General features: G+C 37.4%; 2 protein-coding genes across 7 annotated transcripts; both read right to left on the bottom strand.

Annotated features, from left to right (window-relative positions):
- Positions 1-5,026: 5,026 nt before the first annotated feature.
- Positions 5,027-37,618, bottom strand: LOC129470464 (myosin-8). Of its 4 annotated transcripts, XM_055258319.2 has the most exons (40): positions 37,598-37,618; positions 37,330-37,373; positions 35,657-35,896; positions 34,524-34,667; positions 34,282-34,438; positions 31,318-31,345; positions 31,110-31,218; positions 30,930-31,022; positions 30,744-30,807; positions 30,018-30,116; positions 29,832-29,935; positions 29,542-29,680; positions 28,250-28,368; positions 28,010-28,159; positions 26,409-26,579; positions 24,899-25,208; positions 24,717-24,784; positions 22,518-22,605; positions 22,316-22,433; positions 21,900-22,023; positions 21,667-21,803; positions 19,969-20,224; positions 16,238-16,480; positions 15,970-16,146; positions 15,741-15,886; positions 15,564-15,654; positions 15,090-15,479; positions 14,247-14,373; positions 13,460-13,578; positions 13,136-13,332; positions 11,500-11,683; positions 11,250-11,415; positions 11,027-11,151; positions 9,827-10,135; positions 8,940-9,143; positions 7,799-7,924; positions 7,543-7,713; positions 7,253-7,357; positions 6,596-6,691; positions 5,027-5,308 (listed from the first exon to the last, which is right to left on the bottom strand). In XM_055258319.2, exons 3-40 carry the CDS (start codon positions 35,864-35,866, stop codon positions 5,159-5,161), a joined length of 5,814 nt encoding a protein of 1,937 aa, XP_055114294.2. In that variant the 5' UTR covers positions 35,867-35,896; positions 37,330-37,373; positions 37,598-37,618; the 3' UTR covers positions 5,027-5,158. The 4 variants fall into 4 exon arrangements, with proteins under 4 accessions (XP_055114294.2, XP_063485508.1, XP_055114295.2 ...); XM_063629438.1 differs by lacking the exons at positions 37,330-37,373; positions 37,598-37,618 and having other exon boundaries at positions 5,159-5,308; positions 24,717-24,770; positions 24,888-25,208; positions 35,657-35,866; XM_055258320.2 differs by lacking the exons at positions 37,330-37,373; positions 37,598-37,618 and having other exon boundaries at positions 5,159-5,308; positions 24,890-25,208; positions 35,657-35,866.
- A 21,372-nt stretch (positions 37,619-58,990) lies between these two features.
- Positions 58,991-85,284, bottom strand: LOC129470463 (myosin-4). Of its 3 annotated transcripts, XM_055258316.2 has the most exons (40): positions 85,263-85,284; positions 85,010-85,058; positions 82,266-82,508; positions 81,993-82,136; positions 81,475-81,631; positions 80,721-80,748; positions 80,516-80,630; positions 79,595-79,687; positions 79,382-79,445; positions 79,133-79,231; positions 78,905-79,008; positions 76,897-77,035; positions 76,187-76,305; positions 75,936-76,085; positions 75,218-75,388; positions 73,402-73,711; positions 72,467-72,537; positions 71,796-71,883; positions 71,598-71,715; positions 71,154-71,277; positions 70,923-71,059; positions 70,537-70,792; positions 69,625-69,867; positions 69,134-69,310; positions 68,769-68,914; positions 68,400-68,490; positions 67,925-68,314; positions 67,018-67,144; positions 66,473-66,591; positions 66,149-66,345; positions 64,566-64,749; positions 64,322-64,487; positions 64,100-64,224; positions 63,522-63,830; positions 62,717-62,920; positions 60,942-61,067; positions 60,681-60,851; positions 60,489-60,593; positions 60,298-60,393; positions 58,991-59,228 (listed from the first exon to the last, which is right to left on the bottom strand). In XM_055258316.2, the coding sequence occupies exons 3-40, from the start codon at positions 82,467-82,469 to the stop codon at positions 59,076-59,078; spliced, it is 5,820 nt and encodes a 1,939-aa protein (XP_055114291.2). In that variant the 5' UTR covers positions 82,470-82,508; positions 85,010-85,058; positions 85,263-85,284; the 3' UTR covers positions 58,991-59,075. The 3 variants fall into 3 exon arrangements, with proteins under 3 accessions (XP_055114291.2, XP_055114292.2, XP_055114293.2); XM_055258317.2 differs by lacking the exons at positions 85,010-85,058; positions 85,263-85,284 and having other exon boundaries at positions 59,076-59,228; positions 72,467-72,535; positions 73,397-73,711; positions 82,266-82,469; XM_055258318.2 differs by lacking the exons at positions 85,010-85,058; positions 85,263-85,284 and having other exon boundaries at positions 59,076-59,228; positions 79,595-79,691; positions 80,523-80,630; positions 82,266-82,469.
- Positions 85,285-108,061: the final 22,777 nt, after the last annotated feature.

Below are 108,061 nucleotides of genomic sequence, written 5' to 3'. Positions count from 1 at the left end.
TTATGTATTCTTAAACACATACACAATTGAGATATCAGTCTGCAAGCACTGTTTTGTGTTCTGCTTTTAGAACACATTTTAAAATTTTCTCATGATATTAACTATTCTTTTAGATTATGATTTTTAATAGTTACATAGTGTACCATGCTTTGAAGATGACATAATTTATATAACAAATTTTCTATTATTGGCATTCAGGGTGCTCTAAGTTTCTGTTCTTTAAAATATTCTGCTAAATATATATGTGTACATAAATGCTTATGCATATCTTTAATTGTTAAATCTATAGAACAGACTTTCTGGGCAAAGGCTAAAGATAGTGTTCAGTTTGCAACAGTGGAGTCCCTGTTATTGGAGCCTTCACAATAATGATATTGCATAGGAAAACAAAAAGTATTCACTAATGATCTTGTTGATCATTACATATTGTAAATATGCAATTATCAATTTAAGTTGAATGCAAAGTAAAATGGGAAATCTTGGAACAGTTGCAGAATTTAGTGAAGTCAGTGAAAGTAGTAAAAAAAATTGGCTTGAATTTTGCAAAGCTATTGACCAGCGTGCATTCAGCAGTGTTGAACTAGTTAACAATTGAAGAATTGAAAATGGACAAAAATGATGACCCAATAGATGTTTCCCGAGAATGAATTCAGGATCAAAGGATTAGGAAGGCTCTTAAAAATATTGATGAAGTCATGTATTTTTGTGAAAAAGGATGTATTTTATTATTGCATTGCAAAACTTAAAGGATGTCATATTATGTTATCACATACGACTGTGAGAAATCTGTCCCTCTTGTCCCAACTGCAACATTTACTCATTCTTTGTTCTAAGAACAGCAGAGTTGCAATTATGATCTAAATCTTAAGAAATACAACAGAAGGCTGGGCACCGTGGCTCACGCCCGTAATCTCAACACTTTGGGAGGCCAAGGCAGACAGATCACGAAGTCAAGAGATTGAGACCATCCTGGCCAATATGGTAAAACCTTGTCTCTACTAAAAATACAAAAATTAGCTGGGCATGGTGGCACGCGCCTATAATCCCAGCTACTCAGGAGGCTGAGGCAGGAGAATCACTTGAACCTGGGAGGTGGAGTTTGCAGTGAGCCACTGCTCTCCAGCCTGGCAACACAGTAAGACTCCGTCTCAAACAACAACAAAAACAAAAAAAAAAAAAGGAGAAAAAATCAATTGTTTTTCTGTATGTTAGCAGTGAACATGTAGACAGCAAAATTAGAAATATAATGCCATTTACAGTCACTTAAAAAAAAATGATAGACAGGCCGGGAATTGTGGCTCACGCCTGTAATCCCAGCACTTTGGGAGGCCAAGGTGAGCGGATCATGAGGTCAGGAGTTTGAGACCAGCCTGACCAACATGGTGAAACCCTGTCTCTACTAAAAATACAAAAATTAGCCAGACATGGTGGTGCATGCCTGTAATCCCAGCTACTCAGGAGGCTGAGGCAGGAGAATGCCTTGAACCGGGGAGGTGGAGGTTGCAGTGAGCCGAGATCACACCACTGCGCTCCAGTCTGGGCAACAGAGTGAGACTCCATCTCAAAAAAAAAAAAAAGTTTGACATATATCTAACAAAACTTGTATATGGCTTGTATGCTGAAAACTACCAAACACTGATGAAAGAAATAAAAGAAGATCTAATTAAATGAAACAGACTGTAGTTAAGAATTGGAAGACTCAACATAGTAAATATGTCAACAAACTGATAAACAGGCTTCATGCAATTTCTGTGAAAAAGTATAACTCTGGTTTTAAAGTTTGTCATATAGTATTCTAATTATTAATTATTTTCCCAGAGTACTATAATTGTGGTATTTCCCCTAATGCAGAATTTTAGATTTAGGGAGGTGTAATTGACATTTAAAACTGCACATATTAAAAGTGCACAATTTGATAGGTTTTTACATACATAGATGCCTGTGAAACCATCATCTCAATCAAGATAATGAACATGTTCATCGACCCCCCCCAGATTTCCTCCTGCTCCCTTGTAATCCCCTCCACCCTTTCTTTGTGCCCCCCACAAACCCTCCCTCTGCATCACTAGCCAACTACTGGTCCACTTTCTATCACTGTAGTTTTCATTTTCTAGAATTTTATATAAATAGAATCATATAGTATGTACTTTTTGGAGAGGCTGCTGCTTTCAGTCAACATAATTATCTTGAGATTCATCCTTTTTTGTGTTAATAGTTTCTTTTGATTGCTGAGTAGTATTTCATTGTATGGATATACCATAATTTGTTATCCATTCATTTGTTGATGGATATTTTGGTTCTTCTTTTTGGTTTTTGCCCCTATTACAAATAAATGTGCCATAAACATTTGTGTACAAGTCTTCATGTGGACATATGCTTTCATTTCTCTTTGGTAAATACCTAGGAATAGAATGGCTAGATCATATAGATAATTTGTTAACTTCTAAAGAAGTTGCCAAACTGTTTTCCTAAGTCATTGTAACATTTTACATTATGACTCTTGGCCAACACTTTGGTCTTTTAGTCATTGTAGTAAGTGTGTTGTGGTATCTTACTGTGTTTTAATTGATATTTTTCTCATGATTCATGATGTTGAATGTTTTTTCAGATGCCTTTTTATCATCTGTATGTTTAGTGAAATGTTTGTCTAAACCTTTTGCCTTTTAAAGTATTAGGTTGTTTCCTTTTCCCTGGATTTTTAGATTTGTTTATATATTCTGAATATTAATCTTTCATCAGGGATATAAGTTGTAAATACGTTCAGTCTGTGGCTTGTCTTTTCATTCTCTTTATAACAGTGTTTTTCAAAGAGCAGAAGCTTTACATTTTGATGATGTACAATTGATCAGTTTTTTCTCTTGTGGCCTGTGTCTTTGGTGTCATATCTAAGACATCTTTGCCTAAGCTAAGGTCACAAAGATTTTTTCTTTTGTTTCTTTCTAGATGTTCTTATGATTATAGTTTTGATTTCCTCTTGTTTTTTGGAGATTATTTAATATATTTTTTTCTCTTTTTTGTTTTAAACTTTTGTTATTAACTTAGACACATTTGAGATTGTGGTCTATACAATTTATAATGAAAAGATTGAGGCTGATAGGGGTTTAGAGGTTGGGGGAGAGTAAATGTTAGAAGGTAGAAGGAGTGCATAAAGTACAGTCTTTGTCTAGATTTAATTTTTGTTCTGCTGCTTCCTCTCTTTCTGGAGGTTCTACTCCATCAAGCCTTTTTTTTTTTTGTCTTATTTTCTGTCCCTCTTTTATAAGTTCATTCTTTCTGTCTGTCTCTCATCCAGTCTATCTGACAATCCCATGTATGCTAGCTACCTTCAGTAAATCTGGAATCCACCTACTTCTCTTTGTCTCCTGATGTTATTTTTCTGCCCTAAGCCACTGTCATGGTTTTTGTTGTTGTTGTTACTGTTTGCTGGTTTTTTTTTTTTTTTTTTTTTTTTGAGACAGGGTCTCACTCTGTCTCTCAGGCTGGAGTGCAGTGGTGTGATCTTGGTTTATTGCAGCCTTGACTTCCCGGGCTCAGGTGATTCTCCCACCTTAGCCTCCCCCGTAGCTGGGACTACAGGCAAGTGCCACTATGCCCTGCTAATTTTTTTCTTTTTTTTCTATTTTTAGTAGAGATGGGGTTTTGCTGTGTTGCCTAGGTTGGTCTCAAACTCTTGGGCTCAAGTGATCTGCCCACCTCGACCTCCCAAAGTGTTGGGATTCCAGGCGTGAGCCACTGTGCCCAACTGCCACTGTCATCTTTTAACCTTTATTTTTCAGTAAGCTCCTAACTAGTTTCCCAGTGTCCATCTTTGCTCCGTTAGTTTATTCTCAACACGGCAGCCAGAGTGATTCTTTTAAAATGTATGTTAATATCACCCTGATCAAAACCCTCCAAAGCTTTCCCACTTTACTCTGAATAAAGGCAAAAGTCCTTGAAGTGGCCAAGGGGCCCTACATGATCTGGCCTCTCCGTTCCTCTCTTATGCCTTAACTGTCTCATCTTGCTCATTCTCTTCCTGCCCTGCTTGGCCTCCTCCCTGCTCCTCTAACATTCCCTACCTGCCCTTTCCTTAGGGCCTTTGTGTTTTCTGTTGTTCTCTGCCTGGACGTGCTGTGTGCCCATATACTCACTTGGTTTACTCTCTTGCCTCCTTCAGGTCACTGCTCAAATGTCTTCTTACCAGAGATGCCTTCCTTGACTACTCTCTATAAAATAGTAAATGCGGCCGGGCACAGTGGCTCATGCCTGTAATCCCAGCACTTTGGGAGGCCGAGGCGGGTGGATCACGAGGTCAGGAGATCAAGACCATCCTGGCTGAGACGGTGAAACCCCGTCTCTACTAAAAATACAAAAAATTAGCCGGGTGCGGTGGCGGGCACCTGTAGTCCCAGCTACTCGGGAGGCTGAGGCAGGAGAATGGCGTGAACCCGGGAGGCGGAGCTTGCAGTGGGTGGAGATCGCGCCACTGCACTCCAGCCTGGGCGACAGAGCGAGACTCCGTCTCAGTAAAAAAAAAAAAAAATAGTAAATGCTTCCCTCCTACTTTTTAATTTCCCATTAGTACTTATAGTCTGGCTCATTACATAGTTATGAATTTATTTATTGCTTTTCTTTCCTTGTGGAATATAAGCTCCTGGAGAGCAGAAACTATATTTTGTTCACTACCGTACCCACAGAACTTAAATAGTGGCTGGCACTATTTATTGATTTATTGTATTGATGCACATAGCAGATGCTCAATATCTGTTTGTGGAATAAATGAATGGGCCCATACGGAGGGCAGCCTCAGGGAGTGTTTTTCTTAGTAATTTGTAACAATCTAGAGAGATATAATAAAAACAAGCTCAGCAAAAGATATTTGTGTGTGTGTTGGGGGGCATGAAGAGGTGGAAAAGGGACTGTTGGGTGGTGCTGAAGGTATAAAATATTGAATGCTCTGCAAAGCCGTATATAATATTAAGATATTAACAGCTAGGTGAGAACTGTGAGCATAATTAGCTTTGCAAGTGAAAAAATGAAAGTCCGGTTTAATGTATACATTTATTGTAGTTTTTATTTATTCAGCTTTAAGAGGAAAATAAACATCATAAAGCAAGTGACCAAAAATAGCACATTTTGTGCCTTTCTTCAGCCACTTGATGGCATCAGGCAGGTATGTTTACTCTGCACTGATTTTTGTGTGAACCTCTCGGCTCTTCACTCGCAATTTGTTGACCTGGGACTCAGCAATGTCAGCCCGTTCCTCGGCCTCCTCCAGCTCGTGCTGGAGTTTGCGGAATTTAGATAGATGAGCATTGGATTGTTCCTCCTAAGAATAGAGATAAAATTATGAGAATTAGACTGTGTGGTTCTCATTGAACTTATCACCAGACAGGATTAGTTCCTCAAATCAGGTATTTCCTTCTTATGGTCTATTTAGCATATCAGACTTCAAACCTAGACAGAGTTTATAACTTCAATTACAATTTTTACTTTAAAGAATGAAAGGACAGTTTTGAAGTGGAGGAGACAGCTTCATATAAAGCCCATACATCCTTTTATGATGTGTGTTCTGTGTGGAAAGGAGGAAGAGACCTATGTACCCTTACAGACATCAGTAAGTAAATGTAAGGCCAAATTATAATTGGGGAAATATCACTTAATATATATTTTGATTCTAATATATAAAGAAAGGGAAAAGACGGGACTAGGCAGAAAGTCTCCTCTGTTATTTGACTCATTGCCATTTATGCCTCTCCCTTTTTTCTTTCCTTTTCTTCCTTCCTGTTTACTTCCTACCTTCCCACATGTGTCTGGAAGAGTGGAGGGATAACCAGGAAGAGTATAGGTACAGAATCTTCTAACATGTTCTTATAGTAGCTACAGCAAATGTGGGGACAAGAACCCCCACTGATGACACTAGTAGTGAGTGAAGAAGTCAGGTGGGGTAAAAGATTGATGTTTGGCTTTTGAGAACTTGATTTTTTCTATGTCTAGAGGGAGGGGAATATTTATGATGGTATTAATTAGAATTTCCACTGTATATCATTTGCAGCTATCAAGTAAGTGAGCTGTTTAGAACTTGTCCCCGTCAGCCCTTACAAATTGCTTAATAATAAAAATATCTTGGCTGGGTGTGGTGGCTCATGCCTGTAATCCCAGCACTTTGGGAGGCTGAGGTGGGCGGATCACTTGAGGCCAGGGGTTCGAGACCAGCCTGGCCAACACGGTGAAGCCCTGCCTCTACTGAAAATACAAAAACCAGCCAGGTGTGGTGGCGCACGCCTGTTATCCCAGCTACTGGAGAGACTGAGGCATAAGCATCGCTTGAGCTTGGGAGGCATAGGTTGCAGTGAGCCAAGATCACGCCACTGCACTCCAACCTGGCTGACACAGCGAGGCTCTGTCTCAAAAAAAAAAAAAAAAAAATCTCCTTTTGAAGTCTTATTCTGTAATTTGGATTTGGCAGGACAAATTCATATTTATAAAATCATCCCTCTTAAAATATGAGTGGTAGATTTTCACTTTGTCTTCTTCCTTATTGACACATTCTTTTAAACTACCTTCTACTGCAGAAGAAATTTCCTTCTTTCCTCAAGGGCTTAAAGATACTTACGGCCTCCTCAGCTTGTCTCTTGTACGATTTCACCTTCGCCTGTAATTTATCTACCAAGTCCTGCAGCCTGAGAACATTCTTGCGATCTTCTTCAGTCTGAAAGTTTGAAAAAAATAATCTGCATTCATTCCAAAGAGATAAGGCTACTCTGGGTACTAAAATAAAACCATTTGGCATGATGGCAGGTGGGCCTGGGGTAAACTTGATCAACTCTGAGATTTTCTTCATAGAATTAACAGCACTCTTGTTAAATGTTTCCAGTGTGCAGGCACTGTATTAGAGAACTGCACACATCTTCTCTAGTCCTTACCTCCCTATCCTGGAAAATAGATGCTGTTATCCCTATTTTACAGGTGAAGAAACTGAGGTTTAGAGTGTTAAGTTCAAGAAGCAAGAGAGGCCAAACTAGGACTAATACCCAGTTTATCTGCCTTTAAAATCTGTGTTCTTTACTCTCATGCTATTTTCTAAACTTTAGAAATCTGAAGGCCTCTCTAAGTTTTAGTATAGGTCTGTGATAAGCAACTGTCTTTACTCCTTATACGTACCCAGTTAATGCGTATTTGTTTGTGAGTGGTATATAAATAAATAGTCATAAGGTTTTCAGTTTCCTTCTGGGCAGGAAGACTGGATATTCTGGAAGGCTATTCCCTTTACCTGGTAGGTGAGTTCTTTTACTCGTCGCTCATGTTTCCGTAAACCTTTAACAGCCTCTGCATTACGTTTCTGTTCATTTTCAACCTCTCCTTCAAGCTCACGTACCTGCAGCCAAGAAAAATACTTAACGCAGTCGGTCTTGGGGGATATTAATTAGCCCAAGACCTACTGAAGGCATGGGGTGAGTGTTCCCAGCCCCAGGACAGGATGGGAGTCTTGTGTAGGAAGAGAGAAGGGTAGACAGAGTGCCCTTTTTCCCTTCCCAGATTTAGAGAGATTGAGACACCCACCCTGGCTTCCAGTTTCTGGATCTGCTTCTTCCCACCCTTCAGCGCCAGCTGCTCGGCCTCATCTAGACGATGCTGCAGGTCCTTCACTGTCTGCTCCAGGTTCTTCTTCATCCGCTCCAGGTGGGCGCTGGTGTCCTGTTCCTTCTTCAGCTCCTCAGCCATCATGGCAGCCTATTTAGGAAATAAATTAAGAAAGTAATGAAACTTGATGGTAGCAGGTGCATACGTGTGTCAGTAGGCCAAATGTTCATCTTACATCAGTGATGGCCTTCTTGGCTTTCTCTTCTGTATTGCGTGATTCTTGGATTACTTCTTCCACTTCACTTTGGAGTTGGGAAACGTCATTTTCTAATTTCTTCTTGGTGTTGATGAGGCTGGTATTCTGTTAAAAGTAGTCAGTGGAAATTTACAAAATTTTCAGTTTGCCTTCTTGAGATTTTACAAGTGTCTTACTTGTTGGTTCTTGCAGGGGATCTGCTGGCAACATTTCACTAAACTTTAATTATTTGTTCCGTGGAAAATGTTAATTATTTGCAAAGTAGGAACTCCTTTCCCCCAGCTTCCCCAGTGTCCACCTGATTTATGCATAAGGACTTCTGAGGTTTGAGAATGCCTTTATTGGCGTCCATTAGTTAGTTGTTCTTTTAATTATATTTCAGTCAGACATCACTAGTTATTCTCTCTCTGGAAGGTTGGAAATAGAAAAGAATAGATTCATTCTGTGAGTGGCAGGCACTGAGAGTTTCTTGCTTAGAAGGAATCTATTCTTTCTGAATTTTCATGATTTGTTCCCTTGGAGAGCACTGAATTTGTCTTATGAAAACATAATCTTAAGATTTCAACTCAGTGTTTCTCAGAGAGAAGCAATATTGTCTCAATGGGTATTTGAAAATGTTTAGGGGCAGATATTTTTGGTTGTCAAAATGACTAGAGGGTGCTACTGCATTTAATGCCTGGGCAAGTCAGGAATGCTAAATGTGCTGTAAGGCATGGGGACAGTGAACACAGCAGTGCTAAATGCTTAAGTGCTACCGATGAGAAACACTGCATGGAACATTTTCAGATTTTGGAGGCAACAGGTATCTTTACTCAATATTATTCTACCTCATGGTTTCCAAAATAATCTAAATAGCCAAACCTTATTTTTAAATAAAAAAAATAATAGCTTTTTTTGGTGGGGGGGTAGAAACCCCAAGAAAGAAACAGGAACACACACCAAAAAACAAAAAAGCACCCATAATCTAATTACTCTAAGATAATGGCAATGAGTATTTTTGAGCATATCCCCCATCCTTGTTTACATACACATATCTCTACAAATTGAATACTTTCATGTTATAATTCTAATGCATCACCCTACCAGTACACCAGCAATTTGCTTGATGTGAGGGTCTCACCTGGGTGTGGAGGAGCTGGACACGCTCACTGGCATCCAGGAGCTCCTGTTCTGCGACTTTCCTGCTCCTCTCTGTCTGTTCCAGAGTGGCCCGCAGCTCCTCTATCTCGGCCTGCAGCAGGTTGGCTCTGCGCTCCACGATCGCCAGCTGTTCCTTCAGGTCCTCCTGGCCCTGGAGAGCATCATCCAGGTGGAGCTGGGTTTCCTGATAAGTGAAAAACAGAGAAAGGGCTTAAGGGTTCTGAAGAGGATTTGAAGATCCCAGGAGATGAACTGGGAGATTTACTGGTGCCAGGAACAGAAGATGACCTATGCCTGTCGTTTGAATGCATCTGAGTATGGTTAGGTCATTTGCTTAGGGTGAGAGAGAATTATCAGGAGACATAGATTCTTGTTCTGTTTCTGCCATTAACTGGTTATTGTGTCATGTGTGAGTCACTAAATGTCTGTCATTTGTGGAGCAGTTTCCATATGCTCTATCCAGGACTTGACATCTGTTATTTCATTTGATCTTCACAGTAACTCGGTGAGGTGGATAGTTTCATTCTTATTTTGAAGAAAGAACAGAGGTTCTGAGAGGTTAAATAACTTGCTTAAAATTAGGCAGCTAGTAAATGACAAAACTAAGACTCAACCTCAGGCCTGTCTGGTGCCCAAGTCTGTTCACTTTCTTTCATATCATACTGTAATGCCTAGGCGTCTGTTTGTTCTCCTACATAACATTTTCTTAAAAATAGTATGTTCTATGTGTGTTTAATTCAGTTACCTTTGTGTGGCCAGCTGTATAATTTGTTAAGAGAAAAAAAGGATGGTTTAAAAAGGTGTTTGGGAAATGGATGACAGGTACTTTCCCTGCTTCATCTGGGAGGTGAATGTGGACCCATTTACCTTCAGGATTCCTTGGGTGTTCCTGTAGTTCCTTAAACTCTCTGCAGCTAAGCGATTGGCATGGTTCAGCTGGATTTCCATTTCATTCAGATCTCCTTCCATTTTCTTCTTGACTCTCAGAGCATCATTTCTGCTTCTAATCTCCGCATCCAGCGTGCTCTGCATTGTCTCCACGACTCTAGTGTGGTTTCTCTTCAGCTGGTCAATTTCCTCATCTTTTTCTGCAATTTTTCTGTCAACTTCAGACTTGACTTGGTTGAACTCAAGCTGGATACGCAGAATCTTTCCTTCTTCATGTTCGAGAGATGCCTTAACAAAACAGTGATCAATTAATAACGGAGAAGAGCCTGAGTATTTGGAGTATATTCCCTCGTGAGCCAAACTCTTGTCAATATCAATTTGTCTAATTTTACAAAGTATAATACAGTAGTTCTGGGAATCTTCTAGGTAAATCATTATTTTGTTTATTTAGTGACAGATTATATAGGGCAGCTCTGCAATAAAGGTGCTTTGTGCTATACAAATATTGTTCATATTAGTACTAATAAAATTATATAATTAAATTCATGTATAGTAAATATAAACTCTCAATCTGTTTTAGAAATTAAAATGTTCTTGTGTGATATACTAGCCCCTGACCTAGAAACTATCAGTTTTAAAATATGTTGATTTTTTTCCGATTACATAATATATGTGCATTGTATAATGTGGAGGCAATGCATAAAAACAAAGGAAAACCTAGCTGTTGTTCCCCCAGTAAAGAGATAAACATTTTAATGTGGTGTATTTTTTCTAGTCTTTTTTCCTACTTCTATATATTTTTACATAATGAAAATTACATTGCTTATGCAAATTTGTGTCTTTAAAATTACTGTCTACCATAAAATATTTTTCCAAAATAATCATATTTCATGGCTATATAAAATTTCATCATATGACTGTTCTGTAATTTGCTTACTTTTGTTCTTAGATTGGACATCTTTGTCTTAAAGCTTTATTCCATTTGACATTTTTTGGGTGATAAAATCTTAGAAATAGAATTGATAGGTCAGAGTATTTACATTTTTAAGGATTTTGATAACTATTGCCAACTTGTCATTCGTAAAGATCCTGTAAGTTTAAATTATCACTAGCCCCACTTTTTTTTTTAACTGATGTTTGTCTTTGTTTTTCCATAACATAATACAAGGTAATATGTACCTCTGCTTCCTCTAAAGCAGCCTGAATTTCACATTTCTCTTGTTCTACTTGCTTCTTTATTTTCTCCAATTCATGAATTTGCTTTCCTCCCTCTGCAATCTGCTCAGTGAGGTCAGAAATCTCTTCTGCGGTTGAACAGACAGGAGAGAAATGGTCAGAAAGATGGCAACATGGAAAGGTCCTCCCAGGGATATATGGAGTAGGGAGGACTGTGAGGACTCACGTTGCAAGTTCTTATTTTCTCTTCTTAGCGTTTCTAGTTGATCCAGGGATTCCTCGTAGGCATTCTTCACCTTGAACAGCTCAGTGCTAAGAGAACGGGACTCCTTCTGGGAGGCCTCAAGTTCAGCCTGAGTTTCCTCATACTTCTGCTTCCATTCTGATAGGACCTGAAAAGCAATAAATCATGAGTTGATCCAAGGAGAAGGGAAGACCAAGTAAAACACTCTTAAAGTGTAAGCAGTCTGGGCCACCTTGTCAAAGTTCCTTTGCTTCTTATCAAGAGCTGCACAGGCTGCATTAGACCTTTCCACATCAAGCATGAGGTCTTCAACTTCATTCTGGAGCCGCTGCTTTGTCTTCTCAAGGGAAGCACATTTGGCGTTCACAGCTTCTACATGTTCCTCAGCTTCTTGCAGGCGCTGGGCCAACTTCTTCCTGAAAAGTTAGCCAGGCATTCAGGAGAATGGCCAAGACCAGAAGCAAAGTGATAACCTCCTTGGTCCCTTTTCACAGTCCTGTTTCTTTTCTTTTGTTTCTGTTTTGAGAGATGGAGTCTCCCTCTGTCGCCCAGGCTGGAGTGCAGTGGCGCGATCTTGGCTCACTGCAACCTCCCGGGTTCAAGCGATTCTCCTGCCTCAGCTTCCCAAGTAGCTGGGATTACAGGCGTGCACCACCACGCCCAGCTAATTTTTGTATATATATATATATTTTTTAAATAGAGACAGGGTTTCACTATATGTTGGCCAAGCTGGTCTTGAACTCCTGATCTCAGGTGATCCGCCTGCCTTGGCCTCCCAAAGTGCTGGGATTACAGGTGTGAGCCACTGTGCCTGGTCACAGTCCTGTTTCTATACTGGCAAATAGCATATGATTTTCAAAACGGTGGCAGCCAGAACTGCTTTCTAGATTGGTAAACTGTATGGAAAGATCCAAAGTGGTGAAGAGTTGGAAACAAGTCCTTGGAACATAGAATTCTTAGAGGCTGCTGTTGGTGCTGCCATTGTATGTGCTTTACTACCTAAGTAACTCAGGATTTTCAAGACTTCTGATTGAGTATGACTGTGGAAAATTATTAGCCAGGACAATCTTGTTGTTTGACTTATATATCCATTCTCACTCTAATATGGATTTGAGGTTAACTAGATATTTTACTGGCTAGAAATATACTGAGCATATTCATTTGCTTTCTCAGACTTTCCATTCCATTTTATGTATTTTTTTCTCTAAAGAATAGCCAGTTTCTTCTAATCATTATATTCGGACAATCTCTCCAGGGAAAGAAATTGATAGGTAAATCAGGACAATTCACGCAGTTTAAACAAAGGCAGGTTTTTTTTGCCTCCTGAATTCTCTACATTCTCAGTTCATTTTCAGTTGTGTGCCAAGTACACATCCTTATGGTAGAGAAAAACCTTTGGCTTGTTGCCCAAGGAGATCTACTTGAAGTTCTCCGTTTGTCTATATGCAGACTAAGGCTTCACTTTATTTAGGCCAACCCTAAACATTATGTATGGTTTGGTGGCCTCCAACGTGAGTTTTAAGAGGTATGTCTTCTACTCAATGCTTAAGAAGGTGGGCTGTAGAATCAGAATGATAGGCTTCAAACCCAGCTGTATCATTTATTAAGCAGATACCTTTGGGTTAGTTGGTTAACAACTTATAGCCTCAACTTCCTCATCTGTAAAATGGGGATTAGAATAATGATAGCAATATAATATTGTTATGAAGGTAAATAAGCTGATATACATACATACATATATATATGTAAAATGCTTGACACAGTATGCACTCAATAAATCTTAGCTTTTGCTATTGTTATGTTATCATCATCATAAATATCACAGCTGCTTCTGGGAGTTCCTCTTCTAGAGTTCACACAGCACATACTTGGCCTCCTCCAGCTCCTCTGTGCGCTGGATGGCGTCCGTCTCATATTTGGTTCTCCACTGGGCAACCTCACTGTTGGCCTTGGACAGTGCCCTCTGCAGCTCAGCTTTGCCTTCCTGCTCTTCCTCATACTGTTCCCGCAGCAGGTCACAGTCATGGCGGGAGGACTGCAGGGTGTGTGCCAGGGCATTCTTGGCCTGCAGAAGTAGCAGTTCAGTGACATAAATTCATGTATTCAGTGATATTTAACTTACACATCCCAAGTAGAGCCTAATTGGGCAGGTTTAGATTTGGTTAGTCAAAAAAATCTTTGGCAAAACTCACTTTAGTTTCTTCCTCTAGTTGATGTTTCAGCTCTTCAATCTGCTGAATAGATGCTTGCTTGCTCCTTGAAAGCTGAGAGACTAAAGCATCTTTCTCATCTAATTGTCGGGAATATTCACCTAGGAATAATAGACATAAGGGAATTTTTTACTGGCATAAAAATAAGCCTAAACCTTTTATATTTATATATATATGTGTGTGTATATATATGTGTATATGTGTGTGTGTGTATATATATATATATATATATATATACAAGTTGTATATACCTTACCTGAAATGCCTGGGACCAGAAGTGTTTCAGATTTCAGATTTTTGTTTGATTTTAGAATATTTGCATTACACTTACCAGTTCGGCATCCCTAATCTGAAAATGTAAAATCTGAAATGCTGCAGTGAGCATTTACTTTGGACATCACGTCAGCCCTCAGTTTTGAATTTTGGAGCATTTCAGAGTTTTGATTTTCAGATTAGGGATACTCAACCTGTGTGTGTGTGTGTGTGTGTGTGTGTCTGTTTGTGTGTGATGTGTTTAATCTACACTTCATCTGCTTCCAAGTATTTTTTTAGCACTGGTTAGAACTGGAGATTTAAAAGCAGCATTGCCATAGAAGTGTTGTAAATAAACTTGTCTGCTCAGTTTTGCTTTCTTTCCTTTTTGACCTTCTCAGCAAACTCTAATCATTTGTTTATCTTTCTCTAAAGTGAGAATATTGCTATTTATTAGAATCCGTAGAATCCTTTTTATGTAGTCCATGGTGCTGGGACCCAGAGAAGATGTCTTTACCCGCTTCTGTCTGCAGGCGCGCTCTCTGTGCTGTGAGGTCATTGATCAGCCGCTGCTGCTCCTCTTCCTTGGTCTTAAGCTCACTCACTTGATCTTCTAGAGAGCGGCACATCTTTTCAAGGTTTCCCTACAGGATATGTAGCAATGAAAGATGAGACATTGAATGCAATAAAAAGGTTAAAACTTGATTCTTAAAATATTTGTAGAGTAAATAAATTCATGTCAAGTGTGAGTAGAAAGTTAGGACATCAACTCTGTGGAACATGCAAGAATTTAGGCACGGTGAGTGCATAGTGTGCCTAAACTGGTCATTGTTGGAGACCATTTATTCCAATGATATTGACACTTGCTTAAAGTGGATTTTGAAGTCATCTTAATAAGTGGGGCGTGGTGGCTTATGCCTGTAATCTCAGCACTTTGGGAGGCCGAGGTGGGCGGATCACAAGGTTAGGAGATCGAGACCATCCAGGCTAACACGGTGAAACTCCGTCTCTACTAAAAATACAAAAAATTAGCCAGGCGTGGTGGTGGGCGCCTGTAGTCCCAGCTACTCGGGAGGCTGAGGCAGGAGAATGGCGTGAACCCGGGAGGAGGAGGTTGCAGTGAGCCGAGATTGCACCACTGCACTCCAGCCTGGGCGACAGCGAGACACCGTCCCAAAAAAAAAAAAAAATCATCTTAATAGATCATAACCAGCATTTTAAAAAATACCATAGAGTGGGATATATTAGGTTAGAAAATATTTGAGTAGTGCTGTTAAATGCCTGCAAACAATGTTTAGTGATAGAGAACAATGGGTGTTCTTACAGATGATTACCTTCATTTAGAGACAGTATTGGGTACCTTGGCTTTGGAAATGGCCTCTGCGTTACTGCTGAGGTCATCAATCTCCATCTTCAGCTCACTCTTCTCCTTCTCCAGCTTCTGCTTGACCCGCTGCAGGTTGTCAATCTGCTCCCCAAGCTCAGCCATACTGTCTGCGTGCTTCTTCCGAAGAGCAGCCGCCATAGCTTCATGCTGCAGGGTGGCCTCCTCCAGGTCCCTGCGCAGTTTCTGAAATTCAGCCTCCCGCTTCTTGTTCAATTCCACCTGAGCAGAAGTTGCCCCACCGGCTTCTTCCAGCCTCTCGCTGATCTCCTCCAGTTCCCGGGAGAGGTCAGAGCGCTGCTTCTCTGCTTTGGCCCGGGAGGCCCGCTCTGCCTCGATTTCCTCCTCCAGCTCCTCAATGCGGGCCTGGGAACGAAAGAAGCACATAAACATAAACTCAACTTCAGTGTTTTTTTGGTGTGCAGAAAAAATAGAGGTGAGATGACTCACCTGCAACTCTTTGATCTTCTTCTGTAGTTGAATTTCTACAGCTTGCTCATCTTCAATTTTGCTTATCAAATTGCTAATTTCAAATTCTTTCCTTTAGACAGAAGAGCAAGACGTATTAATACTCATATGAATTGAAAGATGATATCACATAGAAGTTTTTTTCTAAAAGGCTCCTACTTTTTAAGCTTTTCATCAAGTTGCTGTTTGTCATTTTCTATATCCATTGTGGATTCTTGGGCCAATTTGAGGTCACCCTCCAGTTTCCGCTTTGCTCTTTCTAGATCCATTCGAAGCTTCTTTTCTTGTTCCAGAGACCCTTCAAGCTAATAAAAAAGTAAATATGGTAAAAATTGAAAGTATATATTTTTTAAAAAATCTTTCACAGGGATATTTAAAATGTGCTTACATCATCCACTTGCTGTTCTAGCTTGGTTTTAGCTTTGGTCAGTATGTTTACTTTGTCCTCCTCTGCCTGCAGGTCATCCAGGGTCTGCTGGTGGGTCTCTTGGAGAGCCTTCTTCTCCTTGGACAGTTTTGCAATGGTTTCATCCAGGCCTGCCATCTCTTCTGTAAGATTTTTCACCTACAAAGGTTAAGAAAGAGATTATTTCTCCTGTAAAGCAATTTAGTTGGTGGCAGAACCTCTATACAGTATTGTAGAATATGACTGATACCTTGTTCTCTGTGGCATGTTTCTCCTTCTCAACCTTAGCAAGTGTCAGCTCAAGGTCATCAATGTCTTTCTTGAGCTCTGAACATTCATCCTCCAGTTTCCTCTTCTTGGCTGTCAGCTCAGCATTGATCTCTTCCTCCTCCTCAGCTCTTTCAGTCACCTCTTTGATTTTGGCCTCAAGTTGGATTTTGTTTTTAATCAGTTGCTCACACCTTTCCTCTGCATCAGCCAAGCTATCTGCTTCCTATGGAGAGATTCATTCAGATACTTAGAGTCTGTTAGTTATTTTGAAACTTTTTTTTTTTTGCACAAAAATAATAATGTTTTATTGAATTCTGTTTAATTTTTCAGTATGAATATAAATTTAATTTAATCGAACGTTATTACATGGTCTGGAGAAATGCAGCTTATTGGAAGTGGGACTATAGCTTTAGAAGCAAACTGGTTTGCAAAGTTATTAGATTGGACCTATTGACTATTTAAAAAATAATTTGTAGCAGAGTGGAAAGACCTCTAAATAGGGCAAAAGGAAGCCTGGGTTCTTGTCCCAATATTGCTTGCATATGTATGACTTTGGGCAAATTGCTTTATTCCTTTTATTCTCAACTGTATATATATATATATATAAAATAAAATATATATAATATAAAATATATATTATACTTTATATATAATATACACTATATATTATGTTATATATAATATATACTACATATAATACTATATCATATACTATATATAATATATACTATATACACCATATATCATATACTATATATAATGTATACTATATACTATATATCATATACTATATATAATATATACTATATATACTATATATCATATACTATATATAATATATACTATATATACTATATAAACTTTATATCTTATATAATATATACTATATATTATGTATAGTATATACTATATATAATATATAATATATTAATATATACATGTATGTATTATATATAATATATAGTACATATATAATACATATATACATATAATATAAATATATATAATTATACATATATAATATATAATATATTATATTATATAATATATTAAATATTATAATACATGATATATAATATATGATATATATTATATAATTGATATATATATTCATATAATATATAATATATTTATATAATATATTATATATTATATATATTATATAGAAAAATATAATATATTATATATAATATAATATATATTAAATATATATTAAATATAATATTATATATTATATATAATATTATATATTAGTTATATAATATATAATATATAATATTATAATATATATTATATTGTATATAATATCTAATTATATAATATATAATATATTATAATATATAATATTGTATATAATATCTGTAATTATATAATATAATATATAATATGTATAATATATGATATATAATATAATATATATTAGATATATATTTTATATATATCTAATGTATATATTTTATATATATAATATATATATTATATATATTATATATATATTTTATATATATATTTTATATATAATATATATATATAATATATATATATATATAAAGGGGGTTGGAATAAATGATTGCCAAGAGCTTTTCAGCTGTAATATTTAAAGAGTTTGATTTAGCTAAATTGGTTAGTTTTGGTTTTGATCATTCCCCATCCCCCTCAAACCACTAATTGCTAGGCTGTATTGAAAAAAGAAAAAGAAGAAAAATAACTTAAATACCTTTCCATGTCATATTTTTTAATACACTAAAACCTTCCTGATAGTTCATACAGTGCTATAATTGTTCAAAATTTACATCTCTATTTAAAGAATTACCCATTAGTCTTAAGATGAATTTTATTTTTTGGAACTTTTACCCCAACTTTTATTTTGAAAACTGTTAAACTTACCAAATGGCTGTATGAATAATACAATAAATTGCCATATGCCATTTACCTAAATCCTCGTATTTTTAACATTTTACTGTTTTTTTCTCTCTCTAAACACACACAGACACATATATATGCACATGTGCGCGCGCACACACACACACACACACTCTCCTAAATCATTTGAAAGTAAATGGCAGCTATCACATTTTAGCATTTCTCTCCTAAGAACATGAACATTCTCCTATATAACTACAATACTGTTATTACAAATGGAAATATTATCATGATACAATAATATTATCTAATATACAGTCTGTATTCAGATTTCCCCAGTGTAACAAAAATGTTCTTTAAGTTTTGTGGTTTCATTGTTTTATTTTTATACACAACATGGGCAGTAGGCCTAAACTGCAACATAATTTTCAGAGAGTTGTACCATTGACTAGGCTAGAGGTTCTTCTGCCCAGGACAGTTCTAGTTAAGGAAAGATCGATGAACTGTTCTTAGTCCTTTCTGCTTTTGCGCTTTTGTTTGCTTTTGTTTTCCTATTCCCTTTTAAATCTGGTTAATGTGGAAAGTCTATTTTGAGCCCCTGAAATTTTGAAAATGTTCAAACCCGTATGTCAAGTTAGGAAAAAAAAATAGAATGAACAGTGATATGTTATGAACCTAGATTCACCAGTTGCTAAGTTATGCCACATTTGCTTTGTCCATTCCATTTGTGGCCCTCTCCCCTCCCCCCATAATTATCAAAATGAATTTTAGAATATATGAGAAAATGTAATTCTCAGAAACTGTATAGCTCAATAAAGTTTTTATAAGTGACTAATGAAAGGATTCAAATAAAAATCAATCCAGTCTAATTTATTAGGTTACCTTGGCCTGGGGAATATTTTTTAACTTCCCAGTGTTTGTTTTGTTCTTGAGTTTAAGAAACATTTAAATGGAATATAATGGGAACTTATTGGAGGATTCTTTTCTTTTTTCTTTTTTTGAGCTTTACTGCTTAATGTATTTATTTTTAATAGTGATACACTCAATACATATTTACTCACTGACTAATGATAACTGTGAAAAGATGGTAAGATAGGGAGGCTACGGTCCTGTGCTTTTGGAAAAATGTAACCTTCATATAAATGAAGGTATTAGAAGGAAAAATTGAAAGTTGCTAAAAAAGGTAGGAAAACTATCCTTTTCACAGGTTAGTTTATGATACTGTTAGGTTTGTTGAACCAAGGAAATGGGAGGTTACCTTTGACAAAGTGCTCATGCCAAACCTACTCCCCACCCCACTGCCCCTCCTTCATGCACCAATAAACAGATGCTAGGAACTAGAGATTTGTATCAGAGGAAGAATCAGGAGGACACATTGCTCTGCCTGACATGCTAGTAGTTCAGTTCCATTAAATACAGATAGATTTATTGAGCTAAATCTTGGGGCTTGGGAAAGGAGATACAGAAAGAAATAAGTTTGAATTTAAATACAATCTCATAGACTTGCATTTAGGAAATAGGGCTATACTTTCAATGCTGGGCTAAAGTGCCCAGGCAAAGGGGTAAAATATTTGACTGAGACTTGGGGGATTGGCTTTAAGCTACTTCCTTCATGGCTGTTAAATTTTGTGATATTATTTAAACAAATTCTTCAATCTTTCCTTTTCCCATTGTAACTTGGAAATAATTGTGCCTTTTCTTCCCCATAGAATATTAAAAGATAAATGAGGTATTAAAAACAGCAACTTGAGATTTTTTTTCAAGTAGAGATCATTTGTAAATCCAAAGTATATGTGTGTTTCAAAAAAGCTTCCGTAACATGGTGCATTCAGAATATGGAGTACTCACAGATTGAACCTGGAGTTGCAGGTCATTTTTCTCTTTTAAGAGAGTGACCATTTTTTCCTCTAGCTCCTTCCTTTTTGCCTCTGACTTGGCGAGTTCATCTTTGGTTTTCTGGAATTCTTCCTTCATGGTGGCCATCTCTTTCTCAGTCTCTGCACTCTTGAGGAGGGGCTTAATCTTGAAAAAGAGTTTCATCCAGGGCCAGTGCTTGACGTTCATGAAGGCACGGACATTATACTGGATGCAGAAAAGTGCTTCTCTGCGATGACGTGAAAATATCAGTGTAGACTGATCCGTTAGAGCCAATGTTATTGTTACTTATCACACACAAATTTCCCTTTTAATGAATGCCCCTCACAAATAAATATGTCACATTCTCTATATATTATGTTCAGGCTTTACACACACACACGTGAACACACATTCTCGCGCTCACACTCATGGTCAGTAGCCCTCAGTATAACCACTTTGCTAATATGAGTACTGTTCATATTGAACAGATCTTCTGTGTTCTCAATCCCTATCAAACTAGCAAAGAGAGTGACTTTAGGGGTGAATATTTCGAATGTATGATCAGCACATACCATTTGACATATGACAGTATTAGTGATTTGAGAGTGGGCATGGCGATTGCATGTTGATTGTGCTGCCTGTCTGTGGGCATATGGATGAGAACTGAAATGACATAGGTTGCCTTCTGAATGGCCCACCTAAACTGAGCGAATGATTTGTCATCTCTTCCTTGAAGTTGCTCCTCTTATTTTGAACAACACTGAATTATCCACTCTATAAACTTTTTTTGCTAGCTTCTTCAGATAATACACTGGCTTATCTCAAATTCTTTCAAGTGCCTCAGTCTTAACTGATTAATTGGATTGTTAATATTTGCAAGGCATTCAGCATCTGTTGAGCTCTAAAATTTATTTTATTGAAATAAAGTGAAAAATAGTAATAAAAGGTACCCCTACTGCAAACTATAGCCATAGACTGGCTAGGTTTGACTACCTTGTAGCAATGTGTATGTTTCTTCAAGCTTGTTAAAATGGAAATTCTCTCTCTATAGGTCCAGTTTTTAAGACTTATAACTGTGTGAAAGCAGATACCTTGACACAAACCATAACGTTCACACATGGGAAAGACTCAGGAACACTTCCAGTGCAGGCCTAAATGATTACAGATGAGGAAAATGAATGCACAGTGTGTGTGTAAGTAGAGGGAATGCAGTAGTGTTGGGTAGATAAACTGGGTGAGATTAGTTACAGAAAGGGGAAATTAAAGTTTTAAATTGGTAAATAGATAAATTAGGATGAGGGGAGAGATGAGATAAGAAGATAAGCAAATGAGAGAATAGTAGATAAGCAAATTGTTTAGCCTGGCTGGAAAAGGCTGTGTGGTTGGAAATGATAGATGAGGTGGGGAATAGAGAGGGCTTTGACAGGCAAGCAAGAAACTGGCTTGATGAAAATACTGCTTACTGCAAACTATTCCTGTGGCTGTATGTGAGATGACTGGAGGTAGGAGAGAAGTTTTGAAGGGAATCCAAGTGTGAGAGCTGAAGCAAAGGTGGCTGTGTTGTAGGAGTGAGTTCTGAATTGGGTGAGAGGAACTATTAGCCACCAAATGAAAGAATTAATGAATGAAGAAGACTGATTGATAGTCCTTAAGGGACCTTATAATTCTGATATTCTGAATGATTGTTACCTCCTTTGCAACATCTTCTGATATTCTACCCTCATTAGGAATCCCCTACAGACAGCTTGTGTTCTTGTTATAATTTGGGCTAATTTTTCATCTCTCATTTCTTCCAGAAGACCCAGAAGTCCAGCTTTGAAGAAAACCTGGAGAAAGAGAGAGTCACAAATCATCTCCATACTGCAGGAGATGCAGAAATGGCAGAAGGTACTTGGATCAGGTGTAAATAAATAATGATATACCTTGGTATGTCCAAATTTATATTGAGTATGATCAATATCAATAGATGCAAGAAGTTTCTCAGAAGCCTTCTTGCTGTCAATGAACTGTCCCTCTGGAATAGCACTTGCATTTAAAACCTTGTATCTGCTCAGTTAAAGAAAGAAAGAATGGTTAGGAAAATGTGACCACATGCCAACAAAATGACACCAAAAAGAAATATCAACAAACATCTGAGAGTAGAAATAAAAGTAGAAAATCCAACTGCCATTTAAGGACAGATGGTAAAACAATATGATTTTCTGTTGCATGCCTGCTTCCTGTTATCCTTCTAAACTGTTGTATTATCCTACTACCACAAGGCTATATTATTCGACTTCTTAATTTTTTAATATATACTAATTCACAGTGTTAATGAAATACAACAAAGAAGACTGACCTTTGTTTGAAATCACCATATAAGATTCTGCTTGGGAATCCTTTCCTACAGATGCGGATGCCTTCCAGCACACCATTACACCTCAGCTGGTGCAACACAAGTTCATGTTCCATTGCCCCTAAAAATATAGAGCAGTACTTATTACTGGGCATTTAATTTTCAAACCTGTGCCTGTTTGATTATCTCACTCTCTGTGTCTTACCAGGAGTTTTGGTTTCATTGGGAATGATACACCGTACGAAGTGAGGGTGTGTGCTCCTCAGATTTGTCATCAATTTATTTAAATTTTCCTAGAAAACCAGACAGAAAGGACTTGATGAAAAAGTTCTATTTCAGGTTGTTTTTTGTAATTATGTGGAATGAACCTAGACAATCCTTTAACTACTAGGCATGCATCTATGAGGCTTCAATTGCTCTGTATTTTGAGGGTCTCAAGAGTTCTAGCCTGCCAAATAACAAAAAGGCCAAAGTGCTTGGAAGGAATGCACATCTCCAGGGTACTCCTTTGTAACACGAGGGATCTGTCTTATAAACAAATTGCAATTCAGTAACCTTGTGATGTACTAGGAAGGGTTCTCAACCGAGAATCACAAGACAAAACATGATGGCTTTGCTATGCCACTAATGAACTGCCTGACTGTATAAAATCCCTTTTGTTTCTCTGGGCATTATCTGAGAATAGTTGAGATTGTTTGTGAGGTCTCTTTCATCTCTCTCAGTGCTAATAATTTTCACAGTAGCAGTTTACAGTGGTAACCTAAGTTAGCAATTGTCCTAACTTTTGCCTTTCCTTCCTTGAGTGTAATATTCCCTGGGACCTCTTAACCTCTTGTTTTGTTTTGGTTTTTGAAGAATCTAAAATTGTGAAACTGGCCAGGCATGGTGGCTCACACCTGTAATCCCAGCACCTTCGGAGGCCAAAGCGGGCAGATCACGAGGTCAGGAGTTCGAGACCAGCCTGGGCAACATAGTGAAACCCCATCTCCACTAAAAATACAAAAATTAGCCAGGTGTGGTGACAGGTGCCTGTAATACCAGCTACTCGGGAGGCTGAGGCAGGAGAATTACTTGAACTCGGGAGGCGGAGTTTGCAGTGAGCTGAGATCGTGTCACTGCACTACGGCCTGGGTGACAGAGCAAGACCCTGTCTCGAAAAAAAAATTAAAAAAAAATAAAAATAAAATAAAATTATGAAACTATATAACCTTGGGTTGGTGGGTGTTGGGTACCCGAGACTAGATATACTCTTAAGAAGGCAGATTTTTTTTTTTTTTTTTGACAGAATCTTGCTCTGTTGCCCAGGCTGGAGTACAGTGGTGCAATCTCGGTCCACTGCAACCTCTGCCTCCTGGGTACAAGTGATTCTTCTGCCTCAGCCTCCCGAGTAGCTGGGACTACAGGTGCGCACTGCTACGCCCAGCTAATTTTTGTATTTTTAGTAAAGATGGGGTTTCACCGTATTGGCCAGGCTGGTGTTGAATTCCTGACCTTGTGATCTGCCCGCCTCGGCCTCCCAAAGTGCTGGGATTACAGGCGTGAGCCACCGCGCCCGGCCAAGAAGGCAGATTTTTTTCTCCACATCTCAGTTAACCATTAGGAAATGAAGAAAATAAGTAATATGAGTTCCTAATTTTGAAAACAAGTTGACAAAACAAAAGTCTGTTTGGTAAGATAATGCAAATTGGTTGTGAGAAAGAAAAAGAACAAGAGTAGTTTTCTTGTTTAGATCATAGGTTGTATGTCATGTCTGTATTTTAGTTTTATGAGGAATGAGACTTAGCCATACACATTTCGATTAAAAAGTCATTATTAGTCCATATATAAGAACCAGTTTCTAAGTGACATAGGAAAATCACATTACTTTGTAGTGAAATTATTATTCTTTAATCTCAAGAGATATTTTGTATCTTAATGATCCATTTAAATCACTGGGCTTGGCTTTAGATGATTTTCAGCTGTAATGAAAAATTAAATTCACCTCAGAGGACAAAGATATGTTTTGGTAAAAGATGTCATAAAGAGTGTATCTGAGGCTCATTCTCAAAGAGGAACTCAGGAACATTTTCAAAGGGCAACATTCAAAGTGGAATAAGAATATGGCCTTCCACAGGGACAGCTTTGAAGTTTAGCTATACTTCTTTAGAAATCAGCCTCATTATATAATGAGAAAGTTTCTAAGGACATTTTGGCAATCCTGAATACATTAGATAATCATAATAAGGAATAATGGGTAAAGCATCCGTTCCTACAGGAGTAGTATTTCTTTGGCTATACTCTGACGAGAGCTGATATTTGAAGTGATTCCTATTAACATTTTATTGACTCATAATTTTTTCTAAATCCTTAATTATGATAATTCATAGAAACTGAGTAGATATTTCAAATTAAATTTGTACTTTACCCTGAAAAGGGCAGACACAGTCTGGAAAGAAGAGCCCTTTTTCTTAGCAACTTTCTTCGCGCTGCTGTCTGAAGTAAAAAGAAAACCCATCAATAAGAATAGAATACCAGAGGCTTATATGAACATGTATTATAATATTATGTGAAAATGGATTTAATTTAGATTAAGGACACAGAAAGTACCTGCTTCAGCACTAGCATATGTGGAAAAGAGACTGGCTAGAGTCTTCATTGCAGACTTCTGGTACAGCCCAACCACAGTGTCATTCAGGGGGTCCTTATTTTTGTCCAGCCAGCCAGTAATGTTGTAGTCCACAGTGCCAGCATAGTGAATCAGAGAGAAGTGGGCTTCAGCCTTGCCTTTGACCACCTTGGGCTTCTGGAAGTTGGCAGACTTGCCCAGGTGCTGGTCATACAGCTTGTTCTTGAAGGAGGTGTCCGTTGCCTTAGGGAACATGCACTCCTCTTCCAGGATGGAGAAGATGCCCAGTGGCTGAATTCAGAAAAGTAACATTGGTGTCAACCTAACTTCTCTCAAAAGATAGAGACACGATGGCTGTCATTTGATTGAATTATGAGCACCCCAATTAAATATATGTATGAAATAAACCAGGGTCACAGCTCGAAGAAGTCCCTTGTTATCACTAGAATGACTTTTCCACTGTTCTTCTCACATTCAATCTGTAGCATTACTTTCAATTAAAAGAATAGCTGGATACAAACTTCCTCAACACCGCATGTTAAAATGTTATGTATTATCACACTTTTTCCCTATTCAGTGAATAAATCTATTGTCAGAGTTTTTCTTCGCTATGAAAAGAGCTTACTGGCTTATGATGTTGACTCTATGCAGTAATTAACCAGTATAAACAACCAAATTTTATTTAAGATATTTTGGGTATTTAATTTCTTTAAAATAGATTATAGGCCGAGCACAGTGGCTCACGCCTGTAATCCCAACACTTTGGGAGGCCAAGACAGGAGGATCACTTGAACTCAGGAGTTCAAGACCAGCTTGGGCAACATGGCAAAACACCATCTCTACAAAGAATACAAAAATTAGCCAAGCATAGTGGCACATGCCTTTGGTCCCAGCTACTCGGGAGGCTGAGGTGAGAGGATCGCTTGAGCCTCGAGGTTGAGGCTTCAGTGAGCTGTGATTGTACCATTGCACTTCAGCCGGGGCTACAGAGTGAGGCCCTGTCTCAATAAATAAATAAATAAATAAATAAATAAATAAATAAATAAAATAGATTATGAAGTAGCATATGCAGTTTGACTTCTTGAATTTGAACAGATTAGCTTTTATGAAAGCACTGTGTGATGTGTGCATTAATTTTTATATAGAAAAATATTTTTATTGTGGACATCATGGATCATAATGGAAATAGATCAAGAACTAATGAGGATAGTAGTTGTAGTAAAGCAGAACATCTCACATAGAGTTTTCAGTGCTGTGTTAAAGTTGGATTTGATCCAGTATCAGAATAAGAATGGTTAGAATAGAGTAAAAGTAAACACTGTCAGATCTTTCTTATGTAAAAGTTAAAAAGAGGAAGTAATTTCTAAATAGTAATTTTCCAATTTGTTCAGATCACAAACCATGTGAGATTACGGCAATACTTTCTAGAATTGCTTAAGATTTCTGGAAAGTGATCCTCACAGTCTGCCCTTCTTTGGAAACCAAACCGACCTTCTCAATGAGCTCGATGCAGGCAGCCAGGTCCATCCCAAAGTCAATGAACGTCCACTCGATGCCTTCCTTCTTGTACTCCTCCTGCTCCAGGACGAACATGTGGTGGTTGAAAAACTGTTGCAGTTTCTCGTTGGTGAAGTTGATGCACAGCTGCTCCAGGCTGTTAAACTACACAAAATAATAGAGATTTCCAACATCAAATGAGTTTTTATAGTAGTAAAATTCATTACTGAAAAAATTCTTTTATTGAAAAAATGTGGAATGTAGTAATGAGATACAATTAAAACTAACTGTTGTCCCTTCAAAAAATGATCATTGGCCGGGCGCAGTGGCTCACACCTGTAATCCCAGCACTTTGGGAGGCCGGGGTGGGTGGATCACGAGGTCAAGAGATTGAGACCATCCTGGCCAACATGGTGAAACCCTGTCTCTACTGAAAATACAAAAAATTAGCTGGGTGTGGTGGCATGCATCTATGGTCCCAGCTACTCGGGAGGCTGAGGCAGGAAAATTGCTTGAACCCTGGAGGTGGAGGTTGCAGTGAGCCGAGATCGCACCACTGCACTCCAGCCTGGGCAGCTGGGCGAGACCCTGTCTCAAAAAAAAAAAAAAAAAAAAAAAACATTATTCACACGAGCCTTTCTCACGAATTCCAGGCATTGTTGAGGGTCCCAGATATCAATGTTAGAACAAGAGTTCTGGTAGAATTTACCTTTTCTCCTCTAAGATTGCATGGGCAAGAATATACTTTAAAAGTTCAACCATGGTCCTGTGTTATGGTTTCGATTCAAAGGTAAAAGGGAAAGGAGTTGATTGGAAAGCCTCAGTTCTTTCACCACTCCCACTCTCCAGTTCAAAATAAAGTTCACATTTTCACCTTTGGCTGTTATATTATTAAGGAAAGCTGATCTTAAGACCTTTAATATAAAGGTCTTGATGTATAAAGTGAAATCATTAGGGTAATTTCTCCTCTCTTTATATCAGACATTTAGCAAATCCCCCTTGTCAGGTATGTGAAAGCAGGGACCTGATATAGTATTGCAGTTGAAGATCCAAAAGAGTCTTTGTAATAATTTGCTCTTTTATTTTATAGATGATGAACTGATGCCCTGGAGGTAAAATAGTTTATGTAAGATGAATCTGGAAGAGGAGAGACAGACTATCATCTGTCTCTAGGCTTCTACCTTTGGGCCTTTTCTTCTCTATGAAGAAGCCTTGTGTATGGATCAAATGCTGTAGATCTGGGTTGCCGTCCTGGATTTGTCTTACGCACCTGTGGGATCTTTAGCTAGTGTTTTGATTTCCCTGCATCTCAGTTTCTTCTATATAAGTTGAGGGAATATTAGCTACTCCTTGGGTTGTTTTGAAGATTAAATTAGGTAACATTTTGAAGTCCCTAGTGTACACTGCTGGCCCAGTGAGTGTTAGCTATTATTAGTAGTACATTATGTTACCTCCTATTTTGGAGATAACCTTTGTTCTAGGTGCAGTGTTGGAGCAAGTAATATGGACACTATAAATGTGGATGAATAATGATAATACCTAATATATCAAAGCCCACAATTGCCTCCTTCTTAATTCTTGTTAAGATAACTCACATCAAATATTTCAAAGCCAGCAATGTCCAAGACCCCGATGAAGTACTGCCTGGGCTGCTTGGTGTCCAGCTGCTGGTTGATGCGGGTGACCATCCACAGGAACATCTTCTCGTAGACAGCTTTGGCCAGAGCACCCACTGCATTGTACACCTTCACAGATAGAGTAATGTTTGTTGGTGTTGTTAAAGACATGCCATGAAGGCCTGAGATGTGTGTGATTCATTGAGGTCATGCACTTACCTGCTGCACTGTCTGGCCTTTGGTGACATACTCATTGCCAACCTTGACCCTAGGGTAGCAGAGGGCTTTGAGTAGGTCTGCAGAGTTCAGACTCTGGAGATAGGCCGCCTTGTCAGCGACTGCAGAGACACAGTTCAGGACATGTTATTTCATGAAGGATATCTTCTTTTACCTAATCTTTCCATTTTTCTCCAATTCAATTTATTATTTAAATAAAAAGCTTAAATAATTCTATAAAAGGCCAAATGAGGTTCTCTAACCTTAGACCATGTGGTTGCCAGTAAATAGTTGGTTATACTGACCTTTAGTGATTTATTACAAGTAGTTTTTAAGAAATTTTTCATCAGCCGTAAACATATGTAGTATTTATTGCTGTCTTGCAGTTTTTTATGAGTAAAAGCCATAGTCCTTGTTTTTAAGACACATTAGGTGTCGTTGGAAGGATAAGATAAATATTCACTGTTAGAGAGGGTAAAAGTCAGAATATTTTGATTCTTATCTTAGTTTTTCACCTCCCTATTAAACCTTGCTGGATTAATTTCTTTATCTAAAAATGTGGAGATTAAATTTTACTGGGTGATTCCTACAGAGTCCCTTTCTAAAATTCTGTGGTGACTATAATGTAAATAAATGCCACATGTCAGGTACACCAGTAACTGATGAAATGTTTAGAGGAAGAAGAAAAAATGTCAATTCGAGGTGGTCAGGAAAGGCTTTAAGGAGGAATAACTATCTTTCTGTGGTAGATTCTGTATATTGCGTGTTCTTTTCGTACGTAGAATATATGATCTTTTTTCTCAATTCCTTTTTTTAAATCTTACTTGCTGCCTATATTGTCTATAGATTTATATACAGACAATACACACATGCTTGCAGATGACTCTAGGGGTATCTTTCTCCCCATCCCTGTATTTGGGCAGATTCTCTGCTGTCAGTTCCTAGGGTCTTCCTATCTAGTGCTGAAATAGAGCAGTCTACAGTTATCTCATATACCCACCTTCATTGCCAAGGCCAACCAAGAGCACTATTATACCTCATTCTATCTCATAGTTTGTGCTTATAAGTGGCTACTGGGGTTTGTTTGTGACTTATTTGGGCTGGATGGAAATGATGGAGACATGGAGATGTAAGGAAGGGAGGGGGTGAGGAAAGCATGCAGTGTGTGTAAAAGTGTATATGCCCTTCACAAGTCACAAGCCCAGCCACAAAGGAGATGTGAGTGTAAAATAGGATTTTTTTTTTTTTTTTTGCTACATTCTCTCATTAAACCCAGATAAAGTTTCATTTGGTACCTTCTGTGCCATCTGGCTCAGCTTGCTCCTCACGCTGCTTTTGCTTGAATTTCATGTTCCCATAATGCATCACAGCCCCTGTGAGTTTATAGATGGACACTTTCTCTTCAGGAGTGAAGCCCAGGATGTCAATGGCACTCTACCAGGAGAAATGAGAGGACAAAGGTTAGGGCTGAAGAGACTAACTTATAAGAGAATTTATACACATCCTAAGGTAACCACACCTACAGTAGGTTGCTGTTGTCATTTCCATACGTAATGGATTTTTTGAATTTGTGTGTTTGACTTACATCAGTGGCCATCAACTCTTCTTGGTCATCAATACTGGGAACTGTGATCTCCCCCTGACTGATGAAGGCATAGTCGTATGGGTTGGTGGTGATCAGGAGCATTTCTGGGTCACAGAATTCAGGGCATACATTTTACATTAGACATTGTTAATAAAAAAACTTCCATGTATGACTTTAAGTTCTTACCAATTAGATCTGGCTTCTTATTGGAAGTGATCTGATAAAAAATATGATAGCTTCTTTCTGCCTTTAGCTGGAAAGTAACTCTGGACTTTTCTAAAAGATCTGGAGAGGGAAATAGATACTGAGTTAGAAAAAAGTATCAATGCTTCTGAGATAGTAAATGAACCTCACGTCTTTGGTCAAATTTGGGGCATTACATTTGGCTCCAATGAGATTTCAACTTGATGACCAATTGCAGATGGACAGTGATTCTCACTGTCTAAGAGCAGCAACTGAAGCATACCTGCTCTAGGACAAATATATTTTTCACATGAAGGATCCATGACCTCTGTATTTTAGTTGATCCCTAGTATCCCCTCCTTTTTTGGATCACCTAGGATTCACTCTGTGGTGACGGGCTACCTTGGAAACATCTACCAAAACTCAGATCAGGAGCAAACCACAGAGATGTATTGGAAACCCATAGGTAGCCCAGTTTTTGTCCTGGAAAAAAACCATAGTTGCTTCTGAGGCAGGAATTTCTCTAGGATGTGTTACAGAACCATCAAGTCTGAGATTGAGATAAAGGGAGCACTCAGTGGATTATGGGTAAGCCTAGCATTAGCTTACAGGCAGTACTGGCAGCAGACTACCCTTTTAACAGGCTTCATGCACAGCAAGGGTGGCAAAATATCCCTGCAAATGAAATCACTTGTCTCTGTTTTGATTTTCAATGGTCCTGTTACTCACATGTTTCTATATCAGCAGATGCCAGCTTCCCCGTAGTACCAAAGTGGATTCTAATGAATTTACCCTTGAAAAGAATATTTAGTATTAGAAAACTGAAACACAGAGATGCAACTGAAATAATAATTCAGACATGGCTACTCTGGAAGTTAGGGGTTGAGTAGACCCCTTTGTGACCAAGAGACTCACAAAGCGAGAGGAGTTGTCATTCCTCACGGTTTTGGCATTGCCAAAGGCCTCCAGTAGGGGATTGGCGCTGATGATTTGATCTTCCAGAGTCCCCTGCAAAGGAAGGAGCAGTTCTCACATCTGGGACTCCAGATGTCTGAGAGCCTTGACAGAGGCTTTGACTCTGGCTACCAGACCTACCTGCATTTTGCCAGATTCATCCTTCTTCTTCTCTCCAGTAACTGCAATTGTTGCAAAGTATTGGATGACACGCTTGGTGTTCACAGTCTTTCCGGCACCAGATTCTCCACTGTCAAACAGAAATCAGAGAAGAGATCAGAGAACTATGGCCTGCATTGTCAACATCTAAGACAATCCTTGCAAATCAGAGAAAAAAAATATCACATACGTGATCAGGATGGACTGGTTCTCTCGATCTGTGAAAGAATTCAAAATCATCAGTTAAAAAAATGCATATTCAATATGAAGAGTATTGAATCAGTTCAGATCAAACACAGCTTGTTCTTTTTAACTTTTTGAAGATGTCACCTTTGGTTTTGGTTTTGTGTTTATCCTCCAGAATAGCCAATTGCTTCTCACTGTAAAATTTGTGAAAATGAGAGCAAAGAATCATCTATTCCTTTTTGTATTTATTAATTCTTAATTTTGGTAAGATACACATAACATAAAATTTACCGTCTTAACCATTTTTAAGTGTAGAGATCACTGGCCATAAGTACATTCATAAAGTTGTAAAATCATCACCACCCTTCATCTCCGTAACTCTTTTCATCTTGTCAAACTGAAACTCTGTGTCCCTTAAACTCTTAACTCCCCATCTCCTACTCCTCCCATTCCCTGGCACCCACCATTCTACTTTCTGCCTCTGTGAATTTGACTACTCTAGGTACCTCATGTAAGAGGAATCACAGAGTATTTGTCTTTTTTGTGACAGGCTTATTTCACTCAGCATGATGTCCTCAAGGTTCATTGATATTTTAGCATATGTCAGAATTTCCTTCCTTTTAAAAGCAGGATATCTTGTTGCATGTATATATCACATTTTGCTTATCCATTCAGCTGTTGATGGACACTTGGGTTGCTTCCATGTTTTTGCTATTGTAAATAATGCTGCTATTAACATAGTTGTACAAACGTCTCTTCCAGACCCTGCTTCCAGTTCTTTTGGATATATACTCAGAAGTGGAATTGCTGGATCATACTGTAATTCTATTTCTAATTTGTTGAGGAACTACTGTACTGTTTCCACAGTGGCTGAATCATTTTACATGATCACAACAGTGCACAAGAGTTCTAATTTCCGCAGTTCTTGTCAAAATTTGTTATTTTCTGATTATTTGATAGTAAACATCCTAATAAATGTAAGGTACATATTTGATTAATTTTTAAAACATTTATTATGGAAAATTCAAACATATACAAAAGTAGAGACAATAATATAATGAGTCTCCATATGCCCATCATACAGATGCAATGGCTATTAACATTTGGCCAATTTTATATCATCTATACCCCATCCCAAGCTCACTGAATTATTTTAAAGAAAATCCCAGACATCTTATAATTTTATTTATAAATACTTCAATTAGAATTACAGAATTTTCAAGTCATAAAAGATCTTAGAAATTGCTTAGGCCAACTCTTACATTTAAGGCATAAAGAAACCGAGACCTGTAAAGGAGGAAGTGACTTTTCTAATATTAAGTATATAGCTAGTTAAGGTCAAATGTATCCTCCTGGCCTCTTCCCAGCTTTTGATGTCATTAATTTGACTTCTGGCAATACTAAATAAGGAAGGGGTCTGGAATTGTGAATATTTGTGTTCATCTGCTTTTATTTTCCTTTTAATCTTATGTGCATTTCTAAATAATAACAAATGTCACTAATTATGTGACTGATATGTTGTATTTATATCAGTTTGCTGATTTGTTAAATCTCTAATTCTATAGTGTTAGATTATAGATTTTAGAGAATTCTAAAACCTAAAAATCTATTGAGGGAAAATAGATACAAATCTGGATGTTATTTAGATGTAGATATAGACGTAGACTTTAGAAAACTTTAGCCTTCTCTTCAGGGAAGTCGATGCAGATTTTGCATCCTATTCAGATAGATTTGTTTTCTAGTATAAGCAAAACCGTGGAAGATTATATCACATCTAGTGGGAGCACAGATAAGAAAACAGTGTTCTGGTCTCTTGGCAATGCTAAAATAACATTCACCAGCTCAAAGGCTAGAGCTCTGCACCATTTTGTACAAAAATCATGTTTGGGAGCCATAAGTAACCTTGAATTTGGAGCAGCCCCAAACCCTGGGGAGCGGGGAGCTTGCTGAGTGGGAGGACAGGGGTGGTGTACATAGCTGTGTAAATGCAGCTGTTGAGTATTAAAACCTCTGAAATGAGCCAGCGTTTGGATAATTTCTGGGAGGTAGTTAGCTTCTGTTGACAATCAAAGAACAGTTTACTGGCATAGAATCCTTGTAGAATTGATGGCCAATTTGTAATGGGAGATGCCTATTTTATCCCTTCCTCTTTATTCTGCCCCTTGAAAAGCCAATTTAAAAACAAGTGCAAAAAACAAACCAAAAAGAAAGAAAAAACACCTTAGTTTCCAAAATTCCATGGAACAGCAGGAAACTCAGGAATAGAAAGTATTTCCAAAGGCAGTGCATTTGGTGTGTGACGATAAAAGGTTTTAATGCTGTATTTGGGCCTATAATGCGTTTCAAAGCTGGTTGTTTATGTCTTGGTAAGGCAGGAGTAACAGATTTTGATACAATTTAAACATTTTTCTCAGAAAAGATTTTTTCCTTTCATTGAAATAGGAAAGTGCTTCAAATCTTTGGGGGGAAAATCTTAGCTTTCTTTACTCATGTTTTACCCTTAAAGGCTGGCAATATTAGCTGTGTCATTCAAAAATAAACATAAGAATTCACAAAGTTTTCCAGCTGTGGCTGATAACTCTTTTTGTTAATTGCTGTGAGCCTGGGTATTTTTAAAAAGTCTATTTGAACATTTTTTTCTATCCAAATTGGAAAGTAAAAAAATATGGAAAACAATAAATATGTTTACAGTGGTCTAGTAATTGTTTCAGCTAGGCTCCCACTTAACTGTCTGTGTTAGCTTGGGAAGGACAGTGAATTCAGTGAGCTTCACTTTACTCATCTGTAAAATGGAGGTAGCTGCTGGGAAGAGCATAAGATGTCACAGCTGTGAAAGTTTTTTTGAAAACGGTAAAGCCCCATGTGGCTAGAATGTATTATTATAATAAAATGAGGCTTGGAATAGGTCTGTCTGTTCCGCAAAGATTCTATTTACACATTTCTGTAAATAGATGCCTCACTCACTCACCAGTCAACATGAACTGATAGGCATTGTCAGAGATGGAGAAGATGTGGGGCGGGGCCTCCTGGCGCTTTTTGCCTCTGTAGGCAGCCACTACCTCGGGCTTGTACACTGGCAGCCACTTGTAGGGGTTGACGGTGACACAGAAGAGGCCTGAGTAGGTCTGGGAAGATCAGAACATTTATCATTTGGATCTCGTTTTTACTCAGAGAGAGACATGAAATAAAAAGGTGTTTACAGACACTCACATAGATCATCCAGGCTGCATAGCGCTCTTTGAGGTTGTACAGCACTCCAGGCTCGTGTAGATGAGTCATCATGGCCATGTCCTCAATTTTGTCAAATTTTGGAGGGTTCATAGGGAAGACTTGGTCTTCCCTGACAGTTAGAGTCTGGTGAGTAAGCAAGAAACCAGTTCGTTTTTGTTTGTTTGTTTGAGATAGAGTTTTGCTTTTGTTGCCCAGGCTGGGGTGCAGTGACGCGATCTCAGCTCACTGCAACCTCTGCCTTCCTGCTTCAAGCGATTCTCCTGCTTCAGCCTCCCGAGTAGCTGGGATTGCAAGTGCCCATCACCATGCCCAGCTAATTTTTGTATTTTTAGTAGGAACGGGGTTTTGCCATGTTGGCCAGGCTGGTCTCGAACTCCTGATCTCAGGTGATCCACCTGCCTCAGCCTCCCAAAGTGCTGGGATTACAGGTGTGAGCCACTGCACCTGGCCGAGACCAAATTTGTTTTAATGGTTGGAGGTAGGGTTTATGTTTGCCTGTATATTTTGGTACAAAACTATAATCACACATACTTCTTATTATATTATTTAATGTCCTCTTAAAAAAGGCATGAAATATATTCATTTCAGAGTTTAATGTTAAGAAAACCTGTTTCCTATGATGAGCTGGGACACTATCTTTTTAAAAGATTTTTTTCCTCCCACATTCTCTTATCCCAGATTTATCAGTTTATATCCTTTTATTCTTATTTTAATATGCTAAATTTTTATTTTTTTCTTTCATTCATTAAGAAACTTCGTTTTTTTGGAAGTAATGGGGATATTAATACATTATTTAACTAAGTAAATATTTAACTTCTGATAGGAGGAGCTTGTTTTCATTTCTCTCAAGTTTGGAGATTCAGACTAGGAAGTGGGGAATTGAAGGGAAATGGTGAAGGCCATACATAGTGGGGTGAGGTCCTGTGCGAAGTTGGGAAGGGAAGACATGAAGTTACTGCTGTGAATTCCTTTTGCCTTCCACATCTGATGTCTCTACACTGACTAGAAGGGTGTTTGCATTGGCAACAGGCTTGGAGATTCCCAGTAAGTTAGGCTTCAACTTTTGAACCCAGAAATAAAATGGGGAGTATTTTCTCCCTGTTTTCACTTACTGCTCCACCTTCAGTCTTTACAGTTATTTTCCCTCCTTCTTTGCTCTGTATAGTGCTCTTCACATAGGATTCCTTGGGCTCCGCCACAAAGACAGATGTTTTAGCATCAAACGGCTTGTTTTGGGCCTCAATCCGCTCCTTTTCCGATTTTCGAAGATAGGGAGCAGCTTCGCCAAAAACAGCCATCTCAGCGTCCGAGCTTGCACTCATGGCTGCGATTTATTTAGCAAAGGATTCTGCCTAGGGAGGAAAGAAACGGGAGAGAGAGAAATAAAAAGCAGAAGTCACAAATGTGAGTTAGGATTTGAAATGAAAGAAATGTTGAACATAGCCTGTGCTGTAACTATTCCTCCAAACTGGCACTCCCCAGTGTTCTGACATAGTCTAAAGGACAGGTTTGGAGTGAGACTGTAATTTGAGATTTCATTTTTAGGACTGTGAATTTCCTTTCCAGGTCACATATCTTGATCCTCAGGGATAGGGTACCTACAATTGAATTAGAATGAAACCTCTACAGCTAAAACTATTGACGGATTGTTTTATAGCAACTGTCATTATTTAATTCCCTCTCCTCTTTCTGCATAATGTTTGTCTATGCCATATGCCAGGACAATCATATAGTGAGAAAGGAAAGTTCGTCTTGTTCAAATGAAGGTTCATATTTTCAAAGCTATCAAAAAACCTTTGCCTTTTAAGATGACCATTTTCTCTCATAAAGCAAATAATTATTTTTAACATCTTTATGTTGATATTTGTTGTTATATCTCTCAGTGGATTGTTAGAAGAATATAATACATTCTAATACTCTGGATTTTTTGTCATTTGGCTTGTTCCCAACAGACTTAGCATTGCCTTGATTCCAAAATCTTTTTTGACATGAGAGATTTCAGCTGTCAGTTAACAGATCTAACCACAGAGGAATGAGAGCTTCAGCACAAAGGCCCTTCTTCCCACATAAATTCCATGGGGTTCTTTTCTTTCCACCCAGAAAACAGAGAAAAAAGTTTAAGAGTACATCACATGCATGCAAGCCCTTGTTTTCTGATTAATAGATAGGCCTCTGCAATGTGGACATGTTAGATTGGTTGAGTTTTTCGTTTCTTTTCAATTAGTAAGTTACTTAGGGAAGGGCAGGATCTCTTAAATTAGTCATGGTAATTAGTCATGGTATTACACCCCGTGGATGTAACACTTGAGACCTTTTAAGTAAATAATAATAAGTCTTTCTAACAACAAATAATGAATCATCAAAGGCAGCTAAAATATAATGGTTTTAATAATGGTGTTTGTGTTTATATTTTTAGGTAAGACTCTTTCTGGGGTCTTTAAAAGTGTCTATAAAACGTCTTAAGTGTTCAATGCTTTGCCATAGAAGAAGACTGGCATGGACTAGTCTGTTGCCGCTGGACAGTTCTGAGCACAGCTGAGAACTCACTGTCAAAGCTAATTCTGTCCTAAACGGTCTTGTAATCTTGGAACTCAAATGAGGATAGTCTCTGAGGAGAAGACAGTTTGAAAAAGTTATTTTCTTGTATTTATAAACACTCATTCGGAAACAATCTTTCCTGATATGACTGCAAAAACATGGAAATGGTGTATAATTAAGGATTGTTCACAGCTTCATTAGACTATATCCCCTCTGTCATCAATAAATTAATAAAGCCAAGTCTTACCTCTGGAGTTCCAGATGAAAATGCAGGTTCAGAAGTGTTCCACTCTGTAAAACAACAAGCTTCTTGTTAGTGATGCTCCGAAATTCCAGTATTATAGTTACAGAATTGAAATTATAGTCACAGAATTGAAGTTTCCCTACCCTAAAGCTTGGTTCTATGAAGACAAAAGTTAAGATTGAGAGAGCAGTTTAATGCCCACAGATAGCTACGAGGTCAGCCCTTTTGCCCCACCTGGGGTTTTTCGAGTTCCAAGGCCCTCATCACTTACCTCTGGGTTCTTGGTGGAGATAAGGCACAAGGGTCAGTCCTGCTTATATAGGAACTAATGTGCTGATGCTGCAACTACCTCCTCTTTGTTAGGGCAAGACATTTGGTAACATGAACCCTCAGCATAGTTTGTAGTGACATTTGTCATGTTTGGATATAATTAGAAGTATTCATATCATTTTGAGTATGCAAACCAATCTCCTATAAATAATTTGACAGAGACCGATCTGCCAGCAGAGAATGCTTTCTAGTGTGCTGGGAAGGGAATCTTTGACAGTGCCTGATGGGGCCTCAGAGTAAGTTCTTAAGAGCTATATTCAATTTGGCAAACTCTTTCATGCACGCCTGTGGTAGCCAAATGATCAGATACCCGGGACACATGGCTGTCAGGGCCTTAAGCACGTTTCCTTATTTGTTACCACAGGAACCCCCCACTGCATTCCCTTGGGCCACTACAGACAGCTCACTCTTGAAGTCCAGGCTTAGACAGCAGAGATTCTACATTGAATCTCCACCATTGGGCCAGTGCCCACTCATCTAACATTGAAAAACATTATTAGTAGAAAATAATATGTGTTTATCACAGAAAAAAATACAGGTAAGTAAAAAAAGTCTCTGTAATCTCTAATGCAGAAATAAGATACAGGCATATAAGTGGGATCATATTATAGATGCATATATAGTACATGTATGCCTTGTAATCTGCTTTAACAATTAATGTATCATCTCACTAATGTAATTTATACCCTATTCTTTAAATAAATTATGATTTTTTAAAATTAAACTCCTTTTTTTAAGGTCAGATATATTGAGGTATAATTTACATAGAGTCAAATTTACCCTTTTAAAGTGACAGTTTTATGAGGTTTTTTGCTTGTATTTTTAAAAATTTTTTAAACTTTATAATAAAATTTACCTCTTTTGTTGTATGATTCTATGAGTTTTTATACATGTATTGATTCATGTAGCCACCACCACAGATAGGATGCAGAACAATTCCAGGCCTATGAGTTTGGTAAATATTTGCAGTTGTGTAACCTCTTACATTGTGATTACATAAAAATTAAAGCTAAATTTTCCCTTTGATGAACACTCACAGCGCTGGTATCTCCCTTTTCTCCCAAGGTAACTATGGATACCCATTTGGTTTGTAATATTGCAGACCTTTTCTGTACATTTACATATGTATTTTCTGGGAAAATATAAATTAGTAAAACTGGTCTAAGGAAATTGGCCCATAGAAAATTTATAATATATCATATAGATGTTTAAAATATAGATAGTATTATAGTTTATTTATTTACGAACTTTCTTTTTTCATTCTACACTCTTGGATCATTTGCCATGTTAGTACATAAATAATAATATGAAAAAATTTCAAACGTATACAAAAGTAGAGGGGGTAGCATAATGAACCTAGTATATTCATCATCCAGCACTGATAATTATCAGTCCATGGTCAGTCTTGTTTCATATATGTTCTCACCATTCCCTCTATCGCTGGATTATTTTGATATTACTCATTTTTAAATTTCTGTGTAAAATTCCATAGGTTTAAGATTGTAATAATTTTTTTATACAAGTTCTAAAAAGTTTCTCCTGATTTAATAATGATCTTTACTGTGGGATCTCAGTCTTCTAGAGGTTTTACATCTTTAGGTAGTCAGAGTTATAAAAATTTTTCTTTTATATTTTTGGTTTTTTGTGTGTATTATATAAGAAAAACTTTCTCTAACTCAAGAACTCAGAGTCATACATATATTCTTCTGTATTTTCAATCTAATGCTTACAAAATAGTGAGATTTGTAATCTTGTATTTTCAATCTAATGCTTAAAAATAGTGGGATTTGTAATCCAGCTGTGTGTGTGTGTGTGTGTGTGTGTGTGTATGTAATCTGTTTCTGGATTCCATATTTTGTACTGTATTTCTATGCCGATAGCATAGGTTGTGAAGACCAGTAGGGCCAATTTTCCCTAATTATTCAAAGTTGTCCTGTTAATTTTTACCTTCTACTATATGAGTTTTAGAATCATGTTTTTCAGGTTATATGGAAAATTCTATTGGGATTTTGATTTTGATTAAATTGATTTAATTGATTTGATAAGAGTTGATAGCTTTATAAAAGTGAGTCAGTTCATAAGTATGATATATTTTCCTGTTTATTCCAAGTCCTTTTAAAAAATATTTTTTAGTCATTTTAAAAAGTTTTTTCCATAATGATCTTATATTCCTTGTTAGGTTTGTTCCTACAAATTTTATAGTTTTTTGTTGATATGTTGAGTAGGATTATTTTTTCTATTACACTTTCTACTTGGTTACTACTGGCATGTGGCATACAAGTTTGCATAATCAGAGCTTCACTTTTGTTTGTGGCAGTAGTATGCCAAACTATATATTATTATATTCAGACTCTCAGCGTAGGGTAACCATATGACACTGTTTTGGCTAATGAAATGCAAGCAGAAGTTGCTGGGTGGAGCTTCCAGAAAAGCTCTTTTCTAAAAAAGGGTAGACTTTGCTCATACTACCTTTTTCTTTCCTATCTTTATCTTTCTCCTACGTAGAACACAGATGTAATGGCTAGAAATACAGCCTTAAAAGAAAGGTCAAGAGATTTTTGGAGACCTTAGCCTTGACACCTGTGAGCTGAATTTCATTGTGTGAAGAAAAAAGTAAAGCACTAATTTTTTGAGGCATTGTTTACTCAGGTTTTTTTTGTTACATACAAACACAATCCCTAACAGATACATGGTGTTTCAGAAAGTTACTGACTTTTCTGTGTTAACTGTTATCTGGCCCTCTTGCTGAACTCTCTTATCACCTCTAATAATTTATTTGATGCTCTTGGATTTTCAATGTGTCATGCACAAATAATCACAATTTGTGTCTTCTTTCTCTTGTCACTTATATGTTATTTTTTCCCCTTCTCTTATTGCATTGTCTATGACATTTAGGACAGTGTTGAATAGTATTAATATAGTATTAATACTGAGATACTTGTGTAGATATCCTGTGCAAGATAAGGGCATCCTTACCTTGTTCTTGACTTTTATTGGATTGCATCTGATATTTCACCAAACATAATATTTACTGTATACTTTGTATCTAGTTTGCTAATCATTTTGATCATAAAAATGAGTTAAATAGTTCTATTTCTAGGTATATGCCCAAGAGAATTGAAAACATGTTTATATAAAAACTTGTACATAAAGTTCATAGCAACGTTATCTATAATAGCCAAAAAGTGGGAACAATCAGATATCCATCAGGCAACAGGTAGATAAGCAAAATCCTGTTTATCCTACAATGGAATCTATTAATACAATGAAATATTATTCAGCCATAAGAAGGAATGAAGTTAGATGCTATCATATGGGTGAACCTAAAAATATTATGTTAAGTGAAAGAAGCCTGACACAAAGGGCCCATATTTGATGATTCTGTAGATCTAAAATGCCCAGAATAGGCAAATCCATAGAGAAAGAAAATAGATTAGTGATTGCCAGAGGATATGGAGAGAAGAGAATTGGGGAGTGACTGAAAATGGACATGAAGTTTATTTTTGGGGTGATGAAAACATTCTGGAATTAATAGTGATGGTTGCATAACTTTGTGAATCTAATAAAAACCACCGAATTATATACTTTAAATTGTGAATTTTATGGTATGTGAATTATGTCTACAAATAATGAATTGGATTTTACCAATTTTTTTAGATCTGTTGAGATTACTGTTTTTCTCCCCTAACCTATCAATGGAGTGAATTATATGGTAGGTTTTTCTCACTTTTACCACCCTAGAATTCATGAAATAAAAGCTATTGATATAATATTGTTTAATTCTCTGCTACTTTCAGTTTTCTGATTTTTTATTGGAATTTTTACATCTGAGTTCATATATGACTAGGTCAAAGTTTTGTGTGCTATCATTTTCTTGTTTTGATATTAGGATCATATTAGTCTTGTAAAATAAACTGAGCAGCTTCCCATTTGTTTGTGTTTTCTATAACATTGCATTTGAGATGTGAATTATCTGTTCCATGATAGTTTGATAGAGTTCCTCCATGGAATTCTTTTGACCTCTAGCCTTTGTGGAATATAATTTTTTTACTCTTATTGAGTTTTTTTATGATTATTGATTAGTCTTTGTAGAGTTTCTACTTGTCTTTTGGCCCATTTGGATAATTTATATTTTCCTATAAAATTACTTATTTTGTGTGAGTTTTTATATTTTCGGGTCTTTTTTCGTCCATATCTCTTTATAATAAAAAATCTCAGTTTAGTCATCTATTTCATTTTATTATTTATATTAATGTTATTCTTTTTATTTTAAATCATATTTGCCAAAGTTTTATCTTTTTCATTTAGTTTTACTGAATAGCTTTTATTTTCTAATTTATTATTTTCTTTTAGTTTTATCAATTGCTTTATTTCCTTAGATTTGTTTTAATTATTTATAATTAGTTTAAAATTTTGATTCTCGTTTCAACTCCCAAATTATTTAAAGCATTTTGTTTTTTAAACTTCCAGGTGTATAAATTTGGGTGTTGGGCAGGTGGATTTCATATAGCTGTTAATTATTTTTATCTTTTGTGAGTGTGTGTGATTGTGATGTGTTCATATCCTAATACGCCCAATGGGAATGAGGATTGTGGTTCCTGTGATTGTGTTCGTGTGTGTGGATGTAAGTAATAAAACAATTCAAATAGTATCCAATACCCCACGAAACTCTCATGATCTTCTGTATTATAACTCATATCTTCCCTCCTTAAAAGGTTACTGTGATTTTATTTTTATGATAATTATTTCTCTGCATTTCTTAATGTTTTAAAATTTGTATATGCATCCCTAGTTTAGTTTTGCTGGTTTTGAACTTCATGTGAATACAACTGAATTTATTTTTTAGTATCTTACTTCTTTTGCCCAAAATTATTGTTGTGAGATTTTTCCATGAAGTTGCATGTAACTGTGTTTTATATTCATTGTGTACAGTATTACATTGTATGATAATATGATAATTTATTTATTCATTCTACTGCAGGCAAATTTTTGGGTTGTTCCCAGTTTTTGGCTGTAGTTTATTGATTGATTGATTGCATGATGAACAGTGACTGTCACCTATATGATATCTCATTCTAGAATTAGTTGACATTTCTTTTGTGGCTTTGTTCATAGATCAGGGTATTTTTTTTAAACATCTTTATTTAGGTAGAATTTTACATACCTTAAATGTCATCCATTTTAAGTATACAGTTTAATGAATTTTAGTAAACTTATAAAGTTGTGCAGTCATCACCACAATCTAGTTTTAGAACACTTTTATCAATCCAAAAAGTTTCCTTTTGCTCATTTGCTGTTAAGTCCCATTCAACCCCAAACCTTGGAGAACCACTGATCTGCTTTTTGTCCCTGTAATTTTGCCTTCTTAAGAAATTGTATAGAAGTGGAATCCTACAATAGGCAATTTTTTGTGTCTGGCTTATTTCCCTTAGCATTTTCATTTCAACTCCCAAATTGTTTTGTTTTTTAAACTTCCAGGTGTAGAAAGTTGGGTGCTGGGGAGGCAGATTTTATCTAGCTATTAACTTTTTATCTTTTGTGAGTGTGTTTGGTTGCTGTGTGTTCATATCCTAGAAGGAAATTCAATTTTTTGAATTTCATCTATGTTGTTTTATGTGTCAGTAATTCATTTCTTTTTATGAATGTATATGTGGTAGTCCATTATATAGAAGTACCACATTTTGTTTATCCATTCACCAGTTGATGGACATTTGAATTCTTCCTAGTTTTGGCTTTTATAAATAATGCTGTTATTAACATTCCACATAAGTTGTTGTTTAGACATTTGCTTTTATTGGTTTGTTTTCCAGGAATGGGTGTTGGATATTATAAGAAATGGCCAGACTGGGAAGTAGCAGACAAAAGATATTGCATGTATTCTGGTTGGAGAATTGCAGTAGTGGAGTTCTAAGTAAAAGAAAGCAAGTTTCCAGGAATAAAAAGCTTTTACCACACAATGAATTAACAAGCCATCCTACCTGACATCAAAACACATTTTTAAAATATGAGATTAAAACAATATATAGTTAATGTAGATAAGTATAACACTAGAACATAATATAGTCCAGAAATGGACTCTTGTATATATAGCAAGTTAGTATAGGATAAAGGTGCATTTCTGATTCACTAGAGGAAAGGAAGAACAATTCAGTGAATTAAAATTGAGACTTACCGTTTGAAAAAATATTAAATTACTTTCTTGGCTGACACCATTTATAAAAATAAGTTCTAGATGAATTAACACCTTAAGCATAAAAACAAAGAGGTATTGAAGAAATTATAGGAGAATATATTGATACTGTTGGAGTAGGGGGAGATCTTTAATAAGGCAAAAAGATCAGACATTTGACCACATAAAAATGTAAAACTTCTCAATGATTAAAAAAATCTACACAAACAAATTGAAAGACAAGTGGCAGGCTTGGACAAACTATTAGCAACTTAAATAAAGAAGTTATATTCAGCAAACACACACACACACACACACACACACACATCTCCTTCAAATCGAAAAGAAAGGGAGATACAAGCAAGTAGAAAAAATAGCCAAAAGATAGAAATAGACAATTCATGGAAGATGCAATACATATGACTAATAAACATGAAAACATGCTTAATCTCAAGAGGTACAAAATAAAATAACAAAGAGCTAGCGTATTTTACCCATCAAGTTGACAAAAAAATAATAAATAATAATGGTGGCAAATGGTGGTGCGGAGAGGTGAATGTTATATGTTGTGAGTAAAGTTGTAAATTTCCAGGAAAATTTGTTGTATCTTTTGAAATTTAAAATCGCAGTGATTTCACTTCTCACTTTCTTTCCTGCAGAAGCACACTGAAATAGGAAGGATGCTCAAGACTGTGCATTTAACATTTCTTCTAATAGCAAAATTTTGGAAACAACTGTCAATTCAGTCACTTGTAATTTAATTAAGTGGCCACCTGTTAAGTGGTGGTGCTCCGATGATGTGGTCAGTGGTTGAAACTTGAAACTCGCCTTAATCTGAGATTTGGATCAGCATAATGCATTTTCCACTGGTTCTCTTTGAGATATACTGAAAACTGAAAATCTTATTTAAAATAGCAATAAACAATGAAGTAAAGAGTTTTTATAGGTAACATATATAAGAATACTAAACTGTGAGATATATTTTGCTAAAGCCTAATTATTGGTATATTTCAACCCTTCTATAATGTACAGATATCTCTTCCACCATTCTTGTGTGACAACTCATTTATTTTAACTTAGAGTAAAGGCCCTTCCAAGGTCTGGCTTACATCCCTTGTCCTTGCTCTTCTTGCTAGTATCCACTTACAATTAAGCCCAGGGTGAACATTAAGTTACCGTACCCAATGACCCTTCTGCTCTAAGAGTCCTTGCCAGAAATTAGCTTACAATTCCTAAGATTTCCTCTGCCCTAAGAGTTCCTCTATTTTCTCTCTCCAGTGAGTAAAAGCAGATGAATTACAGCCACTTTAAGACATCTCTGCCTTTTCTAAAACTCTGTAATTCTCTTCAACCAAAGGAAACAACTGACCTTTCATGTGACTCATGCCAAAGAGGAATGTTATTTAGATTCATCCACATTCTTGCATGTATCAGTAGTTCATTTCTTTTTATTGGTGAGTAGTACTCCGTTGTGAGGATGTACCATATTTTATTCATCTGTTCTCTTGCTGGTATATATTTTTTATCTTTTTATAGACATATCTTTCATTTCTTTCAGTTAAATAACAAGGAGTGGAATTCTTGGATCAAGAGGTAGGTGTCTAGTAACTGTACTGTTTTACATCCTCGCTAGTGATATATGAGCAGTGTGGTTGCTCAGCGTCATTAGTCTTTATAAATTTAGCCATTCTTGTTGGTTTGTAGTGGAATCTCTTTGTGGTTTTAAAATGTATGTCCCTGGACAATGATATTGAGCAACTTTTAGTTTTGTTATTAGGCTTTCATTACTCTCTTTATGAAATGTCTGTCTTTTGCCCATTTTTGTTGGATTTTTTTTAAAGAATATTGTTTTGTTTGTGTTCTTTATAAGTCATTTTTTCAGTATATGTATTGCATATATTTTTTCTGGTAGGTGGCTTGCCTTTTTGTGTTCTTACCAGTATCTTGATGAGCATTAGCTTTAACTTTGAAGAGGACCAGTTTAACATTTTTTCTTTCATATTTAGTGCTTGCTGTGTTCTGTTTAAGAAATTTTGCATGATATTACAAAGATATTCCCCTATATTTTCTTCTAGGAGATGTATAATTTTAGTATTTACATTTAAATCTGTTGTCTACCTTGAATTAATTGTTGTATATGCGTTATTTTTTTTTCCATACAGATGTCTAATTGATCCATCATCATTTGTTGCAGAGACTTTTCTTTCCACATTGAATTGCATTAGCAACTTAGTAAAAAGTCCACTGTATATGTATTGGATCTATTTCCAGACTCTCCATTCTACTCTATTCTGTTCCATTCAAGTATTTTTCTACCCTTACACTAATACCACATTATCTTAATTACTGTAGCTTTGTAATAAATTTTAAAGTCTGCAGAGTAAGTTCTCCAATTTTGTACTAGTTACTTTTCAAGACTGCTTTGGCTATTGTAGGTACTTTATATACTTACATGCATTTTAATATCAAACTGCCAACTTCTACCAAAGAAAAAAGCTTGATAGGATTTTGATTAGGGTTACACTAAAACTATAGATCAATTTGTGGAAAACTGACAGATTTACAATATTGAGACTTCCAGTCCAAGAACATGGTGTCTCTCTCTCTCCTCTCTCTTTTAGTCCCATTTTTTGACAGAAAGTGTTTACTGTTTTATTATTAAGCAAGATATCTTAGCTGTGCTTTATTTGTAGGTACCTCTTACTAGATTGAGAAAGTTTTCTTTTATTGCTTGTTTGCTGAGAGGTTTTTTTTTTCATGGACAGGTGTTGGATACTGTCAAATGCTTTACTTCATCTGTTGAAATAGTTATATGATTTTCTTTTTTATTCTGTGAATGTTATGAATTACCTGATTTTTGAATATTAAACTTACCTTGCATTCCTGTGATAAATTCCATTTGGTCATGATTTATTAGTATTATTGTTCTTGTTAATATTGTTTTCATACATAGTCATGCACTGCATAATGACATTTTGGTTGACAGCAGACTGCATGTATGATGGTGGTCCCATAAGATTATAATACTGTATTTTTACTGTACCTTTTCTATATTTAGATATGTTTATATACACAAATACCATTCTGCTATAGTTACCTACAGTATTCTGTACAGTAACATACTGTTCGGTTTTGTAGCCTAGGAGCAGTAGGCTATACCACATAGCCTAGGTGTGTAGTAGGCTATACTGTCTAGGTTTGTGTAAGTACACTCTGTGATATTTGTACGATGAGGAAATTGTCTAATGATGCATATTTCAGAACATAGCCCCATTGGTAAGCAACACATGACTGTATTGTTAGACATTGTTGGATTTGACTTGCCAAAATTTTGTTAAGGATTTTTTCATCTATTAGGGATATTGGACTATAATTTTCTATATTGTTTTTCTATTCTCGATTTCATTAATTTCTCCTCTAGCCTCTATTATGTCCTTTCTTCTACTTGCTTTAGATTTCATTTGTTTTTCCCACCTGCTGTGCCTTAGGTGGAAAATTAGGTTATTATTTGAGCTCTTTCTTCTCTCTTTATATAGACATTTACAACTATAAAGTTCTCTCTAAGCACTGCTTTAGCTGCATCCCGTATGTTTTTGTATATTGTATACTGTATCTTCATATTCATTCATCTCAAGGTACTTGCTGGTTTCCCTTTTGATTTTTTCTTTGACACATGATTATTTAGGAGTGTGTTGTTTAATTTCCACAAATCTGTGATTGTCTCAATTTTTTTCCTAGTATTGACTTCTAATTTCATTCCACTGTGGTCAGAGAATATACTTTGTATCATGCCTGTCCTTCTAAGTTTACTGAAGTTTGTTTTATAGCCTAGCATGTGGTCTGTCCTGGAGAATGTTACATTTGAACTTGAGAAGGATGTATATTCTGTTGTTACTGGGTGGTGTGTTCTATAGATGTCTGTTAGGTCTATTTGGTTTATAGTATTTTTCAAGTCTTCCTTTTTTTCTTATTGATCTTCATTAATTGTTACATCCATTATTGAAAGTGGGTTATTGACATCTTCAATCATTATTGTGGAATTGTCAGTTTCTCGCTTTATTTCTGTCAGTTTTTGATTCATATGTTTTGATGCCTCTGCTATTAGGTGCAAATATATGTATAAGTATTATGTCTTCCTGATGGGCTTATCCTTTTATTATTTTTTCATTATAAAATGTTGCTCCTTATCTCTGGTAACTTTGTTTTAAGTCTGTTTTGTCTCCTATCAGTATAGCCATTCCATTTTATTATGGTTCCTGTTTGCAAGATAATGTATTTTTTCATCTTTTTACTTATATTTGTGGCTTCTGTAGACCGCACATAGTTTGACCATATATTTTTATACATTATGACAATCTCTGGCTTTTGATTGGACTGCTTAATTCACATTCACATTGATTCACATTTAGTGCTGTTATTGGTATAGTTGTAATTATTTCCTATATGTCTCATGCCTTTTTTGTTCCTCTTTTCTTTCTTACTGCTTCCTTTTGCATTGAAAATTTTCTAATGTAGCATTTTAACTTTTTAGTAATTCTTTCACTATATTTTTATTTTATTTTGAAATTTTTCTATAGAGATGGGTTCTCACTTTATATCCTATGCTGGTCTTGAACTCCTGGCTTCCAGCAACCCTCCCACGTTGGCCTTCTAACATGCTGGGATTAGAGGCATGAGCCACCATGCCCACTCCTTTCACTATATTTTTTTAATAGATACCCTAGAGTTTAACATATACTGTAAACCTTAACTTATCAGAACCAGTTTCAGATTCATACTAGTTTTATTCTAGCGACATATAGAAAAGTTACTTCTACATAGCTCTATTCCATTTTTCCCCATTTTTGTCATATTACTGTTACCTATAGCTTTTAATGTTACAAACCCAACAGTACATTGTTAAAGTTATTATTTTACTATTTATAGTCATTTCCTTAGCCCAATACAGCTTTGTTCCTACACAACTCCTTTATGCTATATTGGCAAGTATGTTACACATATATTACATTTCTTTATGTTACAAGCCCAACCATACAATGTATATGTATTATTTTATACAATTGCTTTTTAAGTCAGTTAAGAGAAGAAAGGAGAAAAAATATGCATTTATACTGTCTTGTAATTACATACTTACATTTTCTGGTACTCCTTTTTTTATGTGGATATGAATTGCTGTCAGGAGTTACTTGCGGTCAGCTTGAAGAATTTCCTTTAGTATTTCTTATCAAGCAGGTTTGCTGTCAGCAAATACTCTCAGTTTTTATCTGGGAAACTGTTTATTTCACCTTCACTTTTGAAAGATAGATTTGCTGGATATAAGATTTTTTGGTTGATGTGTGTGTGTGTGTGTGTGTGTCTTTGACCACTTTGAATATGTTATTTATTTCTCCTGGCCTCTATTATTTCGGCTGAGAAGTCGACTGTTAATCATACTGTTCTCTTATAAGTAATGAGTCATTTTTCTCTCACTGCTTTCAAGATTTTCTCCCTGTCTTTAATTTTCAGCATTTTTACTATGATGTATCTATAGATCTATTTGCATGTATCCTACTTGGTGTTCATCGAGTTACCTGGATGTATAGATAATTGTTTTTCAATAAATTCAGGGAGTTTTCATCCATTATACATTTGCATATTTTTTCTGCTCCTTTCTCTTTGTCCCCTCCTTCTAGTATTCTCACTGTGTATATCGGTATACTTAATTGTGTCCTACATTTCTTTGAGGCTCTTTCATTTTTTATTATTCTTTTTTCCCTCTCTGTTCTTTGGCTTTCATAAGCTTTATCAATCTCTCTTCAAGTTCACTTATTCTTTCTTCTGCCAATTTAAATTTCCTGTTGAGCTCCTCTAGTGAATTTAAAAATTTCATTTATTATACTTTCAACTCGACAATTCTGTTTTTTTAAGATAATTTCTACGTTTTTATTGATAGACATTATTTGATCTGACATTGTCATTATGCCTTTCTTTACATCTTTCATCATATTCTCTTTATTTTTGTGAAAATGTTTATGATAACTAGTTTGATATCTTTTTCTGTTAAATTCAACATTGATTGCTGTCACAAGCAGTTTCTGTTGCCTGATTTTTTCAGTGTATGGATCATGCTCTCTTATTTCTTTGCATGTATCATAATTTTTTGTTGGAAACTGGACATTTTAGATAATGTATTATAGCAACCTTGGGTAGTGTTGCCCTCTCCAGGGATTGTCACTTTTATTTTCTTACTTATTTGTTATTAAACAATTTCTTTATTACCTTTATTATTTTTAAAAATTTTAATTATTTTTAAAATTAGTACATAATATTTGTACATATTTATGGAGTACATGCGATGTTTTGATACATGAATACACTGTGTGATGATCCAGTCAAGGTATTTGGGATATCCATCACCTCAAATGTTTATCATTTCTTTGCATTGGGAACATTTCCGTTTTTTTATTCTAGCTATTTTGAAATGTACAATACTGTTGTTAATTAGAGTCAGCCCCCTTTGTTATCAAACACTGAAACTTATTCTTGTCAGCACAAGAATATTTGTTTTTAACTGGCTGGTTTATTTTAGTGAAGTTTGTTTCCCACCCACAGTTTAAAGCTTCTGATACTGCCCCTCAGGGAGGTGCAGCTTTGGTATGCCCACTGCCACCCTGTGATGACAGTGGTTTTGAGAGGGCTCTCTTCCTCTCTTTCCCTGACCACACCCAGATGTCAAACTCCACTACTTGATGGCCGATAGCTTTATTGATTTTAATAATTCCTTTGGGCATAAATTGTTCTATGAACTAATCCAATCAAATTCTACCTCCTTTGAAAACATAATTTCTGAGGTCAGTGTTTAATATTTGTTTTGATCCCAGGGGGACTTCTCCCAGCTATCTTATTACCTGGTTCTCTCCTAAAAACTAGCTGGCATACAGTTTAGCCTATATCTTTAATTTCATGGCAATTTGTTTTTACCACAATGTATCCTGTTCTTGAAAGTGCACTGGGGTTTTAATTTCTCTGCCTTCTGTTGCAAATGAAATCAGTTCCTTTGGGCAAAGATTAGGAGCTCTGTTTTATGACTCACTTCTCCCCTTAGGCAAAATCTGAGCCAGGGCTTTGGAGCTGGTGGTGGAGACAATTTTAATCTTCTGATTGACACCTCCATTCTGGGAGCTGAGCACTTGGTGGGGATGAGCAGCAGCCTAAGGCCCTCTTGGCTTGTCCCTCCTGGTGTGGAACCTCCACCTCATAAGTCAGGTCAAGGGTGATCAGGGCCCCGATATTCTCAGCACCCAGGGTAGAGCTTCTGTTCCTTGAGTGGTAGCTGGGCAGAAAAGAGAGCCTAAGCCTTTCAATCACACTTGCACGGGTCTTAGCCTCAGAAACGGGTAGCTGGAGGTGAGATGAAAAATATTAATGTCTTGCACTTTCTAGAAAGAAAGCCCTCTGACTGGGAGCTCAAGGGAAAGGAAATCTGTGGTTGGCTGTAGCAATCTGGAGTGGAGTCCCACCTCTCTGTGCTGGGATGGTAAGAGGCAGGAAGTGATTTTGGTTCAATACCACAGAACCTTACCTTTCTTACTGAATTTGCGTAGATTTTCTTGATAGATGTTTTTTCCTTTTCTGTTTCTTTAGAACCATTTACAGAGACTTTAAATGTTGTTTTGTTTAAGATAATTTTTACCTATTTCACGGGGAAGAGGATTGGTGGAGCTCCTCACGCTGTCATGCTGGAAGTCAATCCTCCCTATAGCACGTGTATGTATGTGTGTATGTGTTTCTTTGTATGTCATTTTTAGTAGTTTGCTTTAGGTATTACATTATGTGTGTCTCATCACTGTCTTCTGTTGTCATGTTATCAGTTCAAGTGAAACATAGAAATTTTACCTCCCTGTAAGTCCTTTTACTCTCCCAGTTTGTAATTGTCTTAAATATTTCCTCTGTATACTTTTAGAACCACACCAGAAGGTGATATAATTTTTGTTTCAATCATCAGACATAATTTAGGAAACTCAAGAACAAAAAACCTTTTCTACCTACTTTTATTTTTGCTTATCATGTTTTTTTCCTCTTTGATGTTCTAAGGTTTCTTTATTCACTTTTTTCCTTTCTGCTTAGAGACTTTCCTTTAGCCATTCTTTTAGGGTAGGTCTGCTGGTGACAATTCTCATAGTCTTGATTTAAGACTTAGGTTTAAGACTTAAAATAGTCTTAATCTAAGAATGTCTTGATCTCCCTTTCATTCCTGGAGCTTATTTTTGCTGGACATAAGATTTTGGGTTGACATTTTTTTTTCAGCTACTGAAAAATATTGTACCATTTATTTCTGTCCTTCATAATTTCTGATGAGAAATCCCCTGTCATCTAAACTGTTTTTCTCCTATAGGTAAGATGTCATTTTTCTCTGGCTGCTTCTAAGATTTTGCTTTACTTTTAGTATTTAGAAGTTAATGATATGTCTAGGTGTTGATTTCTTTGAGTTTGTCTTGTGTAGATAAACTCCTTCTTGAATCTGTAGGTTTATGTTTCCTAACAAATTTGTAAGTTTTCAGCCATTATTCCTTTAAGTACTTTTCAGCCCCACCCTCTTCTTCCAGCACTTTAATAACATGAATGTTAGATCATTTGTTTTAAGGCTCTGTCTACTATTTTTTTTCATCCACTGCTTTCAGTTGTTCAGGTTGGATTATTTCAATTATTCTTATTCCAGCTCACTGATTTCTCTGTCCACTTCTTTTTCCTGTTGAGCCCACCCACTGAACTTTTTAATTCAGTTATTGTATTTTTCTGTTCTAAAATTTCCACTTTTTTAAGTGTCTTCTTTTTATTTGCTGAGGCTTTCTGTTTTTCCATTTGTTTCAAGCATGTTCATAGTTGCTCTTTGAAGCACTTTTGTTATGTCTGTTTTAAAGTCTTTGTCAGATAATTTGACATCTCTATCATCTTGGTTTTGGCTTTTTTAACTCATTTATCTTCTTTTCATTCAGTGTGAGATTTTCTTGGCATAATGAGTGATTTTCAGTTGAAACTTGGGCATTTTTGTATTGTTCTTGGAATCCGGATCTTATTTAAACCCTTTAATTGGCTTTCTATTACATTTCTCTAATAAGGGAAGTAATATGGTTTGCTGTGTCCCCACTCAGATCCCACTTTGAACTGTAATAATCCCCACATGTCAAGGTCAGGGCCAGGTGGAGATAATCGAATCATGGGGTTGGTTTCCCCCATACTGTTCTTGTGGTAGTGAATAAGTCTCATGAGATCTGATGGTTTTTGTAAATGGGAGTTGCCCTGCACAAGCTGTCTTGCCTGCTGCCATGTAAGACATGACTTTGCTCCTCATTTGCCTTCTGCCATGATTGTGAGGCCTCCCCAGCCACGTGGAACTGCGAGTCAGTTAAACCTCTTTCCTTTATAAATTATCCAGTCTTGGGTATGCCTTTATTAGCAGCGTGAGAACAGACTAATACAGGAAGCAGGGCTGGTGATGCTACCTTACTGCTTCCTGATAGAGTTGAAAGTCCAGTTTCCCTTCTGTTAGCACTTGAATGGGGAGTATCTTTTCATTACTGTTGCATGGGGGTAAACTCATTACCACTGAGCAACAGTGAAAGTGCTGACTTTCCTCTATGCCTCCTCTGATGGTGGGAAGGACAAGGGGTGCCTTGTTACTTCCAGTGCGTGGGAGTCAAAGATCCCAATGTTGTCACTACTGATATAAAGTAGGAGGGCATTACTGACCAGCAGGGATGAAAATCCCATTTTCCTGCTTGGTTGGCATCATCATCCTCTAGTGCAGGTGTTGGGCATCTTATAGCCTCATAAAGGCAGAAGTGTAGGCTTTCCACTCATCTTTTGCTGGGGTGGGGAGGGGTCACAGTCTTATTCTCTCTTGTTTGATTCCACTAGAGAAGCTGTTGTCTAAAAAGCTATTGTCTAAGTCTTCTGTCTTGCTAGGCTGCCTGTTTCTTTGTCCAATGGCTAAAGAGAAATGCCTTTGTTGGGCTTTTAAAATCTTCATCTACTTGGGTTTCTGTATTGTCTGCTTCTTCCGTTCCAAGTCTGGGGCATATAAGTCTAAAAGAAAACTCAGGGAATTTGTGTCATTCCTTGGGTCCTGAGGTCCTGTATGAGTTCATCCTCATGCTGCTAATAAAGACATATCATAGACTGGGTAATTTATAAAGGAAAGAGGTTTAATTGACTCACAGTTCTTCAGGACTAGGGCTTGCACACTCTGAAGCAACATCCTGAGCTGCACTTTGGCTCTTTTTACCCATGGCTGGAGTGACTGACACACTGGGCGCCAAGTTCCAAGGCTGCACACAGCAGGGCCCTGGACCCAGTCCAGGAAACCATTTTTCCCTCAGGAAACTTACAATTGTGGCAGAAGGGGAAGCAAACATGTTCTTCTTCAAATGGTGACAACAGGGATAAGTGCTAAGCAAAAGGAGGAAAACCCCTTAAAAAACCATCAGATCTCATGAGAACCCACTCACTGTCATGAGAACAGCAGCATGGGAGTAACTACCCCCATGATTCAATTACCTCCCTCCCATGGCACGTGGGGATTATGGGAACTACAATTCAATATGAGATTTGGGTGGGGACACAGCCAAACCATATCAGATCCCTGGCTTTTCCATCTTTTCTCCGTCTTCCAGAATCTGGAGATTCTGGAATTATTATACAGAATCTTATACATTATACATAAAACTTGTAAGTTTTATGTATAATGCCCAGGGTTTTTTGTTGTACTTAATGAGAGGAATAGGGCAAAGTACAAATACTCTTTCTTCCTGGAAGTGGAAGATCCCTTGTAGATTTTTTTTTTGTAGTTTCATCAATTACTGAGGAAAAGGTGTTAAAATATACACTGCTTTAGGATTTACTTATGGATAGTATGTGTAAGTTACCTAGCACTGTGCATGGCACAGGTTAAGTTCTTATTATTCATTCACCCCATGGATATTTCTTGAGCATCCATTACATGTCAGGCAATGTTCATCAGATATTCAACAGTGAGCATAACAAAGTCCCTGCCCTTATGGAACTTATATTTTAGCAGAAGGAGACAGAGATTAAACAAATAAATTACTGGTTAAGTGGTGCCATGGACAGATATGATGCAAATCAAGGAGACAAGAAGCATAACTGTCAGGGTAGGGAGAAATGGTTGTTTTTTTATACTGGGTGGCCAGGGAAGGTCTCTTTAATAAGGTGTAATTTAACCAGAATCCTGAAGACATTAAGGAGCAAGCCACATGGATATCTGGGTGAAGAGCCTCTGCTCTGGTGAAATGACAGATTACTGATCTTATTTGTAAGGGAAGAATGTCATCAGAACCTTTTGCTTGTCAGGGTACGGTGGAACTCAGAACAGTGTATTATTTCCAGAAGGAAGAGTTAGATAATCATGCCCTAGGTCTGGCTTTCCCATCTATTAGTCATACAACTTTTGGCAAAGCACAATCTTCTTTGTACCTCACTTTCCAAAAGGATTCTGTTTATCTCACATGGTTGTGAGAATCCGGTGACTGATAAATTGCACATGAAAAAGCTCTTTACAAATGAAGCAAAGGGTTCTATAGATATAAGATATTATAATTGCATCATTATTACTGCCAGTGCTATCTAACTTGGAATCAAAAACATTTAGATTAGATTTTAGAGATTATTTTTAGCTCAACCTCCTAATTTCATGGATAAAGAAACAAGCCCAGAGGAGCTGCAGCCTAATTTATAGATGTAAATGTGGGGCTATAGAATATAGCATCTGATTTCTTTGTGAAAGATAACGGTAATATAAAGCTGTGGTTTTCAGAATGTGGTCCCTGCATCAGCATCACGTAGGAAATTGTTAGAAATACACATTCTTTGGCTCCAATCTATACCTACTGAGTCAGAAATTCTGGAGATTGGGCCCAGCAGTCTGTGTTTTAACAATCCCTCCAGATGATTCTGGTGCTTGCTAAATTTGAGAACCATTGATTGATAGGGAGGTTCACAAACCCCTTCACTCATAAAGAATGACACTGGAGAATTTAATGCCCAGGGTGAGCCTTCAGCAAAATTGTGATTAAATGGCCTTTGTAGGGGCATTTAAAAATCTTCCCTCTTTTCCTGCTTCAGGGTTACCTTTTCTTCAGGCACATCTCAAGGACCCTTTTTCCTTAGATGCTTTCTTAGTTGTTTGGCCAATAACTCTAGTCAGGGTGTTAGTTGAAATTACTACATTTTCAGTTTAATAAGAGAGTAAATAAAATGACCATCCTTTAGGGTCCCAAGAATTCAGACTCTAATAGGAGATTTGGATATAAAACACATAGAAGAGGTAATGCTCTGGAGTAGAAGGATCCTGAGATTTCTTCTATTCTTAACACCTGTTTGGTTATTTGAACACTTATGAATGGAGTGGAAAGAAGATTTATGATATTTCCAGTATCAGTCACAGAATTTGCTTCTAGTAACCATGGTTTTTATGTTCTCAGAACATAGAGAAAAAAGGGGATTGGCCTATTACGGATTCTCTTTTTTTTTTGAGACGGAGTCTCACTCTGTTGCCCAGGCTGTAGTGCAGTGGCGTGATCTCGGCTCACAGCAAGCTCCACCTCCTGGGTTCACACCATTCCCCTGCCTCAGCCTTCTGAGTAGCTGGGACTACAGGCGCCCACCACCAAGCCCAGCTAATTTTTTTTATTTTCAGTAGAGAGATGGAGATTCACCGTGTTAGCCAGGATGGTCTTGATCTCCTGACCTCGTGATCTGCCTGCCTTGGCCTCCAAAAGTGCTGGGATTACGGCGTGAGCCACCACGCCCAGCCAAGATTCTTAGGAGGTTTTATTAGTGTCATGATGCTTGACTTACCAAAAACACTAGGGTATGGTCATCTTTGCCTAGCTCTGTGTGTGTACACTTTAAATAGTTTTATCTGTAAGTTAGAGAAGAAGTCCCTTGCTTTTTTTTTAACATTTCAAAGTCTTTTTCCAGTCCGTTTTCTTTGTCACACTAAGTGTTAGTGTTACAATCAGGTAGGAATTGAACTTAAACTACCTCTCTTTGTCCTAATTCAGACTTGTGTGTTCTTGGAGACAGCCTCTGCCTTCTCCTTCCATGCATCCTGTTTGGGTTCTCAGATCCAGCAGCACTAGATTAGAAACAGTCACCAAATCTCAGTAATACCTCGTATCAATTAAAGGAAAGATGAAGAGCGCTATAAGCTGTCCTAGATTATTACGTGTGGCTTTATTTTAGTAGATAAGGAAATACATCTATAAATCAGCTAGTCTGTGAGGAAGATGAGGAAGAATATTGACCAGAATAACTGTGACTATATATGCTTGCTCCTTTAATCAGGAAACTCGTAATAATTGACCCATATATAATAGAATACACTCTCGACTCTCTACATAAGCAATTATTTAAGTTAGGAGTCAGAATAATAAAGCAATTGCCCAGTGCTTTTGAGGTCAGTAGATTAACTCTACAGAGCTTAATTAAAAAGCGATAATAAAATGCTTGCTCTAGGGAGGATATTTCATTAGTCCTCATCATGGCCTAGGTGAAGTATTCCTGATAACTATTTTCTACCCCTTTAAAATTCTCCTCTTATGAAGCAAGCTTCTCATTACTAGTTAGGATTCCCACATTGGCGAAGGAGATTTCCCAAAGCAGCTCCTCCATTAGAAAAGACTAACTTTGAAAAGACAGCACCACTATAAAGAATAAATTGATATTCTCTTATCTTATTTTTGGAAGAAGCAAAATTTTAAATTTTAAGAAAATATCAGAGAAGAACACTATGGCAATGGCTATGATAAAATTTTGGTCATACTTTTTTTGAAATTAAGAATGAAATTTCCTTTATGGTTCCTCCTTAAAATATGCAAGATACTGAGAAAAGTCAGGCTCCTTTTCTGGAGCAAAAATGGACAGAACTTTTTGGATAAATCTTTCTGTTGACCTTCTAATTCTACATACAGTTAGATTTTTGGATAAATCTTTCTGTTGACCTTCTAATTCTACATACAGTAAACATAACTTCATCTTCATCATGGCCTAGGTGAAGTATTCCTCATAAGTAAGCAGAACGGTATGTAAAATTAGAAGGTCAACAGAAAGATTTATCTAAAACGTTCTATTTTTTCTTGGAGAAGGAGAAAGTTCAGAGGAAAATAACTTCTTCCGAAAGGAAATGAAATCTGTACCACAAAGTAACTGGGAGGTTTGAATGCTGTGAAACTGTTTAACTTCTTCCATTCTTTCAAGCCCTTTGTTTATACTGTGTTAGAACTGTGCTTTCATTCTGCATTCTTGTTTATTTCCATCACCATCATCCATTCTTGTTCATTTCCATCACCATCATCTCTAATTTTGACCATTTTAATAGCCTCCTAAACAGTCTTTGAAGGCTTTCATCTTTCCCACCTTACTCATTCCTCCATACTGCTGCCATAATTGTGTCAACTCTCCTCTTTAAGAAATTGGACCAATTTGATGTGTGTCCTTGTTCCTTAGCACTACATATGAGGCCATACCCTTCACAATCAGGCCTGAACTTCCATATCTGGCCTCATCTGCTCCCCTTTGCTCATGAAGCCTATGCTAAAACTGTGCTGAAATCTCATGCTTGTTTTCTTTTCTTAGAATGATCATATATTTTTTTTCTCTTTCACCTGATGACTGTCTGGTCATCTTTTAGGAATCAGCTCACAGTCTCCTTGAGAAGCCTTTCTGGATTTCCAAAGTTAGCAGCTCACTCTATGTTATCGCCACACTTGTTTTTCACACTTATGTCAGAGTATGTATGTTGCACATACATACAGCATATATCTGTTTGAATTGCCGTCTTCCACACTGGATTGAACTCCTCAAAGACAGGGATAACTGTCATATCTTTGGTGTCCATTTCTGTACCAGACATATAGTTGATACTCAGTAAAATTGGTTGAATGGAATTGAGAGTGCATTTGTCACCTTCATGTCTCCTCAGAGCATCTTATTTCATTTACCTTCTATTGAAGTTGGGTTCACTGCCTACATTCATTTTTGTCATTATCTCTGATTGCACATATTAGGAGCTCCACAAATGCTGAATAAAGGAATTAGTTCTAATAGCACTAAAGAGCTTATAATTAAGAGACAAATGTATTTTTAGATGCAAAATTATCTAAAGATTTTATTTCCTTGATATACAGGACAGTGACAAAGAACTTCACATTTTGTGCATTTCTTTGGTCACATTTTCTTCCGTTAGAATGAATTACTCTTCACTTATGACTTTTGTATGAACCTCCCGACTCTTTAATCTCAGCTTATTGACTTGGGACTCAGCAATGTCAGCCCGTTCCTCGGCCTCCTCCAGCTCGTGCTGGAGCTTGCGGAACTTGGCAAGATTGACATTGGATTGTTCCTCCTGAGAACAGAGATGCATTTGAGATAAGAAGAAAATTGGACATTTTCTGGTTGTTATTGCTTTTGTTACTTCAGGATTTGCCTCATGAATGAGAAAGAAAAAGGCTCTGTTGTCCAGGTGTGGTGGCTCACACTTGTAATCCCAGCACTCTGGGAGACTGAGGCGGGTGGATCACCTGAGGTCAGGAATTCAAGACCAGCCTGGTCAACATGGTGAAACCCCCGTTACTAAAATTAGCCTGGCGTAGTGTTGGATGCCTATAATTCCAGCTACTCAGGAGGCTGAGGCAGGAGAATCTCTTGGACCCAAGGGGCAGAGATTGCAATGAGTTGAGATTGTGCCATTGCACTCCAGCCTGGGCAACAAGAGTGAAACTCTGTCGCGAAAAAAAAAAAAGAAGAGAAAAAGGCTTTATTGTTTAGTGACATAGTTATTTGAGAGCAAGGCATCTCACAAACTCGCCTATGTAAATGAATGTGCTTATGACTCTCCTCAAGTCTCTCTCACTTGACTCTTTCTGGCAAACTGAAGAGGCTTCAGTGATAACCGGAAGAACAAAGTAGCAGGGATCTGAATTCAATCTTGTTTCTAAAAAGCAAACTTTAAAAAATAGGTGCAGTAATGGCATTTGGTGCCAAGAACCCTAAGGAAGGTTTCAGAATTAACAGAATGAAAAAGATAACTGCAGCCGAATCGAAAAAAAAAGTCCCAAGATGGATTTATCATGAAGTTAAATGAGGCTTAGAATTCATACCCTCATTTGCACAGGTCCATATGAGTGCTGAGGGTTGTAGAATGTTCTAGATAGGGAGGGAAGTAGATTGCAACCAAGAAACATTTGCATGTTAACATGTCTGGAAAATTGCTTAAAGAGGTCTCAGAAGAAATTAAACTCAAATCTCTAAGGCTCCAGTAATTTATGGTTCATTTTTCTCATTCTAAATATTCATGTTCATATGTAATTATGTATTCCCAATTTAAAGAAAGCCCCCTAAATTCTATAAACTTTAGGCCCCACAAAACCTGGATGTGCATCTGAACCTTTGATTTCCACTGTGGGGATACTCACAGCCTCTTCAGCTTGTCTCTTGTAAGCTTTGACTTTGGTTTGCAATTTGTCCACCAAGTCCTGCAGCCTGAGAATATTCTTGTGGTCCTCCTCAGTCTGAAAGAGGGGCAAGTAGATAGTGCCATTATTTTAAAATAACTCATTATCTTCTTGAAAGCTGTAGGCCCGGAAGATATGAAAACAATGGTCACCTGGTAAGTGAGTTCCTTCACTCTTCTCTCATGTTTGCGAAGACCCTTGACAGCCTCAACATTGCGCTTCTGTTCACTTTCCACCTCGCTTTCAAGCTCTCTCACCTGGAAGGGAACAAAGATGTTTACCAGTTTGGCTGTAACTGGTCACATGAGCAGGCTAGGAATTGAGTGAAAGTTGTGGAGACCCACCCTGGCCTCCAGTTTCTGGATCTGCTTCTTCCCGCCCTTCAGGGCCAGCTGCTCAGCCTCATCTAGACGGTGCTGCAGGTCCTTCACTGTCTGCTCCATATTCTTCTTCATCCGCTCCAGGTGGGCGCTGGTGTCCTGTTCCTTCTTCAGCTCCTCAGCCATCATGGCAGCCTAGTTAGCAAATAAAATGCAAAAATAATGAATTCTGATGATAGCAGGCAGCATGCATGTGTCAGTAAGACAAATGCTCATCTTGCTTACATCAGTGATGGCCTTCTTGGCCTTCTCCTCTGCATTGCGGGCTTCCTGGACAATGTCCTCCATCTCTCCCTGGATTTGGGAAATGTCTGTTTCCAGCTTCTTCTTGGTGTTGATCAGGCTGGTGTTCTGTTTCAAATTAATGAAAGAGAAGAGAAGCACATTTAATTACAACAATTCACATTGTCATTTTACCTAGTGTACACAGGCAAAAATTATTGATCATAAGAAATGTTTAGAATAAAAACCAAATTAGAAGATAATTCTAAGTTTATGCCTTTTCTCCTTTCTATATATAGCTCTATTAATCAAACGTCTAAATTTAATTTCTGATATCAAACATACTCAACTATTACTGTTGCCATTTGTAAGCATGAAACACAACCCGCAAAACTCAAAGTGTTGTACTGTGCAGCACCACACCACAGCTCATTTAAAATGAATCAGTAATTTTTAGCTATTAACTCATGTTGGTTGGCTCCGTATTTATAAATGCATAAATAGTAGTCTTGTTGACCCGGCGCGGTGGCTCATGCCTGTAATCCCAGCACTTTGGGAGGCCAAGGTGGGCAGATCACGAGGTCAGGAGATTGAGACCATCCTGACTAACACGGTGAAACCCCGTCTCTACTAAAAATACAAAAAAATTAGCCAGGCGTGGCGGTAGGCACCTGTAGTCCCAGCTACTCGGGAGGCTGAGGCAGGAGAATGGCGTGAACCTGGGAAGTGGAGCTTGCAGTGAGCCGAGATCGAGCCACTGCACTACAGCCTGGGCGACAGAGCGAGATGCCATATCAAAAAAAAAAAAAAAAAAAAAAAAAAGTAGTCTTGCTGGGATAAAAATGAACCAAGAATCCCTTCTGTTTTTGGCAAGTTGACGGTATTTGGAGTAGTCAACTTCAGATACTGTTAATAAGAAAAATGTTGCATATTAATTTGATTTTAAAATTATATAAAGCATGTGATTTTAACACTTCTATAATAGTTATGTTTATATAGTACAACTTTCTGAAGTATACAGTAATATATATTTATTGTAAAAGATAGTAGAACATGCAAATTAGCAGACAAGAGACAAAAAATAATTATTGCGCTCTCACCAGAGATAAAGGATAAATTTTTATTTATCCTTCTGGATGTTTCCTATATGTTTATAAGGGAAAAAAGATCACATAGCCTATATTATTTTTAAGTTGCTTTTTTAACTTACTATAATGTAAACATCTTCCCATGGCAATAAATGCATACTACAGTGGTTACATATTAGCCATTGTGAGGATATACCACCATTTATTTAACAAATTCACTACATACAACAAATGCTAACTAGTCTTAATAATGGCCTCCACGAATTTGAACTAAAGAGCTTCTCTTTGTATCCCATGAGGTTAGCATTCTGTGCATATGTGATACATAAATATTATTTAGTGGCTTTTTGTTTTTCTCCTCTTTTATTTGCCTATCTTTTTGTAGCTTACAGTTGCATAAGACAAGACAGCTACAAATGTTGTGTGTATGTTTATTTGTAGGTGGTCTTCTGTGCTTTTTAAATAAAAGTTTCTAGAATTCCAGATTATTTCAACTCAACATGATTATGCCAGCCCATAAATATACTTGTGAACCAGCTAGGTCCCAGTAAATCCTTACAGCACCCTGTACATTTTCCAGAGCTCTAGGAAGGGACGAAGATTACTTTTAACTTTATAAACAAGCTTATCTTCTCAAATTGTCTTCAGCTTCAGGGAGTACATTTTCTAAACTGTAGTCTTGAACCTCACCTGAGTGTGCAGAAGTTGCACACGCTCACTGGCATCCAGAAGCTCTTGCTCTGCCATTTTCCTGCTTCTCTCAGTCTGTTCCAGGGATGCCCTGAGCTCTTCAACTTCAGCCTGCATCAGGTTAGCTCTGCGCTCAGCCATTGCCAGTTGTTCCTTAAGGTCATCTTGGCCTCTGATGGCATCATCCAAATGTAGCTGAGTGTCCTACACAGAAAGAGAAAAAGTCTCTTACTCATGCTCCACTTAAAGCAAATGCAAACTTATGGTCATGTACACTCTCTGATCTTAATGACTTAGAGTATGATTAGATAGGAGCAATCTGCAAGTACCTTTAATAATAAATTCTTTGTAGCTGAGGGTTGCAGTTCTACTCAAAAGAACATGATGTTTTATTATTTTAGACCTTGAATCATTAAAAAATACCATGGCTAGGTCTACAAAATTTTGGATCAGGAAAGTATCCTTAGACTTCAGCTAGTCCAGTGGTGCTATTTTACATATTAAGCAAATGAAGTCCAGATTAATGAAGTGATTTAAGCAGTGGCATGTAGCCAAACTCTTTCATCACTTCCTCCATCTCCCTACCCCTCACTACAGTGCTTCTCTGCAGATAACAAAGCAAACTCTGTCCTAGACCTTCCAGAATTAAGCTGTTTTTCAGTTGTGTGCGTATAACTTTGAACTTTGAACTGATTACCATGTTGCTTAGGTGATTTATGACACATAGTCCTCGTAAAACATTAAAATTTGAGTTACACAATGGCACTAAGACTGTACAACACTACGTGTATTTACCCCAGCATACCTTCAGTATTCCTTGTGTGTTTCTAAGATTCCTTAGTGCCTCAGCAGCCTGGCGGTTGGCATGGTTCAGCTGGATTTCCATTTCATTAAGATCTCCCTCCATCTTCTTCTTGATCCTCAGAGCATCATTTCTGCCCCTGATCTCAGCATCCAGTGTACTCTGCATTGACTCCACAACTCTGAGATGGTTCCTCTTTAGCTGATCTAGTTCTTCATCTTTTTCAGCAATTTTTCGGTCAATCTCAGATTTCACCTGATTTAGCTCAAGTTGAATGCGAAGAATTTTGCCTTCTTCATGCTCAAGAGATGCCTTAATAAAAGCAACATTTATTTAGGTTACCTAAAGAGCTTTTTATTTCTTTCACATTATGATAATTTCTCCAAGAAGGCATTAAAAAACCCATAAACTATCATATGTCTTAATGTAGCCTATTAGCTCTGCATTCTCAAGGTACAATTCAGTATTTTTCACTGAATTACATGTGTTATTCCCTAAACATTTGCAACATGATAGTGATCTTAGTTGCTATTAATTTTCAATTTATTTATAATGCAGAGCTAAGCAAATGAAAAATGTACCTCTGCTTCCTCTAGGGAAGCCTGTAGTTCACTCTTCTCATGATCAAGTTGTTTCTTTACTTTCTCCAGTTCGTGGATATGCTTTCCACCCTCTGCAATTTGCTCTGTCAGGTCAGAAATCTCCTCTATAATAATAAAATACCAAATTTCAGTTGAGTAGAAAGAAAAATTGAAAAGATATCTCCCTACCATTTTTGAAATAGAATGATTACAGCGACTCACGTTGTAAGTTCTTATTCTCTTGCTTTAGAGTTTCAAGATGATCCAGGGATTCCTCGTAGGCATTCTTCACCTTGAACAGTTCAGTGCTGAGAGAACGCGACTCCTTCTGGGAGGCCTCAAGTTCAGCCTGAGTTTCCTCATACTTCTGTTTCCATTCTGCCAGAACCTGGAAGTATATAGAAAATAAGCCTTTGAAACCAAGAATGATGTTAGTTTCCCCCCGGGAGCTGGTACTGTGGACCACCTTGTCAAAGTTTCTTTGCTTCTTATCGAGAGCTATGCAGGCAGCATTAGATCGTTCCACATCAATCATGAGGTCCTCTACTTCATTCTGTAGTCTCTGCTTTGTCTTTTCAAGAGAAGCACATTTGGAATTCACAGCTTCTACATGTTCTTCTGCATCCTGCAGACGCTGGGCCAGCTTCTTCCTGAAAATTGGGTCAGTATGAGTGACCAAGAGCAGACTCAGAGTCACCACAGTGCCCTTTATAAAGCTGCTGACTAGGAAAGCATATTTCCCCAAGAGTTGTCTACAAGTTGTTGAATTTTTCTAAACATTTTCACTCTCTTAGAATTCTGTTTTCCCTGTTGAGTTCTTATTTTTATCCATCTCAGGTATTGCCAAACATATTTACGTGTGTGTGTGTATGTGTGTGTATGAGAGAAAGAGAATATAAGTTAGCACTAGAGCTGAGTGAGCAATGTGAAAATTTGCTCCTCTTTCTTTGTTTTTATTTCACTAAGCTGGTCCTCTATAGTGTGGCACATTTTCTTGAACTTTGCCTGGGGTGAGAAGTAGAAAACAGGAAGAGACAATATATTCTCTTTTGAAGCCTGGGATTTAGAGATCTGTAACTACTTGTGGAAAAGGGCTGAGTTTTATTTACTTTGAGGAAGAAATGGCAACCATGAACAGGAGGCATATCACCAAGGAATGGTAGCATTGAGTAGTATCTTTAAGCATTTTCTAGTATGGTTCTGTTTATTTTGCAAATGAGGAAACTGCAGCCCAGAGTGATATGTTCAAGGTCATACGATGAATCAGTAACCTTCTGGATTTGGTGGCCTTCGATAATAAATATTACTGCATTATTGCATTTCGCAAATTTCCTCGAAAATCTTATCTACTACTCTTTTCACCAACCTATGTAATTCATGACCTTTCCCAGCCCACACTCTTATCTAGAACTCTCTCTGGAAATGCTTGCTACAAACTCTTTCATCCTGTTTAATTCTAACAACTACTGAGATAAATTAAATTTAGAAAGGCTTCTTTCACTAGGAATATAATGCTTTTTTTCCTTCTATGTGTAAATCTATAAATCTCATGACTTGTAGTCCACAAACAGTACGTGTAATTAGTGAATACATCCATTGATATAGGTTGGTAGTTGAAATAATGACAGCATATGACAACCTTAATATAAACATTCAATACTCCAGGTAAGGAAAAACTGATTATTGTTAATTGTAATACTCATAATAATTTACCAGATAGTATCAGTATCTCAATTTTTTCTTCTATTAAAAGATACTAATTCTATTTAATTCATAAATAATATTCTGATAATTAATAATCCATCTTGGTGGAAAGAAATTTAAGATGCTCCTGGACCAGAATGGGTGGAGGGATCTGGTGTCATTCCATTCTCCAGTGGACATACACTGGGCTTTAAGAAGAAGAATATGGTGGAATCCACCAACCTATAATAAAATAAGCTGAAGTCTTTCATGCGTGCCCAAGCCTGGAATATTCTCTTTTTTCTATTTTTCCTTCACTGCCTTTACTTTTATTTCTTCCTGCCCCGCTGCACTAAAAGTGCATACTTGGCCTCCTCCAGCTCCTCTGTGCGCTGGATGGCGTCCGTCTCATACTTGGTCCTCCACTGGGCAACCTCATGGTTGGCCTTGGACATTCCCCTCTGCAGCTCAGCCTTGGCTTCCTGCTCCTCCTCATACTGTTCCCGCAGCAGGTCACAGTCATGGCGGGCTGACTGCAGGGCATGGGCCAGAGCGCTCTTGGCCTAGACCAACCAAAAACTATGTGATATAAGTTTATCTTCTCATCATTGAAATTCTCTATGCAAAATTCAATAGTGTGTTATGTTGCACGGTTCAAGTGATTGAAAGTATCAGCTAGAGAATTCTAACCTTAGTCTCCTCTTCTAGCTGTCTCTTTAATTCTTCAATCTGTTGTGTAAATGCTTGTTTGCCTCGGGATAGCTGAGAAACCATAGCATCTTTTTCATCTAGCTGTCGTGAAAACTCACCTGTGGAAGACAAAACATCAATGATTTAGTTCTGTTGTCTAGGTAAACAATAATTTAAAGAATGGAATAACATTGTAACCCTCTTATTTCATATGATGAACAAAACCCTCAAGATTTTCAGTGCTGTTGAGAAGGTTATTTCTTGCTTTTTAAAAAATGTATGAGTTTTCTTTGATATTTTAGAATTCGAGAACTTTTGAGTAATGCTGAGGCACAAAAAATCTCCTGAGCCCAGGGAGCTTAATTCTTTTCCCCAATTGTAGCTTAGAATCATTGCATTTTACTGTCTCATAATAAAAAGATGGAGGAATAAGTAAGACATGATAAATGAATGTACAGAGCTTGAGAAATTACTTGTATTTGATAGGTAAAGGCTTGTCTTTCATTCGTCACCTCTCCGAAGGCTGATGCTATTTATTTACTGACCTGATTCTGTGTGTAAACGTGCCTTCTGGGCTGACAACTCATTTATTAAGCGTTGTTGCTCCTCTTCCTTCGTTTTTATTTCGCTAAGCTGGTCCTCTAGGGTGCGGCACATTTTCTCAAAGTTTGCCTGGAGTGAGAGGTAGAAAACAGGAAGAGACAATACATTTTTATTCCAGAGGCTGGGATTTAGAGATCTGTAACTACCTGTGGAAAGGGGCTGATTTTTTTTTTTTTGAGACGGAGTCTCGCTCTGTCGCCCAGGCTGGAGTGCAGTGGCGCAATCTCGGCTCACTGCGAGCTCCGCCTCCCGAGTTCACGCCATTCTCCTGCCTCAGCCTCTCCGAGTGGCTGGGTCTACAGGCGCCCGCCACCATGCCCGGCTAATTTTTTGTATTTTTAGTAGAGACGGGGTTTCACCCTGGTCTCGATCTCCTGACCTCGTAATCCGCCCGCCTTGGCCTCCCAAAGTGCTGGGATTACAAGCGTGAGCCACCGCGCCCGGCCGAAAGGGGCTGATTTTTATTTACTTTTTTATCAATCTTGCATGGTGGCTATAAAGTAGTAGAGGCATTTAATTTGGCTAAATAATGAACACATGATTATCAAAATTATATTCTCTTTGAAAGTGTGAACATTTAAATTCTGCATCATTTAGAGTATGGTTTTTAGATAAACCTTTTTTGTAATTATATTTTTTTTCATGGTAATAGTATCAAAGGTTAAAGTGTTTTCTACAAAGAAGTTAAGAGAACTTAAGTGATTCAATACAATAATGTGTACTAGGAGTAAGTTTAAGCTTCAGATGGCATCTAATATTTGTGTAATTTGACTAAAAATAGTCATATATAAACTCGGTCGTTTTGAATTGTTGCAAATAAAGATGAAAAGGGCACAAGTTAATGAAGACCTTGGCTTTGGAGACAGTCTCCATGTTACTAGCAAGGTCATCGATCTCCATCTTCAGCTCACTCTTCTCCTTCTCCAGCTTCTGCTTGACCCGCTGAAGGTTGTCAATCTGCTCCCCAAGCTCGGCCACACTATCTGCGTGCTTCTTCCGAAGAGCAGCTGCCGTGGCTTCGTGCTGCAGGGTGGACTCTTCTAGGTCCCTGCGCATTTTCTGGAACTCAGCCTCCCGCTTCTTGTTCATCTCAATCTGGGCTGAAGTGGCCCCACCGGCTTCTTCCAGCCTCTCGCTGATCTCCTCCAGCTCCCGGGAGAGGTCAGAGCGCTGCTTCTCTACTTTGGCCCGGGAGGCCCGCTCTGCCTCGATTTCCTCCTCCAGCTCCTCAATGCGGGCCTGGTTGTGATATGTCAACATTAATGTGAATTTATGTCAATTTTGTTTCCTGTAATGCCCAGAAAAGGTGGAGGTTATAACTTACCTGTAACTCTTTGATCTTCTTTTGTAGCTGCATTGCAAGGGCTTGTTCATCTTCAATCTTGCCTTGCAGATTGCTCATTTCAAACTCTTTCCTATTAGAAGAGCAACACATTAGCTTATAATTACTTCTCTTACCAATTTTCTTTTCTATGTATAATCTAAGTTTTTTTTATACTGCTGGTGTTGAAGGAGTGAGTAGTACAATGTTTTATAGATTAATAATGTATTAGTTTAATTAAATAAAAAGGTCAAAGATGTCATTATTTTTTTCCATATGTCATGATGTAACATTTTGGAGATCTTTTTAGCGTATGTTTCATTTGCATTGACATACAATAAGCAGGTTATAGCTGAATTATACCATACTTACTTTTTGAGTTTCTCATCAAGTTGCTGTTTGTCATTTTCTATATCCATTGTGGATTCTTGGGCCAATTTTAGGTCACCCTCCAGTTTTCTCTTGGCTCTTTCTAAGTCCATGCGAAGTTTCTTTTCTTGTTCCAGAGACCCTTCAAGCTAAATTTAGGATGCATTTTATTTATTTCAGCTCTTAAGCACTGAACCCTATGCTAGTAGCCTTCAAAGATACATAAGAAAAAAATTTACAGATACAACAAATAGCACAAGAACTTTATTCACAGACCAAGCGTTAAAGGCTTATGACCATCAGTGCTGGTTTCATGTCACAATTGTTTATTTCATCGCAAGGGGAAACATTTTCTTTTTCACACTTACATCATCCACTTGCTGTTCTAGCTTGGTTTTAGCTTTGGTCAGGGTGTTGACTTTGTCCTCCTCTACCTGCAGGTCATCCAGGGTCTGCTGGTGGGCTTCCTGGAGAGCCTTCTTCTCCTTGGTCAGCTTTGCAATGTTTTCGTCCAGGCCTGCCATCTCTTCTGTGAGGTTTTTCACCTTTAGATTTGAACAGATGACCGGAATGTCAATGACAACCTATTATCTTGATAAAAAACATGATACTGTAGTATCTTAGGATAATGTCAGCCTGAGATGGAAAATGAGAACCAGAAGCTAACCCAGGCCTATAATGGCTGAAAAAATAGGAGGTAAAGGTCAAGTAAGTAGATTGAGGTGGTGAAGACTAAAGAGATGACATAGTTATGACAGTGGTATTTTTCATATTCAATCATCTTAAGATTAAATTTTTAATTAAAATACTTCAGTATCAAGATACTTATAAATATTCTAAAATGGATCATGATTTGTACCTTGTTCTCCGTGGCATGTTTCTCCTTCTCAACCTTGGCCAGTGTCAGCTCAAGGTCATCAATGTCTTTCTTGAGCTCTGAACATTCATCCTCCAGTTTCCTCTTCTTGGCTGTCAGCTCAGCATTGATCTCTTCCTCATCCTCAGCTCTTTCAGTCACCTCTTTGATTTTGGCCTCAAGTTGGATTTTGGTTTTAATCAACTGATCACATCTTTCCTCTGCATCAGCCAAGGCATCTGCTTCCTAAAGGGATAAATTAAGCATTTTCATTTGTCTGAGCTGTATCTACAAGCACACAATAATTTATTAAAAGGTGGAAACTTCAGTGACTACCAGTTTGGTCAACATGTATACCAGTTGCTAACTTTTAAAATGAAACGGACAAAATGTTAATACTGTTATCTACTGATCAAGTATAATAACAAATTTCCTTCAGATATTCATGTCTGGAAGGCCAAATCAGGAAAACTAGCCCTTTGGCAAAAATCTGCCACTTTACTAACCTTTGCGACTTTGGAAAAGTCACTTGTTCATTGTAGGACTCAGTTTTCTCACATTTAAGAGGGGATTAATTTAGCCATTTCTCTGCCCTGATAAAAACAACATAACTTCTATTTTATGCACAAAAATATGCTAAAGAAAGAATAATCTGATCTGAGAGAAAGTTCCATAAAGAAAGGAAAATGTCTATTGATATTTTTATGAATTTGCTCACTGAGGACCAAACTGTGTGTGAATGCACGTATGAACATGTGCAGCATGATATGTGACTTTGCATCTGTTGCTTCTTTATGCCCGAGTCTTGGTGTTTTTGAACAACAAATAATCAGAACAAATGTTTCAGTGGAAACCATTCATTTTAAAACATTAAAAACAATAAGATGTGGCTGAACTGCAATGTATAACACTTACAGCTTGAACTTGGAGTTGTAAGTCATTTTTCTCTTGCATTAGCATCACCATCTTTTCTTCTAGTTCTTTTCTTTTTGCCTCTGTCTTAGCCAGCTCTTCTTTGGTTTTCTCAAATTCTTCCTTCATGTTGGCCATCTCCTTCTCTGTCTCTGCACTCTTGAGGAGGGGCTTGATCTTGAAATAAAGCTTCATCCAGGGCCAGTGCTTCACATTCATGAAAGCACGGATGTTGTACTGAATGCAGAAGATGGACTCTCTGTAGGAAAAGAAAAAAAGATGCAAATGGAGAATAATGTGGAAAGTGATCATCACTCAACAAAAGTAATTACTGCAGTGGATTCATTTATGAAAGTGTGGAGAAGGAAGACTTGTGTGTGGGCTCTCACCTCCTCTCCATCATCTTTCTGAACTCCACTCTCATCAGGAACCCTCTGCATATGGCCTGAGTGCGCGTGATGAGTTGAGCTAGCTTTTCATCTCTCATTTCCTCTAGAGTTCCCAGCAGGCCAGCTTTAAAGAAAACCTTATGAAAGAACAAGTTAAATATGTTATTTCCACTTAAGGGAAAGTCTAAAAGTGATAGAATTATGACAGATAGAAATTTGGACTGGTGATACCTTGGTATGACCGAATTTGTACTGGGTGTGGTCAATGTCAATAGACCCTAGAAGTTTCTCAGAAGCCTTCTTGCTGTCAATGAACTGACCCTCTGGGATAGCACTCGCATTTAGAACCTTGTATCTGTCAGAATAAAAAGAATATAAAAATATGGTTTTTCTTCACTGAAAAAAACAGTAGAACATTTGGTAGCTATCATTGAAAAGATGATAGATTAAGTTTTAGTGAACAAAATGCCATTTAAAAAGTCAGACAGTGCTGTATTTAAAACTTGGGAAGATATGATGAAAAACTTATGATAATATAAACCTAGGCTTTCTTTTATGATCAATTTTCAAATAATTGCATGTCATTTTTCAAGGAAAAGTTTAAAAATGTTTGAATTATGTAGTGATTTTGATGTAGACTAAGACATTGAAAGGGAAAAATAATGAGACACAAACCTCTGTTTGAAGTCTGCATAAAGGATTCTGCTTGGGAAGCCTTTCCTACAGATGCGGATGCCTTCCAGCACACCGTTACACCTCAGCTGATGCAGGACAAGTTCATGCTCCATGGCACCTAAAAGAATGAATCCACATGCCATGCTTCGTGGTCTATCGCACACACTGGAGCTTGTCTGGATATCAGAAATGTCTTACCAGGAGTTTTAGTTTCATTGGGGATGATGCACCGCACAAAGTGGGGGTGAGTGCTCCTCAAGTTGGTCATCAGCTTATTCAAATTCTCCTGTGGAACCATATGAAAAGTTTTAAAATCATTTCTAGTTGGATCTACATGAGAGTCCCTATTAGTGTTTGTCTTTCATTTCACATTTTAATGAGCTGTCTCAAGGAAAAACAAATTATCATAACAGAGAGGAATCATATATATGGAGCACAGGTAGGAAATTACAGATTACACAAAATCAGTTAATTTCAGTTTGTTATTCTCAAGCACCACCAGTCAGAGAAACTTTGTATTGAGATTTTTGTCACATGAAGGAGATGTAATTGAATACAGTGGTTATTTTTAAAAGAGCGTTTGATTTCATGTGAAATTTGTATAATACCAGATCTCTTGGATGTAGGGCTCAGGGGCAGTGGTTCATGTATCATAAAGATTGATGTGAAGAGATGCATAGTTTGTTTTTTTGTGTTAATTTTTTTTCCTAAGGCATTTAAAAAGTTTACAAAACCTTTAGTAGTGTACTAAAAAGTATACTATACTACTTTATTCACTTTCACCATAGATATCTTTAAAAATTTTTTCTGTTTTGATAGTTTAGTTTTTTAATGAAAATATTTATCTGTAATTCAAGAATATACTGTACCCTGAAAAGAGCTGACACTGTCTGGAAAGAAGAACCCTTCTTTTTGCCACCTTTCTTTCCACCACCACCCTCTAAAAAACAAAATGGAAAAAATAAAGTTATTTGCAACTGCCTTTTAAGTACTATCCGTAGACATCAGGACTGCCAAAATTCCCTTTAGAATTTAAATTTGCAGTCATTCACTTGCATCATTCCTATTCTTTCCATATCTCTCCTCCCTCAATTGTAGATTAAGAAAGTCTAAGATTTGGCTCACTTTATAGGCATTCAGGAAAAAACCAACAACAAAAGAATTGTGAGTGTAAGGGGTAGATGTGGGTAGGGGATGGGACTCCCCTACTCCAAGTCAGCAATGTCTGTTCTCTGAAGGAAGGGCCAAGGAGACAGAGTAGTAATGCCTCGTTAGTGCAGGCCTCACTTGGAGAACAGGCAGAGTTGCACACTTGGTCCCAGGTAGGTGAGCCTCTGCTCACCTGCAGGGAAATCCTGGCTCCCATTTGCCTGTGCTTCCATGGTGTTACTTGCACATCTGGTCTTAGAACACTTAAGAGAACAGAACTTCAGTTCCCTAAGCACTAGGGCCTTGACAAAGGATTTCCTTATCTCCAGCCTTGCTGGAGAACCTTGAAAGAACCAATACTATTAAAATGATAGAAATGAGTTTTATGATCCTGAGCAAATCACTTAACCTCTCTGAGATTCTTGTTTTCTCATCAGTGAAATCAGGCTGTGGGCTAAATGATCCATAGTGTCACTTAGCTCTGAAAGTCTATGACTGTAAAACTGTATCACAGTTATTAAATACACTTTCTTTCATTAGGCGTGTATTGGCCAGTGTTTTCGTGTCCGGTTTGGCTGTAACTACATTTGTCTCTGTTGAACAGTGTATGTCTATTTTGTGACTCTTGTAACATATTAATGCTATTAAACATGACCTGCTTCAGCAGTTTGTGCCCCAGAGAAGAGGAAAGCCAGAGTCTTCATTGCAGACTTCTGGTACAGCCCCACCACAGTCTCGTTCAGGGGGTCCTTGTTCTTGTCCAGCCAGCCGGCGATGTTGTAGTCCACGGTGCCAGCATAGTGCACCAGTGAGAAGTGAGCCTCAGGCTTGCCTTTGGCAGGCTTGGGCTTCTGGAAGTTATTGGATTTTCCAAGATGTTGTTCATACAGCTTGTTCTTGAAGGAGGTGTCTGTTGCCTTGGGGAACATGCATTCCTCTTCTAGGATGGAGAAGATGCCCATAGGCTTAAGAATAGGAAAAAAGGGATGATAATGATGAATCCCTCAGAAAGTTATGCTCCATGTAATTGATGGAAAACTGAAAATACAATGTTTCAAAAGAAGACTTTGAAGGATACATTAAATAGGCATGACATGTGAAGCAATCATTATGTACCCAGAACATATGGGAAATATACTTGCTAGAAAGACTCAGTTAAAAAAAAATACATCTGAACCATTTGGCACACTTTATGTTCAGTGTATAAAATCAGATTCTGAAAACACCACTTCAAAATAGAATTCTTTATTCCATAAATGTATATATCTGACTACTTTCTTTCCTACTGACAATATAACTTCCTTTACCTCAAATCTAGAGGTGACAGAAGTATGAAGGGAAGAGAGATTGTGTATAAGGACTAAGCAGTAACTGTGTCTTATGTTGTATCATTAAAATTGTGTACTTTAACCTATATTCTCTACCACTGTGGAGTTAAGTGATAGTAATTTGGTTTTGCTTTCTAAGAGTTGGGCTTTTTTCTTAATATATTTGATAGGAAAGACTGAAAGAAAATTCAACATTGATGATTTAACAAATTCACAAATTGTACTCCTAAGACTATTTTGGTGATACAGAAACTGAAATACTAGGGAATAAAATAAATGCCTTTTCTGAGAACCATAAAGTTTTCATGAATAGTAGAGATATTGTATCACCAAATTAACATATCTTTTCCCCAAATTGTGCAGACCTAGTCTGCTTTTAAACTCTTATCTTTCATATTTTTGTGAATTTTAACCTGAGTATTTTAAGTTTTCCTAGGTGCGAATTGCATTTACTCTTCCCTTCCCACTGCTTAGGGTAGGCTTCACACATACACTTTATTGATATCAATAAATATATGACAAGCTCCCAAGATACTTTTAGAAGTGTTTAATGATTGCTTGATGTGTGTTAACATATCTAGATCTGATGTAACTATTGCTCCACCCCCGTAGTAATGGGGAATTCAGGGCCCATTTTCTAGGTAAGTGATACAGAGGTTTGGTGTTTATTCAGTAGTTATCATGAACGGAGAAAGACTTAATGACTGCAACAGTTGAAGGACTAACCTTCCGATCTTTAGGACACGTTGACATAGCCTGCCTTGTTACACATGAGGGATGATGATAAATGCACAATACACTGTCATGGGTGCACCAGGGTTAATTACACAACCCAGAGGAATAGCTGTAATTTTATCCCTTTCTCCCATATGCATGAAATTGTATAGGAATAAAAGTGAGAGAGAATTAAGTTTTTAGCGGGATAAATGCAAATCCATATGTGTGTGAGTGATAAACATTTTTCTACAAACTGCTCTACTTATTAATAACAGATCACTTGGGACATACCTCACAACCAATCAGAATATACGAGTGTGTCAGGAAACAGCACTGCTTATTCTTTGAGAACAGGGAGTGTGATTAAGCACAGGGAGGCAAGCAATTTGGTTTTCATGTTTTGAAAGCTAGAAAAGTCATATGAACCTTCTCAATGAGCTCGATGCAGGCAGCCAGGTCCATCCCGAAGTCAATGAACTCCCACTCGATGCCTTCCTTCTTGTACTCCTCCTGCTCCAGCACGAACATGTGGTGGTTGAAAAACTGTTGCAGTTTCTCGTTGGTGAAGTTGATGCACAGCTGCTCCAGGCTGTTGAACTACAGGACAAGATAAATATAGGAAATTACTCATAACTTAAGTATTCTATCTACAGAGTATCTATTAGTATTTTCTTCTGAGTTTAAGACATTTTGGTTTATTAAATTATAAACCTTCAGATTGTTTTCCTATTATATAGTTCTAAACAAAGTAGAATTGATTCTTTAAATACTTGTTTTCCAAGTAACTGCATGAGATCATGCATACTAGGCAAAATACTGTTAAATGAGGACTCCGAAATATTCCTGGAGTAATTTTAAAAAGGTGTTTTTATGCTCATCTGCTTGGATCCAGGATAGATTTCGACTATTTTAACCTCTCAGGGATCAACTTTTGAGACTTCTAGACTCAAAAGAATAGAATAGAATTTTCTCTTTTCCTATTTATACCTATTTACTTTTCATATCTTTTCAAAGACTCTTTTCAATAGGAATTACATTTGTATATTTTGTAAGGTACATTTTGTAAAAGTGATTTTGTAGGCTCTAACAAGATTGATAAAATGAGGATTTGTACTTGCTAATTTTCTGTCAGTTCACTACTCACATCAAAGATCTCAAAGCCAGCAATGTCCAAGACCCCGATGAAGTACTGCCTGGGCTGCTTGGTGTCCAGCTGCTGGTTGATGCGGGTGACCATCCACAGGAACATCTTCTCATAGATGGCTTTGGCCAGAGCACCCACTGCGTTGTACACCTTCAATAGAAGTAATAGTTTAGTTTTTTAAATTGAAAACAGTGATGAACTCCTGAGTCACTTGCGGTTCAAATAAACCAGAGAATTTAAGTCATGTTTACCTGCTGCACAGTCTGGCCTTTGGTGACAAACTCATTGCCGACCTTGACTCTGGGATAGCAGAGAGATTTGAGCAGGTCAGCAGAGTTCAGACTTGTCAGATAAGCAGCTTTGTCAGCAACTGTGTGAACAAGGTGAGAATGGTGAAACTGACCATGACTTACACAATTTAAAATGTAGATGATGATGACAAAGAAAAAAGGTTTTACTCAAAAAGATGTGCAAATGTCATTGAAACCTATTCATTTGTTCATATTGCCTCAAAAGCATTGCCACCACTTGCACTAATTTTAGTCATTTCTTGTGATGATAAATTGGAGGTTGGGGAATCGATGCTGTCTGTGATATTTAACGTGCCAAAGTAGACCACAGATAAAAATAATTTGAGAAACCCTAACCTAGAGGAGTAGTGACGGAAATATTCAGATCTCTGTTTCTTTCAGTGCATGTGGGCACACAGATTATCCACTGAAATAAAAAAAGTTTTAGTTAAATAGCAAATATGAGCTTACAAAAAGCCAACGAAGAATGGAATGAGCAGAAATCACAAATCTGCTCAATAATGTAAAACGTCAGGCAGTGTGTAATTTCCTTCTCATAATACTTTTGCCCTTCACGAGCTAGGTCAGAGAAAGTAAAAACACGGTCCCTGCCTCTGAAAAGTTCACTATGTCAGTTCTGTCAAGTGGAAGATACCAGCAGGGGGTGGTACCTTCCGTGCCATCTGGCTCTGCCTGCTCTTCCCTTTGCTTTTGCTTGAATTTCATGTTCCCGTAATGCATCACAGCTCCAGTGAGCTTGTAAATGGCCACCTTTTCATCAGCAGTGAAACCCAGGATGTCCACAGCACTCTGTCAAAAGAGTTGAATTTACTCATCCCCAATTAGCACCATGGAAAAATCCCTCAGAACACCGGGGCTGTCTCCCACTTTTTTCTCATCGCGCCTGGCCTTATGTTTGACTAGCACTTTGCCATCTTCAAAAGGTAATCATATGCTTCACCTTTTCATCCACATGGCAACACCAAGAGGTATGCATCAGTCTTTCCGTTTGAGTCATGAGTCCATTTGGTCACAGCATATGATGTGACTTGCCCACACTCACTGAACCAGGACTCAGAGCCATGACTTTTGATGCCAAGGCCAGTGCTTTGCCCCTTTTCTCCACCCCAGCCCCCCTTTGCTTCTCACGCACATGCTCCTCATGGTCTGTTGGCTATTTTTGTTTCTTTTCTCCAGTTTCACGAGTCTCTCTGTTGCTCCTTCTTCTCCCATTTGTCCTATCCTAATACATAATCCCAGTCTACCTTCCCCCGCTAATGGGCATGAGTGATAAAGTTGGAAAGAGGGTATGAGGAGAACAGCAATGGTTGTGAGTCTTTCTCCACATGCCTCTCTGATAGCAAGCCACAGCTCAGCTGACCATGAGATGCCTGGGGTAGCAAACTTTACCTAGTCATTTATTTCTCATGCAGAGAAGAGACATTTATGAAAAGAATGAATTTCGCTGGTTAGTGTAATATTTCTGTGTCTTTTTTCTCTATCGAATTTTGATTACCTTTTTAGTTGCCCACATAGGCTTTGAAAAGGCTTATAAATGGGGGCAGGATTCAGAGCAGGCAGAGGAAAATATGTTTATTTACCATTCTTACCTAAGACTCTTTCTCCAGATTATTGACTTCCACTTCCAGCTCACTAACTCTACCTATTTACAGAAACTCAACATTATTACGGAAGTCTTAGAGCAAGACTGCTACATTTTTTTAACCTCGCAGACCAGGGTGTGTTTCTTGACTCCCTATCACTTTTGGACATACAAAGATAATAATAAGTTATAGAGAGTACAAGCTGATATTTATAATATAAAGCCACACAAATGAATTATTGACTTCTTGAAAATAATATTTTAATAGAAAAAGCAGTTTTGCAAGCACTGTCAACCCTAACTTGGGGGTATTGGGATGGTCCCACTGATATTAAAGTTAAAAATAAGGAAGATTATTCAGAAATCAAAAGAAAACATGAAATATATATAAAGTTTACATATAAAGAAAGTAAGCCAAAAAGCAATAATCCTTAAAAAAGAGGTGATGGTGGGGAGAGAGTGTGTTGTTTCAGACGAGATCGGGCGCGTTCAGGGTGATATGGCCATAGACGAGAGAGTGTGTTGTTTCAAAAATAAATATAAAGGCTTATGGAGTCCCCAAAATGAATGTTTTTGAAGTAGACAACCCACTTCTTCTAATGCTGCTTAGGGAATAGAGAGGGATATATCATTAGCCCACAGAGGTTTATTCAAAAGAAGGCTTATGTTTACATGTGACTGTAGAAGAACAGTGGGAGTTCCATGTTTAGTTGTAATAATATTGCAGTTCCTTCCCAGAATCTTGGGTTTGAGGTCTGGCATAAAATAGCAGAGAAACACCAATATTGGAGCATAAATATCAACCAAAAATGACTAATAAGAAAGATAGAATAAAAGGAGCCCCCCTAGCTAAGGAATACTAAAGACCCAACACTTATTACAGGCAGTGAAAGCTTTTTAACACATGTAGGGAGAGGTATTGAAATATCCTACAATTTGTTTCCAAAAGTAAGAAAGCCCAAAGGGTTGTATTACCTATTTATTGTCTTTCTGCCACTGCTTTCCACCCTAATAGAGGAGAGTGTTGTACACTGGAAAATGAATTTACTTTTTACTACTTTGTACCTATTACTTACATCTGTGGCCATCAGCTCTTCCTGGTCATCAATGCTGGGCACAGTAATTTCCCCTTGGCTGACAAACGCAAAGTCATATGGGTTGGTGGTGATCAGAAGCATTTCTGAACACATGGAAAAGAACAATATATAGACAGCATTGCTTTGGTCATTGAAAACATTTCAGAGAGGCTTCTTAGAAGGGCTGTTATTCTTCTTTGGTAGAAATAAATCAAAGATGTGTCTTACCAATGAGCTCTGGTTTCTTATTGGACATGATTTGATAAAATATGTGGTAGCTTCTTTCAGCCTTTAGCTGGAAAGTAACTCGGGACTTCTCTAGCAGATCTGGAAAGTCAGATTAAGCTCATTTAAAAGAAGATACCACAGTGAAAAATTAAGTGTTTGAAAATTTCACACAACAGAAATAAGTACAAGATTTTCTAATATGTACCCACAAAGAAAAAGATTCTCAATCACTAATACTTATTAACTTACATGTTTCAATATCTGCAGAAGCAAGTTTGCCTGTGGCACCAAAATGGATCCTGATGAATTTACCCTTAAAAAAGAAAAGGAGGGATTATTGTACACATTAAAATCAGAAACTATTTCTTTAGCTGTGGACCAAACAGGTGGAAAAAATATTGACACCACATGCACACAAGAGTCAGTGCTGATCCTCATGAAAATGAAGATCAAGAGACTTACAAAGCGAGAGGAGTTGTCATTCCTCACAGTCTTGGCATTGCCAAAGGCTTCCAGTAGGGGGTTAGCACTGATGATTTGATCTTCAAGGGTCCCCTTAAGAGAAATGAATAAGACAGACAAAGAAAAAAGTTGCAGTAAATAATTTCTCCTTGACCTCTTTCCCTTCCCCATTGCCCCTGCACAGTATTCTGTAACTTTGGGAAAGGCTTTCTAAAATGAGTTAAAAAGAAGGTAAATTGGGAAGGGGAGTGGGACACTCCAGTGATGTGGTCTTGATTTCTGCATCCCCCAGGCCCAGAAAAGCACCTAAAAAATGATTGTGAGAATTTTTGCCTATTATACTTGCCAATACATTGCCCTATTCATCTCATTCTCACAAGCTCTTCCAAGAATTATCTTCCAAATTCTGGCATCACTTGCAATTAGCTGCTATGATTTTGAAGCACCACGGTCAATTAAAAAAATTAACCTTTATTTTGGATTCAGGGGATACATGTGCAAGTTTGTACATGGGTATATTGCATGACACTGAGATTTAGGGTATGGATGATCCTGTCATCCAGGTAATGATCATAGATAGTACCCAATAGGTAGTTTTTCGGCTCTTGCCTCCCTCCTACCCTTCCCCATCTAGTAGTCTCCAGTGTCTATTCTTCCCATCTTTATGCCCATTCATGCTCAATGTCTAGCTGTCACTTATAAGAGAACATGCTGTATTTGGTTTTCTGTTCCTGCATTAATTTGCTTAGGAAAACGGCCTCCTCATGTTGCTGCAAAAAATATGATTTTGATCTTTTTTAAGGCTGCATAGTATTCCATGATGTATACATACTACATTTTCTTTATACAGTCTACTGTTGATGGGCACGTGGTTAGATTTTAAAATCTGTTATTCTCTCCTTAGATGAATATCATGCCCACCTGCATTTTGCCAGAGGTAGGTTCCTCTTTTTTCTTCTCTCCAGTAACTGCAATTGTTGCAAAGTACTGGATGACACGCTTCGTGTTCACAGTCTTCCCTGCACCCGATTCTCCACTATCAAGTTCAAACAGAAGAAAAGGTCAGAATCTAAGGTAGTAGTAGCCACTACAATGATCAAAACAGAAAGAAATGAAATCTACGTACGTAATCAGGATTGACTGGTTTTCACGATCTGTGAAAGAGAAGCCAAAGATAATATTTAGAAAAACACACTTAACACATAGGTCAACACAGTACTTATAAACTCAAAATCGTCTTTTAAAACTCCCCATTTGCGAAAATAACTATATGAATTTGTGCTTTGCTTCTCATAAGGTTTTTCTAAAAATAAGTATCAAAGATGTGCTAATTAATAATCCCATTACCTTTCTAATATATAGACTATGTAATGCATCCTTTTACCATTTTATCCATGAGAATGATCTATCAGTATCAGATTAATAACAATTTTGTGTCCCATCCAGTCACCTGGTTCATAGTACAAAATTATGTCAATGTCCAATTTAAAGTTTTGTACTGTGCTTGTGACAACTTGTCAGTGTGAGACTTCAAAACTTACTTTTTAGGAGAGATTATGTATTATCTATAATTCAAATGCAGAGTTGATGCCTAAATTTAATTAATTTTGAGGTGGAACTAGCATTAGTTAATTTGGATTTTAGCATAGAAATCTAAGCAAAATTTCCTCTATTTTTGGAACTAGGATAGGAATCTAAGGAAAACTTCTTCTATGTTTGGAACTAGTGCATTTTATTCTAAATATATTTCCCTAATTTTATTATTTCTGTTATCATGTTTGTGCTCAACATTTATTCTCAGAATACTAGCCTTATGTTTTTTCTGATATCAGTATACAACTGTTTTACAAATGGCTATGGAAATTGTAATTCCCACTCACCAGTTAGCATGAACTGATAGGCATTGTCAGAGATGGAGAAGATGTGGGGCGGGGCCTCCTGGCGCTTTTTGCCTCGGTAGGCTGTCACCACCTCAGGGTTGTACACCGGCAGCCACTTGTAGGGGTTGACGGTGACACAGAAGAGGCCCGAGTAGGTCTGTGGGAAAGGACGGGGTTGCTCGATCAGCAATCACCTTATTTATCTACTTTGGAAATACTGCTTTAAGGGCAAGTAGAGCGGGACCTAAGTACTGTGTTAGTTCTCATAAAGTTTCGTTCATTTGTTGCCTCCCTGCATCATTGCTGCTGCACAAAATGCTTCAGTTTTTCAACTAATTCAGTTAAGTAAGTGGTTTTCCACATGTACATTTAAAAACATATCAGAGTTTACAACATTAACCAAACAATTGGTCATAAGAGAACAGTGCAATAGCCAAATTTATTGAAAGCCCTTAATTTATTTTAGCTAACGTGTAGAATGTGGAGTGAGTGAGAAATAGCATTGAAAGGGTGCTCACGTAGATCATCCAGGCTGCGTAACGCTCTTTGAGGTTGTATAGCACAGCAGGCTCATGCAGGTGAGTCATCATGGCCATGTCCTCGATCTTGTCATATTTGGGAGGGTTCATGGAGAAGACTTGGTCTTCTTTCACAGTTACAGTCTGTTAAGAAAAGAAGGAGCCAGTGCATATCAAATAAGTAGCAGAAAAGGCCAGGTCAAAAAAATAAGTATCACCTAAATTAACCCAAAATGAGGCAGAGTCTAATCAACTCCAGGTGTTTTTACTCACAGCTCCAGCTTCGGTCTTGGCTGTCACCTTCCCCCCTTCCCTGCTCTGCACTATTGCTTTCATGTAGGACTCCTTAGGGTCCACCACAAAGACTGATGTCTTGGCATCAAAAGGCTTGTTCTGAGCTTCAATTCGCTCCTTTTCAGACTTTCGGAGGAAAGGAGCAGCCTCCCCAAAAACGGCCATCTCAGAGTCGGAACTCATGGCTGCAGATTATTGATGGCAGTACTGGACTAGGTATACCTAGAGGAAGAAACAGAGCCAAATGATGATTCAGGGTTGGGGTGGAGAATTGTTCTATTGATTTCATATTAATGTGCTTGATTTTCCATGCTTGTTTCCTCACCCCTGCCTTTAAGGACCACTCCTGTGTACTATGTCAAGGAGCTGAGCAATGACCTCGTTGATTTGAAAGCACTATGTTGATAGCTTAATTTTTGTGATACTTTAAGCCTAAGTTCCATCCTCTGTGTTGTAAACCTTGGTTGAGAAATTTGGAGGAATCAACATTCAATCAGCAACATTTGTGATGCTCCAAGCATGTTCAGAATTTTTTCTTTTTCTTACTACTTTTCTTTTCTTTCTTATTTCCAACTTCCCCCTCTTAACATTGTGATGATACAAAGAAATGGACGATAACTGTTTCTAGTGTCTTTACAATATAAATGAACCTGTCTTAAAAACTTAAATATGGATCTTCAGGCAAATTTTCCTCTTATCCCAAATTATTAAAATTGGATGTCAGATTTACTAAAATTGAATGTGGACAGATACACCTGTTCTTTCAGGACATGAGTCCAGATCTAATCATTACAAATAAACACCTAGTTAACTGACAGGTATTAGGTAAGTAAAGGAAAAAATAACTACAATGAAAGCTGAATATCCAACATATAATTTTGCCCTAAGTTAAAATTAAAGTCTCCTTTATTAGTTTTGAAATTGTTTGAAAGTCAGAAGTAGTATCTAAACCAAAAACAACTTTAAAAGATTCTTGGAGAAAAAGAACTTCTTAATTTTTAATAAAATTTTATAGTGATTGTGTATGTTGAGTCTGTATTTCTCTTTGTTTTTAGTTGGATTTCAACATAATGTATTTTAAAATCTGATTCTTATTTTCTTAGGTTTATAATCTCGTTCTTTCTTCTCCTCTTTTTAAAAATACCAACCAGTCTTCTAAATACTTTTTCTGAAATGGATAGCCAGTATAAAGTTTCAAGCCAAAATGAACTTAAAAAATTTTCCCCACTGACAAATTAATTATGAGAAAATAAAATAAGTCCTGCTGTCCTGATGGCAAGGACAGGGTGAGTGGCCAGAATAAAAGAAGGTGACCTCTGTGGAGCAGAAGTGTCTTGGTTGCCAACAACAATGACAGCAATGATGGCGACAACAACAGCAATAGCCACCACCTTCTGTAGGCTTTCCAGAGTCTTGATCTTTTGTCATCAGCATTAACTTTCCCTCAACTTAAAATGTTAGCTATGGAATTTCCACATCCTCTATTTTCAAAATCAGTCTTATCTGTAAAAGTGTCCTGATGACGCTGTGAAACTTAGACATATTTTCAGGGGATATATATTGGAACATTTAATGTCAGGTTTGTTTTCTTTGAAGAAGAAATGTTATTATATTACATTATATTTTGTTTCTGTGTTGGTTTTTACACCAGGCAACTTTGAATTAACAACACACTACCACGTGGAGATTACTATAATGCAGTGTATCCAGGAAACACAGAAAGATGATTGCTATCCTTCCCATCTCCTGTCTTATTATAGATTAATTGTTTCCCAACTTGGGGATCAAGCCCCCACAGAGCCTCAGGTTGTTGCAGGGGGTCCTTGAATCCACCCACACAGTGATCATTGCCTCAAGTTTGAGGAAGGAACATTTGCACATGAACAGTGTTTTCTGTTCTTTTCTAAATGAATATAGCTGCTATGTTAAATGTACACTCATTTAAAATAATTCTTAAGTGTAGAATAGGTTTTCATGATTATATATGCCCTTAACTTAATACTAAAAGTACATGTCTCCACATGCACAATTAGCAGGATTCCGTTAGTTTTGATTCTCCATTAGCAGGGTTCCATTAAATGTTTTGATTCTGTGGAGAAGTCCTTGAAAACCACTGACTTCAGTCACAGTTGGCAAGAGCTGGAAGGACCTTAGCAGTCAGTAGAATCTAGCCTCCTCGTTTACTGATGAGGAAATTAAGGCCTAGAAAGGTTAAGGGTCATTCAGTGTCATAGAGGTGGGTGAAAAGTGGCGGTGCTGGGATATGAGTCCTGTTCCGCTAAATGCAGGTTTGTTAATTCCACTGCAACACACTGTATTTTGAGATACATAAAGGCTAACTGGCTTGACCCAGGCAAATAGAATCAGTGAAAAGCCTGGATTGGCACCTAGAAATATCGACTTCCAGATAAACACACCTTGATTTTATCATGCAGTCTCTCTGATATATCTTTATGGGTTAAGTAGTAGTTCACATTAAATATTACATATGATAGCTGCATTCTTTCTGAAGTTCTAACAACATGTGAAAGAGAAGTTTCATTAAGTTTTGTTTGATTAAGTGGCCTGAAAAGTCAAAATTTTATGAGAAGGCATTTTTAAAGAACAGCTGCCCCGATATCCTATTCCCAATACTAAACTAGGAAATAAAATGGTAGCTCATTAAGATGTAGCAATATAGAGATTCCTTTGTTCTTTAGAGTGTAATAATAAATTATTCTTACCTCTTGTATTATCAGATGAAGAAGGTGGCAGGCTCAAAGCAGACAACTACTGTTGAAAGAAAAAATAAAGAGAATGTGGGCTGCTTTTTTTCCCCCATTTAATCACAAAATACTAGTAACTATGTTGTGTACAATGTCATCCTTAAGAATGTTGGAAAGAATAATTAAAATTTGGGAAACAGTAGATATCCCTTAAATGAAAAATCATCATCATCAGGAATGTAAAAGTAAGTGTTCTTCCACATATACATACCTTCAAGAATTTTGAGGAAGGACGGGACAGAGGCATCTCAGCTCCACTTTTATAGAGACCATTCTGCAAACACAGCAGCCACCTCAGCTGTCCTAGCTGGGAACCTACTTGGCAAAACCGTTTTTGGCAATCTCTTTGCACAATATTCACTGACTGTGGCTGTGAATGGATATAATTAGAAATATTTCTTGACACCCACAAATAATTTAACAGAGGATGATCTAGGGTTCTTTATAGGCATTTGATAGGGGATGGGGATTCAGGGCTTCTAACGCTGTTTCTCCAGTTTGGCTGTTGCATCATTCATCATAGAATTCAAAGCCAGATTCCCACTTACTCCTCTGCCTATAAAATTGGTCCAACAGAATGAGTCTGATGTGAGGAGTTTAGGATTAATTAATTTGTTGGTTCTTAGAGCCATTAAGGAGTCTGGAATGAATTTTAGATCTGACACTATGATTGGAAGCAGTGAGTGATGGATATTAAGACAACATTCCTAGCCACAGTCTGGATTTTAGAAAGACTGGCGATAGATTCTTTTAAAGTCTGAAAGTCCAAATATGAAGGTGAAAGTGAATTCTCAGATTAGGCAGTGGTGATGGACCACTGGGGGAGGCATAAGGGATTTAGAATAGATATAAACGCTTCTGTTCTTTTTCTGGAGGACTTTCCATGGATATCTCCAGCTTGTATGTTTTCACTGAAGGAACAACAGGATGCTGTGTGATGTTCCATGCATGTTTCCTCTGCATAATGGAAGGAGACACAAACATGCATTCCTAGTTCATGGGCAGACTGTCATGACTAGCTATAGCTCTAATGAGGTGGGTACCGCATATTTTTATTTAAGGTGGGAGGAAAGTCATGGTATCCACAATATTCTCCCTGTGGATTGAAAAGATGGATGGGCCATCACATATGCCCATAATACTCATAAATTGGCTTTTGATGGTTTTGCTACATACACAGCTGTTACTGAATATGACAGGAAATATACCTAAGTGTGACCCTAACTGAGATCTGGTGAGATATTTTCAACTATCATTAGCTGGCTTAAATTACTGATTAATGAGATCACTCTTTTTATAATTCTGTTGACTTAGAATTTATCTTTGACACATTGATAGATTGAATCTTTTATACTTTAAAAATTTATTTTGATAAAATTCTATGAAATAGGTAGTCAGGCTTTAAAAACAAAATCTCCATGAAAATAACTCACCGAAGTCTAGCGACTTACCCAAAGTGCTAGGCTCTAAGCCAGAAGGAAACTTGTTCTATTTTTTCTCTTAGATTTTCACAACTCATTTATTTTTACTCCTTTTGGAACTTAACATCTGACTTGCAGACATAAGAAGTACGTATTATATTTACTGTATTTGAAGTTGAAAGATGAAAGAAGAAAATATGAATGAGACCAAGATACATAGGATGAGTTATAGGATTATAGATAATAAGGACTCTTTACATAACAGTTAGAACTCTGATCAATTACAGATAGACTGATCACTCAGATCTTGAAAGTTCTGAAACAAGACCATAATATTCTAGTGGGACCCCCTATTATGGGCCACCAGGAGTGGATCAGAGGACCTTGCAGAGCTTGGACAAGGAGAGAAGAGAAGCAGCACTGAGTGAGAGAGTACACATTTCCCTTAGACTTGCTTCTTAAAGGATTGTCTACATAGAAAACACAGGAGATTAACACGAAGGCTTTTGTATTTTTATGGTTCTTTGTGATTAGATATGAGTGGGAAGAATGGCTCCAATCTAAATAAGGAGAATTATTTTGGAAGCTGTATTTAAGCAGTCTGTGTAAAAGCTGCTTGCTCTCTATTTTCCTCAGATTAGGAAATATTATAGGCTCCTATAACCTTGCATTTCCTTGTCTATTAAAAATATAAATCTGGTGAAAATCAAATACTGCCTTCACCTTACAGTGTTGTATGAATTAAATTAGATATTATACATATATAGGTATCAGAAATTATATTATTATATCACATATGGGAGATTATATGTACTTTATTATATATAATCTTATGTAATTCATACACGCACGTATGTGAACTGCTTAGGATAGTGTCACCAGGGGCAGCTGAGGCAAACATTTCTTCACTAGAGATGAAGGTCACAATGGCTTGCTGGTGTTTCTCCCAAATATACCCAGGGAGTTAAAGTGGTAGTAAAGAGCTGAAGATAGATGGTAGATAGGAAATGTCTAATGAACAAGATTATTTTTTTCTTTTATAAATTTTGTTTAAAAATACAGTTGGGACCTAGGTTGGAGATGTTCATGTCTTAGCTTCTATAGTGTCCAGTGTGGCAGCATGACATTAATTAAAAAAACCCTTAAGATTCAGCAAGTCAGACTGGTGTTTGTCTTCTTTTAAATTTCTCCAAAGGACCATCACAGACAGACTGGTGTTTCTCTTCTTTTAAATTTCCAAAGGGATATCACTACTGAAAAGAGGTTGTGTAGTCACTTTCAAGTCAACTACTTATTACATTCTACATAGTTATATTTCATCATGTGGGTAGGTCATTGACTCACTTGTTTGCTCAATATATACTTACAGAGTGTCCATTATGTGTCAGCTGTTGTTATAGCACAGGGGATAATGCAAAAAACTGGCAAAGCCTTGCCCTTATGGCAATTTCAGTCAGCAGGGGTGGATATACATAAACAAATAAACAAGTAAATATGTAGTATGTCAGATGGTATTAACTACTATAAAAGGAACAATAAAGCAGAGTAAGGAGTAAAGGGAATATTGCACCAAGGGGAGTGACCTGGATGGGCTTCTGTATTAAGGTGTCATTTGAGTAGAAGTTTGAGAGAAGTGAAGGAGCAGGCCATATGAATATCTGGAAGAAGAATTTTCAGACAGAGGGAGCACAAAGTACAAAGTCTCTAAAGTAGGAGTACACCTAAAGTGTCTGATTTGTGATAACACGTATGGACCTGGAGAATACTATATTAGTGAAATAAGCCAGGCACAGAAAGACACATACAATATGATTTCACCTACAAGTAGAATCTGAAGTTGAATTCACGGAAGCAGAGTAGAATAGTGATTACCAGGGATTGAGGGTTGGGAGAAGGGATTAGATGTTGATTAAACGATATACAATTTCAGTTAGGAGGAATAAGTTCAAGAGATCTATTGTACTGCATCATAACTATAATTAATAACAATGTGTTGTATACTTGAAAATTGGTAAGAAAGTCGATTTTAAGTGTTATCACCACCACAAATAAGTATGTGAGGTAATGCATATGTTAATTAGTTGAATTTAGCTATTCCAGAATGTATACTTATTTTAAAACATCATGTTGTACACCATGATATGTGTAAATATATATAATTTTTATTTGTCAATTAAAAAAAGCAGCAGGAAAACCTGTAACATGAGCAACATGGGCAAAGAGGAGAGTGGCAGGAGATGAGTTAGGAAGGGTCAGGTAATGTAGGTCCTTATGGGACTATAGGGACTTTTTGGCTTTTAATCTGAGTGATATGGGAATCCAGTGAGAATTTTAGGAAGAGAAGCAATAAAATCTGACAGAACTTAAAAATCACTGTGGTTTCTATGTTGAGTGTAGACTGCAGGCATTAAGGGTAGGCCAACAGTGGGCAGCAGGGCCAAGGACAGATAGGCATTGCCACAATGCAGATGGAATAGAGTGATGGCTTGGACTGTATCCTAGTGACTATAGCTGCATGACAAATTACCCCAAATATGGTGGATTAAAACAGCCATTTTAGTAGGCACACGCATTCAGTGGGTCAATAATTTGGAAAGGACACAGTGTTCTCTCTGTTCTCCAATATCTGGGGCCCCTAAGATCCCAAATCCTGGGGGTGATTCAACACCTAGGAACAAGTACTTTGTCTCATAATAATGGTTAGAGAAAAAAAGGATTGTTGAGAAGGATAACAAATAAATGAAGTGGTATCTGGAGGCAGATATGGGGTCAAGATAGGAGAAACTAGGCATATTTTTAAAAGATGGGCAAGATTAAATATATTTGTGTTGGGGAGAAAAATTCTGTGAGTTAAACAAATTGATAATGCAAAAGACGGAGGGGCTAGAATCTAGAGGCTAAATGAAAGGGTTGGACTCTGATGGGAGCAGGAACACTGTGTATTAGGAAAGAAGACTGAGAGTGAAGGCAAGTTATAGCTTAGTTAGTAGATTTGATGGTGAAAAGATGAAAGAGTTGGTACTTATGGGACTATAGGGACTTTGGCTTTTAATCTGAGTGATATGGGAAGCCACTGAGAATTTTAGGAAGGAATTCTGCTTGCTTCTGTTTTCTCAGTGACGTATGCAGCAAGGTCATTGACTGAGTGGAAGGCAGGGGAGGAGATGTAGTGGGTATACAGAGAGAAGATGTGAAGTGTTCGTTTTGGAGAGTGAGAGGTATACTACATGTCCCCAGAGTATTGAGTGATAATCATGAAATTGAAGTGAGACCTGTTTAGCAAAGTTACATGCTTTTTTCCCACAACTTTGGTTGCTTGGATGTGTCCACAGAAAAGATGAATATTTGGGTTTAACCAAGGTAAGAGTTTATCGGGTAAGTGCAATAGAGGGAGAGATGGGCAAGGGAGCTAAGAATCTTTTCAAGTGTGTAATTGTAATAATGTGCCATAAAATTTAAGCTTGAATAAGGAAGGAAGTGAGAATGTGAGGGGACACATTGGAACAATGAAAAAGTGGAGGGGCATCAATGGATAGAAGGTCTTGATGATATCAAAGAAATTGTAGGGATGAAAATCTGGAGTAGGTGAGCTGGAAGAACAGAAGGTATTGGATAGAGATTGATTGTAATAAATCCCAATTGGTTGTGATGCGTAACTCTTTTTATACACTGTTGGATTTGATTTGCTAAGATTTTGTTGAGGATTTTTGCATCTATGTTTATGAGAGATATTGGTATGAAGTTTTTCTTTCTTATAACATCTTTATTTGGTTTTGGTATGGGTCATGCTGACCTCAAAGAATGAGTCAGAAAATATTTTCTCTGCTTTTATGTTCCTGAAATTATTGTGGATAATTAGTATTATTTCTTCCTTAAATGTTTCGTGGAATTCACCAGTGAAACCATCTGAGCTGGGTGCTTTTTTAGGGAATTCCTGATTCAACTTCCACAATAGTTATAGTCCTATTTAGATTATCTGCTTCTCCTTATGCAAGTTTGTGCAGAGGCTGAATAGTATGATTGAAATTGAGGTTTTGGAGAAGGTACACACATAGTGATGATGACTAAGTCAAGGATGACTATGTGCTGAATCTAAACTCTGGGGAGTCCCAGAGACCATTTTCTATACATGCAAACACATTTTTGTGCACAGGTATGTAGTGTATATATTTATACAAATGGGATTGTATTATACGGATGGTGTTTATACAATTGGGATTGTATTATACAAATGGGATTGTATTATACAGATGGTTTTTTTTTTCATTATACTGTATTTTGAGCTTCTTTCCATGTTAGTATTCACTTGTGCAGTTGGTATTTATTGAGCAGATATACAATGGTTTAAAAACCAAAGTGCTTGCTCTGATAGAATTTACATTTTGATGGGGGTGGTAGTGGAGACAATATGCTCATAAAAATACTTAAAGAAGAATTTCATAGTCCAAATGCTAGACCATGGAAAGTATAAATTAGAGTAACGAGATAGAGACTGATGTGGGGAGAGGACCACAAGAGGTAGGCTTCTTTCAGCTGTGACTTGAATAATGTGAAATAATTAGCCATGCAAAAATCTAAATGAAGAGCATTCCAGTTAGGGAAAATTTGGGGGAAGTGAGTGAGAAAAAAATAGCTCCATATTTTGAATGCCTACTACAAACCATGTGTATATTCTAAACATTTGATATACATTGCTTCATGTTATCCTCATGCAAACCTGAAGAGTAGAAAGTACTATTATTACCATATACTCAGAAGGAATGGAGCCACAGTCTGAGTAAGTAAATTGCCCAGGCCACATAACTCTGGTGTATGGTAGAGTTAGTGCTCAGCTCAGGCAGGTTTAACCCAGAGACCATGGCATATCCTTTTTTCCCTCCCCTCCTCCCACCTCCCCTTGCCTCCCCTTGCCTCCTCTTTCCTTCCCTCCCCTTCCCTTCCCCCCACTTTTTTTTCTGAGATGGGCTCTCACTCTGTTACCCAGGTTGGAGTGCAGTGGCACTATCTCGGCTTACTGCAACCTCTGCCTCCCAGGTTCACGCAATCCTCCCACCTCAGTCTCCTGAGTAGCTGACCACAGGCATGCACCACCATGCCCAGCTAATCGTTTGTATTTTTGGTAGAGACAGGGTTTCGCCAAGTTTCCCAGGCTGGTCTTGAACTCCTGAGTTCAGGCAATCCACATGCCTCAGTCTCCCAAAGTGCTGAGATTACAGGTGTGAGCCACCATGCCTGGTGCATTGCCTATCCTTTTACTGTATGGCCTCTAAGGGCCCTTCCAACTCAAAGATTCTGTATTTATCTAACGTGGTACTTTATTGACACAGTAAAGGCAATGCCAGGAGTAAAAAGCTAACAGGATAATAAGTGAGGGACCTCCTGTAAAATGACTTACACTTTATGAAAACCTACATGTATGGTAACTTCATGTGATGTTATGGTATCCAGTTGTTGAACATACTATAATTCTTATCTACCAGAAGCAGACATATTCAAAACCAGGATGCCACAAATAAATTAAAATCATGACATAGAAATATGCAAATTACATGACTCTGAAAAGATAGAAACGTATAGAGACTTATGTTTTCTTTACTACAGGTTATAAGTACAGCCTTGAGCCCGTTTTTCAAAAATTCTATCTTGGTGACATACTCATCACTTGGCCCCAATACATGAAACAGTTTTGCGCACTCACCACTTACCCCTCCTGGCTGTCTACACCTTTCCTCTTACTTCTTCCATTGTATGAATAGAGGAGTGTAAATGTGATGTTATAATAACTCAGAGGCACACATTTTCTTGGGCAAGCAAGTCTCAATGGGAAAAAAGTTGGAGAGATAGAATCTTTCAACTCTTTCTAGTTATTCTGTGTTATTATTTAGGACCTGGATTCCCAAGGGTCGATACTTACTTGTGTGGCTTACTCTTATTTTCCTTCCTTGTTGTTATCTGACATTTCCACCCTAAGGTATGAAAAATCATATGCTAGCTCCACTGCTCAGGCAACATTAATACTTACTATTCGAGAATCTGATTTTCCAAGTATTGATGAACAGTAGTACAAATAAATCAGTGGACAAATTTAATCATATCTTTGATTTCCTTAAATTCTCACCTCTTCCTCAGTTCCAGTTAGAGAGCAAGACTTGCTTAGGCATCTTGCTCCAGGAGGTGGACTTTTATGTTAAAAGTCATGCTTCCTTTCAGGAATTTTATTTGTGTTCAAGTTTTGGGTATGGCACTAAGATACCTTTAATCAAGAAAAGAAGTACTGGGAAGTCACTGCTGTTCCTGCCAACAGCTAGCATCTCCTATAGAGTTGGCATTAGAGATAGGAAGAGAATATACTCTGTTTCCAAGTTGTGGGATAGCAATGAAAGATAACTGTAAAAAGATAAGAGGCAGTTATGCTGGGAAAGTGGATTAAATGTTTTCTTTTTCATGTACTAGTTGTTTGTGAGTACTTTGGATTTCTATAAATTTTACTGGGTAAACAGTAGCCTGTTGATTTTGACAGTGTTGAAACTAAGAGAAAAGATTGAAAAAAATAATTGTTTCTTAAACATAGGTCGTAGCTGGGGAAAATGCAGAAGTAAAATGTGGATAAATACAGATATTTTTCTTTGAACAAGTAAAACGAATGTATCAATCTGAAATCTGGATTTGCCTTGAGTAACAGGAGAAATAAGACAGTATGCAATAATTGAAGAAGAGAGGCAAGTCAGGATGCAATAACTGAAGGTAAAAGATAAGACAGGATGGAATAACTGAACAGGAGGGATAAGACAGGATATAATAACTGAATGGGAGAGATAAGACAAGATACAGTTATTGGAGAGGAGAGATAAGAAAGGATGTGATAAATGAAAAAGACAAGACAGGGTGTAATAAATGAGAGGGAGAGATCAGACAGATACAACAAATGAGAGAGAAAGAGAGAGAAGACAGGATGCAATAAATGGTGAGAGGTGAGACAGGATGCAGTACATGAGCAGGTGAGATAAGACAGGGTACAAAAATGAGTGGAAGAGACAAGACGGAATAACTCAATGGGAAAGATAACATGACACAATAAGTGAAAAAGAGAGATAAGACAGGATACAATAAGTGAACTGGAGTGATAAGACAGGATGCATATAGTAAATGAGCAGGAAAGATAAGACAGGATGAAATAACTAAATAGGAAAGATAAGACAAGCAGGAGTAACTGGTCAAAAGAGAAGACAGGATGAAGTAAGTGAAATGGAAAGATAAGATAGGATGCAATAAAAGGGCAGGAGAAATAAGAAAGAGTGGAATATCTGGATTGGAAAGTTAAGACAGGATGCAATAACTAAGCAGGAGACATAAGACTGGATGCAATAACTGAACAGGAGAGATAATCAGGATGGAGTAAATCAATAGGAGATGTAAGATAGGAAGTAATAACTAAAAGGGGGAAAATATTAGCTTATTACAGACAGATTCTCCTTCCTACTAGGGAATGCTTTCTGAAGCTGGTAACATTGAAGGATGAGTAGGGTGGACTTGCAAAGAGGAGGAAAAAGCATTACAACAGGAGAAAGAAGAATATGACTATGATATTAAAATATGGGAAAGGCAGCACTTAAGTCTACCTGGGTATCATAGAATTTATAAAAGTGAATACTTTGATGCCTAAAGAAAGCATGAAATTGGGTAAAAACTGGAGACATTGATTTACTTATACTTTCAAAATACAAGTATTGAGCATAAACTGTTCAAGATACAATCCCAAGTGGAGGGATACAAGGATGAACAAGTAAGACCCCCAATTTACACTCATGTAGCTTGTATTTTAATGAGGGAGAAAGACATTATTATAGTTATTATAAGTAATAAATGATGAGATCATATAACAGGGACGTCTTAACTGTTCTGGAGAGACTAGGAAGCGAAGAGTATCACAAGGCGAAGCTTCCAAGGTGCGAAAGGACTTCTTTAGGATTTTGGCCTTTATGCTAAGAGCAAAGGGATGGTTTTAAGCTACAGAGTGATGTGATCAGCCTATTATTTTTAAAAAGCTCTCTCTGCCTGTAGTTTAGAATAGATTTGTGAAGTAAGAATAGGTATGTGGAAGACCAGGCAGTAGATGATGGTAGTTTGGACAAGGAAGATGACAGCAAAGATAAAGAGAAATTGATGGTCTTGAAAGATGTTTAGGAGTAGTAAAAAAAAGTTAATGATTGATTGGATATGGGAGAATGAAGGACATGTAGATTTCAAGGCTGGCACTTTTAGCTTGAGCCAACTACGTAGATAATGTTGCCATCCACTATGATAGAGTGGTATGGGAATAAAAGCAAGTTTTAAAGAGAGGAGGGGAAGGTCATGAATTCATCTTGGCTGTGTTGTGTTTGAAGTGCCTATTAGTAGCAAGATTGAGTCTGACTCTCAGGGGAGAGAATTAGGCTTGGGATATAAAGTTGGAATTCATAGGTTATGAATGGCAATAGAAGCTAAGGGAGTGGATGAAATCATTTAGGGAGAAAATGTAAAGTGAGAAGAGATGGGGGTCTAAGATGGAACCTTGAGTCATATCACATTGAGCTCACATAAACAGTTGAAGGTTACAGAGAGGAAGTTGAACTGAGAAAGGAGAGAGAAGGAGAGACTAGAGAGCCAAAGCTCTGAAGAAAACCAGGGCAGGAAAAAGTCTTGGAATTCAGGTGGAGAGATCAATTTCAGAAAGAAAGAATGGTCAGATGTATAAAATATAATTGGAAGGTTATGTTAGTTAAGGCTTGAGAAGTGTCCATTTGATTTAGCAACAAATGAATCGTTGAATCATAGTGAGATCCATTTCAGTGAGATAGAGGGAGCAAAAACTATTTTGAAATGAATTAAAGAGTAGGTGGGAGGTGAGGAAATGAAAACAGCGTGTATACACAATTCTTTTCAGACACTTTGTTGTAAAGTTGAGAAGTGAGACAAAATCTGGAGAAAGAAATAGGATCAAGAGAGAGTTTAAGAAAGGATCCAGTAGAGTGGGAGATATTGGGGATAAAAATGAAAGAGAAGTAGTCTATTATATAAATCTTCCAAAAAAGAAAGGAGGGAGGGAGTGAGATTTAGTGCCAAGCAGAGAAGATGGCCTTAAATTGGAGGAGACACCTCCTCACTGGAAGGAGCAAGATGGTTTGGCAGTGTAAATGTGAGTCCATTTCCTTTTGAGCAAGATGGCTTGGCAGTATAAACGTGAGCCCATTTCCTTTTGGTGACATCTATTTTTTCTTTTTTTTAATTTAAAATATTTAATTGAAAAATTGTATATTTTCAAGGTGTACAGCTTGATGATTTGCTATACATATACATTGTGTAATGTTTACATCAATTAAATTAACACATCCATCACTACCCATGCTGTACGTTAGATCCCCAGCATTTAGTTCTCTCATATGTGAAAATTTTTGCCCTTTAACCAACATCTTTTTTATTCCCCCCACTCTCAGCCCCTGGCAACCACTGTTTTACTCTCTGCTTCTGTGAGTTCAACTTTTTGGATTCCACCGTATAAATGAGATCATGTGGTATTTGGTTTTCTGAGACTGGCTTATTTCACTTAGCCTAATGTCCTAATGGTTCATCCATGTCATTGTAAATGGCAGGATTATCTTCTTTTATATGGTTGAATAACATTTGTGTGTGTATGTGTGTGTGTTACATTTTCTTTATCCACTCACCCATTGATAGACACTTAGGTTGTTTCCATATCTTGGCTGTTGTGAATAATTCTGTAGTAAATATGGGAGTGCTGGTGTCTCTTTAAGATACTGATTTAATCTCCTTTGTACACTCAGAAGTGGAATTGCTGTTTTATTTTTGATTCTTTTTTTTTTTTTTTGAGACGGAGTCTCGCTCTGCCGCCCAGGCTGGAGTGCAGTGGCACGATCTCGGCTCACTGTAAGCTCCGCCTCCCAGGTTCACGCCATTCTCCTGCCTCAGCCTCTCCGAGTAGCTGGGACTACAGGCGCCCGCCACCACGCCCGGCTAATTTTTTGTATTTTTTTAGTAGAGACGGAGTTTCACTGTGGTCTCGATCTCCTGACCTCGTGATTCGCCCGCCTCGGCCTCCCAAAGTGCTGGGATTACAAGCGTGAGCCACCGCGCCCGGCCTATTTTTGATTCTTTAAAGTACCTCAATACTGTTTTCCAAAATGGCTATACCAGTTTGCATGCCCAGGAACAACATACAAGGGTTCCCTGTTCTCTATAGCCTTGCCAATACTTACTATCTCTTCTCTTTTTGATAATAGCCATCCTAACACACATGAAGTGACATTGCGGTTTTGATTTGAATTTTTCCGATTAGAGATATTGAGCACCTTTTCATATATTGGTTGGCCATTTGTATGTCTTCTTTTAAGAAATGTAGGTCCTTTGCCCATTTTTAAATAGGGTTATTTGTTTTCTTGTTTTTGAGTAGTTTGAGTTCCTTTTACATTTTGGATATTAGCTCCCTATCCAATTTATGATTTGTAAACATTTTATCCCTGTATTAGTCCATTCTTACACTCCTAATAAAGAGATACCCGAGACTGGGTAAGTTATAAAGGAAAACGGTTTAATTGACTCAGTTCAGCATGGCTGGCAAGGCCTCAGGAAACTTGCAATCATGGCAGAAGGGGAAGCAAACATGTTTTTCTTTACATGGTGGCAGCAAGGAGAAATGCTGAGCAAAAGGGGGAAAAGCCCCTTATAAAACCATCAGATCTCATGAGAACTCACTCACTATCACAAGAACAGCTAGGGTAACCACCCTTATGATTAAATTACTTCCCGCCAGGTTTCTACCATGACATGTGGGGATTATGGGAACTACAATTCAAGATGAGATTTGGGTGGGGACACAGCCAAACCATGTCATTCTGTTCCTGGCCCCTCCAAAATCTCATGTCCCCACATTTCAAACCAAAATAATGCCCTTCCAACAGTCCCCCAAAGTCTTAACTTATTCTAGCATTAACTCCAAAGTCCAAGTCCAAAGTCTCATCTGAGACAAGGCAGCTCCCTTCTGCCGATGGGCGTGTAAAATCAAAAGCAAGTTAGTTACTTTCTTGATACAATGGAGGTACATGGATTGGGTAAGTATATCTGTTCCAAATAGGAGAAATTGGCCAAACAAAGGGGGCTACTGGTCCCTTGCAAATCTGAAATCCAATATGGCAGGAATTGAAGCTTTGAAATAATCTCTTTTTATTCCATGTCTCACTGATATAAGTGAGACTTATATCAGGTCACACTGATGTAAGTGGTAGGCCCCCATGGCTTTAGGCAGCTTTATTCCCATGGCTTTGCTGGGTACAGCCTCCCACCTGGCTGCATTCGTGGCCTGGCATTGTCTGCAGCTTTTCCAGGGGCATGGTGCAAGCTGTTGGTGGATCTACCATTCTGGGGTCTGGAGGACAATGGCCCTCTTCTCACAGCTACACTAGGCAGTGCCCCAGTGGGAACTCTGTGTGGGGGCTCTGCACCCCCATTTCCTTTCCATGCTGCCCAAGTAGAGGTTCTCTATGAGGGCTCTGCCCCTGCAGCAAACTTCTGCCTGGACACCCAGGCATTTCCATACATCTTCTGAAATCTAGGCAGAGGTTCCCCAATTTCAATTCTTGACTTCTGTGCACTTGCAAGCCTAACACAATGAGTCAGCTGCCAAGACTTGGGGCTTGCATCCTCTGAAGCAATGGCCGAGCTGTACCTTGGCCCTGTTCCCTGTTTAGCCATGGCTGGAGCTGAAGCAGCTGGAATGCAGGGCACCATGTCCTAAGGCTGCATAGAGCACGGGGGCCTGAGCCCACCCCACAAAACCATTTTTTCCCTCCTAGGCCTCCAGGCCTGTGATTGGAGGAGCTGCTGTGAAGGTCTCTGACCTTCCATGGAGACATTTTCCCCAATGTCTTAGTGATTGACATTTGGCTTCTCATTACTTACGCAAATTTCTGCAGCCAGCTTGAATTTCTCCCCAGAAAATGGAGTTTTCTTTACTATTGCATCATCAGGTTGCAAATTTTCCAAACTTTTTTGCTCTGCTTCCTCTTGAATGCTTTGCTGCTTAAAAATTTCTTCCACTGGATACCCTAAGTCATCTCTCTCAAGTTCAAATTTCCACAGATCTCTAAGGCAGGGTCAAAATGCCACTAGTCTCTTTGCATAGCAAGAGTCACCTTTAATCCAGTTCCCAACAAATTTCTCATCTCCATCTGAGACCACCTCAGCCTGGACTTCATCGTCCATATCACTATCAGCATTTTAGTCAAAGCCATTCAACAAGTCTCTAGGAAGTTCCAAACTTCTCACATCTTCCTGTCTTCTGAGCCCTCCAAGTCTCTAGGAAGTTACAAACTTTCCCACATTTTCCTGTCTTGTTCTGAGCCCTCCAAATTGTTCCAACCTCTGCCTGTTACCGAATTCCAGTCACTTCCACATTTTTCGATATCCTTACAGCAGCACCCCACTCTGTGGTACCAATTTACTGTATTAGTCAATTCTTACACTGCTAATAAAGACATACCCGAGACTGGGTGATTTATAAAGGAAAGAGGTTTAATTGACTCACAGTTCAGCATGGCTGGGGAGACCTCAGGAAACTTACAATCACGGCTGAAGGGGAAGCAAACACGTGCTTCTTCACATGCTAGCAGCAAGAAGTGCCAAGCAAAAGGTGGAAAATTCCCTTATGAAACCATCAGATCTCAGGAGAACTCACTATCATGAGAACAGCATGAGGGTACCTGCCCCTGTGATTCAGTCACCTCTCACTGTGTCCCTCCCATGACCTGTGGGGATTATGGGAACTACAATGCAAGATGAGATTTGGGTGGGGACTCAGTCAAACCATATCACTCCCAGTCTGTGGGTTGGCTCTTCACGCCATTAGCTTTCCTTTGCTGTACAGAAAAGCGTTTTAACTTGATGCAATCTCATTTGTTTATTTTTGCTTTTGTTTTCCATGCTCTTGGGGCCATACCAAAGAAATCACTGCCCATACCATTGTCATGGAGATTTTTTCCCCATGTTTCCTTCTAGTAGTTTTACAGCTTCAGGTATTATGTTTAAGTCTTTATTCCATTTTGAGTTAATTCTTCTATAAATGATGAGATAAGGGTCTATTTCACTCTTATGCATGTGGATATTCAATTTTTCCAACACTATTGAAGAGACTATCCTTTCCCTATTGTGTATTCTTGGCATCTTTGTCAAAAATCAATTGACTATAGATGTGCAAGTCTATTTCTGGGCTTTCTATTCTTATTCCATTGGTCAGTGCATCTGTTTTTATGCAAGTATCATGCTATTTTGATTACTATAGTGTATTAGTTCATTTTCACACTGCTATAGAGAACTACCTGGAACTGGGCAATTTATGAAGAAAAGAGGTTTAATTGACTCAGCTCCATAGGCTTAACAGGAAGCATGGCTGGGAGGCCTCAGGAAACTTACAATCATGGCAGAAGGCAAAGGGGAAGCAAGGACCTTTTTCACACAGTGGTAGGAGGGAGACAGAGAGAGAGAGAGAGAAAGTGCCACACACTTTTAAACCATCAGATCTCATGAGAACTCACTTATTATCACAAGAACAGCAAAGGAGAAATCCACCCCCATGATCCAACACACTTTTAAACTATCAGATATCATGAGAACTCACTCACTATCATGAGAACAGCAAAGTGGAAATCCACCCCCATGATCCAGTCACCTCCCACCAGCTCCCTCCTCCAATTTGACATGAGATTTGGGCAGGGATACAAATCCAAACCATGTCATATAACTTTGTAATGTATTTTGAAATGTGGTAGTGTGATACCTTCAAATTTGTTCATTTTGATCGAAATTGCTGTGACTATTTGGGGTCTTTTTTACTTCCATACAAATTTTAGGATTTTTTTTTCTATTTCTATAAAGAATGACATTGGAATTTTTATAGGAATTGCATCGAATCTGTAGATCACTTTGGGTAGTATGGACATTTTAACAAAATTTATTCTTCCAATCTGTGAACATAAGATATCATTCCATCTATTTGTGTCATCTTCAATTTCTTTCGTTAATGTTTTATGGTTTTTGGTATACACATATTTCACTTTGTTGGTTAAATTTACTCCTGTATTAGTCTGTTCTCACTCTGCTATAAAGAAATACCTGAGACTGGGTAATTTCTAAAGAAAAGAGGTTTAATTGGCTTATACTTTTGCAGGCTGTACAGGAAGTATGGTGGCTTCTTCTGAGGAGGCCTCAGGAAATTTACAATCATGGCAGAAGATGATGGGGAAGGAGGAGTGCCTTACATGGTTGGAGTAAGAGGAAGAGAGAGGTGGGGAGGTGCTACACATTTTTAAATGACCAGATCTTGTGAGAACTGTATTACAAAACAACACCAAAGGGATAGTGCTAAACCATTTATGAAGGATCCACCCCTCCCCCACCAGGCCCCACCTCCGACACTGGGGTATTACAATTGAACATGAGATCTGGGTGGGGACACAGATTGAAACCTATTGGGGGAACCAGCCCCCGATAATTCAACATAGGTTCTTTTCTATTTTCTCTAAGTGTCGGCTGGTTTGAGAAATAAAGGGAAAGAGTACGAGAGAGAAATTTTAAACCTGGGAGTCCGGGGGAGACATCACATGTCGGCAGGTTCTGTGATGCCCCCTGAGCTGTAAAACCAGCAAGTTTTTGTTAGCAGTTTTCAAAGGGGAGGGAGTGTACGAATAGGGTGTGGGTCACAGAGATCATATGCTTTAAGGGCAACAAAAGATCACGAGGCAGAAGGTCAGGGTGAGATCACAGGGTCAGGGGGAAACTAGAATCACTAATGAACTTCCACGTCCCACTGTGTATGCATTGTCATTGATAGACATCTTAACAGGGTTCAAGAGCAGAGAACAGATCTGACTAGAATTTGCCAGGCTGGAATTTCCTAATCCTAGCAAGCCTGGGGGTGCTGCAGGAGACTAGGGCATGTTTCATCCCTGTCTACATCTGCATAAGGCAGACACTCCCAGCGCAGCCATTTTAGAGGCCCTGCCCTGGCAATGCATTCTTTACCCAGGGCTGTTAATTATTTATATTCCTTACTGGGGAAAGAATTCAGCCATATTTCTCTTACCCGTTTTTGGTAATAAGAGAAATATGGCTCTGTCCTGCCCAGCCCACAGGCAGCCAGACTTTAAGGTTATCTCCCTTCTTCCCTGAAAATCGCTGTTAATCCTGTTCTTAAGGTGCCCAGATTTCATATTGTTCAAACACACATGCTCTACAAACAATTTGTGCAGTTAATGCAATCATCACAGGGTCCTGGGGTGACATACATCCTCAGCTTATGAAGATGATGGGATTAAGAGATTAAAATAAAGACAGGCATAGGAAATCACAAGAGTATTGATTGGGGAAGTGATAAATGTCCATGAAGTCGTCACAATTTATGTTCAGAGATTGCAGTAAAGACAGGCATAAGAAATTATAAAAGTATTAATTTGGGGAACTAATAAATGTCCATGAAATCTTCACAATTTATGTTCTTCTGCCATGGCCTCAGCCGGTCCCTCCATTCAGGGTCCCTGACTTTCCACAACAGAAACCATATTAACTTCTATGTGTATTTGTTTTTAGATGCTATTGTAAATGGGATTATTTCCTAATTTTTAAAAGATAGTTTTTTGTGTGCAGAATCAGTAATATACACTGCTGATTTTTGTATGTTAATTTTGTATCTTGCAACTTAGCAGAATTTGTTTGCTAGTTCTAACAGTTTTTTGGTGGTATCCTTAGGGCTTTTTATATATAAGATTATGTCATCAGCAAACAGAGACAATTTCACTTTTTCCTTTTTTATTTAGATGTTTTTTTTTTTTTTTTTACTTGCATAATTGTTCTGGCTAGGATTTCCAGCACTGTGTTGAAAAGAAGTAGTGAGAATGGGTAACCTTATCTCACTCTTGATCTTAGAGCAAAAACCTTCAACTTTTCACCATTGAGTATGTTAGCTGTGGGGTTGTCGTATATGGTCTTAATTGTGTTGAAGAACATTCCTTCTATCTATATCTATGTCATTGTTTTTATTATGAAAGAATTTTGAATTATATTAAATGCTTTTTCTGCATGATTGAGATGATAATATGATTTTAATCCATCCTTCGTTCTGTTAATGTAGTATGCTACATTTATTGATATGTATATATTGAACCATCCTTGAATTATAGGAATAAATCTCAGTTGATCATGGCATATGATCCTTTTAATGTGTTGTTGAATTCAGTTTGCTAGTATTTTCTTGAGGATTTTTGTATCTGTGTTCATCAGGGATATTGACCTGTGATTCTGTTTTCTTAATAGTGTTCATATCTGGCTTTGATATGACAGTAAGGCTGGTTTCAAACAAATGAGATTGGAAATGTTCTCTTCATTCTTTTGGAATAGTTTGAGAATTATTGCCATTAATTGTTTCATTGCTTGATAGAATTCACTTGTGAAGCCATCTGCTCATGGGCTATTCTTTGTTGGGACTTTTTGATTACTGATTCATTTTCCTTGCTCATTATTGGTCTGTTCAGATTTTTTATTTATGCTTCAGTCTTGGTAGGTTGAATATTTCTAGGAATTTATCTGTTTCTTCTAGGTTATTCAATGTATTGACTATAGCTGTTCATAATAGTCCCTATGATTCTTTATATTTCTGTAATATGAGTTGTAATGTTTCTTTTTCATTTATAATTTTATGTATCTGAGTCCTCTTTTTCTCTTGGTTAGTTTAGCTGAAGAATTGCCAATGTTTTTATCTTTTGACAAAACCAAGTCATAGTTTTGTTGACCTTTTCTACTCTCTTTGTAGTCTCTGATTCATTTATTTCTGCCCTAATCTTTATTTCTTTCTCATTCCTTCTTCTGACTTTGACCTTAGTTTTTTTTTCTCTGATTTCTTGGGGTGTGAAGTTAGGTAGTTTATTTGAAGTCTTTTTTTTTCTTGATGTGGATATTTATCACTATAAATTTCCCTCTTATAACTGCTTTTTCAGCATCCCATAAATTTGAGTATGTTGTATTTTCATTTTTATTTGTCTCAAAATATTTTTTTATTTCTCTCTTTGATTTCTTTTTTGATCTATTGGTTGTTCAGGAGTGTTTTGTAACTTTCACATATTTGTGAATTTTTCAAAATGTTCTTGTTATTTATTTTTAGTATCATACCATTGTGGTTAGAAATAATACTTGATCTTAATATTTTTGAACTTGTTAAGACTTGTTTTGTGGCCAAATATATAACCTGTCCTGGAAAATGTTCAGGTGCATTTAAGAAGAATATGTATTCTGTTGTTTTGGGATGGAATGGTCCATATATGTCTGTTAGACCCATTTGGTCTATATTGTTATTAAATCTGCAGTTTCCCTTCTGATTTTCTGTCTGGATGGTCTATCCATTGTTAAAAGTGGGATATTGAAGTCTTCTACTATTATATTGCTGTCTATTTCTTCCCTTAGTGTTGTTAATATTTACTTTATATATTTAGGTGCTCTAATGTTGGGTGCATATGTAATTACAATTGTTATATCCTCTTAATGGATTGATTCTTTTATCATTACATAGTGACCTACTTTGTTTCATGACAGAATTTGACTGAAATTAATATAAGTGTAGTCACTCATGTTATTTTTTGGTTACCATTTGCATGGAATAACTGTCTATCTCTACTTTCTGTCTACGTATGTCCTTCAGACTAAAGTGAGTCTCTTGTAGACAGCATATTTTTGGATCATGTCTTTTAAATCCATTCAGCCACTCTGTTTCTTTTGATTGGATAATTTAGTCTATTTATATTGTAAGTAATTATTGAAAGGACTTACTATTGCCTTTTAATTGTTAATTGTTTTCTGATTGTTTTGTAGATCTTTTGTTCCTTTCTTCTCTCTTGCTGTCTTTGTGATTTTTTGGGTTTTCTTAGTGGTACATGTTGATTTTTTTTCTATTTATCTTTTGTGCATCTACTATAAGGGTTATTTTTGTGGTTAACATGGGGCTTACATAACCTTCTGTTTTTAGTGGATAACAACTTTAATCCTATACAAAAACTCTACACTTTTATTTTTCTCCATGTTTTATGCCACAGTTTACATATTTTTATGTTGTGTATAAAAATTTATATCTATTAGTTTATATTAAATTATTATAGCTATAGTTTTAAAATCTTTCTGTATTTTAGCTTTTATACTAGAATTGGAAGTGAAATACATACCACTATTACAGTATTAGAGTATTCTGATTTTGACTGTGTATTTAACTTTCCCTTTGAGTTTTATACTTTCATATGTTTTCTCTTTTCCTTCCTTCTTTCCTTCCTTCCTTCCTTCCTTCCTCCCTCTCTCCTATTTTTTCTTTCTTCTTCCTTTCTTCTTTCTTTCTTTCTGTCTCTTCCTTCTTTTCTTTTCTTTCTTTCCTTCTTTCTTTCTTTTGTTCTTTCTTTCTCTCTCTCTCTCTCTCTCTCTTTCTCTCTCTCTTTCTTTCTTTCTTTTCTTGCTCTGCTGCCTAGTCTGGAGTGCAGTGGCATGATCTCGGCTCACTGTAACCTCTGCCTCCTGGGTTCAATCGATTCTCCTGCCTGAGGGAGAATCAAGAAATTCTGCTGAGTAGCTGGGACTACAGGCATGAGATGGGGTTTCATCTTGTTGGCCAGGCTGGTCTCAAATTCCTGGCCTCAATTGATCCACTTGGCTTGGCCTCCTAAAATGCTGAGATTACCAGCGTGAACCACCATCTCCGACCTCATATGTTTTCATGTCATACTTAGCATTCTTTCATTTCAATCTGAAGAATTCCCTTTAGCATTTTTTGTTAGGCAAGTCTTGTAGTGATGAGCTCTCTGAGCTCTTGTTTGTCTGGGAATGTCTTTATTGCTTTTTCATTTCTGAAGGATACCTATGCCAAGTACAGTATTTTTGCTTGTAGTGTTTTATTTCAGCACTTTGAATATGTCATCCCACTCCTTTCTCACTTGCAGGGTTTCTGTTGAGAAGTCCATTGTTAGCCTTATGTAGGTTCCCTTGTGTGTGATGAGCTGCTTTTCTCTTGCTTCTTTCAAAATTTTCCATCTTTGACTTTCACAATTTTATTACAATATCTTGGAATATTCTTTTTTTGGGTTAATTTGTCTTGTGATTCTTTGAGTTTCATGGATCTGGATATGTATATCCTTTTCAAGATTTGGGAATTTTTAGCTAGTATTTCTTTAAATAAGCTTTTTGTCCCTTTTTCTCTCTTCTCCTTCTGACACTGTCATAATTTATATATTTGTATGCTTGATGGTGTCCATAGTCCTTTATGCTTTTTCTTTTTCCTTTTTTGATCCTCTAATTGACTAATTTCTGATGACAGATCTTTGAATTCACTAATTCTTTCTTTTGCATGGTTGAGTCAGTTGTTGAAACTTTTTATTGAATTTTTCTATCTTTTATTGTATTATTCAGCTCCAGGATTTCTGGGTCTTTTTTGTCTTTACTATGGTTTCTATTTCTTTGTTAAACTTTTCACTTTGTTCATGCATTATTTTCCTAATTTTGTTTAGTTGTCTATTTTGGTTTACTTGCTTCTAATTGAGCTTCTTTAAGATTATTATTTGAATTCTTTTTCATGCAGTTTATAGATCTCCATTTCTTTGGGGTTGGTTATTGGAGCTTTATTAGTTTCATTTGGTGGTGTCATGTTTACATGATCCTTTGTTATCTGTGTAGTCCTGCATTGGTGTCTGAATTTATTCAGGTTTAGTTCTTTCCACTCAAATGTAATAGGGTGTAGAGAATGGCAGAGAAATTTAGGGAGTTGTCAAGAGAATGGCTATAAAGATAGGTTATGAATTTTTCCTTAAATGGGAAGAGAAATAAAGATAAAAAAGAGGCTGATTTAGGTAAGAAGTAAAGAGACCAAATACTCAGGTGCTAATGGGGTTGAAGAAATGTTATGTTGGGAATAGTCCAACAAGCAAGGTAGGAAATCAGAAAGGAGATGCTTTATGTAGTTAGTTTGGAGAATGGAGATTGGGCAGTTTTGTGATATTTTCTAGAGTGAGACGAGACTATGGAAGAGGAGTAGTGGCAGAGAAGGTAGTTGAGGTGGAAGTCAGTGTATTCGATGAATCATCCATGTGGACATTGAAATCTCCCAGGAATGTGGTAAGGATTGGGTGGAAAGGAAAAGCAGGTACCAAAATCTTTGATGAATGAAAAGTTAGTAAATGACCACAGTAGGTATGTGGAATAGCTAAACAATATGAACTTCAAAGAAGGAAGAGTCTTCTATAGGAGGATAAGCAACAAGGGGAATTGAGAGGGGTATTATTTCTAGCTTAGGACTAAGGAGTTCTTGAACCATGAGAGAATAATGGCCACCTCTTAAGAAGACTTACAGGGAAGGATTTTTATCAGGGGGAGGCAGATTTCAATTTAAACCAAGAAGTGGATTGAGGGGAATATTCCAAAGAGCATAAGAGATCTCATGTTTTCCAGGAGGGTCAATGTTAAGTGAGGGTACAGCTAAGATTTGCTACCATAATCAGATCCTTCCATCCTTTCCTGACTCTTTGCTTAACATATGCCCATTTATTTATCCACTTTTCTCATTGTGAATAACCAAAGGAAATGGCAATGTGTAATTGGAATATCAGGATATAAACTTTGGGAGAAAACTGGATATTAAAGTCTATTAAAATTATTTTAAAGTCCAACCCAAGATATAGCATTACAATAGTGAGTTGTTTCCAGTAATCAATAGAAAATAAGTGGAGGTGCATAATGACCCAGAGAGAATCTTCCCCAGGAACTGAGGTCCAGAGATGTATGACTGGATATTTTAACCTACTGGATCATAAGATTAGAAACATTTAAGTGTATATTGTTCCTTTTAAGTAGACTGGGTACTATTCTCACAAGACCTTTGTTATATCTTTAATAGATGAGATACTTGCTATTTTACTTGCTCACGTTGTATGAAAAATTGACATAGGTGGAAGGCCCATGCCATCCTCAGTACAGGTAAACCTGTGGTAGTAATACCACGGTTACAACAATGATGACAATAATTGCCATAGCAGTATAGAAAGGCACAATGCAGACATCTAAATATAAAGTGATGAGAGTAGGGTACTGACTTTAAAAAATATGAACTGACCTATTGCTATCAATATACTTACAAGGAAGATATCCTTGTAAAATACAAAAGTATCCAAAGAGATAGAAGACATAATAGAAACATATTTCTTAACAATTTTTAACTCCTGGTTACCATTTGATTGTGATAACCAAGGAGGGGGCACAATCCAGCAAACTAAACATCTGTAGATAACAAAAAACTAAAAATCTCTTGTATTTAGAAAGGGCCAGAAAACCTACAGAACATGCTTCCCTCTCAAGGGATTCTAATCCCAGTTAAATGGTTCATATAGTGAAGAGTTTGCATTTTAAATATTTTTGACAATACTTAAACTTAATTTTTAAATTTTTCTCATTTTATGTAAATAACATGTTTTAATTTATTTTTACTCAGCCTTAGGATGAAGGATTTCCTATCATTTTATGAGGAAAA

This window comes from Symphalangus syndactylus, chromosome 20 (genome assembly GCF_028878055.3).
Source record: "Symphalangus syndactylus isolate Jambi chromosome 20, NHGRI_mSymSyn1-v2.1_pri, whole genome shotgun sequence".
NCBI lineage: Eukaryota > Metazoa > Chordata > Mammalia > Primates > Hylobatidae > Symphalangus > Symphalangus syndactylus.
This window is presented reverse-complemented; position numbering and strand designations above follow the sequence as displayed.

Bases quoted from the DNA above. Each gene is read 5' to 3' on its own strand.
- LOC129470463 (XM_055258317.2), bottom strand. From the start codon at position 82,469: ATGAGTTCCGACTCTGAGATGGCCGTTTTTGGGGAGGCTGCTCCTTTC. The intron at 80,749-81,474 runs GTGAGTGGGAAT...TCTCTTTCACAG, and splicing joins CTATCAGTTCATGCTAACTG to ATCGTGAAAACCAGTCAATC. The intron at 61,068-62,716 runs GTGAGGTTCAAG...AATTTGAAACAG, and splicing joins TGCAACTTCTGCACACTCAG to AACACCAGCCTGATCAACAC.
- LOC129470464 (XM_055258320.2), bottom strand. From the start codon at position 35,866: ATGAGTGCAAGCTCGGACGCTGAGATGGCTGTTTTTGGCGAAGCTGCT. The intron at 34,668-35,656 runs GTAAGTGAAAAC...CTTACTCACCAG, and splicing joins TAAAGACTGAAGGTGGAGCA to ACTCTAACTGTCAGGGAAGA. The intron at 22,434-22,517 runs GTAAGACACAGA...CTATATTTTTAG, and splicing joins CAATGAAACCAAAACTCCTG to GGGCAATGGAACATGAACTT.